The following is a 109,544-nucleotide window of genomic DNA, read 5'->3' as shown; positions in this document are numbered from 1 at the left end:
TGTCCCTATCTGTCAAATGGGGCCACAAGATGGTGCCTAGGACAAAAATCCAGCTGTTGTCATGAAGACAGCCTCTCCCAGAGGCAGATGCTGAATAAAGCCATGCTTGTGCTGGTTCAGCCCCAGGTGTCACAGACTGAGAGGAGGCTACCTTGAGACAGGCAGGACCTGGCTCAGTTACAGAGAACTTGAGCTTTTAACCCAGAATCCCCCTCTTCCATGAGATAACCTCCTCTGGAATCCCACCATCTGAGCTTTCACGCAGACACCTCTGACCGAGTCCTTCGGAGCTTCTAAGGCCCCATCCCCCAGGCCTCAGTTTTCCCCTCTGTCCAGTGAGGCGGTGGAGGTTGGGGAACATCTACCTGGGGGAGCCCCCTCCAGAGGGGTTCATGCTGTGCTGCTATGTGACCTTGGAGTATCTCTCTGGGTCTCAGTTCCCCTGGCTGGACAATGGAACCCTTGGACGAGATCTCTATGTGCCCCTCTGGTACTGGAAGGTCATCAATTCATTCAACAAACAGGTTCTGAGCACCTACTGTGAGCCAAGTGTCGTGCAGCGCACCAAGGACCCAGAAATGACCACGACTGATCTGGTGCCCTCCCTCACTCAGCTAACAGACTGGGATTGGGAGAGATGGTCATTCATCCAAAAAGTCATTATGCTGAGTAGTAACTGCATGAAGAAATGGAGAGGCAGATGGATGGGGAAGTTAGTTTAGATGGGGGTTCTGGGAGAGGGCCTCCTGAGGAGGTGACATTTGAGCTGGAGCCTCAATGATAAGAATGAAACAGGCATGCGAAGACAGGGGAAGAGCAATCCCGGCAAGGGCACAGTTCATGCAAAGATCCTGGGGCAGCACCATGCCTGGTGTGTTAGAACAGCCAGGAGGCCAGTGTGGCTGGAGCAGAGTGAGCAAGGGGAAGAGAGGGAGAAGGCGAGGGCAGAGAAGGGACAGAACAGATTGTGCCGGGCCTTGTGGGCCACCTGGAAGACTTGGGCTTTTACCGGGAGGGAGGAGAGGTCCCTGGAGGGCTGTGGGCAGAAGGGCAGGACCTGACTCAGGTGCTCACAGGTACCCTCTGGTGGCTGCTCCAGAGAGACCAGACTGTGGGGGTGAGGGCAGGAGCCAGGGTACCAGAAAGAACACCGTTTAGAGGTGAGAAGTGTGTGGAGCCCAGACTCATTTAGGGGCTGCATCCACATTCCTGCAAGGTGACCCTCCATCCTCCGCTTGCTGTTAAAAACCTTTTGCTCAGCCTGAGCCCTAGCTGTCCTGTCCTTCTCTGCAGTGGGGTGGGCCGTGTTCTCCAAATGTTCATTTTTGCCCACCCTGCCCCCAACTTTGTCTTCAGTGGAGATCAGACCACAGATGATAATGTCCCAGCTCCCACTGCAGCCTGGCAGGCAGCCAGACCCTGCACGTCCTTGGGGTGGCTTCCACAGGCTCTGGGGACAGGTTGAGATCTGCTGGTGTCTTCCTCTCCCTTCAGACAAGCAGATGCCCGCCCCTTTGTCATATCAGAATGGGCACTGACTGTGAGATCTGAGTGATGGTTGATAAGGGGCTCGAAGCAGTGGGTGCCCTGACGTTGGCGGAGGGTACAAGGGCTGTGGGGCATTTGTTATGGTGGGCAGAGCCCTGGGGCCCATGAGGCCATCCTGGGCTGCTGCCGCCGGGGCCGAGAGCAGAGAGGTGGGGCGGCTGGCTTGGCCCTGCTGAACGGGCCCATCAATTATTGACACCCTTTGTTGGGGCATGAAGAATTCATGTGGAGGTCGGGCTGCTCCATGGACCAGTGGCATGCCGGAGCCTGTCGCTCACCCCAGCTCACAAGAACCACTTGCTGTACTGGCAGGAATTTTGCAATCCAGCTGTTAACATCACCACTATTAAAAATGACAGACCTAAATCAATTACACTTCAGTTTTAAAAAATGACAGGCCATCAATAAAACCGGGAAAAAGAGGGAGGGTATAGCTCAGTGGTAGGGTGCATGCTTAGCATGCACGAGGTCCTGGGTTCAATCCCCAGTACCTCCATTAAAGAAAAAAAAACCTAGAAACTAATAGTATAATACAAATACATGTCAAAATTGGTTAAAAAAATACAGTAAAGAAAGATTATGAACTTATAGTCCAATATATTATATTTGAAACAGAGGTAGGGAATACTATTCAGCCATAAAAAGGAGAGATGCACTGACACTCACTACAACCTGGGTGGACCTTGAAAACATGATGCTCAGTGAGAGAAGCCAGACACATAAGACCACACAGTGTGTAATTCTTTTTATATGAAAAATAGGCAAATCCATAGGCGGAAAGTAGACGAGTGGTTGCCAAGGGGCTGGGGTAGAGAATGACTGCTAATGGGGTCGGGGTTTCTTTTGAGGCTGATGAGAATATTCCAGAATTAAATAGTAGTGATGGCTCTGAATATATATTGAAAAACATTGAGTTGTACAATTTAAAAGGGTGAATGGGGGGAGTGGGAAGGTAATTAGGTTTATTTGTTTATTTAATAGAGTTGCTGGGGATTGAACCCAGGACCTGCATGCCAAGCACACGCTCTACCACTGAGCTATACCCTCCCCCACCAAAGGGGTGAATTTTATGGTATGTAACTTGTATATTTCAACACAATTTAAAAACAAGCGAAGGTCCTAAACGGTCAAAAAACCTTACTTTCTAATTATTTTACTGCATTTGTGATGATCTATGCTCTTGAGGTTATTTTCATCTCGTTGGTGGAGACAGTGAGCCGTTCTTCCCAACTCCAAGTTCAAGTTGGAAGTTTGAAATTGGCCACGGTGGGAGAATTTACACCATAGAAACCGGCAGATACTACAAATCAGGGCTTGATGTGCCATTTTGTTGGTAGTCTAATCCAGATGCTGGCCAATCTTTTTCTGTCAAGGGCCAGACTAAATATCTTTGGCTTTGCCAACCGTATAGTCTCTGTGGCCCCTATTCAAGGCTGCGTTACAGTATGTACACAAGTGGGGGTGGCCATGTGCCAATAAAACTTTATTTACAAAACAGGCGGTGGGCCAGAGTTTGCCACTCCCCTGGTATAACTTCAGGAAATGTCAATAATAAAAATTAAATTTAAAAGGGTGGCATGTGTCTAGCTGCTTCCTCGTGAATAGCACAGAAACACGGAGGGAACTATTCTCTCACTGTTCAAAAACCACGCTCTGATTTGGCAAATAAGTTGCTCCCTTGGCTGAGGAATGAATAAGTGAAATCCAAATTCTCCTTGTTGGTATAAAAGGGACCATTCAGTGACATTCGTGTCAGAACTACTCTCATTTGCCCGTCGCAGCTACGGACTGGCTGCTGGTCCCAGCTTGGCAGAGCTCACGGAGGACATTTAGTGAGCATCAGTGGCCTGTGGAATTCCCAGCGAGGAGTGCTGTGTGCTTCCCTATGTCTGCAAGTTGCTTGGCACACATCCTTTGTATCAGGAACACTTATGATACACATTTGTTTTTTCCTGGAAAGCTGGTAGGTAAGAATTTTCCAGCATGTGGTGAATGGGACGCGGCACTCACGGTGCGCGGGGGGGCAGTGGGGACCCTGGGAAGCAGGATTTCCTGCCCTGTGGAATCCCAGCCACCCCCACACCTGGCATCCAAAACCCGGGAAGCGTGGGTTAAGGGGTTCCCCAGCACGGCTGTGACCTGGGTTGCCGCGTGTGCAGCTCAGGTTGGATGGAGGGGAGGTGGGAGGAGTCCCCCCATCTGGGCATTCTAACCCACAGGGCCTCAGCAGAGGTGCTGAGGCTGGACTGTGCCTGGAAGGAGGGGAGGTCGTTGGGGTGCGGGGGAGAGGTTGGCCTTGTTCTGGGGTTTCGGGACCAAAGGGACTGGGATGAACAAGGTCCACTGCCTGTACCTTCCCCTTGGGGGAGGCTCAGATACAGTCCTGCCTTGGGGCTTTGCCTGTGCCGGGGGCAGGAGTGGGTAGGAGGAAGGATGCTGTCATGTCTAGAGTAACCCGTGGCTCCAGGTCAGTGTCTGTAGCCAGTTTGGGAGCTGGAGTGCCCAAAATAAGGACGGGGACAAAGGTCAGAGTCCATAAGACAGTGTGGTTGGCAGAGGGTGAAAGTCTGAGATGTGGACGGGGGCTGGGGTTCCCAGAAGAACATGGGGGGCGGGGTGGGAGTCGGGCTGAGCCAGGGACTGAGGGACTGGACACCCAATTCACAGATGGGAAAGCTGCCCCCGGGGGCTGGGGTTTGTCTGGGGTCGTGGTGGGGAGATTTCACGGCTGTGGGGGAGGGCCTGGACAGTGGCCTTCGCGGGGACTGTGGACTCCCTGTTCTTGCAACCCATCTGGCACTGTCCTGCCCCAGGGCCTTTGCACAAGCCATTCCCTCTGCCTGACTCACCTTCTCCTAGACCTTCTCTTCCAAGTCCCAGCTCCAGGGGCTCCACTTCAGAGAGGCCTTCCTGACGACCTGGCCCAGGTCACCTGCCATCCCTGGCTGTCACTGCTCCCTGCCCCTGGGACTTATCTGTCCCTGAAATTATCCTTTTTATTTTCACATTCACTGTTTCCTGGTGCCTCCTTCCAGTGTGGGTGACCATACCTCTGCAGGGGCTGTTTTGATAATTTGGAGGGCCTCCCCCTCCCTCGTGACAATAACAAGATGTGCTAGCTGCTGGGGGGCAGGGACCAAGGACACAGGCAGCAAGGCACACTCGGGGGGCAGGGACCAAGGACCCAGGCAGCAAGGCACACTCAGGGGGGCAGGGACCAAGGACCCAGGCAACAAGGCACACCCGGGGGGGCAGGGACCAAGGACCCAGGCAGCGAGGCACACCCGGGCAGCCCCTCAGCCCTCACGACCTCCTAATGTCCTTCAGAAACATAAACCAATGACTGGGGGTCTCAAAATTCAATGACTACTCCTGAAATTTAACTCCTGGGTAAATCAAGGGAAGAGGGAGCTCTCTCCTAATAGGAATTTGTAGCTACGTGGCCACTGCGATGCCCTGCCTGGGCCAGACCTCGGAGAGAGCCACTCCACCACCAGGTGCAGGGAGCTGGAGCTCTTACGGAAATTCTGTTTCACCAAACGTGTATTTAGCACCTACTGTGTTCCTGGCAAGGTGGAAGTGATTTACAAATCTCAACTTGTATAATCCTTTTATTTCTGTTCGTATTACTGTTTGGCCCAAATCCTGATTTTCAGATTTTTAAAATTTAACATAGCATAAAATATATAAAGTAAAAGGCCCAGAGGTATAAAATATATACATGATATATGTGCTTTTGAGATATAAGCCACATATTGTAAAGTGCACCACTTTATTTTTTTTAACATTTTTTATTGATTTATAATCATTTTACAATGTTGTGTCAAATTCCAGTGTTTAGCACAATTTTTCAGTCATTCATGGACATATACTCACTCATTGTCACATTTTTTTCTCTGTGAGTTATCATAACATAATGCACCACTTTAAAGTGCTCAAATTCCAGAACATTCTGCCACCCCCAGAAATCCTGACCCCATGAGAAGTCACTCTCCATTCTCTGCTCCCCTAGCGCCTGCAACCACAAATCCACTCCCTGTGTCTGGGGACTGGCCTGTTCTGGACGTCTCACATCCGTGGACTCACACACTGTGTGTCCTTCTGTGTCTGCTTCTCTCCCTGAGCACCGTGCTCTCAGGGTCTGTCCACGTCAGATCGAGGGTCAGTGCTTCCTTGCTTTTTACAACTGAATAACATCCCAGTGGGTAGATGGACCACATTTTACTTGTCCATCCGTGTGTTGTTGGGTGTTTGGGTTGCTTCCGTCCTGGCTATTACGAATCATGCTGCTATGCCCGTGTGCATGAGGTTTTGTTTTGAACACAGGTTTTCACTTCTTTGGGGTAGATACTTAGGAGCGGAATTGCTGCATCACGTGGTAACTCTGTTTGTTTGAGGAACTGCCAGAAAGCTGTTTTCCATGGCGGCTGCGCCATTTCCCATTCCCACCAGCCGTGAAGGAGGGTCGCAGTTTCTCCCGCCCTCGCCGGCCCTTGTCCTGTCTGCCTTTCTGGCAGCAGCAATCCCAGTTGGGGTGGGGTGACATGTCAGTGTGCTGGTGATCTCCGTCTTCCTGGCAGCCCGTGATGCTGAGCATATTTCACCTGCTTATTGGCCATTTACCCATCTTCTCTGGAGAATATTAGATTTTTTTTATAAAATCAAGATATAAGTCACAGACCATAAAGTTCCTACTTGGGGAGTTTACACTTCGCTGGTTTTGCGTGTATTCACGTTGCTTTGTAACCATCGAGCCGGAAGACTTTTTACACTCGTGTAGACCCAGATGCTGACACGGAAAAAGAAACATCCCAGCCCCGCTCCCTGTACAATCCTCCTCACCTTTAATAAGGAGGTGGCAGGGACCTAGAAGGCTAGGATCCCTGGGAAGGCAGGGACGCGATCTCTTTTGATCCCTGCTGTATCCCCAGGGCCTGGGATACAGTTGGCACTCCAAAAGTGCTCACTGAGGAACTGAATGAATGTTCCAGACTAGACCTTGAAGCTTTAGCGGGATTTTTTGGCTTGTGACAACAGTGGGGTGTTCTGGCATTTGATGGGCAGGGGCCAGGGAACTGACCATCTGGCCACTGGGCCCCTCAGCAGCCCCTGGGGACGCCCTGCCCCCAAAGGGCTGACATGGTGCAGCCGGGCCCCTCCCGGCTGGTCTGCCCTTGGACCTGGATGAGCGCAGCTGGCAGGAAGGAAGGCTGGGGTTTATTTTGGTCCCCAGCGTGCTCCCCTGGGAGAGCAGTCATCTCCCTGCCTGGCTGCTTGGATGGGGGTGTTTCTGGCAGAACAATGGGTTGGGGGGGGCCATGCAGCTGGTCTGGTCCAGGTGTTGCAGGTCTGGGGGCTGGCCCAAGGGGCTAGGAGCGGGGAGGCCGAGAGGGGAGGCCACGGCTGCCCCTACCCCTTTTTCTTCTGTGCTTGGCAGGGTGGGGGTAGGGGTGGCGCTGAGGCTGAGGGCCCAGGCTCTTCATGAAGCTGGTAAACAGGACAACTTTCCCTCTGAACCAACACGCCGAACCTCAGGACTTGCAGATGGGAAGGTCAAGGCTCAGAGAGGGGCAGGGCCCAGCCTGGGGTCAAACAGCAAATAGGCAGAAAGGCCTGGGCTCCAGCACCCCTGGAATCCAGGGAAAGACATGCTCCTCTCTGAGCCTCAGTCTGTCTATCTGTAAACTAGGGAGACTTGACCCAGGGTGTTGGGAGTTCACTCTAGGTTCCAGTGTCTGCAGATATCCTTTCCCTCATGTATTCAACAAACACTTATTGGGCACCTGCTGAGTACCAGGCCCTGGCTGGCCACCAAGACATGGTGTGAACAAGAGAGATGCACCCGCTACCCGTATCGTCAGGCCAGGGAGATGGACACCAAAACCAAGGTGCTCAGGGCCGTGATGGAAGATGCCCAGGGCACCGTGGGGACCGAGGGGGCATCCATCCCAGCCTGGGGCATCTGGGAATCCTTCTAGGAGGAGGTGACAGTAACTGAGACTTGAATGAGGAGCAGGAGTTTATGGGATGAGTGATGGGGGAGGAGGGCTCCAGGTAGAGGGAGTGGAATAGAACGTGGTGAGAGGGCCCCCCCGAGGCACGGGTACTCCTCACTGTTGCTCCTTCTTCCAGACAGCGTCACAGAGAAGTCGGTCTGTACATTCAGGGACCTGAATGGCGTAGAGCTTAAAGGTTGGAATTCCAGGCAGTGGCATCCAGCCTCTTGCCCAGGAGATACTCACAGCCTAGGGGGCCCTGGGGTTGGCCACAAGCTTCTGCCCTAGGATGGACTTAGTTCTCTGTCCTAACATTCTCCGTCCTCCATTTTACAGATGGAGAAACTGAGGCACAGGGCAGCTATGTTCCTTAACCAAGTGGTCAGAGCTGGGAGCAGGTCCTAAATATTGGGGTGGTTTTGTCAAGGGGGGCAGCTCCCAGCTCTCCAAGACTCGGGGAGACTCGCAGGCGTCAACTAGGGAAGGCAGAGGAAGTTAGGCGTGCAGAGGGTGGGAGCAGGCAGTCACAGTGTTGCTGTGTGGCCTTGGGGAAGTGGCTCAGCCTCTCTGTGAATTGGCAACCAGCCCCAAACCAGGCAGAAATGATGAAATGGGCACATGCCACTGGCACAGGATCTGCCACACGGTGCTCAGTCAACATAGTCCTGCTCTGGCCCCAGCCTGTGTAGCCCCAGGGTCTGGGACTGGTGTAGGGGGCAGGGAAGGCTGGTCCTTTCATCTCCAGGCCCACCCTGACCTCTGCGGGCAGGGATAGGGCAGCTGAGGGTTGGGACTTCTCCGGGAGTCTGAGCTCACACAAAGACGGGCTTTGTGGGGGCTCCTGGGGGTGAGAGGGTGCCCACGTGGCATTCCTGGTCTGGCCTGGGGCTGGGGTAGGGGTGGATTCTGACCAGGGCCTGCGGCAGCAGCGAATGAAGCCTGGGGGTGGGGCTGAGGCTCCCTCATTCATTCGGCAGATGTTTCTGGAGTCTCCAAGGACACAGCGGATAAGGAGTCAGGCCCATTACCTCCCTTCGTGGCCTGCAGTGAGGCAGACCACTGAGGAAGCAAAGCCGGTGGGTGGGGCAGAGCAGTGATGGGGCGATGCCTGGGGCACTGTGTGGCTCAGAGGAGGTGCTTCACCGTCAGTCTGGCAGTTCAGGGATGGCTTCCTAGAGAAGGTGGTGTCCAGGCTGAACTGAGGGGAAGACGCAGGGGCTTAGGGGCCAGGGCTTTGGGGGATGTATGTAAGTCTGTCAGGGACGGGGCTGGGGCACGAACGAGGTGTGGGGCTTGGTCCTGGGAGCCATGAGGAGCTGCCAGTTGGTTCTTAGAAGGCAAGAGCTGTGCCCAGATGTACAATTTAGGAAGAATTCTGGTGCTGCGGGAAGGAGGTGGTTGGAGGGGGAGGCTCCTGAGCCTGGGAAGCCTGGATGATGGCCACAGCAGGAAGAACAAAAGGAGGGAGACACAGGGGGCCCAGGCTTCCACAGCTGGAGGCCTGGCCAGCACTCCCAGAGAGCTAGCCTGCCGTTCACACTGGTCACCTCCCTGGCCCTTTCCTGAGTGGAAGCTGTCGCAAGTCAATGTTTCTGTATTAGGGGAATCATTGGAGAGATGCATTTCCAGAAACTCCAAAGATGGCCCTGGGGAACCCCCACCCACCCAGCCTACTGCCCACCTGACTCATTCGGGGCCTGACTAAGGCCTCAGAGATGTCTGTTGTAAATTCACCAGGGAATTGGTGGCTGGGCTCCTCCGCTGTGAATAGCCCAGGGGCTGGGGCTGGGACCCTGTTTCACAGAACTGCGGGATAAGGGTTGGGGAATGATAAGCTGGACCCCCTGTGATAACCCCCCTTGAGCCCCTTCTCAACTCACAGCAAGGACACAGTGGGTTTGGAGGGCTAGTGCCAAGGCCCACAACCAGTGGGGGACCACAAATAGATTTCACCATTATGCATTAACTCCTTTGACTTAATACCCTTTTTTTTTTTTTAAGGAAAACAAATTCCCTCGGGTCATCCTCTCTTCAGTGTGAATGCTCTTTTTTCACAAGCTTTTCCTATGTAGGTCTTTGCATTCTGTGCTCTAGCTACTCGCTATTTCCTGCCTCCAGGCCTCAGCGCAAGCGGATCTTTGGGCCTGGGATGCCTTCCCCGTTTTCTAACCTGTGCCCTCCTCCAGGAGGCCTGCCTGGGCCCCCCTGAAATGCTGGGGTGCCCTGCTGTGGGGCTCTTGCAGCTTCCCGGATTGTGGCACTTGCCGTGTGTTCCTGGGGGGCTCGTTGGTTGGCCCTGCACACCGCGTCCTGCCACATAGTAGGTCTGTGGCCTGGGCACACTGGAGACAGGCTGCTGGTGTGTACCCATTTCCGGGTGGGGAAGCTGGTGGCCGCGCATGTCAGCAGCCCAGGCCACGCGGCCTGACCGTGGGTCTGTCTGTCTGTCCTTGCCAGGGCGGATGGATACCTTCAGCACCAAGAGCCTGGCCCTGCAGGCCCAGAAGAAGCTCCTGAGCAAGATGGCATCCAGGGCGGTGGCAGGGGCCTTCATCGACGACGCGAGCAGCGAGGTGCTGGATGAGCTGTACCGCGCCACCAAGGAGTTCACCCGCAGCCGCAAGGAGGCCCAGAAGGTGGTCAAGAACCTGGTCAAGGTGGCCGTGAAGCTGGGCGTCCTGCTGCGCGCCGGGCAGCTGGGCGGCGAGGAGCTGGAGCGGCTGCAGTGCTTCCGCCAGCAGGCCCGCCGCCTGGCCATGACCGCCGTCAGCTTCCACCAGGTGGACTTCACCTTCGACCGGCGCGTGCTGGCCGCCGCCCTGCTCGAGTGCCGGGACCTGCTGCACCAGGCGGCCGGCCCGCACCTGACCGCCAAGTCCCACGGCCGCATCAACCACGTGTTCGGCCACTTTGCCGACTGCGACTTCCTGGCCGCGCTCTACGGCCCCACCGAGCCCTACCGCTCCCACCTGCACAGGATCTGCGAGGGCCTCAGCAGGATGCTGGATGAGGACAGCATTTGACCTCCGCCCTCTGGCTGCTGCGGGCTTCCCGCTGGGGGCGGGGCTTGCGGGGTTTTTTTAACCTCTTTTCTTCCAGTCTGACTCTGGCCAAACACCCTGTCCCCACCCCCCCACACAGAGGTGACACGTCCCCTCCTCGGAGGACTCTGCAGCTCTAAGGACCCCAACGCCTCTCCTCTGGCCCAGTCTCCTGGGGAGCGCTCAGCGCCGAGCCCGGCACAGCCCGCTGTGTGCGCTGCCTTCCCCTGCGCCGAGACCGCTGCCTGCCTGGTTGCCTGTCCGAGCAACAGCCCTGAGTGACTGGCCTGTAACCCTCAAATCACCTGGTGTCTCTGAAAGCTGGTGGCTTCCCGCTTAATAATGCTGCCTGGGCCTTTTCATTCCTCCAGAGAGGGTCATGGTGGAGCGGGACAAAGGGAGTGTTGTGGAGTGGGCTGTCCCCCAACCCCTCCGAATTCCTAACCCTCAGGACCTCTGAATATGACCTGATTTGGAAGTAAGGTGATTGTAGATTTAATTAGTTAAGATGAGTTCATACTGGAGCAGCGTGGGCCGCTGACCCTTATGACTGGTGTCCTTATAAGAAGGGGGCAAGTAGACACAGACACAGAGGAGAATGCTATGTGAAGATGGAGGCAGAAACTGGAGGGATGTGTCTACAAGAAAAAGAACACCACGGATTGCCAGCAACCCCTAGAAGCTGGGAGAGAGCCTGGAACATACCTCAGAGGGAACCAGCCCGGCCGACACCTTGGTCTCAGACTTCTGGCCTCCAGAGCTGAGAGTGAACAAGCTTCCGTTGTTCCAGCCTCCCAGGCTGGGGGAGCCGTTCTGCAGCCCAGGAAAGGAACTCAGGGAGCCGTGGCAAGGGCTGTGGTGGGTGCAGGCACGGCAGCACGGACGCCGCCTCCATTTATTTGGCTGGAGACGCAGCCTTGCCTCCCACGTGGGAGGGGACGGAGCACCCACCCACGCAGGGCACAAGGGGAAAGCCATCTGAGATGCGTGCACGTTTTGAAACAACCATTTCACATTTGGAAAACACACACACACATAACGGTTTCTGTAAGACAGACCTCAGAAAACACAGCTCAACAAATCTTGGCTTCAGCGACACCCAGCAGATACGGCGATTCTTAACCTGGGGCGTGGATGGACACGTGGGGGTGTGGGAGCGCATTTGCCGTTTGTTTGTCAGAAGTGGGGAGTGGGTTTTAAAAGACTGAAGAACATGGCTGCAGGCCTGGCCGTGTCAGGGCCGGGAAGGCTATTCTGGGCACCCTTAGGGGAGAGGGAAATGATGTCCCAGGACTGTTTTTGCAGATCCTGGTCTGTTTAGGGCAAAAGCTGCAAACAGGAGGCCTGCAGGCCTCATTAGGAGAGAGAAGGTGAGTCTGCTTGGCCCCATCTGGTGTTTTGAGACATTTGGAATTAGTTGCCAACACTTAAAACCAAGGAAATTGCACATACCAATCTAGATCTGGAGTTTCTCTAGAAAACTCGCCTGCACTGCCCACTGGTGAGGCTGCATAGAGGCTGCCCCTCTTTGCTTTGCCACAGTCGCCACCACTCCCTTTGGCCTCTCCACCGCATGCTGGGCTGGCTGATAGACTAGGACCCCAGATTCAGGGCAGCATTTCTCTGGTTTCTGCTGCCCTGAAAAAGCCAAAAGGCTTTCACCCAAGTGCCAGCCATTCCTCCCTCTGCCCTCCACGTCTAAGGCAGACTTCCCCCATTATCTTTGGTCAAGAGACACAAATTCAAATTCAACAACAAACATGCATTTTGAATACCCCGAGAAGTCCCAGGTGAACTCCTTTGCCCTCTGCTCTGCTGAGCAACATCCACGTGCCCAAGGCTCACACTTGTTCCCTATCCAGCCTGCCTCAACTCTTCATACATGAAATTTAATTTAAATAAAAGCCAAAGAGCACTAAAGAACTATGTAAATAGAAGCACCTCCTCTCACCTGCCCGGGGTTTCGGTCTTTGGAATCAAGGTTGCACATGAATGTCACACACCTGTGGCCTGTTGGCAGGTTTAATTCCCGCCAAGCTGGGTGCCAGATGGGAGGAGCGGGGGTGGCAGAGCTGGGCTTCTACAGCCCAAACAGGGCTCAAGTCAGCTGCTCATCATGACGAAAGGTCCTGGGGCCGGGCAGCTTCGCTCACCAGACAGCTCCACAGACACACACGCACGCATCACGCGGGACTGGGAAGTGGTACCTGATTCCGGGCCGACTGGGGCAGAATCAGCCCCGCCTTGGTTGGGGTCCAGCCCCTGCGCACCTCAAAGCCCAGGGTGCACCGTCGTCTCCACCTGTCTGGCTGCCTGGTTTTTGTAGGAGGCCCCGGACAACCAGCTCCCGGGCCCTGCCGAGCCCTGCAGGTGGCATGCTGGGTGGAGCGGGCCTTCCGCGGACGTGCAAGCGTCTGGAACCCCTCGCGAGGTGGTGCAGACCGCGTGTGCTTGACCGTCGAGGCTGCTAACTCCACCCTCTCAGTTGTTCCTTGTTCTGAGAGCAGCTGCTCTTGTGCCACCCTCTGGAACCGCTCCCGGCCTAGGGCAGGACCCCACACCCTTGGCTGGCATCTCCTCCGGCAGGTGGGGGTCACAGCAGCGCTGGCTCGGTGGTGGCACCACGGAGAGCCAGGTGAGTGACAGGCACGGAGAGGCCTCTGTCGACCCAACAAGGTGATTCTAATTAGCAAGGATCCACTTCACAGCCACACGGTTTCTTTCCCCACAGTCAAGAGGCCAGGCTGATGGTCAAGTGGGCGGTTAGACGCTCAGCCCCTGAGTGGCTGAGACATTTGGGGATTTCATTTATTTACTTTTGTTTGCCTGTGGGTGTTTTTTTAAGTCACTGAGCTGCAATCCAGCTTCAAAAAAATAAGCAAAGCCAACCACAGGGTGCAGAAGAGCAGGCCTGCCCTGGAGTGCTCCCCTCTGTGGGGTGTGGCCAGGTCCGTCCCACGGGCTCAGCGAGGTCCAGCCGCCTTGGGGCCCGGCAGAAGTTGTGCCTGGAGGTTCCACGTGGCCGGGGTGACGCAGCTCGCCTGTCTCCAGCAGGGAAGGGAAGCGGGGTCCCCCGTCCCACGTCCCAAGCCAGGCAGGCACCAGCGCCACATGCAAGACTGTGTGGTTGTTTTTTAACTGTCTTATTTATTTAAATAGGAAAGAACATTTCATTTCCTCCTAGTCTGAAAGGAAGTCCCCTGGGGAATTATAAGAAAACGGTCAGCTTGGGGTCAGAGGGCAGCAGGATGGCTCTGTCTTGGAACATCTCAGAGTCTGGCTGATCCCGGGGGAGTTATGTGCTGGCTTCAGAAAAGCCATGACCCCTGGGGCGGGGAAGGTGGGAGCCTGGAGAATGGTCCTGGCCCCCCAGACTCTGTCTGGGGGTTTCAGCCACCCTGTGTGCCCCTCCGAACAGGGCAACATCAGCCCAGGCAGAAAACAAACAGGCCCCCTAGAAAATCAGTTCTGAGCCCTCCTGGGGCCCGGCCTCTTCAGGGGAGACGGGAAGAGCCGCCCTCAGCAGGACTCCTGGTCAGAGCTCACTGCGCATCGCCTTGGCCACGATCACCAGCTTAGACAGCTCAGCCTTGAAGGCCCCAGGCCTGTGGGACACTGTAAAAGAAGAAACGCTTGGTCGGCCTGACTCGGCAATCCTTCCGGGATGGGTGGGCCCCCTGTGGGAGCAGGTCAGGGCAGGAGAGAGGTGGAGAGGTTGTGGGCCTGACCTGAGGGCAGGGGGAGGCCACAGGAAAGGCTGAGCTGGGAAAAGCCATGGTCCTTTGTGCCAGGCTGAGGACCGATGCCGGCTGGAGGTTTGCACTGGCAAACCTGTCTGCGGCTCTTTGGGCAGCGTCAGGGAACCTGGCCGCCCAAGCCCCAGCCTGCCCCCGATTCCCTGTCTGCCCCGCTGTCTGTGTGCCTGGGGCTCAGGGTCTGCCAGTAACCCAGCCCCTCTGTCCTTGATCACGCTAAACAGGCCCTGCGCCAGGAGGACCTGGGGGCCAGACCCAGGCGCCACCCCCTCAACTTTGGTGCCTGGTGACGTTCATGGCCACAGGGTTCCTCACTGCATCTCTCCCCCATACCTCAAGACCTTTGGGGCTCCCAGACTCAGCTCAACCCTGTGTCCATGGCTGAAGATGAATGTGGGTCAGAGGACACTGGGGTCTTGGGGCCTCAGGAGGTAACCCCCACCTCCCCCAACCCGCACGCACGAGGTCCTGACGGCGGTGCTGTGCTGACATCCTCCACTGGAGGCATCAAGGCCGTTCCTGGTCACAGAGCCCAGGACAGACTGAGGACGGGCTTTCACACTCCCCGTTCCCTACCAGGCATTGGCAAAGCGTGTCTGCCACCCATGAGCTAAGGGTGGTTTTGCATTATTACACAGCTTTAGCAAGAACCAAAGGAAAACTGGTGTCCTGTGATATGAGAAAGTGACATGACATTCACATATCTGTGTTCACCAAACAAAGTTCTATTAGAACACAACCACACCAACTGATTCACTGACCGGCGGTTCACTGTGGGGGCAGGGAGAGCTGCTTCAGAGGGGGCTGTCTGCCCCCAAAGCCGAAAACATTCACTATTTGGCCCTTTACAGAGGCCGTTGAGGGAGGCAGCCTTTCCTCACCCCTGATCGCCCTCCCTCGGGGGTCCTGTCCCCCTCACCCTGTCCCTGCTTGAAAACCTGGGTTCCACCTCCATCATCCCTCTCCGCACCTGCTGTTTTGGTCACTTCAAATTCCTCATTCTTCAGGGGAACATCACTCTCTCTTTCAAAAGCAGCTTTCGACTGAAAGGGAACAAGTGGAAACTTTTCTGAACAGGAGGGAATATGACACGGTTTGCCTCCCAGAACTGCAGAGACCAAAGCTGTGTGCTTCTGCCGAAGAGCCGCGCAATGCTTTTTGCAGCACACAAGTGAATCCAGGAGAAGCAGTGGCTTAATCCACTTAAGAGACTGTCACCTGGCTTAAAAGTTCATGCCTTCCTTGCAAATCCTCGGAGGAAAGAATCTAATTCAGTTTTTTTCTTTAGTTAATTTATGGAACTGGTACTAGTTAGGCAGTCTCCTGAATGCAATTTTTAAAAAATCAGAATTGTGTCTTTCTCAAATCAGTTAAAATAATAAGAGTTTGAAAGAAGGGACTTCAGCAAGCAATCAGTTCAACAGTGTGACTGACAGTCGGTCTGACCTGTCAGCCTGGAGCAGACGGCAGGGCCCCAGTTATGCAGTCAGACCCCTGCTGGGAGTCGCTGGGCGGGAACTCAGCAGATGTGACATCCTGAGCTGACTTTAAGTAAAAGAGATTATCCTCAGGGACCTGGGTGGGCCTGATTCATTTGGGGGAAGGGCCTTCAGGGCAGAGCCGAGGCTTCCCAGGACAAAATCCTGCCCAGGAAGGCAGCGCTAAGGGTGCCTGGAGCACCCGGCCCGTCCTGCAGACTCAGGCCTGCCTGGCTGGGGGTCCCCGTGGTGGAAGCCAGTTCCTGACAGGCAGTCTCTTAACGCCTGTCTCCCACCACTGGTTCTACTTCTTGGGTGGTAAAGTGGTTTTCAAACTGTGTCTGACTCATGCAGAAGCAGAGTGGCCAGGCTCTAGGGGGCCGGGGGTCGCGGAGCAGCGGGAAGTGCTGCTCGGGCCGCGGATCACTGGGGCCAAGGGTCGCAGGGCCCTCCCGACACCAGTGAGCCGTGCCGCCTGACCCCCCCGGGCGCACCTCCGCCCTCATTGTCCCTGCCCCTGTTCCAGTGCCAAAACCCCTTGCCCCCGGCTTCCTGTTGGCTTTGCCAGCATGAGGCACCGGTGGGAGACTGGCGGGCTATACAGGGGAGAGGCCAGGGTGTCCACTTCCTGCTGCGCCCGCCAGGTCTCCAGGCCTCAATGTCCGTCTCCCCCCTGCCATCCCCAATGCACAGTGGGACGGCTGGGTGGCCACCCCTACGTGCGGGCGACACTCACATAGGCCATACCGTACTCGATCTCGGCACCCCGCACCTCCGCCTTGAACTGTGTGAAGTACAGGTAGGACTTGCCCTGTGGCCTGCGGAGAGAGGTCAGGCCAAGGGGTCAGCCCAGGGCTGTGTGTGCCCCCTCCTCCGGGCCTCCGCTTCCAGGCGTCTCTGGGAAGGTCGGAGGGCCCCCTTAACATCATCTGCTCTCTCCGCTTTGCTGGAGCGCTCTTCCCGCTCATCTACGCACAAGCCCCTTTCCCCTGCTGGGTGCACGCTGTGCCAGGACTGGACCCCACATTCACTCACTGAATGCTTCTCATCCAGTGGACAACATTCCCAGTGTTGCAACGAGGGTGAGAAGCACAGGGGTTAACTAGGAAGGGGGTGTGTCTGGGGCTGAGCGTGTCCTTAGGGGCTGCACGGGGGTGGGTCAGCTAAGAGGCTGCGGGCTGGGGACCCTGCTCTGGGCCTGGCTGCCCGGGCCTGCGGCCACCTAGAGAGCTGACACTGGAGAGCCCCCACGAGACAGGGACATTCGGGCAGAGGGATGGAGACCCGACTGCCGACCCGTAATTAGGTGCCCCACCCCAGCTCCTTGCCTCTCAAAGGGGCTGGCGGTGGCCTGATGAGGCCGCGGGGCGCCCAGGCCTGCAGTGGTAGGGAATCCCCCCAACACCAGGCACTGAAACCCCTGCTGCGTGTAAAGCACCGAGCGGGAGACCGGGCTGTGCGCTGACGCCGCAAGTACGTCCTTTAATTAAAAGGCACCATCATGGCTCTGACTGTGTCCTGTTCCCTGATCTGGCCCCTAGGCTGACCCTGGGCCCTGAGGGTGAGAGCACGGCTGGGACTTCTGTTTGTCAGGCATTGGGTAAACACTGCAGAAATCAGTCCTGCTCGGAGTGACGCACTCCAGGCCGTGGAGCTGGGGGGTGGAGTGGGGGACAGATGAAGCTCCGTCACCCTCCTCCCCATCCGAAGGCCGGGCGCCCCCTTCCTTCATCCCTTCTGGGCCCATCAAGCTGGGCTCCAGGCAGTGGAGACAGGGTGTCAGCCCCACAGCAGGAGATAAAGCCCTTGAAGGATGAATGTGACTGGGGGTGACATGAAGGGGACAGAGACTGGGGGCCCAGCCCCTCTCCTGGGGCTGCAGCCCCTGCCTGGACCCCACCTCCCAGTCCCCCCAAACCTCTCTTGGCCTCAGTGTCCAGATGCTCCCCTGGGGAGTCCTCCTTGCCCCCAGCTCCCAGCACAGTGTGGCACCCCCTCTCCCACCTGCCACCCTCCCAGGATGCAGGGCCCCACCCGGAGCAGTGGGGCAAACGCCCACAGCCGTGAGCAAAGGCACCTCGTCCAGGGAAAGACCCCACCCCCGGGACCCTCGCTCACCTCCAGATGGTGCAGGTGAAGTGCTGGTGGTCTTCACCGGTCCCCAGACTCATCTGCCACCTCTGGGGAGAGGACAGACAGGTCAGTCCGGGACACACAGCCTCACCATCGAGTCCCGCCAAGTGACAGAACCCCTGGGTCTCCCGCCCACCCCTCAGCCTGGAGCCTGGTCTCAGGGCCCCCTCCCTGCTCCGGGCAGTGAAGCTGCTCCGAAGGACACCAAGATGGTGGATGCCTGTCGTTATACTTTCATCCAAGGCCACAGCATTAACACCACCAAGAGCAAACCCTGTTGTCAGCTGTGGACTTGAGCTGACGACGCATCAGTGTAGGTTCATCAACTGCCAAATGTCCCCCCTGGTGGGGGATGATGGGGGGCCGCGGGAAATCTCTGTGCCTTCTGCTTAATTCTGCGGTAAGCAATGAAGTCTACTGAGACAGATAAAGACGAAAATAAAAGGAGGAAAGTCAGCACGCCCAGGCTGCTTGTACCAGCGCAGCGCAGTCCTCGGGGGAGACGCAAGGTTGTCCGTAACCGTGGTTATACGCTGGACATGGGTGGGCCCCGGACAGGTGAAGGCGGCAGAGAGCTTTTTATGTTTTTTTCTTTTTGAACGGTGTGTGTGAGCTTTTTAAAATAATTAAATTTTTAGAAAGTAATATTTTAAAGTGGTTCCAAAACACACCACTACCAGTGTATTCTCACTTTCAGGGCCTCCAAAAACCCGGCCAAACACAAGGTCTGGTGGCCTGCAGCGTTTCTGCACTTTGCTGGTAAAATGAGAGTGGCCAGTCCTCTCCCAAGAGTAGTGATGGACTCCGATGACTGGTAATCTAGTTAAATGGCAGAGCTTTTTCATTAATAAAAACAAGGCCATCTTAATGTTAATTATAATGGGAGTAAATGGCCACTTCGAAGCCTTCTGCCCGTAGCACGGAGTGGGGAGCCAATCACACAGGCGGGGGAGGCGCTCGTGGCGGGGCGCGCACAGCAGGGGCGGCTCCAGGCCAACCTGCCCAACATCTCCATTTGCTATTTAAAAACACCTTCCCAGAGCTCCAAGGCCTCTAAGCACTGGGAAACAGGTTTGTGCTGTAAAATATATCTGGGAAGCTTTCCCATGGCTCTTAAAAGGATCACGAAAATGAGGCAAATGCTGAAACATTTTCAAAAGATTATGAAAACAAGCAAAACGACAACCAAGAGTTCCTCAGCAATAGGGTTAGCATCCCTCTGAGTGGTCCTGTTATATGAGCTTGACCACAGTCTCAAGGCCACGGGGCGGGGTGGGCAGTGGGTGTCCTTGGTAAGGCTCAGGGTCTGGCATCAGACGCTCACATGAGTGTGTGTTCTGGGGCTGCCTGTTCAGCCCGAGCCTCTGTGACCTTCTCGGTGAGGCTGGGGGTCAGGAATATAAGCACCCGTGCGCAATAACGGACGACAGGTCCACGGTGACCACTGTTACTTTTTACTACGACACGAGTCACAGATGGTGAAGTGCGCCCATGTCAGCACTCTGTTCTGCGAGTTCTGACAAATGCACACAGCTGTGTATCTATCACTGAATCAGGACACAGATCAGTTCTCTCCCCAATTATATTTCCCCCATCCCTCTGGAGTCAGTCTCTTCTGGCAAATTCCTGGTAACCACTGATCTGATCTGTCCCCATAGTTGCTGCCTTTGCAAGATGTCACTTGAGTGGAATCACATATCTTTTTTGTGGGGGCCTCATTCCACTCACCATACTGTGTAATAAATTATCACAAACATAGTAGCTTAAAAGCAACACCCATTCATTGGCTCACAGTTCTGTAGGTCAGAAGTTGGGTACGAAGGGGCTGGGTCCTTTGCTCAGACTCACCAGCTAAATCAAAGTGCCAGCCGGACTGCCTTCTCGTCTGGAGCTGGGGTTCCTCTTCCAACTCACGTGGCTGTGGCAGAATTCGGTTCCTGGCAGTTGTAGGACTGCTGCCAGCCAGGGCCCCTCTCAGCTCCTAGAGGCCACACGCCCCCCCTGCCACGTGGGCCAACAGAGCCAGCAGTGCTGCACCACCACCTCCTCCTCGTGCTCTCAGTCTCTCTTCCTTCCTCTTCGGCCACCAGCTGGAGGAACCAGTCAGCAGGGAAATAGGGACCCCAGGTCCACACCAAAAGGAACTGAATTCCACCAACAGCTTGAATGAGACTAGAAAAGGGTTCGCCCCAGAGCCTGCAGATGAGAGCCCAGCGCGGGTGACACCTTGATCTCAGCTTTACGAAGCATCCCGCTGAGCCGACTGGGACTTCTGACCTCCAGAACCGTGAAATACACGGGTGTTGCTGTGAGCTGCTCAGTCGGTGATAATCTGTTACTCAGCACAGAATGGAGGCTCGTGGGAATGGCAGTTCACGCCTCACGTCCCTCCTTCTGTCCAAACGTCTGCTCACTCTGGAATTACGAGTGGAATCTGCCATCACTATTTAACTTAGGTGCTTCTATTGGTCAGGAAAGAATAGTCCTATGTCCAGTGTCCCCTTGAGAGCACCTCTGTATGACAATGGACACTACTGTATTAAGCTACATGGAATTTTGAACAACTTACCTCATTGGTCCCTCCTTGAGATGCATAGGTGAACGCACAGGTGTATTTGTCCTAGAGAATGGAAGGAAAAGAAGGTCTTGGTAGGAGATAAGCCTTAGTGCTTAAAGCGCAGGGAATGAGGATGTACTTCTGAGATCCAGAATCAAGATGAAGATCCTGCTTTTGAGTACCTGCACTAAGGGGAAGGAGGTGGAGCCAGTCTCCTCTGGCTGCTGTCCCTGGAGGCCAGCCCTGCGAAGCCTTCCAGTGTGTGCAGACCTGGAACTGCCCCACCTGCCTCCCTATTTGTGAGCTCCTGGTTCAGGACAAACAACCCACATGGCTTCTGGGGAATAAACAGGAAGGGGGAGGTCACATCCCCTCCAACACCCACCCATCCAGGAACATGAACTTTGGAAGCAGGGACACCTGGGGGCCCATCTCTGCTCCGCTGTGGGCCTTGGACAAGCACAAACCTTTCTGAGCCTCTGTTTCTGCATTTGTTAAATGAGTCTAACATATAAAGAATTTGGCACAACACCCGGATATAAGGAAGTGCTCAACAAATAATGACTACGGATACCATTGTTACAGAGGAGGAAAAGGAGAGCGGGAGAGGAGGCAACTTCTCCAACTAGCTAGGGAAGCACTACACTAGACCCAGGCCTGCTGCCTCCAGGTAAGGAGGACCTGGCCTCACATTTCAATGAAAGATGCGGGACTTGTGCAATGGAAGGAAGGGCAACACCTGTCCACTTCCTCCCTAGTCAGAGCTGCAGTGGGACGAGCTTCTGCAGGGCCTGGAAGCATATGCTCCTCAGCCTCCAGCTCCCCTCTCCCCTCCAACAGCCGGGGACCCACCTGGGTCTGGGGTGGAGCTGCTTGGGCACGCTGGGCGAGGGAGAAGGGACAGGGGCAGAGGCTCGTCAACCAGCTCCCTCAGAGTCGCCAGCCCCCAGGAGGCCGCCCTGCGGTTAGTCCAGCCCTGCCTCAGTGACGACTTCGCCGTCCCGGCCCGCGCCCCCTCCTCCGGGCCCGCCCCAGCGGCCTGCAGCACCCCCTCACCCCACCCCGCCTCGGCGGGCACGAGCTCACACGTCTCGGGGGCGGCTGAGGCACCTACCCCAGGGCCCACGCTGTGGGAGAAGGAGTGCACGACGCCGCCGGGCCGCACGTCAAAGGCCACCGTCGTGGGCTCGGACACCGCCCCCGCCGGCCTCAGCGCCACAGCCGCCAGGAGCAGAGCGGCCCACAAGCTCGCGCCGCCGCCTTGCCTTCTTCCGCTGGGCGCCGCCATCTTGGGAGCAGGTTCGCGGGGAAGGGACGGCGGACGGGGCGCCGTGAGGGACACGCGGGGCGCTCGCTGGAGGCCACGTCGGCGGCGGCGCGGGCACGTGACTCGCAGCGCCCGGGTGCCGCCATCCTGGGGGCGGAGCTTGGGAGAACAGGGCGGGGCCTGGGTTGGGTGGCGTTGGAACCCCTTTCTGGGCTAAGGGTGCAGTCGTCCCTCACTAGGCGAGTGCCTGACCCTTCAGCGCTTCCAAATGAGTACATGTGCAAGGAATGAAGGAAATAAAAGATCACTAATCACAGATAAACACATGTAGGCACCCTTGGGCGAAGGCCTCATGATGGCTGCTGCCAAGATTCGTGGATTGTTGCTAGAAATTGGTAGGGGAAAAGTGTGGTGACAAACGGGTATTTGCATTGTCTCAAAGGATGTCCGCCAAGGTACATATTGGTTACACAGATAAAAAAAGTAATTTTACAGTGGAGACAGCATCTTTAGCTTAATATTCAAAGTCAACGTCGCTGAAAATGAGGCTGACATCATGGAGCCCCGGACGGGATGCTGAGGACACTCTCAGTGACACCTCGGCGGAGTTCCTGTCCAAAATGCATGTCCTTATTCTAATCAAAGCAAGTATCAGACAAACCCCACTGGAGGGACAGTCTACCAAGCTAACTGGCAGCACTCTTCAAAAGTGTCATGAAAGACAACGGCTGAGAAACCATCACAGAGTGAGGAGACGAAGACATCAAAAGGCAACACGGGATCTTGAATAGGATCCTTGCCTTAGTCTGGGCTGTTACAACAAAGTCCCACAGACACCGTGGCTTAAACAACACATATTTATTTCTCACAGTCCCAGGGGCTGGAAGTTCAAGGTCAAGCCTCTGGCAGAATTGGTGTCTGGTGAGAGCCCACTTCCTGGTTCACAGATACCTCTTCTTGCTGTGTCCTTAAATTATGGAAGGAGTGAGGGAGCTCTCTGGGGTCCCTGTATAAGAGCACTAATCCCATTCACGAGGGCTGCATCCTGGCGGCCTAATCACCTCCCAAAGGCCCCGCCTCCTCATACTATCACACTGGGCGCTGGGGTTCAACATGAATTTGCTGGGATTTGTGGGTGTCAGGCACACAAATCTTCAGTCCATAGCAATCCTGGACCAGAAAGACAATGTTAGAGGGAAAAACAGTGAAATCCAAATAAGGTCTGTATATTAGATAATAGGATTGTATTGATGTTAATTTCCTGGCTTGTTACCGTAGTGACTTAAGATGTTCACATGAGGGGAAGTTAGGTGAAGGGCATTAGCGAACTCCACTGTTTCTGCTGCTTTTCTGTAAGTCTAAAATTACTTCATTAATAATAATAATAATAATAATAATAATAATAATAATCCTTACCTCAAGAAATTGTCAGGAGGATGAACTGAGGGAATTTAGGTAAAGTTCCTACAAAATAGAATTCTGGAGTCTAGCTGTTACTGGCATTAAATGCCAATGAAGAAATCTCAGGTTTTCAAATCTCAGGCTTACAGAAGGAAATCCTTTTTTTCTATCTTTTCTTCCTCCCTCCCTTTCTCTCTTTTTCTTTCCCTTTCTTTTTTTCTTTCTTCCTTCTTTCCTTCTATCTCTCTCTCTTCCTTCCTTCCTTCCTTTTTTGCTTGCTTGCTTTTTCTTTCCTTCCTGTCACAAATTGCTTAAAATTTCAAGAAAACACCAGCGGCCAGGTCTGGAGTGTCTAGAATGAAGCCGGTTTTCCCAGTCTTTCCTAACTTGAAAGAACAGAACGCAGAGAAAACACCACAGGTCACCCCTAAGCTGAGCTCTATTGTGCTCGCTGAGGAGCTCAAATCTCCCTACCCCCCAACATAGAATGAACGTTAACTTCAGGGAGGTCACAAGGATCATGTAGGAGGCTGATGATCCTGCAGATAACCCTAACTCTAGAATTCATGACTTTCTACTGTGGTAGCCTGTCCTAAATTGGGGTACCTGCTTCTGTTGAAAAATGTCTTCCTCCTTGCAACTGGCTCCATTAGGAATTGACTCCAAATTGGAGGACCACAGTCCTGTGTTTTACACAGTACAGTTACATTGATGTCACCATATCCTCACTGCTGTGTTTGATCTTCAGCCTGTCACTGAAGGATTTGATTAACGTCCAAGTGCTGTTGCTAACACATGTATTTCAGTTGTGAATGGTTTGAGTCTCCTACTCAAGAGGGATATGTGTGTGTGTGTGTGTGTGTGTGTGTGTTTTCTTTTCAGAAAGACTGAGTCCCAAGCCTCTTGTTTCTCCTTTTTCCTTTTTGCCTCCAAACAAAATCCACACCGAAGGGATTAAAAGAAAAAAAAATCATTCCAAAGATGCCTGCTTTCCAATCATGACATGAAGCCTAGCAGTCCTAAAGGGCAAAGATTTGATAATACAGATACTAAAACGATTTCTCTCTCCATGGTCAGGACACGGTAAACAGGGTGGGTGTGGACGTAAAGGGAGGGCATGAAGGAGCTCCTTTGTGGGGAATAAACAGCTCTGTATTTCGACTGTGGTGGCGCTTACAGGAATCTGTACAGGTCACAAAATGGAGTAGAACTACACACACAAAAAAAAGTGCGTGTGAAAGCTGATAAGCCTCAAATTAGGTCTAGTTAATTACCTTGTATTCACGTCCATTTCCCGGTCTGACAGTGGACTAGGGTGAGGTAAAATGTAAGCTGGGTGAAAGGTATGCAGGACTCTGTACTGTTTTTGCAACTCCTATGCATCTATAGTTAGTTAAAAAAAAAAACCACCATAAACATGTTTGAAAGGCAAGTGACATACTGAGAAGATAACTGCAAACACTATGACAGGGTTTTATGTCCATCGCTTACAGGTTCTTGCCAGTTAGGGAGGAGGTGAGCACTTCCACCAGGAAAGGACTCGAGCCTGAATACAGACAACCTGAAACAGTGCCTGGACCCTCCTGCAGACAGGAACCCCACCAGTACTGGGGAAACATGTGGTCCTGTATCAACCTGGAGGAAACAAAGGCCAGTTAACCTGCCCCTCCAAGACCAAGACCTGCTTCCAGCAGACACTTGTCCTCTTATAGCTGCCCCTCATCCATCCCCCTTGTCCCTTCCCAGAGTATTGACTGAGCAAGGCAGGGGTAGTAAGTCCCGGTGAAAAGTTCCGGCTTGAGCTGATTGCAGGTTGACAGCTGCCAAGCCTCCCAGGGCAACCCCAGTGCCCCCTTTCTCACCAGTTTTTGTCATTCTGTGATTTGTGCTTAGTTCCCTCCCCACGTTATTTCACAGCGGATTGAGGGAAAGATGTCTTGTTTCTGAGATGGTTTTAAACATGATTGGCTGAGTTTCCTACCTGTAGACATTTTAAAATCAGCAACACCGTTCAATTTCCAACATATATGACCATGGACTGATTTCTTTCATATATAAAGAGTGTCTATGAATCAGTGAGGCCAATGTATGCAACATGTATGATGAGAGACTGGTTTCCTTCATATATAGCGTCTATAAGTCAATGAAGCCAATTGATCAAGAGAAAGATGCGCAAGTGATTACTAGTTAACAAGTGTCTTGAAGCATGAACATATTTGCACACATGAAAGAAATGTGAGATGCCATGTTTCACTCCTAAGACTGGTAAAAATAACAGGTAGTACTGAAGGAATGGAGGAACCGGCACACTTTGCCAAGAGGTCTGTACATTGAGGTGTTCTCTTTAGAAGGCAATTTGGCAATAGTCTTCAAAATTAAAAGTAAAATGCCTTTTGATAAACCCTATAAACTCAAACATCTGCCCAAAACAAGGCTATTTGTTGCAGGATCATTGATACTAGGGGTTGGCCAGTTACAGCCTGTGGACCAAGTCTGGCCAGCTGCGTTGTTTTGTAAGTGAAGTTTTCTTGGCACACAGCCACGCCCACTCATTTACATTTGACCTGTGGCTGCTTTTGAACTGCAAGGGCCGGGCTTGAGCAGCTGCAGCAGAGACTGCCTGGCTCGCAAAGCCTGAATCTTTAGGTTTACTATCTGGCCCTTTGCAGAGAAAGTCTGTTGACTCCTGATTTATACGCAAAGCCCAGAATAACCTATGTTATCCCTTGATAGGTGCCTGGCAAAATAAATTCTGGCACAGTCACAGGGCAGAGCAGAAGGCGAGTATTAAATAGACTGGGGAGGAGCTACCTCTAGGAAGGGATGGCGTGCTTTTCCTCTATGCAGCCTTTTGCACTGAAGCTTGTTTTCTTTAAGATGGAGAGGGTGATGGCACAGGCGAGGCCATCCTGCTGTTAGAAACTCAAGTACCATGAGTGCCAGTCTCCTAGGTCTCTCAGCTGTTAGGACAAACACGGAGAGATACGGCCTGCCCTCCCTGGTCCGTGTGTCCTGATCCTGAGACGAAGGAGTCAAACCTCTGGACACGGCGAAGTGCAAAACGAAGTAAGGGCCAGGCCACCCACGACAGCCGGGGCGGGGTCCCTACGTGGCACGCACCGGTCGCCTTGGGACTTCTGGGGTTGTTCTTGACGCCCTCCAGCAGCAAGTGGGTGGGGCCTCAGGCGAGGGGCGGGGCGCTCCTCCCCTTGGGCTAGCGCGGCACCGCTGACAGCGGACTGCTAGGGCCCAGTCGCTCCCTGGACCCCCCGCCCACTCAGGGAGTCCCCAGCCCCAGCCCCAGGGTTTAGAGGAACCTCAGGCGGGTGGCAACGCTTCCATCTGGAATCGTTTAATGAGTCTACTACTTACACGCATAATTATAAAAGAATAGGAATCGACAAAAATATTTTCTTTCCGTAATATGTAGAGGTGGTTCGTCTCTGGTGGGTTTTTTTTTCTTTTTTTTCTTTTTTTTTAAACCCGCCCCTGGCAGAACTCTTGGCAGGGAGGAAAAGGTAGGGGTAAGGATAACCCTGAGGCGGAGAAGGTTCCACTCCCACCCCCAGAACCCCGGTCTGTGCAGGCCAGGTGGAAACGTGGCCAGATGGCTGGGCTGGGGAGGGCGCAGCAGCCGCTGACCAGCAGAGAGCCGAGCCGGGCGCGTTTCAGAACCGGCCTGAAAGCGGGGCGGGGTGGGCGGGGCCAGAGGGCGGCCCCGCCTCCGTGCGCGCCCTCGAGGCCTGCTGGGCGCGCCGCCCGCCGCAGGCTTCTGGCGCTGGCTGGGCTGAGCCCCGTGACCCGGCGGCGGGCCCTCATTCTAGATTTAGGCACCCGTTGCTTTCTGTCTTTTAAATAGTTAAGAAAAACGGCCCCCACTCTCAAAACTAAACACAAATATGAAGTGGGCGGGCGGAGGAGGAAAGGCAGTCACATGCTTCTGAGCCAGTGGCCAGGGCGGGCTGGTCGGGCCCCGGGGCAAAGGCCCGGCTCCTCCGGGTCTCCTCTGGCCTCCATGCCCAGTGGAATTGAGGCCTCCTGCTCCCTGACAACGGTGAGAGGAGGGATGGCTTGAGGAAGTGACTCACGGATGTCTGCCTCATTTCTCCAACCTGGCAACCTAGAAGCGGCAGGCAAAAAACTCAGGAGCGTTTAAAAAAAACCCAAAAAACCAAAACTGATAAAAGGCGCTGGGGCGAAGGCGGCGGCTCCCAGGGCGGGCGGTCCAGCGGGGCAGGGGGAGGCGGCGCCGCGCGGGGCCTGGGGCCACTTGGCAACCCCCCCCCGCCTCGTGCCCCCCGTGGTGGCAGCAGTGACGCCACTTGTGCTCTGACTGTGCAGGCCCCCCGAAAGTGCCAGCCCGCAGGGGCTCAGAGGTATTCTTGTAGAAAGTGCAGCAGTGTGACTTCATAGTGCTCGCCGGACTCCGGGCAGCGGATACTGTGTCTCTCGTTGGGGTAGATCTGGGTGGACAGAGAAAGCAATGCTGGTGGCACCGAGGGACCCTCATCTGCTCCTCCACTCTAAGCCCTTTCTCTTTCTAGCTCAGGGCACCTGCCCTTGGGGCCCTGTCTCAGTCCCCACCACCCTTGGGCGTTGCAGAGAGGAAAGAGGTCGTGTCCTGGGGCTGATGGACCTGGGTTCGAATCCCCCCTCCATGGCCAACTTAATGTGTAATTCAGGGCAAATAACAGCCTCCCTGACCCTTGAAAACTGGGTGAAGACTGCAGACCTCTTGAGGTCTTTGTGAGGCTATGGCAAGCTAAGGTCTCTAAAAGGTAGAGCACGTGCCACTCTGCTGCATCCCCCAAACCCAGCGCCATGCAAGGAACCCATCTCCACAGAGGGGCTGGGGCTTCGAATCTCAGAAACATTTGGTGCCTTCCACCTGAGCCACTTTCACTCTACCAACAGGACCCACTGGGTACAGTACATGCTTGCCGCAGGACGGCCTCCCCCAGGCTTTGCCAAGTGTGTCCTGGGTCCTTCCACCACTTTGGGGGGTATCATCCCCTGAGAGGGGCAGCAGCATGCTGGAGCCAAGGGCCATACCCAAGGAGTCACCCAGACCCCGAGACCTGGCTGAGCTGATGTCCAGGCCTTTGGCTGGATGGTGACAGGGGAGCAGGTCTTGGCCCTGACCATGAAGCAAGGGCTCTGGCAGCCCCACAGCTCTCGGGTGAGCCCTGAGGGCTCATGGGACCGGGGTGGAACCTGCTGCAGGTCCTAGAAGTGCATTACCTAGAAATGCATCAAACCGCCCAGAGGTCTCCCCTCCTTCCCCCTTGCCTTGATGAATCCATCCTGATCATACTGTACCCAAAGCCTGGACTCCGGGGTTGTGTTGCCCCTACAACCTCACAGGCCCCACTCCTTCCAGGCCTGGGGCACTGGCACTGCCTGGGACAGACCCTGCTGCCCCCACCCCCTCATGCCACCCCGGATCCTTGCTGCCTGGTTACTTCTTCCTCCTCCAGGGCAGTGAGGGCAGGGAGAGGGTCTGTCTGGCTCCTCACTGTGCTCCCGGACCCCAGCCCAGGGCCTGGTATGTGATGACAAAGTGATGCATGAGCAACCTGGGGTGTCAGCCTCCAGTCTGACTGTTTCAGGGAGGCAGAAGGTGGGTGCACTCCATCTCCTCACTCCCACCTCCATAGGAGTGTCTTGTCTCACCTTCAGCTGCCCCGGGGGAGGCAGCCCCACGAGCCTCAGAGCCACCCCGTGTGCTAAATGCTTTTCCTATGAGAACTTATTTGCCCCTCACAGCCTCTGGGAGGCCAAGGTTATCGAACCCATTTCACAGATGAGGCGGCGAGGCCCAAGGTTAACGGACCTGCCACCTATGGCCACACAGGGATGGCAGGGAGCAGCTATTTCAGCTGTAAGGTTCAGGATTTCAGGCTCAGAAGGGACACTGGAGGTTCAATCCTGGCCCTGCCTGACTTCTTTGCCCTGATCTGCAGCTGCCTGTGGCCTGTTTTGAGGAGCCCGAGTTGGGGCGGGGCTGCCAAGGGGCGCCCAACAGCTCTTCACCCCCACGGGGCGCTCTGCCTCCCTCCTGCCCTGTTTGGCAAGCACGTGCCCAGCCACAGTCCAGGTCCTTGAGATCTGTCCCTCCTGCCCTGTGACCCTGTTTCCCCACTTGTTGAATGGCAACGTGGCACCCCCCTGACAGTGCAGAGCACGTGGAGGTGTCCAGGAAGTACTATTTTATTAGTGGTGGGAGCACGTAATAAAATCTGTCCCTCTCACCTCCAGCACATTTCCACTGGGCCTCTCGCTCCCTACTGCCAATCCCTTTCCTACCAGGACAACTGACTGTGGCTCATGTCCCACTGGCCCCCCTGGGCCCCTGCCTACAGGGCTGCTGGTCACAGCCCTGCTCACAGGCCGGGCACCTCACCTTTAGAACAAAATACAGCTGAGGCCCCACCCCACTGCAGCCCACACCTTACTGCTGAAGCCCAGCTCTCCTGAGGTCCCACCCCTTACCACTAAAGCCCCACCCTCTCATGAGGCCCCAACCTTGCCCGAGACCCTGCCACTTACCGCTGAAGCCCCGCCCCTCACCGTAGGCTTGCCTTGCAGGTCACCCTGCGCTGGTCCCCAGCTCTTCTGCTTGCTCCCTGTTCTCCTGTCCCTGAGTTGCTCGCTCCTAACTTCCTGTGCCTGGTGTCCTCCACAGCCGCCCCTCAAGTCTAGCTGACTCCCCACTCAGTCTTCAGCACCCTTAAATGTCACCTCCTCAGGGAATTCTTCTCTGACCCCCCAGTCAAGGTAAACCCCAAGCCCTGCTGCTTTCAGCGTTCTGTACATTTTCTTAAGAGCAAGGTTCTTGGCTTAAAATAAAACGTGTGCATGAGCAGTAATTTTGGTACAGTCGGTCTCCCTCACCAGCCAGGCCCAGTTCCCCAATGTGGCCAGCAGAGGGCAGCACCGACCAGGAGCGATCAGGGCGTGACCGCTGAATGGAGAATGAAAGACCTTGGGGACCCTGCGAACCCAGTTAAGTGTGGAGCCGGACAGCTGCATGGGGGCGGGGCCACAGGTGCCCCCACTCTGCGGGCTCCTGGGGGGACCCGGAAGCGTCCAGGAGCCACTCACCTGGAGCTGGTAAGGCTTTCCTGCTCGGATTAGCTGGGAGACGAGGAAGTTTGTGTGGAAAAAGTGCACGTTCTCATCCAGGAAGCCGTGCAGGATGAGCAGGCGGTTGGGCCTGGAAGACAAGCGTGGGGTGAGGGTCTGGGGCAGGACCCTCTTCTCTGGCCCCCAGGCGGTGGCACTCGTGGCATCACAGCCCACGCTCAGCCAGGGCTCTGGGCCCAGAGTCCCGCCCCCACGAGGTCAGCTAGGGTGAAAGCGGCAGCCAGCAAGCTAAGGTGGCAGGACTGAGGGACAGGGTGTGCCAGGGGCCTCGGAGACGCCCGGCCTCCTTCCCGGGGAGGAGGGGAGGGGTGTGCGCCCGCGGCCGTGCCCCAGTGCCCTGAGCCATAGGGCAGCTTGTGGAGCAGTGCCGCCCACGCACTCTATAGAAGTGGAAAGTTCTAGAACTGCCTTGCCCAACAAGGTTGCCGCCATCACCACCATGTGGCTACTAAGTGCTTGACGTGTGTCAGAAGTGGTCCAGAACTTATTTTTTTAAATTTTGATTTATAAAAATAACTTATTGAGGTGACATTCCCATAACCTAAAATTAACTCATCTTGAAGGGGACAATTTAGGTGCATTTGGTGCATTCACCACGTTATGCAACCATCACCCCTGTCCAGGTCCAGAACATTTCCATCACTCAGAGGCAAACCCCCGTGCCCTCGAGCAGTCACTCCTAGCCCCTGGCCCACCAGCCCCGTCCGTCTGGATGACTTTATTGTTCTAGTGAACTGGAATGAATGTAAACGTCAGCGGAAGCAGCCGCAGGTGGCTGTCGGCTCCCACAGTGGACAGCACAGGCCGGGGGCAGTGGGTTCCGAGCCGGGCTGCAAGGTGGCAGCCCCGGGAGCCCAGGCCACGCTCAGACCAGAGAGCAGCCTCATGGGGAGAGGGACCCAGGCAAGGTCAGCCTGTGACAAGAGCCCTGGCACTAAAGGTAGGACCCTGGGCGATGTTCACCAGACAGAGCCATACCAGAAAAGTGGCCATGCCATGTTCTTTTGATCAGGGAATCATGATCATAGGACATCAGAGCTAGTCCAGCACGCCTAGAATTTACGACCACGGTGGACCTGTGCTCCAAACCACCGTGTCCAAACCCACAAGACAGCGGCCATTCAGGTTCAAGACCGACTCAAGGGGCCCACGGGTGGGGTGAGGGAAGCCCACGTGTGCAAAGTGATGCAGCTCTACGTCTTTCCTTCCATCTTTCTGGGGGCAGGGCTGGGGGCTTCCTTCCCTCCTCCCTCCAAGAGAACTGGGCGCCTGCTTTCTGTGAGGGGTGGTGAAGAGGGAGGGCTGCAGGAGGGGACGCCAGGCGCAGGCAGAGAGGGGGTGCAGAAGCCACGCCCGCCGGGGGCCACAGGGGCGCAGCAGGGCCCAGCTTTTCGGCAGGCTGGCCCTGGCCACCTGGAAGGAGGGGCGGGTGCGGGCCTTACTCGTTGGGCAGCTTCTCCACGTGCAGGGCCACGGAGCCCGCCTCGTAGCCGAGCTGGTTGTTCTCTGGGACATCCATGTAGCGTTCCGTGTACCCCGTGTCGTAGGCCATCCAGACTGTGACCGGGGCACCTGCGATGGCCACCTGAGGGCCACAGTGAATGAAGTGGGGAGAGAGAGGAGAGAGAGGGAGAAACACACACGGCGGTCAGGTCCTGGGAGCCTGCGCGTGGCTGGCTGTCCCGGGGCCCCCTGGACGTGAGGAGCGGGCATGCACACGGGGCTGGCAGGGGAGGGGCCCTCAGATGTGTCTCCCCCGCGGACCGTGCATTGTCTCAGGAGGGCGGGTGAGCCGAACAAGCACGCTCAGGCTGGGCCCGGCCCCTCCCTGGGCCCACTGCCTTCCTGCCTCCTCCTCCTCATCGCCGCCCCGCAGTGCCCTGACAGTGCCGCCGGCCTGGGGGCCCTCCCCCGACGCTCTTCACACCATGCCCCACCTCTGCCCATCCGAGGCCGGGGTCCCGGGCTCAGCCTCCCACAGAGAGCTGCTGGCGGGGTTTTGTGCAGCCGGATGCCATCCTGGGGTCAGCAGTGGCGGGCAATGAGGAGGGGGGCTCGGCCCCATGGGGCTGCTGCAGGGAGAAACAGCCACGTGGCAAGGCCCCTGCCAAGATGCCTCCCCCGGGGGGGCGGGCTCCAAGGGGCACGGGCAGGTGCTGGCCAACAGGGGGGAGGAGGCAGGGTGGGGACCCACCTTGAACACCTGGGGCTTGTGGATCAGCCCCATGAGCGAGAGGAAGCCTCCGTAGGACCAGCCGTGGATGGCGACCCGGCTCAGGTCAATGAAGCCATACTTCTCAGCCACGAACTGTAAGCCCTCCACCTGGTCCTCGATCTCCACCTGGCCCTGGGAGACAAGGCCAGGCACCTCTCAGTGGCCTCCTCGCAGGCACGCGCCCTGCCGTCCCACCTTTTCCCTTGCAGGGAGCCTTCTCCCTCTTGGATCAGCAGCAGCTCTCTGGAAGCTACTTCTCTCTCCAGTCCCTACTCAAACCTGCATTCTGGGATGGTGGGCAGACCGGCCCAGCACCCGCCCTGCCCTGCCACCTCCTGGCTGACTCTGAGAAAGTCACATCCCCTCTCTGGGCCTCAATTTCCTCATCCCCAAAATGAGGATGTTAACACGAACAGGATCAGTTCTACAGTGGGTGTGAGGATGAAAGGAGATGGTGAGTGTCCTGTACTCAGAGGCCTGGCAGATGCTAAGGCTGGATGAATAGCTGGCGTCACCCCCCTCATCACCACCACCACCACCACCACCGTCACTACTGTCACCACTGGCACCACTTCCAGTCACCAGGGCCTGTCTGGCCCAGCCCTTGGGACTTCCTGTGGACTGGGCCTGTACTGATGTGTCTGGCTGCATCTGGGTCTCAGGCACCAGATGGGATGAGTATATACCTATCTCCCCACAGGGCACAGCTCAGAGCTGAGCAGCAAAGTGGGGATGTCCCCTCTAGTTCCAAACTGCCCCACTTATGACTGACATCCTGGCCAGGGCCGTCCTTGAGGAAGGTGCTTTGGGCCGCCCCCAAACCCCAGATCTCCCTTCACCACCCGGGAAAGGGCTGGGAAGAGCCATTACCATTTGGTTTTTCAGGGCCCCTTCAAACCGAAGCCCTCGCTGACATGAGCCCCTGCCATCGATCACGACCACGGCGTAGCCCAGAGACGCCAGAGTGTTGAGCCGCAAATACTTGATTCCTTTGAAGGAGTTATTCACCAGCTGCACCTGCGGGCAGAGGCGAGGAGAGATGAGTGGCGAGGGGTCCAGTGTCAGACGCCGGGCTGGACGGGATGGATGGGCTAGATGCCAGCAGGGCAGGGGTTGGGGGTCTTCTAGCCTAAATAAGGGGCCTGTACTTTATCGTGGAGGCTGTGGACGGAAGGCCTGGAAGGACTCTGGACGTGGGGGGAGTGGAAGGTCAGGCGGGGGCCCACCGTACATCAGACCTTGTGCTTGGGACGTGCTACGGAGAGGAAGGCCCAGTTAGGTTCCCTTCTCAGACGGCGCCTCTGCCCCAGGCCCTCCCTGAAATTGCTCCCTTAGTTTTTCAGCCATATTCTGCCTCTTTTATGCCCTTCAGTTCTCTCTAAAAACAGACAAGAAAACTGACAATGGAGGGCGCCAGGCTGTCACTGTTGGGCAGTTGTGCCCTGAATGACTTGATTTATACTAACTCCTGACTTGGGCACTGTTAATGTTCAGGCACTGTTATCATCTTCTGGGGGTGGGGGAGGGACATCCCGGTCACTGTAGGGCGTTGACAACATCCCTGGATGTTGCTTCTACCCACTCCATGCCAGGAGTGTCCCCCACCCCAGCTGTGACAACTAGGAATGTCCCCAGACATCACCAAGTGTCACCTAGGGACAGACTACCCCCAGCTGAGAACCACTGTCTTAGATGGACCTGCGTGCCAATCTGCCTGCCTCGCCCCGTCCCTTTCTCAGAGAACTGGCCTCAGGGCCTTTGGCCACTTCTGTCAGCAGCTTGATGAGAGGGGTCACTGCCCTGGGCAGGTGGCCCCGCCACATACCTGGGGTTTAGAGGGGCTCCCCAGAGGGACAAGGGAGTATTGGCAGGTGAAGAGGGAGGAGACGGCTGTGCAGGAGGGTGGGGTGTGCGGAGACCCAGAGACAGGAGAGCGAGGGGCCCCCGGAGTCCTGGCTGGGGATGGGGGAGGGTGTGGGGAGCAGGGCCGCGCCCACCTGCGGGCCTCCGTACACAAACAGGACAGTGGGGTGCTTCTTCCCCGGCTGCACGGCGTGTGGCTTGTAGATCATGCCGTAGAGCCGCACGTCCGCCCGTGTGTGGAAGTGGAAGATTTCCGGGGGCACATAATCCGGAGGGCAGCCTGTGGAGACAGAGGTGCTGTGGCTGCAAGGGCCAGAGAGGGCCGAGGCTGGCCCAGGAATCCCAGTTCCAGGCGGGGCCCACGTCTGGTTGACACCCACGCTCCCCTAGCCTCAGAGGGTGGACATGAAGTGCCCCGTCCTGTGCTTCCCAATGATTAAAATCAGAACCTGAGGGCCGGAAACGAGCCTGCACCCTACGAGCCTGCTCGGGCCAGGCTGTGGTCTGGCCAGGACCATCTCCAGGGCTCCCTGGCGCCTGCTGACCTCCAACGGAGGTGACAACAACTCTGGGATTTGAGGAAGGACCAGTTTCACTGGGGCCTTCTCTCTGATTTTTATGGTTGCCTTTATTTTTGCAAAGCAACACTGGTTTTCCAATCACAATGGTGAGGAGAACTCTCTATTTAAGATAAGCTTATTTAGGTAAACAGGGTGTCGATTTAAAAGGAAAACAAGTAAATAGCGATGTAGGTCAGGGGTCTGTAAAAGGTCAGGTAGTAAATATTTTCGGGTTTATGTGCAGAAGAGACATTCTGTGTCTCTGGGTTGTAAACACAGTTGTCCCTCGGTATCCTTGGAGGACTGGTTCCAGGGCGCCCCTCAGCTACCCAAATCCGTGATACTCCAGCCCCTCGTGTTAAACAGCATAGCATCTGCGTATGACCTACACACATCCTTCCTCATGCTTTAAGGCATCTCTAGGTCCCTTACGATACCTGATAAATGGAAATGCTGTGTAAGGAGCTGTAAACACAGCACAAGTGCTAGCTAGGCAGCTGCGGTGAACAACAATTCAAGTTCTGCTTTTTGGAACTTTGGAACTTATTTTCCATCTGTGGGCAGCTGAATCCACGGATGGAAGCCCGTGGGTATAGGGGACTGAGTGTGCTCCCCTTCGCTGCTGCAGCCCTGAAACAGCCAGATAATGATGCCTAAACGCCTGGTCGTGGCCCTCATGGCCTGTGTGGCTCGGGGGGCCAGTCTGCCAGCTTCTCACAGAGGTGGTCCGCAAGCCCGGCAAGACTGGCGTTTCGGAGAAGTGGTGCACCTGCCTCACGCCCAGGGCTGGGCCCTCGGGCTCCCACCGTCCCCTTTGCTGTGCTGGGTGCCTTGGCAAGACCCCGCCTTCCCTCGGTTTTCTCATCTGTGAAGCCAGGGCCAGAGTTCCTGCCCCATCGCCCGCGGCGACGCGGGGAGAGGTGCAGGCTGAGCTGTTACATGGAGGAGGCTGCTCATCAACTTAGGTTCCAGAGGGCAACGATCTAACAAAATGCTTACCAGCCCATGAAACTCCCCGCAAACTCCAGGGATTCCTGTTTCCTACAATGTTCTGGAAATGCACAAGTGGCAGGGCTGGGGTCAGGGAAGGGCATCCTTTTTAGTGACTCCCACGAGCTGGGCACTCTGCGGGGCATCTGGCTTACAGCCTGTGGACTGCCGTTGGACTGGTCCGTAGATAAGGGAACACTTAAGGGAGATGAACTGAATTGCCTTCGGTTCTGCAGCCGGAATCGGAGCCTGGGGACGCCCGAGCAGAGTCCTGGGCAAACTGACAAGCTGCCTCTCGCTTCCCAAGGCCCGTCTCGACTGACCCCAGGCTCCTTCCACCAACAAAGGCTTTGGAATGTCTGCTCTGCACAGGCACCCTTGGAGACAGCTGCCCCAAGGATGAGGATGGCCCGTGTAGGGACCCCGTCTGTCTGGCACAGTTGCCTCCTGCACTTTGTACGTGCTCAGTCCTTAACAGCGGCACAGAAACGAGAGACGGTCTCAAGGGGCGGGGCCCACAGGACTCGGGGCCATGGTCACACCGGACCAGCTCCCGGGGCTCCCGGCCACTTACTGCCTGGAGCTCGCCCCATAGCCCCGGCTCCCTGTGTAGCTACCGGGGCCGCGCAGGCAAGGACTTGGTCGAGGGCCCAGGGTCTGGGGCTACTCACTGGCCGCCTCCATCATGCTGGCCCAGAACCGCGGCTGCTTGTGTAGAGGGTCGTCGTCGGGCCCGCTCAGCTTGTAGACGTGCACGCAGGGTGGCGTGCCCACGCTGCTGTAGTGGCTGACAAACATGTCGAAGTTCTGTGGGCGGGACAGGGCGCTGAGACTGCGGTGTGCCCCCCACAAGCCCCCTGGCTTTGGCTTCTTTGCCCCTTACCCGCCAACCTCCCACCACTTATCATCTTTACCCTGTGTGGTGTGGCCCCTCGCCTGCCCCTCAGAACTCAGCCCATGGTGGGTGGCTGCTGTGCCCCCCCCTCCATTTTGCAGATAAGCAAACTGAGGTAAGAGGAACCTGTCCCCTGGACAGGGCCCCCAGGCTGGTGACTGGTCAAACCCAGACCTGCCTGATGCTACAGCCTGCCCATCTTGTTGGTTCTTCGGTCAGCAAACTGCCACCAGATGCTTGCCCAGGATGGGGGAGGCCCTGTGTTCATGTTCTAGCATGCTGTCTGATGTTCTGGGAACGTTCCAAGGGAGAGCGCGTCGCGGAAGTGCCCACCTGGCTCATGGAGCAGCTGTGGGAGAAGCCGGGCGTGGTGAGGCGCACGATCTCGCCGGCCGTCTCGTAGCTGACCACATAGAGGTGGTGCTCCAGGGGCGTGTCCTTCGTGCCTTGGAAGTACACCAGCTTCGTCTCCTCATTGACCCAGATCTGTGGGGGCACAGGGGCTCCTGGTGACACGGCTTCCTGGGCCTCCCTCCCCAGCCCCAGGGAGGGCCCAGCATTCAGTAGACAGGGGGCCCATTCTCCTCACACTGGTTTCAGCCTGCCAGCTGGAGAACTGTCTGGGAGATTTCTCGGGCCCCATGGGGCAGGAGCAGACTCCGATATGGCTGAGTTAACCACGTGTCCCCTTGGAATCAGAACTCCAAGCCCGGACAGCTCCTTCTGGGAGTGCCCAGAGCTGCAGGTGGGGGCTGAGGGCGCAGTGCTGGGACAGAGGCTGAGGGAGGGGCTATCCTGGACCACCGGCCCTGGTCCCCAGTGGGGACAACCCACTCCTCTGACCCAGGTGTTGGGGGTTAAGAAGTGGCAACTCCCTGCCCCACCCATTTCCTGGGGGACAGCCCATCAGACCCTAGCATGAGAAGCAGGAAAGAACCTTGCTCTGGGGACAGGAACAGGCACTGCCTTTCTGGGGCTGCCCATGCAGTGTGGAGGCAAAACACCAAAAAGGCACATCCCCTGAATCAGCAATTAGGCCCCCGGGAATTGCTCCTGGGGTCTTCACCCCAGAGGTAAATTCAAAATGGAGACATAAAGATGCTCAAAGTACTCCGAAGACTAAAGAGAGGTGACACCCTGAATGTCCAAAAGACAGTCTGGAACCGTAATTACGGCACAATTCTCTGTGGCCACATAAAACCGTGTTGTCTAGAAAACCCTACAGAATCCTCTCAGATAACAAGTTTCCTCTGGAGACGTGTGCAGACGGGAAGGGTGTGCAGCGACTTCCTGCCGCGGTCGCCTCTGAGGAGGGGAGGTGACAGGGGTCTGGGTGAGGACGTAAGGGGATTATTCAGAACAGTTCAGTTTTTACAGCAAACACTGATCTGTTCGTTGTCACTGTTCTTTTAAAATAAATGCAGGTTTTCTAGAAATAAAGAATGTCATTGGAAAACCCCCAAACCATAGGTAGTTACGGGCTGGTTTTGTCATAAGGACCCTGTGAGAAGATGCGGGGACGGGACGGAGGTGCTCCAGGCCGAGGATCCACAGAGGCCTGGGATCGGCAGGTCGCTCACTCAGCCGGCACAGCCCAGATACAGCCCGAGGCTGAGGGCAGGGATGGCAGACAGCACTCTTTCCCTTCTGAATTCTTAAAATGCTACTCTTTTTTTAAAATTTCTGAGTCAAAAGGTAAGGCGTGCAAAGGGTAAAACTTTCATGATAAAGATTTTAATACTGTCCTGTGTCTGCCAGATGCTATGCTGTGGGCTTCAAGTTAAAGGAGGGTCCTGACCTGGGGCCATCCTGGCCCCTGGAGGACATCTGGCAGCCTCTGGGCACATCAGTGGCTGTCACACCTGGGGTGGGGCAGGGAGGCTACTGCACACCCATGGTGCCCTACCTGGCCCCGAGACTCCACAGCGCCGAGGAGGAGGTGCTGTGGAGGTGAGCGGACCGGAGCTACCTGACGCTCCCGTTCCACAGGTGAGGAGGCTGAGTCTTAGTGCCCAGCTAGCGAGGGGCAGGGCCGAGCTCTGAGCACAACGGGGCCTCCAGCAAGATTCTACCACACAGAGGGACTGAGGAGGGACAGGCATGGTTACCTGCAGCCCCTGGCCCCAGCGGGGCCACGTCTGGCCCCCTTGTTCGCTCGCCATCTCCCGCCACGGGGGCAGCACTGTGATGCACACTCGTGTGAGAACGCCTCGAGTGTGCCCGGTGGTGGCCTCGTGAGGCCCACCCCTAGAACTGGGGCTTCCAGCTCAGATGAGACGTGGGGTGACTCTGTAATAGATGCCACCTCTGTGCCCCGGAAAGGCCAAGCCATCCTGCCTGGCCACGCTGGCCCAGGATGCCCGGGCCCCTGCTCTCAGCAGCACCGGCAGCACAGGCCCCCACTTCTGGACTATAAGGGGGCTGACATCTCCTCCTGGTCACTTGGATGGTTTAGTTCTTTATGTCTAAGTCTCTGGTCCAGGAGGCCTTTATGCTGGGGTGAGGTAGGGAGCCAGGCTGTCTGATTAAAGAGTCTCTATAAAACCTGGAATTTTGTAGACCTGGACCCTGGAGAGAGACTGGTCAGAGGCAAAGCCTCGCCGTGTTTCTGTGATGGAGCACCTGCACTGGGGAGTGGAAGGCACGCCTCTCAGCCCTACAGCCACATCTTTTGTTCCTGAACCTCCCAGGACAGGCATGGGGCTGGGCCCTGGTTGGAAGCTAAGGGTCAGCTCCATGGTGGGCACCACCAGTGTCCCACAAAGTGCTGTCCTGGGAACAGGCAGTTTCACGGAACGGAAGGAAGCTAAGTGAACGCTGCAGGCAGCACTGAGAATGGGTGCCCCCTCCACCCTCCAATGAGATCCAACCTCCAGTGCTCAGACCCAGGGTCTCCAGCGGGTCGGAAGGACAGCCTCTGTGGCCCTCTGCATGCTGCTCGTTGATGGCGACAGAGCAGGAGGGGGGTGCTGGGGGCGCCGAGAGGGGCTGAGAAGCCACAGGCATGTGGGGTCTGGAGAGGGCAGGAGCGCGTGTGCATTGGTCTGTGCACATGAGCGTGTACAAGCGTTCACGGAGGCTCTGGTACCTTGGAGCCGTGCCTCGCCAAAACCTCCCATTCACCACTGGTCAGTGCGATCTCCTCCTTGATGGGGCATTTAAATTCATCTGGAAGAAAGGAAAAGAGGTGAAGGGGGCCTGGGAAGCTGTGATGGGGACTCAAAGCACGGAGACCAAATTCCACGAGATCAACTCACCACGGAGCCCAGGCTGCCTGTGCCAGGTGGCAGATGGGAGAGGGGACAGACTGGGTCCCAGGCACAGTACAGGGTGGGGACCCGCCACACTGTGGCCCAGGGAGCGAGGTTCCTGCTCCGTGGATGGCAGGCCTGGCATTTCCCCAGAAAAACCAGGGATCTGCATTTTTATCAGAAGCACCCAATCTTAGAACCCTGCACAGGCCAAACTGTTACCTTCCAGGCCTTGGAGCTGTGACCACTTAGGACACGCTGGGATATGGGAACCAGATCCTGGCTAAAACGTGGGGGCTAAGGAAAGGCTCAGCTGAGTTACAGTAGAGGGGCAGATCTTGCTTTTGAATTTTTACCAGGTAATACAAAACGTTTACGTATTAAAAATGACTGAGACAGTTTACGAGCAGTGGCTAAAAATTTTTTTCTACCCTCTCCAGTCTAAAGCAAACTACTGTCTGCGGTTGTCACGACTGGCAAGCTCCGGGCATCAAGCCGGTAGGGGCAGGGAGGCTGCTCCACACCCCTCAGTGCCCAGTGACCCGGCCCTGATGTCAACAGCGCCAGTGAGGAGACCCTGCTCCAAGCCCAAGAGCCCTGGCTTAGCCCTCAGACCACACCCTTCCCGACCAGCCTGTCCTGAGGCTGAGATGCCACTGGTGTGTGAGGAAGCCCATGCTCCCGCCACGGATCCACCCTGCTTCCCGGACCTGCACGGACCATTTCCCCCTATCGGGCGCTTCAACCTGAACACGTCCAAAAGCCAACTCAAGGGTTCTCTCCTAAACCATTTCAGAGTCTTTCCATCTCAGGCTGGACCTCCAAAACCTTCTAGACGTCCACGCCTTCCCTCTGTCTCCGACCCCAGCTCAATCCACCAGCAGACTGCATTCAAAGTAAATCCAGAATCCCATCCACCTGGGTCAGCTCAGCCCTACTGCTGGACCCCAAGCCTCGTCACCTCTCCACACCCCTCAGGACTCATTTTAAACCAATGTAAGGTCAATGTTTTTAAAAGCCCAAGTCCTCCCTGTGGCCCACAAGGCCCAGAACCACCTGGCCGTCCCCTCCTGCCCTCAACTCCTCCCTCTCTCCCCCTCGCTCAGTCTGCTCCAGACACACGGGCCCCCTCACTGTCCCTCCAACACGCCGAGCCCAGTCCTGCCGCAGGGCCTTGGCATGTGCTGTGCCCTCTGTCTAGAGCGCTCTGTGTGGCTGCCTCCACCCCCTCCCCCAGGTCTCTGCTTCATGGCACATTATCCAGGGACGTGGTCCTGGCCTCCTGTTCCAGAAGGAAGGCCCCCTGCTCCCCACCTCTTATCTATTTTCCCTTGCGCCACGCTTGTCACGTCCAAAACAGCACCTTTCACTGTTTTTGGATGACTGCCTGCGTCCCCCACTAGAGCAGAGATTTTCATTTTCCTCTTTCTACAGTGGCAGCCCCTTCACCTAGGGCCGGCCAGCTTTCCCTACAAAGAGCCAGACAACAGATACTCCCAGATCTGGGAGACATAGCTCCGGGAGACACAGCTCCTGTCATGACCACTCAACTCTGCTGTCGAGGCGTGAACACGGCCACAGACAATACGCAAATGCATGGGCATGACTGTGTGCCAATAAAAACTCATTTACAAAAATAGGCGGTAGGCCTCGGTGTGCAAAGGGCCTGGCACGTAGTAGGTGCTCAAAAAATACCGCTGACTGAATAAACTAGAGCTGTGAAAGGCACTGGGCAAGGCTCGCCTCTTATTCATCAGCGCCCACTCCCACTGGGGCGTGCGGGCTTGGGGCGAGGCCGGTGAACAAACAGTGCAGAGCCGCCAGCCGCTGAACCCCAGGCGGCTGGCTGGTGAGCAAGGTGTTAGCCAGGCTCGCTCACCTTCCCTGGGGCTGAAGGGCTGGGTCCAGTCATAGCCATGGGGCTTCAAGACAGCGGTGACCTTGTACAAGTGGCAGAAGCCGGTCTTGCACTCATTGGCACGGATGAAGCAGAGTTCGTCCTCTCCCTCTGCTTGGGGGAAGGGATAGAAGATGTCGTGAACCTGTCCAGGCAGAGAGAGAGGACTGTCAAAAGGCAACGGGAGGAGGAGGGGGACTCAGAAACTCGGGCCGCGTCCGTTCAAGGAAGGGGAGGCTCCAACAGCCTGGCGTGGAGGGCGAACCCCACGGACCCCACCCCCAAGCTGGCTTCTCTATCTCGCCAGCCCCTGCCCCACTGAGGACCTGGGGGTGGGGACGTGGGATACCCTAGCCCTTACGTTGATCCACACGTCAGTGGCCTCCTCGTAGACAACGTGCGGCTGGACGTCCCGGGGCACCGCTCTGGCGAAGGCGGCCCGCTGCTCCTCACTCTCGGTGGTGGGGACGAACAGGGCCGGGGGCAGGAGGACAAGCTGGAGCCGCTGCTGAGGCCGGTCCAGGAACATGGCCCAGGCGCTGGGAGGGCAACGTGAGAGAGGGCCGGGGCCTCAGTGGCCAGCGGAGGTGAGCCGGGCACTGACTCAGCGTGGGGGCGGAACAACTAAGACCCCACCTGAGGAGCACTGCAGGGACGCAGAATCTGGCCAGAGCCCGTGGGCTGCCAAAGGCCCCGAGCCTCAGCTTGGGCGGCCTCTGCTCTCGGGAATGCGGCCAGTGGGGCCAGATGGCCGCTCCGTGGGACACAGTTTCTTTCACAACTCAACCTTGCCCCTGTCGTGCGAGCGGCCACAGATGATGTGAAAATAAACTGCGTGTGGCCATGGGCCAGAGGCTTATTTATGGATGCTGAAATGTGGATTTCCTATCAGTTTCACATGTGACAAAATCTTCTTCACCTTTGGATACCTCCCCCAACACATCACTTACAAACATAAGGCCGTTCTTGGCTCGTGGGCAGTATAGCAATTGGCAGCAGCCTATTTGGCCCCCGGGCCAGATTTGGGGCCCTGGTTTAGGGCCGTTTGCCCCTGATCTGGGCAGAAGGGCTAGCAAGTGACTGCAAAGGGACACCCGCCTTCTCTCTGTGATGGAGACACTCACTATTTGCCGTCCCGGGTCCAGCCGGCCCGGGCGATGTACTCCACCTTCGGGAAGAGCGTCCGGAAGGGCTGCACCAGCTCCTTCTCTTGCGTGGACACGATCTAAAGGGAGGGCAGACTCCGGTCATGGTCTGGCCTGGCTATGTGTGCCCAGGAGGATGGGCCACCGTGTTGCCCCAAAATCGATAGGTTGGGGTCCTGACTCCCGGTACCTCAGAATGGGGCCTTACGTGGAACCTGGGTGGTGGCAGACATAATTAGTTACAGTGAGGTCATACCAGTGTCAGGGGCCCCAGTCCAACAGGCCGGTGTCCTTATGGAAAGGGGGAAATGTGGACACAGGCCGCATATGGGCAGACAACATCTTTAAAGACACAAGGAGAAAGTGGCCATCTACAAGTCAAGGAGAGGCCTGGAACAGGGTCCTCCCTTAAGGCCTCAGGAGGAACCAGCCCTGTCGACACCTTGATTTCAGACTTTCAGCCTCCAGAACTGGGAGACAGTAAACTTTGGTGGCTTAAGCCTCCCAGGGTACTTTGTTAAGACAGCCTGCTGGCGGGAACCACGGTTGTGGTCTGGGCTGTCACTGGAGAGCCAGGTGGCCCTGGGTGAGACACAGCCTCAAGGCTGCAGCTTCCTGGAGGTGAGTGGGCCAGCGGGGCATCTCCTCTGGAGGGTGGACAGCAGGAAGGCAGGCAGGGCCTCAGTGTGTCCCCGCAGCCCCAGGCTTGCCACCGCCCCATGTTCCCCAGCTGCCTGTTCAGTGGGCAAAACCCATGCCCACCGCAGGACCCTGCTCATTTGACAGGGCCAGGAAGAACCATTTACAACAGCTGGCGGGGGCTCAGCAAGGCCACTTAATGGCAGATCCCTGTCAAATCTGCCAGAATGCTGACTGGTCGAGAGTGGAGAAGGGTTCGGTTAGGGCCCGATCAGGCCACAACCAAAAACCAACCCCTGAAATCATGAAGGTAAATGTACTTTATCTCATGCTTTTTTTCTGAAATGTTACACAAGAAGCTGGTTTGGCAAAAATACGCAGGGGCTTCCCCGGCTCTTCGACGTGCTCCAAGCTCTGCCGTGAGGGGTGTTTCATCCCCATGTGGGGCTGGGCATCCCCACTGCCCTCCTCCGCACAGCCTCCTTTGCCCTCTTGGCTGTGGGTCTGGAGGAACACAAGCCGGTGTGATGAGGACCCTTGTCCTTGGTGCTGACTAGGTGACAGAGAGAAGAATCTAGAACACTGATGGGCCCAGGGCAGTGATCCGTGAGGAGCTGCCCAACGCGGGGGCGGGGGAGCGGCCTGGCCTGAGGCCAGGGTCCCCCAGGCCACTGCCCCCAGAGCTCTCTGTTCTGGAAGGCCTGCAAGCCACCAACCTCCTGGGGAGTCCAACCCCTGTGGGACTTCTGGGGCAGCTTACTCGAGGGCAGCCCCTCCCTGTGCCTCGGGGCCATGTGGAGGCAGGTGAGGCCGGGCTCAGGGTGATCGGCAGCGAGCCTGGCCTGGAAGCTGGGGCTCCGCCAGGCAGTGCCCCTTTGAGCTCAGTTGGCCAAGAGAAGTACCTGCCCCAGCATGAGGGCGGGTGGCCTGCTGACGCTGCCCAGCTGTCCACCTGTCCCCCATCACAGACGCCTGCCCTCCTTTCCTTGTCCAGAAGCTTCTCCTGGGCGTCCCGGACACTCTTACCTTGCCCTGACTGTCGGTCTGGAACTCGGCCAGTTTCAAGGCAATCTTGGGATTCTTGCTGCCTGCAGAGACGAAAGCAAGGTGGCCCTGGCAGGTGTTGCCAAGAGGGCTGAGGGCAGGGCGGGGGTGGGGGTGGCGCTGGGTGTCCACAGGTCTCTCTGTAAGTCTGTCACCCTCTCTGGCCCTGGCACAAAGTCCCTTAGGCAGGACTTTCTGACTTTGGCCCCGGACCTTGTTCCCAGCAGTGATGTGGCCACATCTTTGCTGTTTAAGAACACAGGTCAGATCTGTGTGTGGGGAGAGACAGACACAAGGAAGATGCCTCCCTGCCTCCAGAGAGCTTGAAAGCTGGCTGCAAAAACAGCGCACACTCATAATAAAACCACCAGGGACAGACAAAGGTGGCCCGTGTCCCAGCGACACAGCCGGTCCTCAGCTGTCAAGAGGCAGGTGGTCTACGGGCTGGAGCAACCAAGACACACTTTCCAGAGGTGGGACTCGGTCCAGGCTCGGTATTTCTAAGACAAATCTCAGCTGTGGCCCCCGTGGCTGTCACACCCCAACAGGGAACATCTCTGAGCCTCCGCTCCCTCATCTCTTGAACAGGGAAAGGGAGACGCCTGGTGTCCCCATCCACACCCGGGGCTGAAGCAGCGCTTGGAGGGCTCGGCCTCGCGTGGCCCGTGGTCGGCAAGAGCGAGTCTCTCACGTGCTTCCTTGAGGTCTCGATGATGCTACATCTGGCCAACACTCAGGGTTTTTAAATGATTTGAGTGACATTTGAGAATTGGGAGACTCTTGGGTCAGTCTGGATTTCCGGCTTCTCTTGAGAAATGGGGCAAACTCGAGTCTGTATTCTCACAAGGCAGTGAGTGTCTGACACGCCCCAGGAGAGCCATCCCACCCACCGCCGGCTCCTACTGTCTCCTGGGCCATGAGGCAGGATGTCGGTCACCACTGATCATGGCACCGGCCCTGCTCTTGTTCCCGAGCCCAGTCTGCTTCTCTGGGTCCGTCCCTGCTTGGGTCCTGTGCGCCCATCCTGGTTGGTGCCCGACCATGTTCTACGAGGCTCTAGACCATTGCCCAGCCGCCCACACCTGTCCTGGGCCCTCACCTGTCCTGGGGTACCGGTAGGAGTCTGTCTTCCTTTCTTCTAGCGCAGGAGAGGGCACGTGAATGATCTCAACTTCGGACTCATCGACTTCCTCGTATAGGATCCGCAGAGTCTTGCAGCCTTCGGAACCTGGGTGGGGGCAGGGGAGGCTGCTGAGGGCACCAGGCGTCCCTGCTGTCCCCCCAGCCCCGCTGCACACACAGGGACCCTGCTCTGTCACGGCGGGGCCCAGACAAGAGCGAGCCCTGGGGCTGAAACCCCGGCTCTGGTGTGTCCTAGACCTTAAGTCAGCTCCATTTCCTCCTGGGGCCCTAGCTTCCTTCCCTGCACAGTGGGAGCAAGAACTGATCTCTTCCCAGCACAAAACGGCAAGGCAGGCGGCCTCATGGGGAGTTATGGGCTAAGTGCATCCCCACCGAATTCTGACGTTCAAGCCCTAAGCCCCGGACCTTGCAACGGGACCGCCTTCGGAGATGGGGCCTTAACGAGGTGATTTGGTTAAAGGGGGCCCTGAGGGTGGGCCCTGATCCAGTGTGACAGGTGTTCCTGTTGGAAGAGACTGGGACCCAGACACACACAGAGAAGAGACCCCGTGGAAACGTGGGGAGAAGCTGAGGAGAGAGGCCTCAGGACAACCAGCCCTGCCCACACCTCCCACTCCGACACCCAGCCTCCAGACGTGAGGCAGTAAATGTCTGTCGTTTGAGTTGACTCGTTTGTGGGACTTGGTTACGGCTGCCTGAGTGGACCAGCAGCTGGGGCGTGGCTCAAGGATGGCAGTGACGGCTGTCCTGAAAAGTAAGCGAATCTCCAGGAGCTGATGCTCAGCAAGGAGCGTGGGGACTGGCAATGCCGACGGCAGTGGACGTGGCCCGGGGCAGGTTCCTCAACCTGCCTTTCCCTCCTCGGCTGCCGAAAAGGGTCCCCAGCTGCTTCCTGGACCCCACCTGGCTCACTGCACATAGACCAATGACAGCCCCTGACCACAGCCACGCCCACCCTGCCTACAGGTGGCTGTCTCCACCCCTGCCCAAGGGGCACTGGAGGCCTGCAGGGCTGAGGGTGGGCAGAGGCCCGTGGTTAGGGAGCGCAGTGCTGTCAGCACCCAGGGCTTCTGTGCCCGTCCACTGGCCCCGAATCATTCTGGGGCCCTGAGCTCCTCAGCCAGGAAAGACCCTGTCGGGCTGCCATGGTCCCTGCAGCCCCACAGCGCACAGCATGAGGGGGGCTGCAGCAAAAGGGGTGAGCACCTCCTTGGCGGCAGATTTGGGGGCTCTCAGGGGCTCTGAGCTACTGCGGAAGAGCAGAGTGAGAAACTGACGTCATCCAGGCCAGTGGTTCTCAACCAGGGGTTCTGTACCCTGGGGGATGGTGGCAATGTTTGGAGACATCTGTGATTGTCACACTGAGTCACCACAACCCCCCACAGAGAATGATGTGGCCTCAGTGTCCGCACGGCCAAGAAGAGACCTTGTTTTCCACACCAGGAAGTCGAAGGGTGGGATGGTCACCTGCTTCCGGCAGGCAGAGTCACCAGCTGAGGGATCTGATCCAGGACCCCGACTCCTGACCTGGAGCCCCTTTCCCCAGAGACACGGACCACGGGGCTCACACGGCGCTGCAGTGGTTTAAGACCCTGGCCCAGATGGAGCAGCATGCGGCATCCTCCCCAGGAACCTGCCGCTCCCACCAGGTGCCAGCAGCCCTTAGACGCCTCTGATGCCACGACTCATCCTCCTCCTGGGCGCCGGATGGAATGTACGGCTGGCTTCTCTCCATCGCATGACTGTAATGCCTAGCTTCTACTTACTGTAGGACTGTGAAGTTTTCTTCTCAAATCAGTTTTAGGAAAAGGCACGCTGATGTAAAGGCAGAAGTGAACAGCAGATGACGGGGCACTCGGCTGCGATGGTGGACACTCAGTGGCCTGTGCCCAGGATCCTGGCTTTCATAGCCACATGCCCCACTGTCACATACGGAGGCGCTGAGGCCAGGCAGAGCTCCAGCAGAGGGGGCCTGGCCCACGGCCGTGTCCCAGGGAGGGAGCTCATGTGAACAAGGGGGCCTCAGTTCACGTGGGCTCGCGTGGTGGAGGATCTCATGCTACCCACACACCCCGGGAACCCTCCCCAAACCCCGTGCTCGGGAAACAGACTTTGCTTGACTGAGTAGGGGAGGGGAGACGACACCCCTGCTGTACGCACAGGGCAGAAAACAGATACAGAGGGGCCTGCTAATCTGGTTTCTTTCATAACTTGTGGACAAAACCCAACAAGATGTAAGATGCATGAAGCCTCAGCTCACTTCTCCGACAGCTGGGAATGTTCTCCACGGCAAGATTTTCGACACTTGGCACTGAGGACACTGGGGGATGGACTGTCCTCTATGGGGGTCCATCCTGGGCACTGCGGGGCGTGGAGCAGCCTCCCCGGCCCCACCCCCTCAATGCCAGGAGCACCCCAGTCATGACAAGCACAGACGTCCCCAGACACCACCGCCCAGTGTCCCCTGGGGGCAGAGCACCCCTGGTCGAGAACCATTGATGCACCTGCAGGCGGTCGCCAGGGCAAATGCATGAAGATCTCAGCACAGTACAAAGCAAGAATGTAACCCCAAGGTGGAAACAACCGAAGCGTCCACCGGTGTGGACTAGCTAAATAAACTGTGGGACATCCCCACCCGCAGGACGTCCACAATTAAAGGGTCCTCCATGTGCTGCCCGCAGGGCACCGAATGTCTGTGTTGCCCCAGAATTCAAATGTTAGATTCTACCCGCAATGTGATGGGTTAGAGGTGGGGCCTCTGGGAGGTGATTAGGTCATGAGGGCGGAGCCCAGGTGAAGTGGATTAGTGTCCTTATAAAGGGGCCCCAGCGAGCTCCTCGCCCTTCACCAGGTGAGGACAGGGTGATAAGACATCATGTCTGAACCTAGAAGAGGCCCTCCCCAGGCACCGAATCCGCCTTGGTCTTGGACTTCCAGCCTCCACACAGAGAGAAATAAATGTCTGCTGTTTACAAGCCACCCTGGCTGTGGCACTGTCACAGCAGCCTGAGAGGACTGAGACACAGGTGTTGACAGGAAGGTTGCTGAGGTTTATTTTAAGTGAAATGAGCAAAGAGCAGACAAGCACGTAGACTGTGACTCTGGTAATGAAAGAAGTGTGTGCAGACTAGTTTTTAAAAACAGAAAGGCACCTACCCTCCCAGGAGGCTGTGGGACACCACCAGTAGCCAGTGAAGCGGTCAAATTCTTCCTGGATGACGAAGGTGGCTACGCCCGCAGATCTGGGGTCGTCGAGGACACTGGACAAGCCTGGAGGGGGAGAGAGCCGGCTGAGAGATGAAGAGTCTGGCCTCGAGCAGCGCTTCTTCCCTTGCACGGCTGACATCAGCCCAGACTGCTCTGTGGGGGGCCGGCCTGGGCCGGCCTGTAGGGTGTGCAGCACCACCCCTGGCCTCCACCCCTTGATGCCAGGGGTGCCCTCATCCAGCTGCGACAACTGAGAATGTCTCTGGGCATGACCATTGTCCAAGTTGCCCCAAGAAGCTTAGGTTTGGAGAGGGTGCTGGAGCCCAGGGGCAGGCTGGGAGGCTGGGATTGGGGTCTCAGGCCATGACTGGCGCATTTCTGCAGACACTTGTAGAAGGGTGATGACACTTCTGGAGAGCAGGGGCCTGTGGGAGAACCTAGGTCAGGTGAGTTCTGAGCTCAGCTCGAGGAGTCGGGTAGGTGAGCGGAGGCAGGAGGGGTGGAGGTGAGCAGAGGCACAGAACGACATCTGGCGGGGAGGCCAGGCCACTGCAGCCAGGCCAATCCACACAGAGGAAGATCACAGTCCAGGCAGCTGGGCTCTCTGTGAGGCCAGAGGAGGGATAAGGGAGGGTGGCCTGTGAGATCAGGGTTCTGGAAGGTGCCTGGTGGTCTGGCAGGAAGTGCGGTGGCGGACCGGGGCCTTTCCATAAGCTGGCAGGGTGGCTGTGATGGCCATGCACAAGAAGCACTGGCCGGGCCCGGCCGACACCACCCCCAGGTGCAGGCCCGTCCAGCCCGGCCTCACCTCTGTGGCAGAAAGTGAGCCGCCGCTCCTCGCCTGTCTCGATATTGGCCACCCACAGGTCACTGCTGTTGATGAAGGAGAAGAAGGCAGGGTCGGCGGGGCAGATCTTGGGGTCCATCCGGGGCCCGGAACACTGGGTCTTGATTTCCAGGGGCTTCATGGGGGACACCTGGGGATAGAGAGGTCTGGCTCAGGGGGGCAGGATGCCACTGCCCGCCCTGTCCCCCGCCAGCGAGCGCAGCTCACCATGAAGCCGTTCTTGCCCCCGTCCCGACAGTGGAAGAGGCTGTTGCTGGCCTGGAAGAGGAAGAGGCCGCTCTCACTGTGGAAGTCATAGGAGGTGATGCCGAAGACGCCCAAGCGCTTCCGCTCCCGCAGGAGCTCCTCTTCCCGGGAGTAGACCCCGTGGTGGGGCGTGGCCTGCAGATATGGGGACACCAGTGTCAGCAGCCAGAGGCCCTGGGACTCTTGGCACAGACCCTCCAGCCTGGGCATTGTTGGGAGGAACCCATCTGACTTTGGTCCAGGAGAATGTTCTGATGAGCAGAGCTGTGCCCAGAGAACAGGTGGCAGAGCCCCCACCACAGTGGCCAGACAGGGCCCTCACCTGGTGGCTGCAAGGGTGACCAGTGGCCTGGGGTTGTTGGGCTCACCTGGAGCTCCTCCCCTGTCCCCACTGCCATCCTACAGACCCCCTCCCTCCCGTTCTGATCACAATCCCTTCCTGTGAGAGACTTTCAGCCGAACCCACCCAACAGCACGCGCTCCTACTCTCTGCGTGGGTAGGAGCGGGGGAAATTCAGGACCACATGACCACCCGTACGCTTGATCTTGGGTGGGGCGGGCAGTAAGCCACGGTGGACACCATGCAGCTGCCCGGGGGTAATTCTGAAGATATATGGAAATGCAGAGGAACATTAAAGGAAACAACTTGGCTTCGCGACTGTCCGGAGCAGGGGACAGGGACAGGGGACAGGCAAAAGTGAGAGCAGCGGCATGGGCCCTCCCCCAGAGCCCCTCCCCCCGCATACTGTCGCGTTATATTTATGAACATAGTCAGTGCAAAAGACACTCCCACCCCTCACCAGCCAGCTCCTCCCTGGGAGTGAGGAGACTGGATAACATTCATTAGCAGCTAAATTTCTATTAAAGGTTCTTAGCCCAAGTTACTTCCATGCCTTCGATGAGGCATTTAAAGGGAAGAGGTGCTTTTGATGCAAGCTGTCATCACCAGCCCAGCATTGGGGTTTGGGTGTGAACTGAGGGAGTGGGAAGGGCGGGCCTCCATGCAGGGCTGGGTACTCATCTCAGCAGCACAGGTGTTAATGGGGCATCAGGCTGGGGCCCCTCGGGGGCAGGGCCCACAAAAGCCGCGTGTCCCGCCTGCGGGCAGGGCCCGACACGTGCAGCTCACCTGGAAGTGATCCAGCATCTGCTTCCAGGACAGGAGCAGCAGGGCCTCCTTCCGGACCTTCCTGGGGATCTCGGAGTAGAGCAGGGAGTTCTCTCGGCTGCCATAGGGCATCCCTGGGGGGAAGAGATGAAAGCCGGAATGGACGAGGGTCTCGGGTGGGGCTCCCCGCGTGGGCCCAGCTGATTCCTCCTGCTTCTGCAGCGCCTGGCAGCACACCCCTCCCCACAGAAGCTGTGGCCCCCGGGTGTGCACACGGCAGCAGGTGCAGTAGGGGCTTCCACCTTGGAGATGTTAGTGCTGATCATCTCATCGCCCGAGCTCCTGAAGAAACAGCGCACAAGGGGACAAAAAGTGGGAAGTAGGTGACCCCCACCTCGCCATAGGCTGGGCTCCGGTCAAATGTCCTGTTCGATTAAGGGCTTTTGCAAAGGCTAGGAATTAATCTAGGATCAGAGTAAGGGCAAAGCCATGGCCAGGGATCGGGAAATGTGTATCCAATCCAGCACCTCCCTCCTCGGCACTGCTGACACCAGGCCGGTCCTCCTCTGTGGGGCTGTCCTGGGCACTGGGGGGTGCAGAGCAGCCTCCCTGCCCCACCCACCGGATGCCAGGAGCCCCCCCTAAGTCATGCCAACCACAGACATTCCCAGACATCGTCCAGTGTCCCCTGGCGGGGGAGGGGGCAGGATCACCTTGACTGAGAACCACTGACCTAGTCTAACCTTATCTGTGAACTATAATAGCTGCCTATTGAGGCTCGCATGCAGACTAAGTGAGGTAGGAAGTATAAAGCACTCAGCACGAATGGTGGCAAATAAAATAAGGGCATGTCCTCCAACTGGCAGTGTCTTCGCCTCCGTGGGTGACGGTATGACTGCTGTTAACAAAGTTCACGGTGGGGGCAGCATGGCTCTCTAGGGAAGCCTGGGGGTCCCCGCTCTCTGGGCAAAGAGGCAGGGGCCCGGGCAGGGCTCCTCAGCAACAGGCAGGATGCTCTGCAGTGGTCCAGGAGTGTGCCATGAGTGGCTAGGTCCCTCTGACTCCTTTCAATCTGAAGTTTTCCAGGAGGAAGATTCGGCTTGGCGCTGGTCTCTTTTCAGAGACTGACCTCCCCATACACACCCTCACTTTTTATATATATATTTTTTGTCCATCTATTTTATTTTTATTTTTTAATTTTAAAAAAACTTGGGGGGGAGGACGTAATTAGGTTTGTTTTATTTTAATGGAGGTACTGGGGATTGAACCCAGGACTTCATGTTTGTTACACACAGGCTCTATGGCTGACCTCTCCCCTGCCTGCTGCTGTGGGAGAACAGGTGGGCCCCAAGCTCAGAGCCTCTGGAGCCAGAAGGAGCTTAAATGTACCTGTCCCACTGCAGTTACCACTATGGGCAGCTTCTCAGTATGTCAAGCAACCTGGGTTTTCCACTTGTGACAAAGTTTGCATGTCAAGTATAGTCAGTAAAAGAGAGCGTTTAAAGAAAAATATTAGGTTAATGAGGTGCATTTCAGGAAAATGCAAAGCTAACTTAGACTTGCAAGTGAGAATCATCCACAATTAGCTTTCTAAGGAGCCTTTAAGCTGTCACAGCCGGGCTCACTCACAGCTGGAGGCTCAGACGTGCCGCCGCCTTCCCTCCCAAGTTCACAAGACAAGTGGGGATGAGAATCATGTGGCGTGTGGCTCCATTTGTGTGAAATGTCCAGAACAGGCAAGTCCAGAGACAGGAAGGGCATGAGTGGCTGCCAGGGGCAGGGGGAGGGGGGCGGGGAGTGACTGCTGAGGGGCACGGGGTTTCTTTCTGGGCTGATGGAAGAGCTCTAGAATTAAGACTGCAGTGATGGTTGCACAATACTGTGAGTATACCCCAAACCACTGAGCTGTCCACCTTTAAAAAAGGGAATTTTGTGGGATGTGAAATACACCTCAATTAAAAAAAACAAAACAAAATAAAACCAGAATCCAGGGCCGGCGTGGAAGGCCGGGAGGGAGCAGGTGGCCATTCTCAATCGAGTGCCACATGCTCTGGCCAGCCTCTGTCTGCAGGCTCTCTGGGAGAGCCAGAGCCTTCCAAACAGGAAGTTAATGGTACAGCCTTGCCAAGGACACTGGAGCCACCTCCCCTCCCCACCAGTTAATAAGCAGTGACATGAAATGGCCCAACCCGGCACATTCCCTGGAGGACCTGTCCCCGCACCTGTGACAGCGGTGGTCGGTGCACGAGGCGAGGGTCTGAGACGGCTGACCACAGCCGCTGATTTCCACCGTCACAGTCCTTCCTGTGCCTTCTCTTACCAGCTTCACCCCTCCCTGGGGACAGCACCCCACCCCAAAGCCCACCAGTGTGGCAGGTAGCCCCAGACTGTGCAAAGACCACGTGGCCTTGGTGACGGGCTGGCAGGGCACGTGACCCTGGACCTGGACACAGGACATGAGGACACAAAAGGCCTTGCTTTCCCCTCAAGGGACTTCCAGTGCTGCCTGCACCTGCGCCCTCCACCACCGGACACAGGACACCCACCTGCAGCGGGGAGGAGCTGACTGGCTCATAGCAGCCAAGCCCCGGAACCTGAGCCCGTCTTACAGGGGCAGAAGCAGGCACGTTCCCTTCTCTGCTCCATCCCACCTGCACTGGGCTCCCAAAGAGCCTCCCTGGAGGACGTGACTGGTAAGGCTGGGCCCCTCTCAGGCAGCATGTTTAGAGCAGCTGGCTCGGCATTGCTCTGGGCTCTCTTTCCCTTTAACCCATCAATGTCTCTGGCTGCCTGCCTTCCCCTGCGCTGGGCTAGTGCACACTATTATAAATATGCGGAGGCTCCGGGGAGTCCAGCCCAAGGAACATGGATGTGAGGTGAGGTCAAGGGTACCCCAAGGGTGCTCAGTGACACAGACCAGATCAGCTCAGCCAGCCCTAGTCTGGAGCTGCCCCCTACACTGGGTGGGCCCTCAGCCTCCTCTGGAGTGCAGAGTCCACCCACCCCAGGCCCAGACATGCGCACAGGCTGCAGCTGACTGGACGTGGGGCTGTCCCTCTCCCAGAAATTCAGAGGAAGCTGGTCTGCTTCTGCTGGTGGCCAGAACCTGAGACGTGCAACCCTAGGAGCGTGGCAGTGGAGGGCAGGTAGGCAGTGAGGGTGGATCCGTGGAGAGAAATACCCGAAGGCAGATGCCTGGGCTCTACACGGCTCAGGCTTGTCAGAGCCCCGTCATAGGTCTTGAGGGGTCCCTGATGCACCTGTGTCCTTACTATGAAGGGCCCCTGGAGGCAAAGTAGCTTGGAGCATTTCCATCCCTTTCAGCAGCTCTGTGGTTTGGCTTCACAAGGGCTCCCGAAGATGCCCGTGTCCTAATCCCTGGACCCTGTTACCTTCCTGGCAAAAGGGCCTTTGTATATGGCATTAAACTGAAGAGCCTGAGCTGGGGAGATTAGCCTGGATTATCCAGGTGGGCCCTAAATGTAATTAAGTGCATTGTAAGAGGGAGGCAGGGAGATTTCAGACACACAGAAGAGGAGGCGGCGACATGACCATGGAGGCAAAGACTGCAGTGATGGAGCCACAAGCCAAGGCCTGCCAGTGGCCACCAGAAGCTGGAAGAGGCAAATGGATTCTTCCCTAGAGCCCCCGGAAGAAGTCTGGCCCTGCTGACACCTTCATTTCCACCCACAGAAACTGATTCCAGACTTCTGGCCTCCAGAACTGAGAGAGAATAAATGTCGGATGTTTTAAGCCCCTAAATTGGGGGTCACTTGCTGCAGTAGCAGCCCCAGAAAACTCAGACAAGTACCTTGACCTGGATGGCCACCTGAGCTTGAGTGAGTGAGGGGCCCAAGAGAGACTGTTCTTGGAGACAGGGCTCAGGGGCCACAGAAACATGGCGGGGAGAAAGGCAATGGCTCACCACAGTCCCATAGTCTTGGCCACTCAGAGTAGTAACAGCCAGCTCTCCCCTGGAGAAATGAAACCTGAGGCACGTCCTAATCTCTCCTGGGCTAGAGCTGGCAAACTTTTTCCCATAAGGGGCCAGACAGTATTTTTGGCTTTGCGGACCACGTGACCCCGCTCAGAAACAGCCATAGATGGTCTGTAAACCAATGGGTGTGGCCGTGCCCCAGTAAAACTAATTTCTAAAAACAGACAGCTGTCACTGGCCGACCCTCCTAGACCATTCCTTTCTCTGACTGTGGTTGCCAAAGCGTCGTCTGGTTTCCACATGGGCCTCCATGGGGACTGCCTGCATTGGACCATGGGGAAGGGAGAGCCATCTGGCCTCCATTGTGGTCACTGTCGAGGTCCCTCTGTGGGGTCAGTCTCTGGCAGAGGAGGACCTTCACTCGTTCTCTGGCCTCATATTCACTCTGATACTGACTGAGGGCTGACCAGGTGCAGGCAGAGGAGACCCAGAGGATGACCCGGCCCTGCATGTGCAGTGCCAGAGCCAAACACCTGCTTTGGGTCAACAATCACGTGCCAGGCTGCTTACAGAGGAACATGCCTGGCACCGCTCCTTCCTGCCGCGGGAGACCTTCAGCCAACAGTCATTTGCTCAACAGATAATATTTGCCGTCCATCTACCAGGAGCCAGGCCGCGGGCAGGCACGAGGCCTAACCTGAGCCCCGGAGGCCCTCACACAGTCCAGCAGGGAACACAAATGCGTTAGTAACTGCCGATGGCGCAGAAAGTGCCGCTCACGAGGCACATACCCAAGAGCAGAAGTGATTAGCAATTAGCGTGCTTATCCAGGTATCTAGGGCGGGGAGAGCAAACCAGCCGGCCGTGGTCAGCCCCGCGGTTATGCAAGCACGCCACCTTTCCCTGAGCCTCAGGTTTTTTTTTTTTCAATTCTCAGGATCCTTCTTAAACACACCACTTGATTCTTCTTAGCCGACAAGCATCTACCGGAGTTGCTTTCGACTCCCACTAGGGGGAAGCCGCGTTGTTCACTGGCCAGGCCTGACCCAGCCCAGGTGGCCTGGAAGCAACTCAGGGGTGAGTCCAGCTGATGGGTACTGGAAACAATCTCAGGGCCCCGGCCCACACCCCGGGCCCGAGCCACAGCACTGCTGCCACACAGATGGGGCAGGTCTGCCCTCTGAGCTGCCCACCTACACACCTGACCCTCCTGGGGGACTCGCACCCTGGCCTTCACTGTAAACAGATGTCATCCATGGGTGGCAGCATCTCATACATTTGGCGGTTTGTCCAGGGCCGGGCCCATCTATCTGGATCTTCTAACTAATTGGACCAGCTGGCCTCTGGAGGCTGGAGGACTAAGTAACAGCCGCCCCAGAAACACTGCCCTGCCTGAGGGCAGCCTGGGGGGTGCGAGGGAGCTGGGGGCTTACCTAGGTAGTAGAGGCGGTGGGAGTGGGGGCCCGACTCATCCGTCTTCTGCACGAACTGGAAGTCGTGTGGAGCCTTGTTGACGATCAGGCCCGAGTTCTTGCGGCTGCCGTGGATGATGCTGCGAAGCCCGTCCCACGAGTGCTTCTGCACCTGGAAGCGGGAGGCAGGGTCCTCCATCTCGACCGCGTCGCCCCGGTCAGACGTCGGTGCCCCGGTGGCCATCCTCTCCGCCCCCTCAGAATTCAGTGAGAAGCTACAAGGAGGAAGGGATGGGCGGGAAGATGATGAGAAGGGGGGCGGTGCCCCCTATCGGACACTCTGGTTCCTCCAGCAGAGCCCCACTCCGTGCAGCTGTCCCCGTCCCAAGTATTTCTCAAATTGTTCCACTTCTTTTCAACCACGAGCCCTAACATCCAAGCCAGCATCACCTCTCGGCTGAAGGACTATAACCATCTCCCAACTCAACTATATATCCATTGCAAATCAGACCCCATGGCTTAAAACCCTTCCTTGGTTTTCCACAGCCCTTACAGTAAAAGCCAGCGCTTACCCAGCCTCCTGTGCTTTCTGTCCTAATCTCTACTGGGCCCTCAAACCTCACCCCTCTTCATCACGAAGGCCCCAGGCAAACTGACCTTTTCTCAGCTCCTCAAATAAGCCAGACTTCTTCCCACCCCCGGGCCTTTGCATGTGCTGTCTTGTCTGCCTGGAACACTTTTTTCCCCCTCTTTACTGGACTAACTTCTAATCAGATCTCAGCTTAAATACACCTCGGGTCCTTAGATGACCATCTGGACCAAAAGCTGTCTTTCTATTCATCTTCACAAGCCACCTGGTTGCCCCACCCTCATAGCAGTGGTTGTCACAGTGGTTGGTCACGGATCCCTGCCTGTCTCCCTCGCATCTGTCCCGTTCACGGCAGTGTCCCTACAGCCCCACAGGGGCCCGGGCCACAGAATGACTGCCTCTCATTAAGCCCGCTAGGAGACACACTCACTCACACACAAAGAACTGAGCATAAATGGGTCAGCAAACCTCATTACCCGTGCCATCAGCTTGCTGTCCAGCAGGGGCACCACCTGTGTCTCACCAGAGGTGCTCAGAGACCCAGGCAGACACCTGCTGGCTCTCTGAGAACTCCAGGGGAGAGGATGGCCCACCCTTCCCCAGAGGCCAGCCCACTTTCTCCTCCCACCCTGGGGTGGCTGCGGCTGTGCAATGGCTCCCGCCCCTGCCCTCCCCGTACCCACCTTGCTGCTGAGCACACTTCTTGACTGGACTGGCCTGGCCAGGCAAATATTTGTTTTAGGGAAATCTAAACACGGCCACAGTGACCCGGTTTCAGAAGAGCCAGGGTCATCTGGTGAGGCAGGAGAGAGGCCAGCAAATGTGAGTGGGCCAGCCTCGCCTTCCTGTCAGGGCACCAAATGGCTTAAGCCCTCCCTGGACACTGGGATTCTTTGTCCTCCAGGATTAGTGGCTCTACGGGCCCAAGTCCGCATCCCCTTGTCAGAAGGGGCGGTGTGGCAGTACTGGCGGGACAGTGGGGGCCAAGGGACAGCTTTAGGATAGAGCTGATGTTCCCCCTTCCCGTGGGAGCCTTAAGACTCCTAGAAGGTTTTGCCCCTGGCTGATACCAGCCCCCATAGAGTGACCACCACGGGACAAAGGACCCCTGCCCATTTTGAGAGACAAGGGGAGAGACACAAGGAGGTACCCATGGCCTGTGAGCATCTAATGTGGGCTGATTTTCAGAGTCCCTTTCCAGCTCGGCCCCCTGCTCAGTTCTCCCTGACCTGGCCTGGCTTGTGGGGACAGGGGTCTGGGCCACGGCAAGCCTGCGTGTCCTGCCCCCCGCCACGAGAAGCAGTCACTTCAGCTTCTCCCACAGTGGCTCTGAAGACACAGACCACAGGCCGCTGGAGCCTCCAGGCCCTCGGCTCACACAGGGCGGGTCCCAGCCTGCTGCAGCGCTGCGGTTCACCTCTGGGGCGGCAGGGGCCATCGTCCCAGAAAACCAAGAGCCAGGAGCTCCTCTAACCAGCCGAGCCCCGCCCCACCCCACCAGCTCTGCCGCCACAATTTAAGCCTCGCTCACAGGAGAAAAACAGAATGTGGCCTCCAGGTCTCCCGGGGGCCCCCTAAGCTGAGAGCCCGGCAGAAGCACTCACAAAGTCTCTGGCTTGTTTCCATGGCAGAGAACAGTGAAAATGATCTTGCCTGCGATCAGCACAGAGAGCCCAAGAAGCAAAAACACGGTCCAGAAGGTGAGCCACGAAATGAAACATTGGGAGAAGCTTCTAGGAATCTTCGTGATGTGGCCGAGCAGCCTGAGCTCCCAGACAGGTTATGGTGAGCTGCCAGACCCTGGCCCTCCCCTCGCCTCTCTCCTCTCCAGCGCCACAGAGAGGCTCAGAGAGAGGGACAGGGGAACGAAATGCAGCCCTTAGGAAGCAAGCCTGTGCTGGCCCGGGCTCATCCAGCACCAGCCGCGGCTCGGCTTCCTGAGTCAAGAGTTTACACAGCTTGGGAAATGAAAGCGGATTCCAAGCCACTTAAGCCAGGTCCACCTACACTTTTCTTCTGCCAATCGGCAGGATGCCTCGCAGCCCGTGACGCTACCAGCACCCAGCTCAGGACCCTCTCCTCCCCCCGTGCACGCCCGATGGGATTCTGCGGTGCTCTGTCTCAAGAGCTGGGACCACCCGCCCATAGTGACACCTGCTAGTGACCCAGGAGGGGCAGGCCATGAGGCAAGCAGGTGGAAGGCAAGAAGAACTGCGGATTCTCAGCACCGGCTGCAGGTCTGGGGGAGTTTGGGCCCATGGAGTGATAATGCAGGAGGGCAGGGAGGAGGCGCCGGCCAAGGCGAGGTGAGGGGCGGCGGGGGGGGGGGCCCACCATGCTCCCGAGATGCCTCAGACTGGCCCTCAGGGAACCTGCCATGTTCCTGCAGGTGGAGGTTCCCTGGAAACAGCAGGCCATCCTCTGTCCTACAGGGGCTGCCCCACCACCACCCAGGCACAAGGCTTTTCCAACCAGCCTCACACAGTCAGTTTGCACCCTGGCCCATGCCTACCAGAGACCTACAGCACCAGAGAAAAGAGACTTGGGAGCCCTATCACTAAGCAACCCCCGAATGCACAGGCACCTCCCATTTTCAGAGCCTGAATCTGGGAAACGAACGGCTGTGCTTAACATCAGCCCTGTCTTCCAGAACCATCTATGATTCCCCTCCTGCCTCCCTGATCACTTGCACCCACTAAAAGCAGATAAGCCTAAAATTATCTGAAAACTGAGACTGAGACAGGTTAACTCGGTGTGGGGCTCCTGTGGTCTCTTCTCCTGCCAGGCCTCACTCGTGGAATTTACAAGGTGCCTGGGCCTTGTCTGTGTAATTACATTTAACCCTCACTGCAACCTTGGAAAGTGCATTCTGGGCTGGTCCTCGTTTGGGAGACTGGAAAGTGGGTTCAAGGTCAAAGGGCCCCACCCAATGCCCCCCCACCCCGCCCCTGAGGAAGAGCAGGAGCCCAAGTCTGTTGGATCCAGAACCCACGTTCCAGACCACCCGAGCAGTGTCTCTCACCTGGAGCTAATCCTGTCCCCATGGGACACTGGGTGAGGTCTGGGGACATTTGTGGTTGCTATGACCGGGGTGGGGGTAGTGGGTGTGCCTGGCACCCAGGGGTGCTGCTCCACACCATCCAGTGCCAACACAAGCACAGGATGACCCAGCCCCAGTGTCCAAAATGCAGAGGCTGAGGAGCCCGACACTAGCCCACACTGCCCATGGTGCCGCCCGCAAACAGCCAGAACGCTCCTTGGAAATGTAGAAGTGTGGGGGTAGGGCCGGCGGCGAAGGGGCCTTTCCAGACCTAAGACTCCTGGAAATTCAGGAACCTCTGAAACGTCCCCACCAACCCGGGCTCCCAGAGCGTGCCCCCCACCTTCTCCAACGTCCTGTGTTCGCCTTGTCCAGCCGCAGCTTCTTAACCTTCCGCATCAACCACTTGGCTGAACTCGGGGTGGGTGAGCCTGTGAGGGGAGAGACCACAGGGCTGCACGGCTGGCCATGCCGGGTGCACGCCCTTGCCCCCTCCCACTCCCACTCCCACAGCAGCCCTCCTGCCTGCGGGGAACACTCAATGCCAAGGGCATTCTTGTGAAGCAGATGGCTCAGGCCCAGCCCTGAAATCCGCAGGGGGACCAGGCACTGGCCAGGAACAGAGCAGTCCTCCCAAGGTGAGAAGTCCCAGAGGAGATGCGAGTTTCAAGTGACTCACGGGATGCCACCCACGGGCGCTTGCTGGAAATCACATCAACCCAAATTCCCCACCCTGGTCACCCTGGGCCTTCCTGACCCCGCCCCCTCCCCACCCTCTCCCCACCCCCGACCAGGATCTCCAGTCAACTGGCCTTAACCTCCGCCAAACGCACTGACTCATTCCGGCCTCGGAGCGCTTTCGCTTACCAGGCCCTCTGCCTGGAACACGCCTGCCCTGCTCTTGTGCGACCTGCTCCCTCTCGTCCTTCGGGTCCCAGTATCACCTCTTCAGGAGTCTTTCCTGGCACGCAATGCAGAGTTGCGGCCTTGTCACCCCCAACACGACGCCTGGTCCTTCCGCATAGTGCTCATTCAGGACAGCGGTTCTCAGCGGGGGTGACTTCGCACCGCGACCCCCCAGGCCCCTGGGGGTGTCTGTAGTCATTTTTTGGTTGCTACCACTGATGAGGGCAGGGGGTTGCTATGGGCATCCAGTGAGTAGGGGCCAGTGGTGCCACTCAACCCCCTACAGCGCCCGTAATGGCCCCACTCCAGAGAATGATTCAGCCCCAACGTCAGCAGTGCCAAGGGGGAGACACTGTGTTATTACTTGACGGAAAAAACTGAGTTAGATTCTTAGGCTCAAACTGGACGCTAAAATCAATCCCCAATGGTTCAGATGGTATAAACCAGGGTGGTGTCTGTGAGCTGCCTCCTCCCCTCCCAGTTTGTGTACTGAAATGCGTGCAGCATCCTAGGACCAATGTAGGTCAGATGGTTGTGGAACAGAGTCTCTTGTGGGTCAGTGGAATCCCCTAACCCAGGGGGTCCCAACGAGGGACCCCTCGTTCTGTCCCCCATGGGATGCATGCTGCTGGCATCTGATTGGTGGAGACCAGGGATGCGGCTAAGCAGGCCACAATAAGCAGGATGGCCCCCCAACCGCAAAGAATAACCTGGCCCCAAACATCACTTGTGCTGAGGCTGAGAACTCCTCTCTGGGTGAGTGGTGAGCACCTCCCCCAGGATGCCGGCTCCACAGAGGCAGGCCCACACCCGTCCTGTTCCTGCTGTAGCCCAGGCGCACAGGAAGCACTTGGTAAACATCTCGGGTTGAATGAACGAGTCCCTGTCCTTGCTCAAACACTGGCTAAAGTCAAAGGGACCCCTGGTTGGGTGGGTACCCCATCACCTTCTTGACAAGACAGGTGCCCAGAGGTTTAAAGAAAAAGAAAGCAGTACTGCTCACAGCACAGAGATCACACGGAAGAACTGAAGCAAAACGTCAGCACAAAGAAGTACTGATTTCACCCTCAGTCTAGTGCTGAAAACCGCGGGCTCTGGTGTCAGAGAGCTCTGGGTTCAAATCCTGACTCTGCCACTACTGGTTATGTGATCTTGGAGAAGGTGTCCAACCTCTCTGTGCCTCGATTTCCCCAGCTATAAAACAGGACTGCAGGACCTACACCTAGGGCTACTCTTGAGGATCAAATGAAACTGCACAGGTAAAGTAGCTGACAGAGCACAAACCACGTGACAGCTAACACTATCATCTAAACAAGTTACTTAAAATTACATCAAGGGGAGAATTGGATCAAAGTCCCTTTCAGAGCCAGAATCCATACCACTCGCAGATCCAGTGCCAGGCGCTGTCTTAGGTGAGGGGAGTGCCTTCACACCTCTGCCAGATCCAGCTGGAATCAGCACTCCCTCCTTTTCCTCCCCCAGTCCTCCAGGGGTTCTTTCTGCGCTCAGCTAGACTAGAATGCTGGAGAGACAGAAAAGTCTCCAGCCAGAGCACAAAGCTACAGTCAGCCTTCCCTGAGGGCTGTGACCCCAGGGCTGCAGAAGACTACTTCCTGCCAACTTCAATATCCTGGAAAAGACAAATGGATCCCACTGCCCCACACCCAGCCTTCCTGGCCATCCCACCCCAGCCCAACTGACCTTCTAAAGGGTCCAGAAAGCCTCCATTCCAGCTGCAGACATGGGACACGGACCTTGACAGAGTAAATGTGTTATTAACACGGCGATTTAAAACTACTCACTCTCCTTACTTTTGGGGAACCAGACAGTCAAGCCTGATTGTCTACCCAGTAGATCCTAATGATGCCTCACAGCCCTGCAGCGCTTCCTGTGTGCCCCGAACCACACCCAGGAGAAAAGTCCTGCCACAGGGCCCAATTCGCCCAGGATCCAGCAAGAGGGTACAGGCTCCTGGAAAAGTTGATCTCGCCGCTGAGGCAAGTGACTTCCTCACGATGGTGGTGGGGGGAGGGGGCAGGGGTGGGGTCAAAGGGGACGGGCCACTTCGCAGGGATGGGGAAGCGTCAAGGCTGGTTTAAGCCTCTGTGGGAAGAAGGTGGGGGGGGGGACAGGCCTGGGAGGGAGGCTGAGAGAAGGGGCTGCACCCTCTGGGGATGTGGGTGGGGGGAGGCCAAATGATCGGGAGCGGGGGAGGGGTGGAGGCAGGACGCAGGTCAGGGTGGTGGCTTCTGCTCTCCTGCAGGTAGCACGTGCTGCTATGGGGAGGGACAGAAGGTAGGGACCTCCAGAGCCTACAGGGAAGGGAAGGCGTTACCGAGTGCGGCCACCCCCGGAAGAGGCCAGAGCGGCAACGGGATGGGGGAGGAGGTCGCGCCGGGCCGGGCCGCGGGGAGGCTGAGGTGGCCCGATCGGCGGAGGCGACGCGCGGGGAAGAAGGGGCGAGGAGAGGCTGGGACGGGAGCCCAAGGCGGGGGCGAGAGGAACCGCGAGGCTGGTCGGTGGCGGGGCCGGGATACGGGGAGGCCGGGGCGGAGGGCACCGCGGCGGCCGGTCCGCGGAGGGTCCAGGGTCGGGGCTGAGGCGGGGCAGGTCAATGGCGGGTCAGGGTCGCGGCCGAGGCCGGACGGGGCGCGCGGGCGCTGCTCACCGGGGCTCGGGGCTGGCGCGGGGAGGCGGCCGGGCTGGGCAGGGCGTCCCAGGGCCGGCGGCGCCTCAAGCTCGCGGCTCCATGCCCGGGACTGCGGCCCCGGAAGTGGCGGGCGCGGGGGACGGCGGCGGCGGCCACGGGGTACCCGGCAGCTCGGGCCCCTTTGACCCGGAAGTCGAGCGGCCCAGGCGGCGGCCTCGGATTGGGCACCGGCCGGCCGGCACCAAGGAGCGGGGGGCACTGGGGGTGGACGCTCCAGCGCGGCCCCCGCCGCAAGTAGGGTGAACGTCCTATGGGTGGCGTCTTCCTGTGCAGGGAGGGAAGGTGGGGAAAGACACCCCCGTGTGGCTTGGTATCGTCCAGCCAAATACCTAATACTTCTACTAAAAGGACCTAGAGAAGAATGGATTCCGGCTCGGCGTTGGTGGTATAGTGGTTAGCATAGCTGCCTTCCAAGCAGTTGACCCGGGTTCGATTCCCGGCCAACGCAAGATGTTTTTCAGTTCTTCTCAGTTTTACTATCTGTTTAAAATGGTCTACATTGAGCTAGAATTTGTATAATTTTGCAATAACTTAAAAAATTCCATAATAATATCTTTAAAAACCGGAGAAAAAAAGAAAAAGCACAAAACCAGGATTTCTACCGTAGTTACTTTGAAGCAAATTCTAAAATCTGCAGTTCAGAAACTATGGCAGTGTTCTTGCCAGGGATTAAACCGGGGACCTTTCGCTTGCGAGGCGAACGTGATAGCCGCCGCACTACGAAGCTACTACGTGTCGAAGTTCTTGAGCTCATTATAGATAAACAATGTTACAGATATTGTCACAGTGTAGCACTTAAAACAAACACTTTGGTTCGTTCTGCCTGGGTGATTTCCGCTCTTCGTAAATATTCATCGCCGTGCTTCATGCGGTTGATGCAGGCAGGTGGAAAACACAGAAGTTTAAAAATCCAGTAACCCCATTCTCCATTCACACACACACAAACACACTACTGAAATAATCCAGGACAGAAATTGCTCACAAACCCATCATGAAGCCAAACAATGTTTCATTAGTTCTCTCATAGATAGATTCTTAATTTAAACTCTTACCTGTCTACAAATATAAACCATGTTGCTTCAGCCCAAACCACTTTTTACAAGAACTTTCTGCAAAAGCCTTCTAGGGACGCCAGGTGTAGCAAATTTGGAAAGGAAAAAACAAACAAAATCAGACATACAAAGAAGATAATTAAAATGACTTTTCATCTCATAACATGGAGTTAACTCATTTTAAGCTAGTCTTCTTTTTTCTTTCTTCCTTCCTTTCTTTCTTCCTTCCTTTCTTTCCTTCCTTCCTTATTTCTTTCTTTCTTTTTCTTTCTTTCTTTCTTTCTTTCTTTCTTTCTTTCTTTCTTTCTTTCTTTCGGGAGGTTGTTTTTATGTATTTTTAATGGCTATTTCCCCCAGAACATTGTTGAAAATATAGAAACTTAAAAGTAGGTGTATTAAAATTCTCAACATGAAGAGCTTATCATTTTACTTTTCTATATTTAATGGAAGCAAACTTTTGCAACATACGCCTTTGGGGTAAGGGGCAGGAATTAACCAATAAAAATCACATGAAACACTAAGCAGCACACAGTTTTGCTTTTGCCTCAGATCCCAGTGTGGCTCAGCTGGGCTCTGTCATGCAGCAATACATCTTGAAGATCTTCTGTATCAGTTCCCTACCGCTGCTGTGACAAATGACCACACAACAGCTGAAACAACATAAGTTTATCATCTTACACTTCTGGAGGTCAGAAGGCCAAAAATTGGTCTAAAGGGGCTAAAATCAAGATGTTAACAGGGCTGCATTCCTTCTACACGCTCTGTTTTTTGAGAATTCAGGAGAATCTGTTCCTTGACTTTTACGGCTTCTAGAGGCTGCCCACATTCCTTGGCTCATGGCCCCACCTCACTCCAACTTCTGGTTCTATTGTCACATCTTTGATTTTGACTCTCTTGCCTCCTTCTTCTAAGGACCCATTTGATTACATCAGATCCACTCAGATAATGCAAAATAATCTCCCCTCTCAAGACTCTTAACTTAATCCTGTGCAAAAGTCCTTTGTGTCATGGAAGAAAGCATCTTCACAGGCTCTGGGGGCTAGGATGTATACATTGTAGGGGAGCAGTATTCTGCCAACCACACCTTCCCTCATCATTAAACATTCTTCTCTGACATCATTTTTGACAGCTGCATAGTGTTCCATCTGTTCATTCATTGAACAAGCATTGCCTGACCATTTACTACATGAACTGGAAGGCGGGCAGTGGGTGAGGCAGAAGTTCAAGCTGGCCTGGAACTAGAAATGAGTAGGCTGATCTGAGGAATGTTTAGTACCTAATATGGACCAGACCTACCACTTCACCGCCACTAAGAGGGCTGTAATCAAGAAAAACAATAACAGGTGTTGCCAAGGATGGAGAGAAACTGGAACCCTCATACTTTGTTGGTGGGAGTGAAAAATAGGGCGGCTGCTGTGGGAAGCCATCCTCAAAAGGTTAAACATAGTGTTATTATCCAGTACACCAGGTATGGTCCTGCCCCAGGGCCTTTGCACATGCTATGTCCTACTGGCTTCTCCCAGTTCTTTCCAGGACTCACTCCCTCTCCTCCAAGTCTGGGTTTCAATGTTACCTCCTCAGAGGGGCCTTCCATGAGCCCAGCTAACTTTAATCTTCTCCCCAGACTTGGCACCCACAAATTCAGTTCCTATCACTTCACCATGTTCTTTCAATGCTTACCAGTCTCTGAAATAATGCCATTTGTAGATTTGTTTGCTTGTTTCTCCTCTGTCTACCCCACTGAGCTGTGAACTTTACCAGGTCAGGGTTGTTGTTGTTGTTGTTTGTTTGTTTGTTTGAATCTATTTTGTTCCCTACATGCCACTATGGGCTTGTAAACATTTGTTGAAGTTACGAACAAATGAACAGCTGGTCAGAGGTGAGAAAATGCCTGGGAATGGGGACAGAATAACACAGGGGGGCTTCCTGGTAGAGGGAGAGAACCTCAGAAAATATGTCTCTCCCCCTTGAACCCCATCAAGGCCTGAGAGCTCATTTATCCAAAACAACAACAACAACAAAAACTCCTTTAAAATGATTTTGATATCCTGCATCCTTCAAACCCACTCAAGGCAGCTAATGCGCTGTGGCACCCAGCAAGTCACTCCCTCTCTGTGCCTGTACTTTCCTGTTTGAGGTCTGGTTCCTGTTCTCTGAGAGGCTACAAACTCAGGCAGTGCCTTGGATGAAAATGGTAATTCCTTCTTTCCACTAGGTGTCAGCAGGAGCCCAGGTGACGGACATTGTGCAGTGTCTCACCCCCCCATCCCCCAGCATTATCCCCTGCCTGCCCCTCACCCCCTCCTCCCTTCCAGCTCCACTCTGAGCCCCAGACAACAGCATCTCAAAGTCAGGCCCTTCCTTCCCCTAACACATACCCCGGCATTTGCAGAAGTGTCTCTGTACCCAGCAGGCAGAGCTGCTGTCCTGTTCTACCAGGGGTCTAGCCTTCAAAGAATCTTGAGGAAGGTTACAGGGAAGAGAAGGAAAGAGGAAAGGAAGAAAGGAAGCCGGGAAGAATTCAATGTTTCCAGTCTGGAAAACATTTCTTGCCAATGCTAGCTGCAACAGATCCCTTTGGATCTCCAGGATTAGCACTCATAGAATAATGAAAATGTGAGCTGAGAGATTTCTAAGAAAAGGTCACATTTTAAACTCATTTAGTCCTCCCAGCAACCCTGTGATACTGCCTCTATCAGCAGCACCATCCCCTCTTTTATTAGTAAAGAGACCCAGGCATACAGAGGTTAACAACATGCTCAAGGAGACACAGAGAGGTTAGGTAACTTGTCCAAGGTCACACAGCTTATTAGTAGCAGAAGGAAGATTCAAAGCCAGGTGGCCTGGCTCCAAAGCCCATGGCAAGAGGCTAGACTGCTTACTACATAGAGGAAGGAGACATGCTGTTGTAGAAAGGCCCCCCACACACACACACTCCCCAAGTAACAACAACCAGGACATTCAAAGTTAAAAAGAGCAAACAACAGATGGGTCTCCATCTCGTGGGCAGATGTGTGAAAATAGATGCTTTGGAAATTGCTAGAATCAAATAGGAGACACCATTGAGAAAGGTAATTTCTGGCAGTACCCAGACTAGACTGCCTTCTACATAGATGAGATCCAAGGTAATCAAGATAATTAAAAATAAAATAAAAGTCCATTGAATCTTTTTCAAAAGATGGAAGAGTCTCAATTCTTGTGGCATACCCCTATGCAATGCTGAATTTTGATGAGCCAAATGTCATAATTAAAACTCACTAAAATGGTAAGAATATAGGATATTTGCTTGGATCTCTTAAAAACAAGAAATAAGTCATTTCTGATACAGTTCATGTCCTCTGTGAACTGATATTACGTTTTCAATTAAAAATTAGTTCAGAAAATAATCATAGTTCACTACTCATTAATGAATTGGTTAACTAGTAGTTAATAATGGTAGTTAAGGTGCCAGGTCCTGAAATAGGTGTTCTAATCACTTCTTTATCATAACCCATTCTGATGGGGGGCGGGACTTTCATTAAGCCCATTTTACAGATGGGGAAACTAAAGCTTGTCAATTTAACTTACACAAGAAGCTGTGTACTGGAGAGCGACAGAGACGGAGAGAGATTAATTTCATCAACAATCTCGCTCACTCCACCCCCATACTGGTCCCCTACAGCAGTGCTATTTCAATAAGAGGAATTTTTGCTATTGACAAATAATTTTAAATTAAACTATTTACTCCCTCAGTGTCAAAATAACCATGTTTATTCTCAGGGCCACGTGGCAATTCTTTGATTGATTTCCTGGGGAGGGTTGCAGTAGCTGGGAGCTCCCCAGTCCTCCCTGTCTTTGCAATTTTCATTGATTTGTGGAATGGTCCCTTTTGTCTGCAGCCCATGCTGCGTTTTCTCAAAACACACAAAATTTGGGGAGGGGATTCCTACATTATATCTCACACACCACCGTCACCACAACCGTAACAGCAGATGACATTCACAGCAACCTCCTGGGCGCTGGGTACACTTCTAATATATTTCACGCTCACAGTGACCCTGTGAAGTGTGATCATTAATCCGGTTTTATTCATAGGGAAACCGAGGCCCAAAGAGGTGGAGTCACCTGTCAGCCAGCTGGAGAGTGGCGATTTTAGCCCCGGCAGGCTGACTCTGGAAGGCACGTCTCCAAACCTCTCCACAGCTAACCCCGTGCCTATAAATATTGGAAGGGCCTTCTCAATCAACAGATGATGACAAAATCAGCTGGTTATTTTTGTCGTGGGGACACAGGAATGGTAGGTGCAAGAAGCAGAAGCCCTGGGCTGTTGGCAGATTGCAGAAGAGGGCGTCTTGGTGCGGGGGTGGGGGGCACATGTGGCTGAGACTCTCTCCCTCTCCCTCCTTCCCCCTCGGCCTCTCATCTCCCTGCGTCTCCAGGGCACTCTGTAGCTGAGGGGCATTCTTAGCTCCGGACAATCAACCCATCACTGTCTGAAGTAAATGAGATGGGAGATGGGATGTGGCGGGGTTGGGGGGTGATGGCGGGGCGTGAGAAAGCTCTTCTCATTCCCCATATGTCTCTTTCCTTCCCCCCTCCCCAAACACACACACACACACACACACACACACACACAGACACTCACACACATACACACACAGAACCTACTGGAATTGCCCTCTCTTTGGGCTGGGTTTCTCTCTCATTCTCTCTTGAGTGGCCTGGTGAACTCAGCCTCACTGTGTGACACTGGACAAGTGGCTTTCCCTCTCTGAGCCTCAACTTCCTCATCTGTGAAATGGGGATGATAATTGTAGCGCTATCTTGTGGAGGGTAATGGGAAGACCCAGTAAAATAAGGGCTAGCCTGGGGCTTGGCGCATGGCAGGACTCAATACAGAGCACCCATGGGGATTTTTATTTTGCCCCAGGGCTCTTCCCGGTGGGGACACTGGTACGAATCCTACCACTGACTGGGAGTCTCACTACACGGACACCTCAGATCCAACAGAAGGATCCTCACCCCTGACACCATCCCGAGCCCATGATGAAAAAATCCATAGGCTGGACCATCACGTGACAACTCCCGCCAACGCTCTTCAGCTGAATGTTCCAGCTCCCCCACTGCCCGTTCTCTGTGCACTGGTCCTGCCCCACGCCCTGACCCGGCTGGAGAGTCTGGAGCACGGACACGCCAGCGAGCACCGCTGCTACTGGGGGGCCCCACCCAAGATGCTGGGCAAGCAGGGGCCCGTGCCAACCTCAGTGTTCTCATCTGAAAAATGGGGGTTATGAAATCACCTCCCTCCGGGGGTTGTATGAAGTGGCTCACACAGTGGGACACAGGAAGGATTTCCCATGGCAGGTGCCTGGCCCCTGAGAGTCCATGGCGCCCTTTCTCCTGTTGCTCAGCCCAGTCCCCTCCCTGACCTGTCCCCACTCAGGTGGAGAAATGCCACGGTCTCCAGATCGTCCCTTCAGACACCTTCTTGCCCTGTTTGTCCCCAGCCTGACCCACCAGCCTCGGCCGCTGCTCTGTCCACAGCACCCGGCCCTGGCTGCTAGGGAAAGACAGTAACTGTGTGAATGAATAAATGCAAGTTTTGTGTCTTCCTTCTAGAAATCTCTTTCCAGCAAATGTTTCTAATGTTTTGGCATGAAATTCAAAGTTGAGTTATTGAATTAACAGTAGGGAGTTGCCAAAGATACTAGATACATACATGTTATTTGTCTTCCAGAAAGCAGCAACATGTGGAGTACGTGGAGGGGCCAGGATAGCAGCCACGCGCCTGGGCTCTTCAGCTGCTTCCCCACGGAGCGCACAGAAGGCGCCCGTCACCCACGATTCCCTGGCACTCAACTGAGGGCTGGACGTAGGACGGTGGAAAGGACGGTGCCGCTGGCTTCATGGAGTTTCGAGTCTAGTCCAGTACATCCTAGGCTTAATGCTTGGCCCCAGCCACTTCCGTCTAAAATGATTCAATCTGCATTCTGAATTATCATCTGATGAATAAAGGGGTGATGGCTTTGTTCTCTTGAGAAGTGAATAAATGATAACATGCTTACAAAACAAAACAAAACAAAACTCTTTCCTTTGAGGAAGGCCAGCTTACTATATTCAAGGTTCATCCCCTAAACTAAGTTCACACCCTAAGCTACTATATAGCCCAGTAGTTAGGAACACAGGCACCAGACCCAGGGGCCTGGGCTCAAATCTCGACTTTGCGACTTAATGGCTGTGTGACATCCGATGTGCTGCCGACCCTCTCTGAGCTGCAAGCCACCATGAAGAGTGGCTTCATGTCAGGGTTAATTTGCGCGTCAACTTGACTGGGCCACAGGGAGGGAGGGGTACCCAGTCTAGAGGGCTTCCAGCACTTTCCTAGATTCACAGACCTTCCTGTTTTCCCCCAGGGCGGCTGGGGAGGATGGAAGCAGGGTGGGGGGTGGGTGAGACAAAGCAGGGTTGGGGTCTGTTTATTAGCTCTAATCACTGGCTCCTGGGCTGAATTAGACCAAATTACAGCAGGCTGCCCTTAAGGACAGCGGGCTCCCAGCATTGTCTGCGGGAGCGGAGTGAGCAGGCTGCTGTGGGGAGTGGGCGGGGCGGTGGGGGGGTCTGGAGGGACCCCTCTCGACAGTGAAGCTCCCCAATTAGCCAGGCAGGGAGGGGCGGGAGAGCTGCGGCCCGGCCCCCCTTCCCAAGACCGTGCAGTGTCCCAGTGAATTCAGCTCCACAAAAGCCAATTAAAGACTGCAGGGGGCTGAGTGGGCTGCGGGGGAGGGAGGATGGAAGAAGAGGCAGAGGGAAAGGGATCACGTGAGCCTGGGTGGGGGCACCTGGGCCGGGCGCCCAGGCCCACCGATACCTGTGTGCTGCGGGGAGACGCCGTGGGGGCAGCTGGACTCCCCAAAGCACAAAAGGGGCATTGTTCTGACCTTCGCCTCGTCTGTCCTCACCAGTCCTGATAAGGAAGGTGGGGCTGCCCAGGGGTCCCAGAGAGGAGACAGGGGGTAAAGCACATGGAGGGACAGAGCAGGCTTTCCAGGGTCAGCAAGGGTCCGCTGGTCTGTCTCTTGATCAGACACACATGGGGTCCCTCTCCTCCAGGCGGAGAGGAAGGAGTGGGAAGGACCTGCCCAGGGGTAGGCAGTCCAGGTGTCCAGGAAGCCCTCCAGGATTGCTGTAGATCCCTCTCTGGGGATTCCTTAGTCCCAGCTGCCCTCCCCTCCTCCCTTCTCTGACTCCCCCACCCCCCACAGGGCTCCTCCCCTCCCTAAGCCCCATCTCTGAGACCCTCTCCCTCTCTGTGAGCCCCCTTCCCCACCATGAGTCCCCTCTCCCCCAGGACCTTCCCCCTCTCCTCCTCTTCCTCTCGACAACCCCCCTACTCCAGCCTCCCTCCCTGGGGGCCTGAGGATGGGACTCCTCAGCTGGGTCTGGCTTGAGAGGTCCCAAGATCCTTCCTGAGCCAAGTTTTTGGGGTCTGGAGGGAAAGAGGCACCTATCCATTCCCCCTTCTCTGCATCAGAGCAGGCTGCTGGTGAGTCTGCTGTCAACACTTGGTGGGAAAGATGGGTGGGGGCTGCTATTAGGGACCATGCGTGGCCATCAGCCTCCTGGGATTCAGTGTGGCGGGGGCTTCAGCCTCTGCCATGGGGAACCCCACCCCCAGGAGCTGCCTCTGTTACTCACACACACCCTGTCACCCACAGCACTGGCTGCTGGAGAGACCCAGAGACAGAGACTCAAACACAAGAGACAGACAGACATGCCGAAAAGCTGGGAGGCCCAGGGTGGGGAGAGAGGAGAGAGGATGCCAGCTAGGCTACGAGGCCAAGGAGCTGCACACAGGCAGGGCTCTCGCGCTCTCTCAAGTGCATGTGCACACACGCTGGTGCACCACAGCCCCCTCCGGGCCACACTCCGTGCACAGGTGCCTGCATTTGGTGTCTTGCTTTCTTCCCTGCCCTCAACGGCATCCGTGTTGGTGGCTTTCATCTGTGGTTCCAGGCCACACACATATATGAAGCACCTGCTAGGGACCTGTGACAAGCTTCTGTTTGTCTCCATCTGTCCCTAATGATTGCTTTCTCTTTATCCCTCTCTGATTCTCTCTGACTTTCACTGCACTCTGTCTGTCTCTGTTTCTTTCTGTCTTTTAATTCCCACCCTGTCTCTGTCTCTCCCCATCTTTCCCCCCTGACCTGAGCCCCTGACCCTGGACTGCTAGGTTCTGGGACTGCAGAAGGTGACATTCAAGTACCTGCCTGTGAAACAAGAAGTGGCCACATGACCGTCTAGAGGTGGCGCATTCCTGGAGGAGGGATCAGCTGGCGATGGGAATGGAGAGAGGGGAGGCCAGAGAGATGGGTCAGGACTGAGCTGAGGGAGCCCCCAGGGCTTACGAATGTGCGCTCTGGAGCCAGACAACCTGGCCTCAAATGCCTTCAATCCTCCATGCTTTATCTTCCCCATCTATGAAATGGGTGTAAGAAGAGAGCCTGTGTCTGAAGGAGGTCAGGAGAGAAAGGCAGCCGGTGCAGACAAGCTCTTCGGACTAGATGGCGTGCCTGGTGTGCAGCCACCGCCCACCATGCCGTTGCCGTCGCTATGATTTGCGTGAGTTGCATCCTCACGCTGATGGGACTCATGGGAGGATTTTAGGCGGCAGAAACAGGACCAGATTGACCATTTGAAAGACTTCATTGGAGACCCCGGGGGGCCTAGGATGTTCCACACAAGCAGCTGGATGGTGGTTCCACTGTCTGCACACATGTATGATCTCGGTGCTCCAAACACACAAGATCTGTCTGCTTCACGTGTGCACATGACATCTCAATCAAAAGCAGAAGATGGGGGAGAGTATAGCTCAATGGTAGAGTGCGTGCTTAGCATGCACGAGGTCCTCGGTTCAATCCCCAGTGCCTCTATTAAAAATAAATAAATAAACAGACCTAATTACCTCTCCACCCCCCAAAAAGAAGAAATTCCATAAAGGGTCCCACTGGTGATTTCATCCAAAGTGGGCTGGGAGGGCAGCAGGGAGGAGGTGGGACAAGCATTTCTAGAACCCCAATGTCCCTGCCCTGCTTGGCCACTTTTGTGTCCGCATCCTGAGCTTGGCTGGGGGTTGGAAGTGTCAGAAACCCACAGTGCAGGGGCCTGGAAGGTGGAGCCTGGAAGACTGGCTCCTTCCCTGGCTGTGTCACCAATAATCTGGGGCCAGCTGTCCACAAGCCCCATCTCCCCACTGGCTCAGCCCAGACCCTCAGTCCCGTCCTGGCCAGAGGAGCCAGGCACCGAGCCCTTGGGGCACTGGGCTGCGGAGAGTGGGTGAAGGGTCCTCCTCCCTGCCTTTTTGAATCTAAAAAGCTAACCTTATGTAGTGCATTCAATGTGTCCCCCCCCCCCGAATTCACAGCTGCCCAGAACCTCCAATTGTGACCTTATTTGGAAATAGGGTCTTTGCAGATGTAATTAGTTCAGATGAGGTCATACTGAATTTGGGGGTGGGTCCTAGATCTAATGACTGGTGTTCTTATAAGAGGAGATGTCACACAGGGAGACAAAAAGGAGAAAATGATGGTAAGATGGAGGCAGAGATTAGAGACATGTATCTACACACCGAGGAACACCAATGATTTGGGGCAACCCCCAGAAGCTAGGAGAGGAAGGCAGTCCCCCCCCCCCACAGCCTCCAGAAGCAAACAGCCCTGCTGACACCTTGCATTAGGACTTCTGGTCTTCAGCACTGTGAGAGAAGAAGTTACTATTGTTTTAAGCCACCAAGTTTGGGGTAATTCTTACAGAAGCCACAGGTGATGAGTACACCCTCCATTATCTTAGCTCTGAAGTCATAGAAACTTGTAGAATCTTTAGAAAATATAGATTTGACTTAGAAACCAGAGTTGGGCACCCCTGGGCTCCCAGCCTGACCCGTCTCTAACTAGCTGGATGCGCCTGGGGGCAAGACATTTCACCTCTCAGAGCCTCAGTTTCCTCATCTGCAAAGTGGGATAACCATGCCTGGTGCAGAGGGCAGTTGTCCAGATTAAATAAGAGAAATTGTGTCCTAGAGGGTTTGGTGCCAAGGACACAGCAAACGCTCAGCTAGCAGTGAAAGTTAAAGTCCGCAGGTGATGGACAAGGTAAGCACATTCTGAAACTAAATTTTAACTGCCACTATTACCATTGATAACCAGAAGAAACAGCAGCCACTCCTAATTCCACTCCCCACTGATTACCTTTTGGTGAATATTCTTTTCGATGAAAATGGAAAAAAAAAAAAAGTATTCCAGCGCCCTCTTGGATCTTTGAATAAACCAACTGTGCAAAAACGTTATGTGCCCTGACAAGCTAGTCCAGGCTATTAAGTTTATTAAAGATTATTGCTAGTTTTTTAAAGAGTGGTGGTGATATTGGGATTATACTTTTAAAAAGAGTCCTTATGTTTTAGAGACCACGAAAATATTTGTGAATGAGATGTGATGTCTGGGAATGCCTACAACATTGAGGTGGGGGGACAGGGGAGTCGCTATTCTGTTTTTTCCCCTTGTGTGTGTTTGAAAGGTCCCAGAATCACATGCTTTTAAAATGCTATGATCCAGTCTTTCCACTCCTAGGAATTTATCAAAGAGAAAAGGGAATTTACATTCATATAAAGACGTGTTTCACATGCATGTTCATAGCGGCTTTATTTGTAATCAGCTGTTGTATTGTAAAGGATGTATCGGGGGGAGGGTGTAGCTCAGTGGTAGAGTACATGCTTAGCATGCACGAGGTTCTGGATTCAATCCAGTACCTCTGTTGAAAAAATTACATTAAAATAAATAAATACATAAATAAACCTGATTACTTCCCCCCTCAAAATAAATAAATAAAAGAATATATCTGTTTTTTGTCCCAAGTTCCTGGAAGATAACCTCTAAATTCTTGGATTTTTCCCCAAGCGATAGGAGTGTCAGTCGTTCATGGGGGGCTCGATCCCATCTCAGTTTATGCAAACGAGATGAATCAGGATGGGGACTGGTCATGCAGGAAACACTGATGAGGTGATTAGATGTCAACCTGATCTTAAGAGATTGGGGGGCAGACTGGAGACTGAGTTCAATCTCATAGCCAATGATTTGATCAGTCATACTTATGTCATGAAATGCCAGGAAAAACTGTGGGCAACAAAGCTCAGTAGATTGGTTGGTGAATTCCTCTGAAGTGAAGAGCATTTTGTTGGAAACTGTGTGCTTAACTTATGGGGTCTGCCTTAACTCCAGGTGATAAGTGTCAGAATTACATTATGTTATATTACAAAAAACCTAGAAATGACCCAGATGCAATTTCAGGTGAATGGATAGACTGTGGTACATCCACACAATGGAATACTACTCACCAAGAAAAAGGAAGGAACTATATACTCACACAACAGCATGGCTGAATCTCACACAGTTATGCTCAGGGAAATAAGCCAGACAAAATGAGTACATATGGTTGGGTTCCATTTCTAGAAAACTCCAGAAAATTCTAACTCATCTATAGTGACAGACAACAGGTCAGTGGTTGCCTGGGGACAGGGATGGGTAGGTGAGAGGGATGACAAACAGACAGGAGGAAACTTTCGGGGGTGACAGATGTGTTCATGATCTTGGTGGCAGTGATGGCTTTGTGGATGTCAGTAAGTTGTACGCTATGCATATCTGCACCTCATTATATGTCAATTACACAATAGGGCTGCTTTAAAATGTATTCATCTCTTCTTTCTTTGTCCATCAGTAAATATTTATTGAGCACCTACTGTGTGCCAGTCTCTCTTTAGAGCTAGGGGACATGGCTGTGAACAAGACAGACCAAGACCCCTGCCCATGTGATATTTTAGCTAGGGAACACAGACAACTGTAATGAAATTCAAATATATATTCTCTACATATTCAATTCTCCTTATTTGCAGATCTGGCGTTTGCAAAATCACCTCATTTCTAACATTTATTTGCAATTCCAAAATGAATACATCCAGCTTTCACAGTCATTTTCGAACATGCACAGAGTGGTGAAAAGTGTCACCCACCATGTGTGTTCCCCACAAGGCTGAATCAGGCAATGCTCTGTCTTCTTTCAGCTCAGACTGTGAGCAAGTGTCCATTTCAGGGTTTTTTTTGTATTGTTGTTGCTGCTGGTGGTGGTGCTTTGGCTTTCTAAAATGGTCCCCAATTGTGGTGCTAAGTGCCGTTCAGTGTCCTAAGCTCAGGAAGGCTGAGATGCTTATGGAGGAAATACGTGTGTTAGGTGAGCCGCATTCAGGCATGAGCTATAGCCCTGTTGTTTGGGATCAATGCTAATGAATCAACAATATATATTAAATGAGGTGGCCTTAAACAGAAATACACATAAAACAAGGCTGTATATTGCTTGGTTGATGGAAATCTTGCGATCAGAGGCTTGCAGAGACCTAACCTCAGATGTCCTCCAGGAGGCAATGTCCAGCACTGGCTAGGTCACTGTGTATGGCGACTTTATAGAACAGAACTCCTATGGATAGAGAGAATCAACTGTGATATAACAGATGGGAGTAAGTGAAGGAAGGGAAATTAATTGGGGTGAGAAGGAGGTGCTTTTTAGAGGGTTTCAGGGATGATACATTTGTGCAGAGACCTGAGTGGATGGGTCAGTGTGTCTCTGGGGAAAGGCAAAGGCCCTGAGGGATGTATGTTGATTCAAACACGTGCCCTGTATCTGCTCTATTGTCATCTGCTTCTTCCCTTGACATGGGAGAAACATATTCTCACATCAATACGGAGCCATCAAGATTTGTTTTCCAATTTAGTTATTTGTCAGAGGAAGATTTATCACACCAAACGCCTTGTGTGCCAAGCCACTGTAGAAGATAGCGTGGCAGTTCCTCAAAAGATGAAACACGGAATGACTGTATGATGTGGTAATCCCACTCCTGAGTATGTACCCAAAGGAAGTGGAAGCAAGGGCTCAAACAGATATTTGCACACCTGTGTTCACAGCTGCATGATTCACAACAGCCAAGAGGTGGAGTCAACCCAAGTGTCCATCAACAGATGACTGGGTGAACAAAACATGGTCCAGCCACACACTGGAGTACTATTCAGCCTTAAAAAGGAAGCAAACTCTGACACACACGACAACATGGGTAACCTGGAGGACATGATGCTCCATGAAATAACCCAGGCACAGGAAGACAAACACTGTCTGATTCCACTCACAGGAGGTCCCTAGAGGAGTCACATCTATAGAGACAGGAAGTAGATGGTGGGTGCTCCTGCCTGGGGGAGGAGATGTGGAGTTCCTGTTTAATGGTGATTGGCATGGCTGCAAGGTGGTGACTGCTGAAATTTTGCAACCAAAACAATTGGCCTTTTTTTTTCATGGCTGTTTCAGATTCTGGATGATAAAACGGTGGCCACTGGTCTCGTCTCAGCAGACCTCCTGGTTCCACTAATGGCCCTGAACTTGGGCAGTCACATCAATGGCTGGTTTTAAATTCAGAAAGTGTTGAGTTCTTAAAAAGAGCTGTGTCCCCCAGCCTTACAGGCACCCTCCAGGGACGTAACTGGCACACAGGGAGACCTCAGAGTGGCCTAAAAGAACAGTGGCTATTCTCTCCAGGACCCAGATGTCCCCTTCTAGGGACATTGTATTAACCATGCCTTTCAATTTCTGATGCTTTGACATCTGGGGCCACACGGGCCCTGGAGAACGGCCCCTCCCAGAGCTAAGTAGTTCTGAGAGAGAGTGAACAACTCCTGCGAGCGCACTTTTCAAAAACAAGCCAGCCAATCCAGAGCCCACACCGTCAGCCCCTCCTCCGTGGGGCTCTCACAAGCTGGGTTGCTATCCCCCTGCCCTAGTGCCCCAAGGACCAGATACTGGCCAACTGGGCATCCCCTCCACCCAGACCCTGCTGACATCCTCCAGACAAGCCCATCCTAAGCCTGCTTACCCTGCCCTGCTTGTTCCTTCTCTCGGAAAGCACAGGAAGGGCTCCAGCCCACGTCCCCCTTTCCCTCGCCTCCTGGCCGACCCTGGCGCCTCCCCGTGAGGCTCTGCTTGACATGGAGAGCCCTCTCCTCTCGTTTTCTGTTTTTAAGTTGAAGTATAGTCAGCTTACAACGTTGTGTCAGTTTTTACCCTCCTCTTTTTTTTTTTCAATCAGGTAATTAGTTTTATTATTTATTTTTAGAGGCGGTACTGGAGACTGAGCCCAGGACCACGCGCACACTAGGCACGTGCCCCGCCACTTGAGCTGTACCCTCCAGTTTCTCCCCTCCTCTGAAGAACTGTAACAAACTCTTTTTCAATGGCAGTTGTCTCCTGATCTGTTGGCCTTAACGAACCTCAAATTTTCTATTAACACACTATATTTTAAAAATTAGTTATTTTTACAAAATTTTGGTGGCATATACATAAAACAAAATTTATTTTTCAATGCAACCATTTTTAAGAGCATGGTTCCATGGCATAAAGTACATTGTCACTGTTGTGTAACCATCCCTACCATCCCTCTCCAGAATTTATTCATCTTCCCAAACTGAACTCCTGGTCCCATGAAGCACTCACTCCCCATTCCCCCCTTTCTCCAGCTAATACACCATACTTTTAAACAAACACACCTGCAGAAGATGTCCCATGCACGGGGGAAGCTGCGGTCCCCAGGATGTCATTACAGCAGCATTCAAAAGCCACTAAAAAGCCACTGGCTAAATCAATTATGATATGTCTGTATGTTGGGATGTTGAAAAAAATGAAGAGGGTTTGAAATAGCCTGAGTAGGAGGCTCTCACTGAATGGATCTGGAGAAATCTCCAAGATGGATCGCTAAGTTTAAAAAAAGAAAAAAGAAAAAAGCAGAGCACAAAATGTGTAGCGCTTGCTGCCGTTTATGTAAAAGGATGCCAATACTGTATCAGATATTTGAAAGTTGCTAAGGGAGTTGATCTTAAAAGTTCTCATCACAGGGAAAAATATCTGTTACTGTGTGAGGTGATGGATGTTAGCTAGACTTACTGCGAGGACCATGTTTCAATATATTTAAATGTCAAATCACATGTCGTATACCTTACACTATGTCGATTACATCTTGATAAAACGAAGAGAAAAAAGCAAAGGGGATTATACCTCCCCCAGCCCCAAAAAGGAAGGAGTAAGTATATGTTTTTCTAAAAGCTAAAAAAAATTCATTGCTTCTCGGCCTTTTCGCTGAGATCAAGTGTAGTAAAAGCTAAAAAAATTCCTATCTGGGAACTGGGCAAATGGGGACAGAGCTGGGAGAGCTGTCACTCCTGTATCACTCTCTCTATCTCTCAGTGTATAGATGAGTTAGACATTTTATATAAAATTCGGTCCATAAGTATTTATAGTCTGTATATATTATATGTATATATATTTAATCTATATATTATACAATATATGAGAATATAATCTATTACATAGCAAATAATACACACACCAAGAGTGTCTATTTCTACATATATTTGTATACATGTATATTTGCCCCAATTAGACTAAAATCTCAGAAGACAAAAGCAGCCAGTACCAGGGCTTCCCTGGGGAGAGGCATTCGGGTGACAGGGAGAGACTTTCCAACGTACACTCTGTGGTGCCTTCAGAGTTTTGTCCCATGGTCCGTGGATTATTTATGCAAAAACAGATCCTATTTGCACAAAGAGAGAGGTAGCTCTAGGGGCACTGCCCTGGCGTGTTGTGTGCGGTGAGTTAAATCAGGATGAAATGAGACTCTGTAAAGCACACCTGTGGGAGGGGACGTGCGGAGAGGGAGAGACAGAGGGACCCGAGTCCCATCAGAAGACGCCCGCAAGGCTTTTCACTGCAGCTCTTCCATCTCCGCAGAAAGTTACTGGTGGGGCTGGAGGGCACTCTCGCTCCTTAACTTAAATGTGTTAAACAAATAAGAGAATACGGCGACCTTATGGGTAATTTTTGTACCCCCTCCCTGTGTGTTTCTCTGTCTTCTAAATCTTTGCTAATAGACACACGTTGCCTCTCTAAGCAAGGTCTGCAGGGTCTGCCGGGTCCCCTGCAAGTGTCCGTGGGTCACACGAATCTTGCTGCTGTGAATACGTGTGTACGGGCTGCTGAGGGGACGTAAGTTTTCATTGCTCCTGAGTAGATAACTAGGAGTCGAATTGCTGGGTCATGTGGTGATTCTATGTTTAACTTTTGGAGGAACTGCCAGACTGTTTTCCACAGCGGCTGTACCATTTTCTATCCCCGCCAGCCACGTACAAGGGTCTCAGTTCCTCCACAGCCTCTCCAGTGCTCATTATGGTCTGTTTTTGCCTGGAGCCGTCCTGGTGGGCATGCCACAGTATCTCATTGTAGTTTTCTTTCATTTTCCTTTTTAAAAAGTTATCATTTCATCTTATTTTGGGGAGTGGGAGAGGTAATTTGGTTCACTTATTTATTTACTTTCTTATTTAACAGAGGTACTGGGGATTGAACCCAGGACCTGTGCATTCTAAGCATGCGCTCTACCACTGAGCTGTACCCTCCTCCCACATTATGGTTTTTCACATGCTTTTCTTCACCTACTACTGATGCCAGCATTTCTTCTTGTGGTCCTTGGCCATCTGTATCTCTTCTTTGGACATTCAAATCACTTGCTTTTTAAATTCTTAATTCTTTTCATTGTTCTTTTTTTTTTTTTCTCATTCTGTGAATGTTCACCAACAACCCGTCTGTTACAGAACTTTCTCCTCTCCACTTTACAGATGAGGAAACAGGCTCAGAGAGGGACAGTGACTTGCCCCAGGTCACTGAATAAGAACCAGTGGCAGCCAGGACTTCGAGCCAAGTCAGTGTGGCCCCAGAGATAGGAGAGGGGGAGGGGGAGGGCTCCTGGGAGGCCCTGGGAGAGGGGGTCCCCACCCACCCACCGCTGAGGGATGGAAGGTCCTCTCTTCCAGCTCAGCACAGAAAGCAGCCCTTGTGAAAAATGAAGACTCAGTTCAGGCAGAGGTGGGTCTCAGGGCTGCCCCACCTCACCACCCACCTCTAACATCCACTCGGTGCACACAGAGCCAGAGGCACACACCAAACGCGGGCAAGCGCACACACACACACACTCACACACACACACACTCACACACACACACACACACACACACACTTATCTTCCCATTCTTCAAAATCAGAGCCCCTGGGAGAACCCAGCTCGGCCCAGCGGCCTCCCTGCCTCATCCTGGCTTAGTCTCCCAGCCGCTCGTGTGAACATGTGTGCATGTGACAGAAAGGCTGAGCTGGGGTACCAGCAGAGAAGGCACAGAGGGAGGCAGACATGGGGAGATGGAGAGGACAGGTGATCCTCCCTCTGTTCCCTGGCTGAGTTGGCCATGGAGAGGACTGTAGGATGGAATTTTCTGGAAGAGAAGGTGAAGGGATTGCCCAACTATTCACAGCATGGCTGGGGCCCTTGGCAAAAGGGAGGCCGAGATCTAAACCATCAGTTCTGCAGGTTTGGGGTTTGGGCTGCACTCTTTTTTTTTTTTTTAATGGTCTTGTTACGGAAACGACAGGCCAGTCAAGAAACAAGCACCACTCGGAGGGCTGGAGCACTAAGATGTATTACCCGGCGGGCTCAGAGGGGCTTCTGCTCCGAAGCTCTGAGTACCTCCAAGACGTGCGCATGAGGTTTTATAGGGTAAAGTACAAGCTTGGGGTATTCGGCCAATAGGCATGGAACAGCTTTAGCAGCATTATCATCACAAAAGTGGGGGCGGGGAGGCAGCAAACCAACATTCCAAAGCCAGATATGTATCTTTGAAAACCCAGCTGGCTAGCAAAAAACATGAACAGCAAACCAACACTAATTAACCTAGATTTACAAGTTAGTCTAGCAGAACTCAGATCAGTATTCCAATACTTACATTTGTGAGTTATCTTGTTAGACCAGCCCAGCCTCTCCTTCACATTCCTAGACTTGTGAGTTATCTTGTTAGACCAGCCCAGTCTTTCCTTCACAGTTTCACATAAAAATTGAAATCTCCAGCTTCTCCAGAAGCAATGGTTGGCTCAGGCAGGGAAGGCCTGCTTTCCTGCCTGGTGACATGTGGCCGTGAGCAGAGGCTGTGCTTGTGTGTTTGTGATCTGTGAGTCTTTGCAGGATGGGCATGTGAAGGTGGCCTCGCAGCCCACGTGGATGGGATCTGGACTTGTGTCCTCCTGTGCATCTGCAGCTGGTAAGTGTGTGCCTGGCTGTGTGTAGGAGACACTTAATTCATTTTGTGAGAGTGTGTCCTTTCCAGTTCTCTGTGCTTGCGTCTCCGTCTGTGGGTGAGTGTGCACCGTGATCTGTGCATCTGTCACCAGAGGTGAGGATCTGTGCTCATGACATCTGTGATCATGGGGGGTGTCCCTGAGTGGGAACCTTTGGGTGGCTCTCTCTGGGTTCTGCAGTGTGCGTACCAGGCGGGCCCTGCTCCTGGGGTCCAGGTTCCAGCCTCCTTGCCCCTTCCAGCCAGCCCAGTGCATTTTCCCAGGACACCCCGGACCCCAAAATGGAGAGGCGTTCTCCTCCCACCTTACCCTCCCTCCCTTCTCTTCCTTCCTCCCTCTCACTTCCTTCCCCTTTCTCTTCCTCCCCTCCCCGCTCTGCTCCCCTCTCCCAGCTCTGCAGTGAAAGCAGCAGGGGAGAGGTGGCCGCAGGCTGCCATCAGCTCCAATAGGCTTAAGTGGCCCATTTCCTGGGCCAGCCGGACTCCCACCACAGACACCATTAGGGAAATGAGCCCACAGTCCCTTCCCAGCCCCAGGGCACTGGCAAGTCAGGAGGGGGCGTCCCCAGACCCTTGGGGCTGCTGTTCCCTCCCTTGTGCACTTAAAGGGGATGGGGGCAGGGAGGCGGGAGGAAGAGCCGCAGAGAGAGGCCGAGACAGCGGACAGAAATGCACACGGGGTCAGGTGGGGCAGAAAGAGGGAGACGAGATGGAGAGAAAGAGAGAGAAGGAGAGCCAGAGACACAGAAGGGCAGAGATGGAGAGATAGAGGGAGAGAAGGAGATAGAGGCGGGAGGAGGTGGAGACAAAGACAGATCAAAAGTCCGGCGGGGAGGGAGAAAGGGAAATGAGGTGAAGGGGATACTGACAGACAACGACAGACACACAGCGTCTCCAAAAGGGAGAGCCCCAGAGGGCCTGGGGAGACAGGGCGGGGAGAGATGTGAGAGAGAGAGACAGAGACAGAGGAGAAAGACACAACCAAACACAAAAAGAGAAAGCTGTCCAGGCCTGGGAACCGACAAGTGACAGCCCTCAGAAGGGAGGTGGGGAGGAAAAGAGAGAAAGCCTGGGGGATCTCCCCAGGGAGTGAGGGGGTTTGTGGGGAGACCAAACACAGACTCAGGTGGGGACAGAACCCGCCCACGCCTCCCCCACGCCTCCCAAGGCATTTTGGCATAAAACCAGTAGTTAAGGTACTGAGTGTACACCAAGCTCTGTTGGGGTCACTTTGATCTTTCATTTATTTATCCAGCTCCTGCTCATGCCAGGCGCGGGGCTGGACCCGGGGACACCGCGGCAGTGAAGAAATGAAGGAACTGCCTGTCCTAGTGGAGCTGACCTTCCGGGGGGAGAGGCAACCCGACACTCCACGAGAAACAGATAATCAGAGACGGTGGTCACAACCGCCCAGCCTGGGGGCTCGGAGCATCCCCCTCCTCAGTAAGTTGCCAGGTGATCCAGCAGTTCCACTCCTGTCTACACCCAAGACAGAAGGCAACACATGTCTGCATGAAAATGTACGTGCCAGTGTTCATAGCGGAATTGTTTATCATAGCCCCAAAGGGCAAGCAATCCACACGTCCATCAGTGGGTGAATGGATATGCCAGATGTGGTCCACCCTTTACAGTAGAATATTATTCAGCCTTCAAAAGGAGCAAAGCACTGATCTGTGCTCCAATGTGGATGAACCTCAGAAACAAGATGCTCAGGGAAAGAAGTTGGACACAAAAGGTCACATAGTGTGTGATTCCATCCGGAAACGTTCAGAACAGGCAAATCCACAGGGACAGGAAGTGGATTAGTGACTGCCAGGGACTGGCAGAGAGGGAATGGGGAGGGATTATTGGTGAGGATGAGGTTTTCCTCCAGGAGGAATGAAAATGTTCTGAATTAGACTGTGGTGATGGTTGCACAACTCTGTGACTATACTAAAACCAGAAAGAAAAAACAGTACACCTTAAAGGGGTGAATTGTATGGCATGTGAATTATATCTTAATAAAACTGTCTCAAAGAAAAAAGCATCCTCGAATCCAAGCTGGAGCTCATGATAATGCCCTGTACACCAGCTCTTTGCAGCCCTGAGACAAGATCTGGGGACTCATCATTCACGTAGGGGCAGAGGGAGCCCTGGGAGGAGGGAGGAAGGTGAGATGGAGCAGGGAGGGGGCAACGCATAAGGAGTTCACCACGGGGTTTAGGGAGACTAAACAGGACACAGTCAGAGTCGGCTCTCCCTTTATCCAGCAACACCTGGGGGTCCCATCCGGAGCAGGTCCCCTCACATGCTGACCAAGTTCAGTGCCCTGACCAGAGAACATCCTAAACTTACAAGACTCAGGAACTGACAACAGGTGGCATCTAGTGGGGGCTGAGGGGATGTGAGGGGGGCAGCAACTGTGACTAAATTAGAAACTTGGGGGTTGTCCTGTTGGTCTGACTTTCCACAACTCTCCATATGTTAAAATCTGTGGGCAAAAGTTTGAGGAGAAGCAGGGTATGTGCATCGTCTCATTGTATCTCCCCCAAGATACTTATGAATTGCAAAGAGAAAAATGGTAACTTTCCAGGAAAGACTCCTGGTAGGTACCACTGTAACCAGGTGGTCAAGGTTAAGTCAAGGTTAACACCATCAATGATGAGACATATTGACATGATGTACTTCCTGACTGGATGCCCTGAAGACACATCACTTCTGTGGCATCCTTCCCCTAAATGCCTAACTTCAATCTAATTATGAGCAAACATCAGACAAGCCCAAACTCAGGGACGTCCTACAAAATAGTTGACCAGTGCTCATCAGAAGTGTCAAGGTCATGAAAGACAAGACTAGAGGAGATGAGATGCCAGGCAGGAGCCTGGACCAGCATCCTATTAATATTTAATAGGGTTAAGTTAATAATTGTAACAATAATATTATTAATCTCATTAAGAGGAAAATTGGTGAAATTTGAATAAGATCTTAAATTAGTTCATTGTGTTGTATCAATGTTGGTTTCCTGTGGTTGTCAATGATATTAAATTAGAAGAAGATGGGTCAAGAGAGATGGGAATTCTGTACTATTTTTGCAACATTGTATAAGTCTAAAATTATTTCAAAGTAAAATAAACTAAAAAGAAACAAAATGAAACAAAATCTAACTAGAATCCAGCCCCCTGCCAACAGCTGTGTGAGTGGTTTTAGAAGCAGCTCCTCGGGCCCCAGTCAAGCCTTCAGATGATGCAGACCTCACCAGCAGTTTGACTATAACATCACAAGGTTCACTGAGTCAGAACCATCCAGCTAAGCTCTCTGGATCCCTGGCCCACAGATGCTGTGAAATAATACATGTTCATTGTTTTAAATGGTTACATTTTGGAGTAATTTGTTATACAGCAATAGCTGACTATTGATACAGTAGGGAATGGACAGCTGCAAAGAAAGTGTTTCAAAGGCAGCCTCTAAGAGTTTGGGAACATTAAAATACCCAATTGTTTGTGGTGGTGGTCCGTGTAGAACATGCCTGGGGGCAGCTTCAAATCACAGAGAAAGATCCACTCATTCATTTAACCCACATTTATTGAGTGCCTCCTGTGTACCAGGCACAGTCAAAGGAACAAGGACATAGAGTGCACAAAGCAATTAAAAGATCACTTCTCTGGTGGAGTTCACACTATAGTAGAGGAGAGAGTTAAGAAATGTTATCAGTACATAAACTATATTATATTAGATGGTATTAAGTACTAAAGAGAAAAATAAATCAGAGAAAAGGGCTGGGGAATATAAGATGGGAGGTGTGTGAAAAACCGTAGATAAGGTGCCCAAAGAAGGCTCACTGAGAAGTCATCATTTGAGCAGAGGCTTAAAGGAGTGAGAGAGTGAGCCATGTAGAGTCTATAGGAAGAGCATTTCAAGCAGAGGGAATGGCCAGTGCAAAGACTCTGAACAGAAACATATTTCACACAGACACACATGCCCATGTGATCCATTGGCAACACATCATTATGCATTTTGCGTTATTCATTTAATAACAACACCCTGAAGGTATTTCTATCTCAGTACACAAAGAGCTTTCTTGTTGCTTTTACCCGTTGTATGATATTTCATTGCATGAATTTCTCATAATTGATTTAACCAACACCCTCCCAAGTTGATGAACATTTATGTGGTTTTCGCTCTTCTCATACACACACACAATGCAGTGAGAAACACTCTGCTGTGTCATTTAGCACAGGTGTGCTTCCATCTGGAGTGTAAATTCTCAGCAGTGGGATTACAGAGTCCAAGGGCATGCTGACTTGTAATTTGGGTGGATGTCATCAGATTGCCCTCATGGGAAGTTGTTGTTTTTCAACAGCTTTCTTTCAACTGGTGATTACAAATAAATCTGCCACAAATGTGTATGGACACATCTTCAGGTAGACATATGTTTTCCTTTCTCTTGGGTAAATAGCAAGGATTGGAATGGCTCCTCTGGAGGGGGGGGGTGTATGTTTAACATTTGAAGAAGCTACTAAATGGTTTTTCCAAGAGGTGGTACCACTTTCTGTTCTCATGGGAAGGTTTTATCCAGGAGAGTGACTCGCTCAGGGTGATGTTTCTAAGAGCTCCCTGGGGACACAGAGGGGGAAGACAGAAATGGTCATAAGGAGCCAGGAGGAGGCAGGGCTATTATCCAAAAAGTGCTGATGGCAGTCTGGACCACAGCCATGGTGGGAGGATGGAGAAGCATTGGGAGAGGGAAAGAGAACCCTTAGCAGCTGACGGGGCACTAGGCTCGGGGTTCTGCTGAAGGTCCATGGCGGAGATGTGGGGGACTTCTTGGCTCCCCTGGGTACTCTCAGAATACCCAGACAGGAAGAGAGAAACCGGGTCCATTCCAGGCTCTTAGGGGCAGTTGGGGCAGCTGGACTGGGTAGGACCACCCTATGTGCAGCCACCATCATTTCAAGGTGGAACATTTCAGATGGCACAGGCAGCGTGGCCTCCTATTGGGAGGCTGTCCTTGGCTGGCTTTACCTGAATTCAAAGACAGTATCCCATGGGTCCATCTTGATCTACCTGACTCCCACCTCCCCTGCACCAGCTAGACCTCCTGCAGTTCAGCCCGTGTGGAACCACTCTCTGCCCTAGTATATTAGTTACCTATGTCTGTGCAATAAATTACCCCCAAATATAGAAGCTTCAAAAAATATTCATCATCTTGTTGTTTCCAAGGGTCAGGACTCTGAGATGGATTCATGGGGTGATTCTGGCTAAGTCTCTCATGAGGTTGCAGTCAGATTTTCAGTGGGGGCTAAAGAGTTGACTGGGGTTGGAGAACGGTTCCCTCACATGGCTTACCATGGGGGCTTCTCCAAAGTGCTGCCTGAGTGTCCTTGGGTCATGAAAACTGACTTTCCCCAGAGTGCATGGTCAGAGAGACAGCAAGAGTGAGAGAGCCCTCACAGACCAGCCCTGGTATAGTGAGGAAGAAGCTCACCCAAAAGTGTAAATACTAGGAAGTGGGGGTCGCTGGGGATCACTTTGGAGGTTAGCTACCACACCTACCAAACTGGAGGGTTCGGGTTCCCTTCTCTGAGGCACAGGCTCACCATTATCTATGACATAGTAGAGGCACACTCATTTTCCAGGGTGCTAGAGTCTCCTCATTTTGAGCCAGCTTCCTAGCGGTCTGCAAAAGGGCACCTGTACTCTTTAGAAATCTTTTGGTTACAAATGAAAGGAACTCAACTTAAACTGAATTGAGAACAAATATAATAAATGGAACCAGCTGGCTTGCAGAACTGGGAAGTACAAGATTAACTCACTTCAGACATGGCTGGATCTAGGGGCTCAAACACTATCTTTCAAATTTCCATGCAGTCACCTGCTCCCCAGACACACACTCTTCTCTCCTAGCAACTCCAGTGGATGTAGAGAATCTTTCCCATTAGACCCAGCAAGAAAGTCCCAGGGAAGTATCTGATTGGCTCAGCTTGGATCATCTGCTCATCCCTGAACCAATCACTGCAGCCAAGAGGATAGGATATGCTGATTGGCCAGACTGGATCACGGGCCCCATCCTGTGGTCCTGAGAGGGAGGAGCATCTTAAATGATGCTCCTTCCCACCATGTGCCATTAAAAAAAGAAAATATACCACGGGCAAGTCTTGACATGCTACTGATCATAAGGCATGCACTGCTTTCACAGATGTTAAAAAATGCATGGCTTAGAATCAATGAAATGTGTGTTATTATTTCCATTTTACAGGTAAGAAAGCTGAGGCACAGAAAGGGTAAGTTGTTCCCCTGAGGTCACACAGGTGGGAGGCAGACAAGCCAGGGTTTGGGTCCAGGTCCAGAGCCCCTGTATCTAACCACAGCCCCACGTTCAAAGCTCTCTTGGCCTGCAGCCTCTACACCAATGTCTTCCACATCTTAGATGAACACAGACATCTTTTCACAGGTTTCCTGTGGCTGCATTGCTCAGAAAAGCTTCAGTGTTCCGAAAGCTTGTTCTAACATTCTCAAGTGTGCTTCCCTTGTCAGTGGAGTGGTTGTCACTTTGAGAGTCCTTAGGGGCTCCTATGTGGTCCAGCAGCCACTGGCATTTCTTGGCCTCTTTTTTTTTTTTTTTTTTTTGGAAGTGTCTCTGGTTTCGAGGCATTATAGTGTAATGTTTAAATGCACCAGCTTTACAGTCACACTGCCTAGGTTCAAATCCCTACCTCTGCTGCATCAGAGCATGGGTTCTTGGGAAAAATACCTTAACTCTCTGTGCTCAGTTTCCTTGTCTGTCAAATGGAATTGTTGTTTAAATTAAATTAGTAAGTTATATCAAATGCTTAAAATAGTGCCAATATCTATTAGCATTAGAGGTAATTTGTCTTTGCTAGCATTACAGTATTTTCTCTCTTTTTTTGGACTGGTGTGAGTGCCTCACTTCTAGAGAATACTCCCCCTCCCCCACCCCCTGAGTTAGCCATTCATGCTGCCCCCTAAAATGCCCAGTCTTCTTCCAGGCAGGATTGGGAGTTCCCTGCCCCCCACCCCAAGTAGTCAGCTGGGGGCCATGAGATTTGCTTTGACTAGTTAAATGTGAGTTGAAATGACATGTGCCCTTTCCAGGTGGAAACTTTAATAGCCAGGGTACAACTTGTTACATTGTCTCTTTCCTTCAGCTACAGTGACTAGCAAAATTTGAGATGGTGGTGACTCCATCAACTTGTATCCTAGAGGTGTATACATACAGCCCTCAGCCAAATTCCAAAAGAGGGGCTAGCACAAGCCAGAAACACATCTTAGGGTTTTGAGTGACTGAGATTTTGGGGATGTTTGTTACAGCAGCATAACCTTAGCCTTTCCTAACTGATACATCCTTGGTTTCTGAAATCTCATTGTTTCCACCACAGACACAAGCAGAGATTTTGCATTACCTGATCCAATATGCCATGCCATAACTGTTGGTATCCCCACATCTAGGACAACAGAGGTAATTTTTGTGCCCCAGGACCCTGGCAACATCAGCTACTATGTGCTCTTCATCCAGAAATTCAGAGACTGAATTGAGGGCTTGCAAAAAATCATCATCTATGCCACACTCTCCCCTGATGTCTCTACATACCTCCATTCTTTCTCAGAGATGGACCTTCCTATTCCAGTGACATTTTAAGGCTCTGCCTGTCAACCACCTTGCTGATGACTCATTTTTTATTCCTGTTCTAGTAGCAATCCTGCACACAGAGAAAATTTCTCCCATTCCCTCCCACACCTTCCCCTACCCCAACTCCAGAACCGGCAGGAAAAGAGTTTCATTTGCCATTACTGTGTGATCCTGGGGAAGCACTTTTGCCCCTGTTGGACTCAGTTTACCTTGCTGTGGATCAAATAACATTTTTTTTTCTGAGGGCTATTCTGGCCTGCTAGCCTATGTGGCTCCAGCATTTTTGCTTTTTGCTTTGGTTGAGCTGGGAACTTGACCTCATGGAAATAATTTTCCTTAACTAAATCCTCTGCTTCCTTCTGTATACAACATCTACCCACGGAGACTTCACCTTCCTGACCATATCAGCTAGGATTCTTTGGGTTGCAAGTAACAGAAAACCCATCTCAAACAGGTTGTTTCTGGTCAACAACAACTGCCTATGACAATAGCAACAAAAGTGGATCCCCCATGCCTTGCCTTTCAATGCTCACAAAAAATGGTACCTGGACCTTCACATCTTTGTCCATCACATCACAACCATGCTTGTCAAGAAATACAGAACAGAAATGGCAGAAACACAGCCCCTGCATCAAATACTGCATGACTAAATTCCCTTAACAGAATTTAACTGCACCCAAAGTTTAGCTGCAAGGGATTCTGGGAAATGCAGTTTCTACACTTCCAGTCCCCACAGTACAGCATGTAGAGAGAGATCCCCCTTTCCAGACACCCTACAATGCCCCAGACATGTGGATATGACCACTTCAGGCCTTTCAGCCTAGCTCAGTTGCCCTTTGAGCCCAGCTGCATGAATAAGCACAGGCAAGAACCACCCAGCCAGACCACAGAATCGTTAGAAATAATACAATGTTGTTGTTTAAGCCTTTAAGTATTGGGGTGGCTTTTTATGCAGCAATAGGTAAATGATACATTACTGGCCTGTTGAGAAAATGCCACTGATGGACCAATTAATTCGTCCATTATTTTAAGCAAGCAAGTTCTCAATAGAGGCAGCAAAGGCTTAGTTTCTCTCTGTCTCTCTCCTTTTCTGTGTCTGTGTCTGTCTCTCTTTCTCTATCTTTCTGTCTCTCTTTACATCGCTGCCTCTCTGTCTCTCTGTCTGTGTTTCTGTCTCTCTGGCTCTCGCTATCTCTCTGTTTCTATCTGTCTCTGTCTCTCTCTACTTCTCTGTCTGTCTGCCTGTCTGTCTCTTTCTTTCTCTTGCTCTCTCTTTGCTCTGCCTGGCCTGTCTCCCTCCCTACCCTATTCTCTCTGCATCTCCATGTCTCTGCCTCCCTCCCCACTCCCACACCCCTTCAACTCAGGACCCTGGGGTATGAGGAGGACCCCCGCAGCAGCAGGTGGTCAGACAACTTGAAACCCAGGGATTAGCTGCTCTGCCTCTCTCTCCCCTGCCAACCCAAGAGATTTGATACCGCTGACTTTTCCTCTCCAGCTTGATTAAATTTTCTCGTCTTCACCTGAGAAGTCCCACACATCCTCTGATGTGGTTGATCCTGCCCTTCAGTCTGCATGTTCCCAGTCCCCTCCCATGTCCTGCCGGGTCACCAGACGGCCACATGCCTGCTAACACCGACTGCACCTGCCTGGGTCTGGCCAGAGCACCACTCCTGCCCCCACCTCCCACCCCCAACACAGATCCCTAAATCGCCATCTCCCACCCAGGACACTTGGGGACAACAGCCATGTTCTCAGATAAAAAGCTTACTTAAAAGAAATCATCAGGTGGCTGTTTAGATTTTGTTTCCATTTTCTCCTGCTTGTTCTGAGGAGACACGAAAATGGGTAAAATTTATGCTTCTCATCCTCAGATTTTTTTTAAAAAAACTTTTTATTTTTAAAATAATTATAGGCTGTACAGGAAGTTGCAAAAATAGCACAGATGGTCTCTTGTACCCTCCTCCACCTCCTCCCAGTAGTAACATCTTACATAACTCTAGTACATTCTCAAAATCAGGAAATTGACATTGGGACCAACTGCTGAGTAGACCATGGGTCTTCATTTTCCTGATTTTTGCTTTAAGCTTCCCTCAGGCACACACACCTAAGTATGTGCATACACGCTTCTGGAGTTGCACACACATGACATACACACAGGCATGGAGACATGCTTGTATCTACGGCCATGAGTGTCACATGAACATACATGTACAAGTCAATTCAGATGCCTTCACAGATGCACACGTGCACACAGCTGATTACACAAATACATGGAAAGGGGCACTTGAGCACACATAGGACTCTGCACATCTACATAAAAGTGCACACTCATGCTGTCACACTTGTGCACAACACACATGCAGCCACACACCTGCAATCCACGTGCATACACTCACACACACACACACTCAGACACCTGCCCAGAAGTGCACACACACAGCCACACGCATGCATGCATATGTGCATGTACACACACACATAAACACACTGCCTTGCCTATACAGTAACCTGTGCTGGAAAAGCCCACACAGCAAATTATTAATATCATCAGCACCCCCCCCAAGTCACACTGATCACTATGGTTTCAGGAGGACATTGTCTGCATTTGCCAGTTTCTCTCTCTCTCTTTCCTCCCCTCTCCTCTTCTTCTCTCTTTCCCTCTGTTTAAAGAAAACATTTGCTACCTTGGTATAAGTTTTACTGGCTTTGAATTTAATAGATAATATATATATATATATATTATCAAAGTTCTGGAAGGGGAGAGAAAGGAAGCTGTACCAAGTTCTGGAATTTTAACCCTCACAGACACCACCTTGTGACCCACCCCCTATAAACCTGGCCCTCTTCAAGCCTCAGCACCATCCATCCTGCCTCCCAGTCCAGAGTCTTGGAAGTCCTCTCAACACTTCCTCTTCTCCCAACCTGAATCCCACCTCCCACAGCCAGCTTAGACTCAGCCAGCAGCAGAATCAGGACCCTCCCAGTGACATCTCCAACTGGGATCCCCCTCACTCATGCTGCTCCACACTGGCCTGGTTGCAGTGCTGGAATGGGTCATGTTCCCTTGCACCTCAGGGCCTTTGCACATGCTGTGCCCACTTCCAGGAACATTCTTTCCTCTCTGTGTCTCTTAGCTGTGCCAGTGCATCCTTCTGTCTCAGTTCACACACCATCTCCATAGAGAAGCCTGCCCTGGTCACCTGTTACATGCTCACTCATCATTCTGTACTTTTCTCCAAGGCCCTGGGTTAGAATGCTTCCTCATTTAGTGTCTGTCTCCCTTTCTAGATTATAAACTCAGTGAGGGTACAGATGTTTGTCTATTTTGTTAATTGCTCAGCTAGATCTATGTCTGGCATATGGCAAATGTTCAATAAATATGTACTGAATAAACAAATGAGTGAGGGAATTTTCAACCTTTGGGTCACCCACCTGATGAAAGGGAGAATCGGATGGGTTTATGCTTTTGATGTGATCAGAGCAGGAAAAGGGGAGAATGGAGACAGTGTTACTCATCTTAAAAGGAGTTTTATGTTTAGGAACAGAGTGAGCTCATATTTTGTAGAAGTGAAATTCATGAACATAGGTTTGGGTCCATACCAAAAAAGCTCTGGCAGGGTGTGCTCCAAACTGTCAAGAGTTGTGGTACTGAGTGGTGGGGCTAATTGAAAGTTTGCTTTTCCTCTTCACTCCTTCTTTAACCTTTTTTCACAAATTGCATTTTCAAATTGCATGATAGTGAATAACACAACTATCAACTGCATCACAGTTGGAGGTAGGAGATAAGTTGTCATTTAAAGAATACTTCTTGGGGGGGGAGGATGTAGCTCAGTGGTAAAGTGTGTGCTTAGCAAGCACAAGGTCCTGGGTTCAATCCCCAGTAGCCGCATAGAAATAAATAAATGAAATAAACCTAATTGTCCCCCAAAACAGAACTAAAATAAAGAATACTTTAAAATGAGCATGTTTGCTGATTCAAACCAATTATCTTGAGGAAATTAACACAAACTCGTACAAAGAGTTAGTCCCAATGTTGCTTTAGACCTAAACTGTGATCAACCAGGATATCCAATAATGGGGCACTTAGACTGTGGGGCAGCTGTGTCAGGAAATACAACGTGGGAAAGGATTTCAAGACGCAAAAAGACTTTTCCATCTATTAAGTGAAATAATGTGCTGAATGATTCCAGTTTTGTAAATATACGAACAAGAACGCAGATATGTTAGGGAAAAGTCAGGGAAGGGTATTAAAATCTGCCAGCAGCAATCTCCTCTGCATGGAGTCATCGTGGGTGACTTTTATCTTCTTTGCTGTTTTCCTCTAATTTTTAAATTGTCTGCAGGGAATATGCACTCATGTCATAAGCAAAAGATAACAAGTAAGATTATTTTTGAAAAGATGAAGTGAGATGAAATGAACTCCTCGCCATCGACACAGATCAGGGCTTCTCCCCCTTGGCACTGCTGAGACTTGGGCCGGGATGAGCCTTGCTCTGGGGGGGGCTGTCGTGGGCATTGTAGGATGCTAGGCTGCATCCATGGCCTCTACCCATTATACGCCAGTAGCACCTCCATCTAAAAATGTCTCCAAACATTGCCCAGTGTCCCCCAGCTGACTACTGGTTGTCCATATATGACCGCCCACCCACGCAGATTCTCCCTGTTTCACGGGCCCCTGAGCTGGCTCTCGCAGGCGAGCTGGGACACTCTGCAAGGGACAAGAGTGACACAGAGGTTAGAGGGCTCTGTCCTCATCAGCGAAGCCTCATTCCCAAGTTCCTCACCTGCCCGGGGCCTCCCAGCAGCTGTCCTCAGCCGTAACCTGAGCTCTTCTTCTCACAGCCTTGGCTGGTGACAGAGGCTGGGCAGGCAGCGCGCCCAGACACACCGATTCAGCAGATGAGCCTGGGGTGACGCTCTGGGGCCCAGCAGGCTGGCCAGCAAGCAGTGTCTGACTACAGCTCGGGAAATCTGACCTGTGTGAAACCAGAGACGCTGAGGTGCTCAGAAAGTGACTTTAGATCGCTCGGCATCACTCAGGCCTTGGCTGTGTAGGAGTGGGGTGCTGGTCTCCTCGTCGTGGGTGGCTTCAATCACTGTCATTCTCTAACACTTACCACAGATCAGTGGTTCTCACCCAGGGGAGTCCTCCTCCCCAGGGGATGCTGGGCCGTGTCTGGAGACATCTGTGGTTGTCATGATCAGGGGAGGGGTGCATCCTGGCATCAAGTGAGTGGGGGCCAGGGATGCTGAACAGGGTGAACCCAGCACAGAGAATGATCCAGCCCAACTATCAGCAGTGCTGAAGCTGGGGGGACCCTGAACTAGATTCACAGAATAATAAAAATCACGAGTTGGGACCTAATGAAGCTTACAAGCTTCTGCAGAGCAAAGGAAACCAGAAATAAAACAAGAAGAAAACCTACGGAATGGGAGAAAATTTTTGCAAGTGAAACCAACAAAGGCTTGATCTCCAGAATATATAAGCAGCTCATACGACACAGTAAGAAAAAAATAAACAACCCAATCCAAAAATGGGCAGAAGACCTAAACAAGCAATTTTCCAAGGAAGACATACAAATGATCAAAAAGCACATGAGAAAATGTTCAATATCACTAATTATCAGAGAAATGCAAATCAAAACTACAATGAGGTATCACCTCACACCAGTCAGAATGGCCGTCATTCAAAAATCCACAAATGACAAATGCTGGAGAGGCTGTGGAGAACGGGGAACCCTCCTGCACTGCTGGTGGGAGTGCAGTTTGGTGCAGCCACTGTGGAAAACAGTATGGAGATTCCTCAAAAGACTAGGAATAGACTTACCATATGACCCAGGAATCCCCCTCCTGGGCTTGTACCCAGAAGGAAATCTACTTCAGGATGACACCTGCACCCCAATGTTCATAGCAGCACTATTTACAATAGCCAAAACATGGAAACAACCTAAATGTCCATCAACAGGTGACTGGATAAAGAAGATGTGGTATATTTATACAATGGAATACTACTCAGCCATAAAAACCGACAACATAATGCCATTTGCAGCAACATGGATGTTGGTAGAGAATGTCATTCTAAGTGAAGTAAGCCAGAAAGAGAAAGAAAAATACCATATGAGATCGCTCATATGTGGAATCTAAAAAACAAAAACAAACAAACAAACAAAAACAAAGCATCAATACAGGACAGAAATAGACTCACAGAGAATACAGACTTGTGGTTACCAGGGGGGTGGAGGGTGGGAAGGGATAGACTGGGATTTCAAAATTGTAGAATAGATAAACAAGATTACACTGTATAGCACAGGGAAATATACACAAAATGTTATGATAACTCACAGAGAAAAAAATGTGACAATGAGTGTGTGTATGTCCATGAATGACTGAAAAATTGTGCTGAACACTGAAATTTGACACAACATTGTAAAATGATTATAAATCAATAAAAAATGTTAAAAAAAATCACGAGTTAATTTTGTTTATTGTGCACTTGGTGTTTAGCAGTCTCACCATGTGTGGTGCCACAGCATTCTCCGAACCCTTTGTAAGTGGTAGAGACTAGCATCGGCCACATTTCCCACATGAGGAAAGTGAAGCTCAGAGAGGGAAAGTGTCTCATGCAAGGGCACACAGCAAGTGAATGGTAGAGTCAGATGTTTGGCCAGGAAGGGCTGAAAATCTCAGAGCACCACTACAACCCACCCATCCGATAGCTTCATCACACAGCTAGGAAGTTCTGTTTGCTGTGTGATGCCAGCATCTGGCGTGTAGTAGACACTCATTAAATGTTTGCTGGATGAACAAAATGAATCAGAGAGACCATCAGACAAACATTTAATGAGTGTCTACTACACTCCAGGTGCTATACCCTCCTCCTCAAAATGACTCTTAATACTTCACTGCTGACACCTAAATGTGTAAGGTTTTCCCACACACAAAGCAATTCTCACACACCAACTGGGTGTCCTGAATTCAACTCAGTTCTGACACAAGGAACCCCGAGATATCATCAGATCCCACAAGCTAAGGACCCAGTCCTGCAGCACTGCCCCCACTTCAGATGCCAGTTGCAAGTCCAGGTCATTACCTGTGCATCTGACTGACTGGCTGTAAATTGGAGGCTCCCCTGATAATTTGCCAGAATGACTTACAGAACTCAGGAAAACAGTTTACTTACTAGATTATCCATTTATTATGAAAGAATACAACTCAGCAACAATCCGATGGAAGAGCTGCACAGAGCAAGGCATGGGGAAGGAGGTGGAGCTTCCATGCCCTCTCTAGGCGTCCCACCCTTCCAGGACCTCCATGCATTCATCAACCTGGATGCTCTCCAAACTCCATACTGTAGGGATTTTTGTGGAAGTTTCATTACATTGGCACAATTGATTAAATTATTGGCTATTGGATAACAAAAGACACCCATTTCATCTTTACAGCTCATATCACTTAGGAAATTCCAAGGTTTGTAGGAGTTCTGTGCCAGGAACAGAGAAAAAGACCACATATATCTAAATCTATATCTGTATCTGTATCCATATCTATTATAAATTACAATATCACACCACTCCAACAAGCTCTTCCAACAGTTTTCCTCTCTGCATCTCACCCCACTGTCCTCTTAGTATCCTTCCCCATGATCCCAAAGCCTTAGTGTGAACCTGTAACTCCCATCTCACAACCAATATGTTGATTGACTAAGTCCCTGGTCCTTAATTGCTCTTTGTCCTTTCAAATTCACCTGGCAAGATCCGACACAAAATGCAACTGTTACACCCATAAGAATTAAAAAAAAAAAAGCAAATGTTGTAGAGGATGCGGTGAAGTTGGATCCCTTGCATGCTGTTGGTGAGAATGTAAAATGGTACAGCCACCATGGAAAACAGTATGAATAGTATGTAGGTTCTTCAGAAAACAAAAAATAGAATTAACATATGATTCAGCAATCCCACTTCCAGGTACATATCCAAAAGAATTGAAAGCAGAGTCTCAAAGAGATATTTTTACACTCATGTTCATAGCAGCGTTATTTACAATAGCCAAGAGGTAGAAGTAACCCAAATGTTCACTGATGGATGGGTGGATAAAGAAAATGTGGTCCCTCCATAAAATGGAATATTACTCAGCCTTTAAAATGAAGGAAATTCTGACATGTGCTACAGCATGGATGAATCTTGAAAACATTATGTTAAGTAAAATAAATCAGACACAAAACAACATATATGGGGGGGGCATGGTATAGCTCATGGTAGAGCACATGCTTAGTGTGCTAGAGGTACCAGATTCAATCCCCGTTACTTCCATTAAAAAAAAAGAGAAAAGAACAAGTATTGTATGATTCCACTTACATGAGGTACCTATAATAGTCAAATTCCTAGAGACAGAAAGTAGATGAAAGGTTACCAGGGACTGGGGTAGGGGGGCATGGGAAGCTTTTGCTTAATGGGGAGTTTTTGTTTGGGGTGAGGGAAAAGTTTTGGAAATTGTGGTGATGGCTGCACAACATTTTGAATGTACTCAATGCCACTGAAATGTGCACTTACAGTGGTTAAAATGGAAAATCCTATGTTATATATATTTTACCACAATAAGCACACACACAAACACAAAGTAATGGGATGTTATCTCCATGATTAGGCTATAAAAAAAGAAACCAGTGACTTCCACCTTGCTAGCAGACTTCTGTCTCCTGGGCTTACATGCTTTAATGAAGCAATCCACTATGCTGAAGAAACCCACGGGGCAAGGAACTGAGGGCCACCTCTAGCTAACAGCCTTCTAGGAACTGAGTCCTGCCAAGAACCACAGGAGCTTGGAAATGGATCCTTCCCCAGTCACATCATCAGATGAGACCACAGCCCTGCCCAACACCTTGAATTCAGTGAGAAAGGCTCTGAGGCAGAGCACCCAGCAAAGCCACACCCGGATATCTGACCCACAGACACTGTGAGATGATAAATATTGTTTTTTCAGCCACTAAGTTTTGGGTAGTTTGTTACATAGCAATAGCTAAATAATATATTACTACTACTACTACTATTAATATTAGCTTAAGTTTTATACACTGAATAAGGATGTGGACTTTAATAGACACACCCTTGAAGGGTGGAGTCCCTGCCTCCTGGTTAGATGCTTTCCTCATTCTGAACCTCAGTTTCTTCATCTATAAAATGGTTTTAATATGCACATAATGAGGATAAAATGCAGGTAAAGTGCTTAGCGGAGGCCCTCCACATGAGAGTGGTCAGGTGCAGGGGCTCCTGTGATGAGGACGATGATTTAGAGGACAGGGACTGTCTCATCTCTGCCTTGTCTGTTGTCACCCCCTCTGAACACAGGGTCTGAGGCTGGTGGGCTCTCAGCAACAGTTTCTTTGTTAATGCAAGATCTGTGCGTCTCTGTTCTGTCTGTACACCCTGTCTGCGGGTGGGGGAGTCTCTGCTAAGGGTCCCACGATTGCTCCCTGGCTCCATCCGTGACCCTGAATCTGCTGTGTCCGCCTTCGCGGATGACACGTCTATGGCGGGGGACCAAGGGCAACTGGGCTGCGGGGGCTGGGCCTGCGGAGAGCTGGGGGAAGGAGGCAGCTTGACTCGCTCTCTGGACCCCCCTCCTCGCCTCCGGCGAGCCTTGAGACCCTCACGCAGCCACTTCTCCCCGGCACTTGGCAGAGAGGACGCGCGGCAGGCGTTGCCTTGGCAATGCTGGGATGCCCAGCAACAAGTCGGCGGCATGTGTCACGTGCCCAGCGCGGACCAACCCGAGTGCCCGCCTGGAAGCAGGTCAGTCTGGGCCAAAGTCCGCCTCCCCCACTCCTCCCTCCCGGGCGAGCTGCTCGGAGCTAATTACCGTAATTGCGGTGGGAGAGCACCCGAATGTGCGGGGTTGGGAGGGGAGGGGGGCTAGGGCTGGGGGCTGGGCAGGCCCCGAGGGGCTGAGTGGGCAAGGCAAGAAAGCAGACCCCTCTTCCTCCAGCAGCCTCGCCTCTGCCTCCATAACCGCAATCAAAGCGCCCATTAAACACCTACTGTGTACACCTACTGTGGGGGAGGAGCGCTTGCGGTGGGGGTGGGGAACCCTAGCCTCCTGCTTGGGTATTTCTGGGTTTAGGAGCGCAAGTCAGATCAACGGATTTGATTCCTAAGGTTCTGGGTCTCAAAGGTTCTGTTCAATCGCTCTTGGGTGTATTGAATCACAGGCACCCCCTCACCCCCTTTCCGCTGAGCGTCTGTTTCGTCCTGAACGAAAATACGGAAAATACGCCCTTGAAGGGAGCGAACAAAGACTCAGCTCTGGGCAGAAGAGTTCGAATTCTGTCTCTGCCATTTACTGCTGTGTGACGCTGGTTGAGTCTGTCAAACTCTCTGAGCCTCTGATTCCTCATCAGTTAAAAAACGAATAGGGAGATCCCAGTATCTATCCGTGGGAGTCGTATTTACTGACTGAATGTATGTGAGGTACGCAGTAGGCATTCAATAAAAAGAAGTTAACCATCACCACGGTCCCAGCTCTCAGGGGCTGTGAGATCTCCTGAGTGTCACTTAATGGCTCTGAACCCAGTTTCCTCCATGGGGACTGGATAAGGGCCCTCATGCCACGCTGGCGGCCACTGGGGTTTGTTTCTTCAAATAATTTTTTTCTAAGAGCCCAAATCTCAGATTTCACGTGATACGCCCATGCAGGCGTTTGAGTTTTCCATTCCTGTACTGGCTGATCTCTTAAATCCCTTCCAGTTCTTTGCTTCGTTCATTCTTTCATCCACAAACATTAACTGAGCACCTTCTGTGTACCGGGGCTTGCGGTGGCTCTGAATCCCCAGCCTCATCACACAGAGCACAGACCCAAGGACCACCTGAATCCCTGGCCGCAGGAAGGGCCCAGGATCTCAGTGGTCAGGGGGGTTGTCTGGCTTGCTTTCAGTTTCTTCAGGGCTTGTTCCGACCTCCAGGCCATCGCACCTGCTGTTCCCTCTGCCTGGAAGGCCTTTTCTGGGGACTGGCTCTTTCCTACCTTTCTGTCTCTGCACAAATGTCATAGCCGCAGAGGGGCCTCCCTGATACATGCACATCTTTTCTCTGCCTCAGCTGCAGATGTGCTCCCCTCCAGCACTGTGGCTGTTGGGAGTTCTGTTCCTGTCCACCCCCACCCCCCACCACTAGGACGAGCAGTCAGAGGAAGGACAGTTGGGAGGGAGCGTTGTACTGGAAATTTTGTCAGTATTGCTTCTGAAACACGTCTGAAAGCTGAGAGAGGAGAACACGGCATTCATTCAGGGTCCTTTCGGGACTCAGGGCTGGAGAGGAAACCAGGTCTATAAGTCTGGGCTTTCCTCCTGGACTCTGAAGCCCAAGAGCCATCCTTCAGAGACTGGGGGCTAGTCCCACTCGGGACACAGACACCAACCAGAGAATGTGTCTACACGTGGGGACTCTGGATTCAAATGGCAGCTCTGTCCCCTTCTCTGTTATGTGTGTTTGGGCAGGTGTCTCGATCTCTCTGAAAAGCTAATAGCACCGAGCTTGGGATGTTATTCTGAGGATGAGGTGAGGTAGGGATTCCCCACCTAGCAGATGCTCAATAAATAGAAAATTGGTTTTGAAAACAGGCAGGTACTGAGAGAAGTGCCTTTCAAGGGAGTGGCAGGATGCAATGGGGGAGACACCCAGCCCCAGCCAGCCACCCTCTCTTGGTGTGACTATAAAGCTAGCAATCTGACCTCTCTGGGCTTCCCTTCTCCCCTCACCTTTTAAACAGGTACAAAACTTCAAGTTCTGGCCCACTGGAGGGCTAAGGTATAAGATCAGAGCAGACAATAACGTGAGAAGGGTTCTGGAAGGCCCAAACCTGGCACCCACAGCATCACTTACAAATATCTACTGGGGCCCAAGTTTTGCGAGACCTTGCGCTTGGTGCTAGGGCTGCAAGGAGCTATGGGAGAGCCAATATAGGAGTGGGACTTCTAGTCCTGGCTGGGCCCCGGACATACTGCGTGGGCTGGAGAAAGGTGCTTTCTCTCTCTGGGCCTCATCAAAATGAGTGATGGGGGGGTCTCTAGAATAGGAAGACCTACTTTCAGATTCCTCCTCTGCTCCTTTGGGCAACTTTAGTTTTTTTCTTATTTTTTTTTTTAATTTTGGGGGGGAAGGTAATTAGGTTTATTTACTTATTTTTAGTGGAAGCACTGCGATTGAAGCTAGGACTTCGTGCGTGCTAAGCATGCGCTCTACCACTTAAGCTATACTCTCCCATAATTTTTTTATTCTTTAAAACAAAAAGCTGGTGTCACATCACAGCAGGGTGCACTTGGGGGAACCTCCTTGCTTCTCTGAGCTCCAGTTTCCACATCTGAACAATGGGATTCAGTAACTATGCTGCCGCGTGGCTATGAGGAGTAAATGACATCATTCGTTCATTCATTCACTCAAGAGCTATCAGTTCCAGGCACTGGGAAATACAGTGGGGATTAAAACGGGCAAAACCCTTGCCTTTATAAAGCTCTAAGCATATGGTTAATGACAGGTAAATAAGCATTAGTATCATCATAATCATCACACATACAGTGCTTCATTATGCACTTATTATACATGATGTGTACAGTACTTGGCATAAAATAGATGCTCAGGAAACACTAGGTCCTATTATTGCAATAGTTCCAGGACACTGGAAGATGCTCCCCTCTCTCACAGGGTCTGAAGTGTTAAACTGCCTGGCCTTTGGGATGATTCTCACTCAGGAGGGGAGGGGGACTGAGACCTTCATTAGGGATTCCCTGGTGGCCTTAGGTGGGGAGGGCAACCTGTGTGTGGTCCTGTTTGTGTGCTTTGCCCCTTCTGGGTAAATGCCTCCATTAATCTCCCCCTGCCTGGGCTGGAGGGTCAGGTTTCGGGGCCCCAGGCAGATGTTGTCCAGAGTAGCCCTGTTTCCTTAATCCTCAGGGCTCCAGAAATTGTCCTTAGAAGAGAGAACAACAGGCCTGCTGAGGCCACCATCTGTGCAGTCCCGATTTGTAAATGCTCATGAGGGTGGCAGGAAGGGCTCTATAGTAACGGCTGAGGAAGGGGCTGTGTGTGTGAGCGCATGTTTGTGTGTGTGTGTGTGTGTGTGTGTGTGTGTAAGGCAGGGGACAGAGAGGAAGAATCACCCCAGACCTTTAACCCTTATTTCTAAACCTTCATCTTTGCCATGATGAGCTATTAATTAACACTCACTACTGGCTTATTATCCCCAGAGATAATTAGCTACTGTTCCTAACTCGAGTCTCATGGGGAACATTTTCTAAAGAGATTCATTCACTTCTGCCCACCTGCACCTGCCTGGGATACAGGCAAATGTTGCAGATCCTGGGGACCCAGGGGGAGAAGACTGAACAAAGGGGACTCTCCATGAAGCTGAATTCCCAGCAAGATGACAAGGGCAGAGCTCGAATTAGCAAGGGCACAGTAAGTGATTTTTAAATGCCAGCTATGATGATTCTGGAAGGCAGAATGGAGCCTCCTAAATGGAGTGTTTGCAAGGAAAAGTCATCCCATCTGTTTAAATGGACCAGTCAGATCCAAAGGCAGGTAGAAAGGGGTAAGAGGAAGAAAGACTCTGCAGCCAGTGGTCCTGACTCCCAATGTGCCAAGTCCAGATCCTTCCCTGGCCTTTAAACATACTGTTCCCCCTGCCAAGAATGCATTTCTTATAGCTTCACTCAGTTCACTCCTCCTTAGCCTTAGGTCTCAGTTTAGATAGTGGCACCTCCTCCAGGAAGCTCTCCTTGACTTACCCCTCCTTTCTCAACCTGGATGGGGACAGATGACCTCCCTAGGTTCCCACAGTGCCCCAAGTCTCCTCCATCACAGCTCTGTTCACTCAGAGCTGTCACAGTTTGGGACTGTCTGTCTCTCCTAATAGACATTTTGTCAAGGACTATGTCGTGTTCTTCTACAAGTACTATTAAGTGAAAAAAAGAGTACTTTACAAAGTGTGTGTAGAACGCTTCCTTATGTATTAAAAAGGAAGAGAAGACACTACAAACTTATTGGGTGGCTCAAAAAGAAATTGACAATACTGACAACACCGAGTGCTGACAAAGATGCCAGGCAATTGGAACTTCCATCCATTGCTCGAAGAAATGCAGCATGGTGCGGCCACTCTGAGAAAAAGTTTGGCAGTTCCTTGGAAAGTCAAACGTACACTTACATGTGACCCAGTCATCCCACTCCTAGGTATTTGCCCTAGAGAAATGAAAACGTGTTTTCCATGCAAACACCCGTACGTAAATATTTATAGCAGCTTTACTCATAACCTCCAAAACCTAGAGATGTCCCTGAACCCGCCTCACTATGGGAGGTTATCTTGTTCCATTATTTGTTTACTTGTTTATTCTCTTCTGCACTAAATGGAGGGCAAAAACCATATCAGCTCGGTTCCCTGTTGCACTCCCAGTGCCTGACACATAGCAGATATTCAAAAAAATTCTGTGTGTGTGTATGTAGTAAATGAATACATGAAGTAGTCTTAGGGGTGCACAGATCTGGCCATGACTTTCTAGAATGTTGGAGGAGGAGGGGACTTAAGAAATCCTCTAAACAAACTCTTGTTGTAAGTAAGGGGGAGTGCAGACCCTGTGTGTAGTGCACACCCTTGTAGAAGTCAGTGAGGGAGGCAGATCTCAGAGCTGAAAGGAGAATTCTGGGGTCTGAGCCATCTTGCTATTACGAAGTCCACCGCTCTGCAAAAGGGATGGAAAACAGGACAGTGAAATGCATTGTGCGATCCTGAATTGGATCCGGCTTGGGAAGAAATGCCATAAAGGACCGTACTGGGATGACTGGTGAAACTGGAATGTGGACTGTGGATTAGACAGCGGTGTTGTAACAACTTTAACTTCTTGGTTGCTATCATTGCATAATGGTTACATAGCAGACTTGATCTTGGGGAAAGCATGCTGAAGTATTTAGGAAAGAAGGGACAGTTGTGCTTGCAGTTTATATGATGAGACAGAGATAAAGATTTATGAAGAGAGAGAGAGAGCACAAATGTGGCCAAATGTTAATGACAGGTGGGTGAATCTAGGTAAAGATGATACGGGAGTTCATTGCACTATCCTTGCAACTTCTCTGTGGGTTTGAATTTCTTTAAAAAAAAAAAAAGAAAATATTTTTTAAAAAAGAGAAGAACACATAAAACGAGGCAGCCACCCCCAGGCTGCATTGCTGTTTCTTCCTCTTCCTTTTGGAGCTGGCTCCCTGCTCCTCCTTTAAAGCTGTGAAGCCAGAACTGGTCTCCCACGTGGGAGGCAAAAGGGAAGAATTAAGCCAGAATGTTCTAGATGAGCTCACACAAGTCACGCAGCTGACAGTGAATTTGTTGTGTACCTACTATGTGTCAGAATTCCATATAGTTTCTGCACCCATCCTATGGGCTTGACTGAAATTTTCCCCAGTTATGGATGGAGTTAACCCTTGGTTTGGGCACTTTGTTGACAAATGCTAGGTGTCTTATCTGCTTCTCCTGAATCCATGGGTGATCTGCAGACAGCTCACTTTATGAGCTCAAATTCCACAAAATGAGCAGCTCCTTCAAGGGATGTTCATACAAGGGAAATAGCAAGCCAGGATACAAATCCCTCTACTGTCACACATACTACATTTGAGTATAGTTACATCTTCATGTCTTCACTATCCCTAAAGGCAAGGTTGATTGCTGAATTCATGTATGTGCCCCCGGTGCCTAATACAATGAAAGTTTGTTGAATAAATAAATGAATGGAATGTCTCTGAAAATAATAGCTACATCATTGGAAAACTTATCATGTTCGACATTATTTCTAGAGCCATGTCAAGATGCACTGGAACCTGAGGCAAAAGGGAAAAATCAGTAATGCTGATCCTGTCTTCCCTTAAATTTTGATATTTTGTTCATTGTAGTTTTTTGCGTTAATTTTGACTTCATAAAACATTGTATTGAAATATTATTGATCTTGATTACTGAGGGGGGGTTTTGTGGCCCCTTAAAATTTGCATCTGAAGCTGATGCCTCTCTCACCCTAGTTCTATTTATTTCCAACATGCAATCTACACCAAATCACTAATTCCTCATCATAATGTTCTGAGAAGGTACTAGCATCATTGCCAGTTGAGGAAACTGAAGCACAAAGAGAGCTGATTATACCCAAAGACCCACAGCAAGGAGGAGAAAAATTGAATTTTAACTCAAGTTTGTGTGTTTTTTGGTTCAGAACTTGCGGAGCGAAGCACAACTAAGTTATGAGTTGGGTTTTGAGTCAAGGAATCAAAAGATCTAGGCTTGAGTATCACCTCAGCCCCAGGCTCCTCTGAGCCCTCCAGTCCCACAGACCTCAGTGTCCTTATCTGTAACTGGACTTGAATATTCTGAACTCTGCCGTTTTTCCCCCACCACAGTTTACTAGCTTTAGTAGTCATCCAGCAATAGCACAATCTGGGGATGGAGAGACGCAGGTACCGGCTAGGGTTCCTGATACTCCACGGAGCTCAGAGACCCAGGACGGTGTTGGACCGTGTGGGAGGACCCTGGAGAACACAATGAGGGTCCCCTCCCCCTCCAGAAAACCCCTGGCCCAGGTTTTGGGCAGATGCCAGACTTTTATTCTGAAGCCGAGCCCACAACCTATGAGGTAATCTTTGGAGTTGCATTCGAGGCGGAGTCCCATTGGCCAGCTGGCGAAGCCCCTCCCCGGGTTCCCGGCGCCCCGCCTTCCCTGAAGCCCATAAAAGCACAGGTCCCTGCCTAGGCAGCAACTGGACACCTGCATCTTCCGACAAGACTGGAAGCAGGTGAGGCACACAGGGGAAGGGCCAAAGCCGCGTGGGGGAGGGGTGGTCTGAGGCACCAGGATCCCCGTGGCTGGGGCTGGTTTACAGGTCAGCTCATGGACATTTTCCGAGAAAGTGACAAAGATTGAGAAGTTTGACGGTCCGGAAAACAGACCAACAGCGCTGACTACCTAGGAGGTAAGTTCTGGGAACATGCCACGAGGTGGGGAGCAGGTTTGAGACCTAGTTACGACCTCTCCGTGTTTCCCCCGCCTAACCCTGGGAAGCGCACCTAGAAGAAGATTGGAGGGGAAAGAATTGTAGTGGAGGGGGGTTCCCAAGAGACTGAAGAACAGAGAACGGAGGGGACTGGGGTGAGCTGGGGAAGAGAGGTAAGCAAATCAAGTTTTCTTCAGCACCAAGGCGGAGAACAGTTCTCCGATGACCACGAAAGGAAATTGCTATTTATTTCAGCACCCAGACTATGGACAGCGCCCCTCGGGGTCCAGGAAGGGAACCGCGATCTGCTTCAGCGCCAGGGCTCCGGACAGCTCCTGAGGGTTCTCGGAGCCGACTTCATTTCAGAACCAGGACAATGGACAGCTTCCCTGGTACCGGGAAGTCCTTGCACCCTGATGGGGGAACACAAGGTGGTCTGAAGTGTCTGACGTTTCTGGAGACTGCCCCTCACTTAATGGATTTTTCAACGAATTATTTTCCAGATAAGCAGGTGAGGTGAAACCACACACAGAAATCCGTAATTTTCATCAGGTGAGATGGCCACTAGGTAGGACTGTGGGGGAACAGTTGCCTGCCAAGATGATATATCTGTGCTCTTTCCAAACTTCTGTGAGAAGCATTGTGCTAAACATTTTACCTACATTATATCATGTCATCTTCAGCCCTAAGACATGCTTGTTATTATACCCAGGTGACAGTTGAGGAAACTGAGACCCAGAGAGGGGCATATAACTAGCCTAAGAGGTTTCAGCTCTAAAGTGAAGCTGCAAGTCAAGCCCGCCACTGTCCAACTCCAAATCCCATGTTTTTGACATAGCTGGGTGGGAGCTGGGCCCTTGGAGATCAGACCCTGTCTCTCTCCAGGAGGACCAGGAACAGAAAATAGGAGGCAGTGGAGAAGCAGGAAGCCCAGTTGTTATGGCTTAGCTCGGGTGAGGGGAAAGAGCTGGTCAGGGCTCTCAGACAGGGAAAAGAGGGTAGCAAAGAAGACTGGAGCGGTTGTGGTCTAGTGCTGTGTGGAAGACTAGTGATTTTGTTGTTCTGATATACTATGACAACAAGTCACAGCTTCCTCATAGCGTGGACTCCCGTCAACCTCCACTCAAGATGAACAAGCAAGTGTGGGGGTTGGGGGTTCAGGGAGGAATCACTTCCATCCAGGGACTGGAATGACTAATTCCACGGGACAAGGGCAGAGGAGGGAACAAAATAGGGGCCCGCACCCCATGGACATACAGCAATGTGCCACAGTGGTGGCACCAGAGTGTTGGCCATGTCACTTGCATGCCTCCACAAGTCTGGAAATACAAAATATCCGACTCTGAACCAAGGCTCTTAACCATCTCACTACGCTTTCCTGGGAATCAATGAGGGAATGGCATTTGAAGCCCTCCCTAAACTAGGATTCTACGGAGACTTCTCAATAAAAGTTCCAGGAAGCATTTTCCCCCCTACCCCGCCATCAGTTCCAAGGACGAATTACAGGACAAGTGTAAACTTCTGTCTGGTAGGTGCGTTGAAGCATCTCCCAGGGTCACCCCCAATTCTCTGCAACACCCTAATCAAATCACAGACACTATATCCAGCTCATTCCAGCCTCAGAACAGCCTTTGCTTGTGTTTCCTCATTTTGGAATGTT

The 109,544-nt window shown here is 53.0% G+C and overlaps 3 protein-coding genes, 1 long non-coding RNA gene and 1 other non-coding gene across 11 annotated transcripts in view; 3 read left to right on the top strand and 2 right to left on the bottom strand.

The window, feature by feature from the left end:
* TNFAIP8L1 (TNF alpha induced protein 8 like 1) overlaps positions 1-12,511 on the top strand; it is a 14,075-nt gene extending 1,564 nt beyond the window's left edge. Inside the window, exon 2 of the mRNA XM_072947922.1 lies at positions 10,002-12,511. Within this exon, the coding sequence (XP_072804023.1) occupies positions 10,007-10,567 (561 nt within the window). The 5' untranslated portion in view covers positions 10,002-10,006 and the 3' untranslated portion in view covers positions 10,568-12,511. The remainder of the gene's footprint in view (positions 1-10,001) is intronic.
* A 1,201-nt stretch (positions 12,512-13,712) lies between these two features.
* On the bottom strand, positions 13,713-21,854 carry MYDGF (myeloid derived growth factor). Its single transcript, XM_031689679.2, has 6 exons — positions 21,623-21,854; positions 20,521-20,571; positions 17,937-17,998; positions 16,555-16,636; positions 15,311-15,383; positions 13,713-14,200 (listed from the first exon to the last, which is right to left on the bottom strand). The coding sequence occupies exons 1-6, from the start codon at positions 21,794-21,796 to the stop codon at positions 14,121-14,123; spliced, it is 522 nt and encodes a 173-aa protein (XP_031545539.2). The 5' UTR covers positions 21,797-21,854; the 3' UTR covers positions 13,713-14,120.
* A 4,653-nt stretch (positions 21,855-26,507) lies between these two features.
* DPP9 (dipeptidyl peptidase 9) lies at positions 26,508-64,103 on the bottom strand. Of its 6 annotated transcripts, XM_072947915.1 has the most exons (22): positions 63,925-64,102; positions 62,958-63,010; positions 60,694-60,781; positions 56,743-56,996; positions 51,394-51,506; positions 50,226-50,399; positions 49,980-50,148; positions 49,121-49,234; positions 45,921-46,049; positions 44,804-44,865; positions 43,118-43,218; positions 42,355-42,532; positions 41,976-42,138; positions 39,934-40,013; positions 37,179-37,331; positions 36,622-36,757; positions 34,535-34,680; positions 33,408-33,554; positions 32,517-32,669; positions 31,765-31,907; positions 30,281-30,392; positions 26,508-27,639 (listed from the first exon to the last, which is right to left on the bottom strand). In XM_072947915.1, the coding sequence occupies exons 3-22, from the start codon at positions 60,747-60,749 to the stop codon at positions 27,547-27,549; spliced, it is 2,676 nt and encodes an 891-aa protein (XP_072804016.1). In that variant the 5' UTR covers positions 60,750-60,781; positions 62,958-63,010; positions 63,925-64,102; the 3' UTR covers positions 26,508-27,546. The 6 variants fall into 6 exon arrangements, with proteins under 6 accessions (XP_072804016.1, XP_072804018.1, XP_072804017.1 ...); XM_072947917.1 differs by lacking the exon at positions 60,694-60,781; XM_072947916.1 differs by lacking the exons at positions 62,958-63,010; positions 63,925-64,102 and adding an exon at positions 61,218-62,565.
* LOC140688487 (uncharacterized) lies at positions 63,024-71,186 on the top strand. Of its 2 annotated transcripts, none has more exons than XR_012063218.1 (3): positions 63,024-63,253; positions 69,093-69,294; positions 69,928-70,724. It is a non-coding gene; the product is annotated as an uncharacterized lncRNA (long non-coding RNA). The 2 variants fall into 2 exon arrangements; XR_012063217.1 differs by lacking the exon at positions 69,928-70,724 and adding an exon at positions 70,735-71,186 and having other exon boundaries at positions 63,026-63,253.
* On the top strand, positions 64,343-64,414 carry TRNAG-UCC (transfer RNA glycine (anticodon UCC)). Its single transcript has one exon. It is a non-coding gene; the product is annotated as a tRNA-Gly (tRNA).
* Positions 71,187-109,544: the final 38,358 nt, after the last annotated feature.

This window comes from Vicugna pacos, chromosome 22 (genome assembly GCF_048564905.1).
Source record: "Vicugna pacos chromosome 22, VicPac4, whole genome shotgun sequence".
In the NCBI taxonomy this organism is placed as follows: Eukaryota; Metazoa; Chordata; class Mammalia; order Artiodactyla; family Camelidae; genus Vicugna; species Vicugna pacos.
Note: the sequence above shows the minus strand (reverse complement) of the source record. Positions and strands in the feature narration are given on the sequence as shown.

What these genes read in the sequence shown, in the direction of transcription:
- MYDGF (XM_031689679.2), bottom strand. Translation starts at nt 21,796, where the DNA reads ATGGCGGCGCCCAGCGGAAGAAGGCAAGGCGGCGGCGCGAGCTTGTGG. An exon ending in TCGAGTACGGTATGGCCTAT is followed by an intron (nt 15,384 to 16,554) that starts GTGAGTGTCGCC and finishes GTTCCCTTTCAG; the next exon opens with TCGAAAGCTGCTTTTGAAAG. An exon ending in TGAAGTGACCAAAACAGCAG is followed by an intron (nt 14,201 to 15,310) that starts GTGCGGAGAGGG and finishes CTTCTTTTACAG; the next exon opens with TGTCCCACAGGCCTGGGGCC.
- DPP9 (XM_072947915.1), bottom strand. Translation starts at nt 60,749, where the DNA reads ATGCGGAAGGTTAAGAAGCTGCGGCTGGACAAGGCGAACACAGGACGT. An exon ending in CTACCGGTACCCCAGGACAG is followed by an intron (nt 44,866 to 45,920) that starts GTGAGGGCCCAG and finishes TCGTCTCTGCAG; the next exon opens with GCAGCAAGAATCCCAAGATT. An exon ending in TTGTGTACGGAGGCCCGCAG is followed by an intron (nt 33,555 to 34,534) that starts GTGGGCGCGGCC and finishes CTCTGCCCGCAG; the next exon opens with GTGCAGCTGGTGAATAACTC.